A 144,179-nucleotide genomic window follows, 5' to 3' on the forward strand; every position below is an offset into this window, starting at 1 on the left:
CCACTGGAAATAATTTCTCCTTATTTACTCTATCAAAATTGTTCATGATTTTGAACACCTCTATCAAATCTCCTCTTACACTTCTCTGGTCTAAGGAGAACAAACCCAGCTTCTCCAGTCTCTCCACATAAATGAAGACCCTCATCCCTAGTAGTATTTTATTAAATCTCTTCTGCACTCTCTCTAAGGCTTTGACCATCCTTCCTAAAATGGGGTGCCCAGAATTAAAAACAATACTCCAGCTGAGGCCTAACCAATGTTTTATAAAGGTTTAGCATAACTTCCTTGCTTTTATACTCTATGCCTCTATTAATAAAGCCAAGGATCCCATATGCTTTTTTACAGCCTTGTCAACTTGTCCTATCAAAGATTTGTGTACATACACCCCCAGGTTTCTCTGTTCCTGTACTACCTATAAAATTGTACCATTTAGTTTATATTGTCTCTCTTCATTCTTCCTACCCAAAATATATCACTTCGCACTTCTATGCGTTAAATGTGTCTGCCCATTTCACCAGTCTGTCCATGTCCTCCTGAAGTCTGTTACTATCCTCCACATTATTTAATTGGGGACCCGTGGGGAACACCACTGTATACTTTCGCCCAGTCTGAAAAACAGCCGTTCACCACTACACTCCGCTTTCTGAACCTTAGCCAATTTTGTATCCATGTTGTCTTGCCCCTTTAATCCCATGGGCTTTAATTTTGCTAACAAGTCTATTATGTGGCACTTTATCAAAAGCCTTTTGAAAGTCCATGTATACAACATCAACTGCACTACCCTCATCAATCCTGTCCGTTGATTCATCAAAGAACTCAATCAAGTTAGTCAAACACGATTTTCCTTTAACAAATCTGTGCTGACTTTCATTTATTAGCCCATATTTTTCCAAGTGCCAATTAATTTTGTCCCGGATTATTGTCTCTAAAAGTTTCCCCACCACTGCATTAGGCTGACTGGCCTGTAATTACCGGATTTAACCCTCTCCCCCTTTTTGAACAGGGGTGTAATATTTGCAATCTTCCAGACCTCTGGGACCACACCCATATCTAAGGAGGATTGGAAGATTATGCCAGAGCCTCTGCAATTTCCACCCTTACTTCCCTCAGTAACCTAGGATGCAACCCATCTGGACCGGTTGACTTTTCTACTTTTAGTACCACCAACTTTTTAAGTACTTAAGTATTTATTTTTGTGCTATCGAATATCACTACTACCTCCTCCTTTATTGCTACATTGGCAGCATCCTCTTCTCTAGTGAAGACTGACACAAAGTATTCATTTAGTACCTCAGCCAATACCCTCTGCCTCCACAAGAAGATTTTTTTTGGTCCCTAATCGGCCCCATCCTTCCTTTGACTACCCTTTTACTTTTTATATGTTGATAAAAGACTTTTGGATTCCCTTTTATGTTACCCGCTAATCTATTCTCATACTCTCTCTTTGCCCCTCTTATTTCCATTTTTAGATCTCCTCTGTACCTTCTGTATTCAGCTTGGTTCTCTACTGCATTATGAATTTTACATTTGTAATAAACCTTTTTCTGTTTCATTTTAATCTTTACATCTCTAGTCACCCAGAGATCTCTACTTTCCCCCTCGTGGGAATGTGTTTGCTCTGTACCTGAACCATCTCCTCCTTGGCACTTGGAAAAATATGGGCTAATAAATGAAAGTCAGCATAGATTTGTTAAAGGAAAATCGTGTTTGACTAACTTGATTGAGTTCTTTGATGAATCAACGGACAGGGTTGATGAGGGTAGTGCAGTTGATGTTGTATACACGGACTTTCAATTGTTCAATTACTGTTTTGCCTACAAATTTTTGATTCCAATCCCCCTGGGCAAGATCCCTTTTTAACACACTGAAATCAGCCCTCCCCAGTTAGGTATTTTTATGCTTGATTGTTCCTTGTCCTTTTCCATAACTATGGTAATCCTAATGATACTATGATCGCTTTTCCCCAAATGTACCCCCACTGAAACATTCTCCACTTGCCCCACTTCATTCCCCAGAACTAGATCCAGCGCTGCTTTCTTCCTCATTGGGCCAGAAACGCACTGATCAAGAAAGTTCTCTTGTACACATTTCAGGAATTCCTCCCTTTCTTTGCCCTTTACACTGTTACAATCACAGTCTATATTGGGATAACTGAAGTGACTTTTTTTTATTCGTTCATGGGATGTGGGCATCGCTGGCGAGGCCAGCATTTATTGCCCATCCCAATATCACTACTCTTTAGTTCTTGCATCTTTCTGTAATTTGCCTGCAAATTTACTCCTCTATCTCCTTCCCACTATTTGGTGGCCAATAGTTTACACCCAGTAGCGTAATAGCTCCTCTATTGTTCCTTAATTTTAACCAAATAGATTCTGTCTTTGACCCCACAACTACATCATCCCTTTCCAGTGCTACAGTAGGTTCTTTGATCAATAGTGCCACAGTCCACTCACCCACACTCCTTTCTTTCCTTCCCTATCTTGCCTGAATACCTGTAGCCAGGAATATTAAGTTCCCATTCCTCCCCTTCCTTGAGCCAGGTCTCTGTCCATAGTCCCATGTGGTGACTTGCGCCTGCAGCTCACCAACCTTACTTACCACCCTACGTGCATTTACGCACATGCCTCAGATTTGCCCTCTGAACCCCCCTATTTCTGAACAATTCTTTACTCTAGCATTATTTGTCTCTCCCAAGCCTTTGCATACCTCGTTTCTCCTCTCTAATGTTTCCTCCTGGTGTCCATCCTCCTGCCAAATTAGTTTAAACCCTCCCCCACAGCACTAGTTAACCTCCTCGTGAGAACATTGGTCCCAGTTCTGTTGAGGTGCAACCTGTCCATCTTGAACAGAACCTACCTGCTACAGAACTGGTCCCAATGCCCCAGGAATTTGAAGACTTCCCTCCTGCACCATTTCTCCAGCCATGCATTAACCTGTCTTATCCTACTATTCCTATATTCACTAGCGTGTGGCACTGGGAGTAATCCAGAGATTACTACCTTTGAGGTCTTGCTTTTTAACTTCCTCCCTAGCTCCAGAAACTCTGACTGAAGGACCTCAACCCTTTTCCTTCCTATGTCATTGGTTCCCACAAGGACTGGCTGTTCCCCTTCCTCAAAATGTTCTGCACCCTCTCAGTGATGTCCTTTACCCTGGCACCAGGGAGGCAACACACCATGTGGGACTCACATCAGCAGTTGCAGAAACGCCTGTCTGTCCCCCTGACTATTGAATCCCCTATAACCACTGCATTCCTATATTTTGCTGTGTCCTCCTGTGCAGTGCTTTGCTCCACGGTCCCATGCTCCGGACTGCACTCCTTCGAGGTGTCGTCGCCCTCATCAGTATTCAATACTCAAAACCTCTTCCTACCCTATCGGATGGTCACCCATTTACTGTCCTGAGCTCTCTGTAGCTATGGGATGACCACCTCCTGGAACACACAATCAAGGAAATTCTCAGCGTCCCGTATGCCCTGCAGTGATTCCAGCTGTTCCTCAAGCTCAGAAACTCTGAGCTTGAGCTCGAGCAACTGGAGGCATTTCCTGCGCACACGGTCACTTAGAACACCTGAAGAGTCCTGGAGTTTCCACATGGTGCAGGAATTGAAGGAAATGGGTTTCAGCTCTCCCTCCATTCTATTTAGAATCTACTTTTATTATATATATATATATATATGCCTCTTATATTATTTATATGTTTTATCTTAATACCCTTTAATTCCTATTTATTACTTCTTTATTTATTTAGTCTTTTTTAAGATAGTTATTTCTCAATCAATGATAACCAACTGCAATTAATATTATAGAGTGTATACTAAATTGACTTACCTTCGCTTTCACAGGCTTCTCCGTTACGTCAACTGTGACGTCACTTTTGCAGATTTTCTCAGAGTTTGTTTTCCGTGCTCTCCCGACGCTTTACTACTCCTCTGCCGCACTCTACTACTTCTCTGCCGCGCTTTACTACTCCTCTGCCGCACTCTACTACTCCTCTGCCGCGCTCTACTACTGCTCTGCCGCGCTCTACTCTACTACTCCTCTGCCACACTCTACTACTCCTCTGCCGCACTCTACTACTTCTCTGCCGCGCTCTACTACTCCTCTGCCGGACTTTACTACTCCTCTGCCGCACTCTACTACTCCTCTGCCACACTCTACTACTCCTCTGCCGCGCTCTGCTACTGCTCTGCCGCGCTCTACTCTACTACTCCTCTGCCGCACTCTACTACTCCTCTGCCGCGCTCTACTACTGCTCTGCCGCGCTCTACTCTACTACTCCTCTGCCGCACTCTACTACTGCTCTCCCAATGCTCTGCTTTTAGGACTTGGGGCCGCTCCCGTGGTGCTCCGCGCTCTCCCGATGCTCAACCTCTTAAATATCTGAAGCTACGCTTCCAACTTGGCAGCTGCCAAAGCGATGGGCTTCCTTGCACTCGTACAACTCTGGCATGTTTTCTTGCCAAGTCACTATATGAATTTTAGAACTGCTTGCATGCTGTCTTCTCATCTTTTCATACAAGGTATAATGTAGGCTGTTCAGTTAGGTACCCCACTTCTTTGAAAAGAGAACAAAGAAGAACTTATAAGTATCAGGAAGTAACAAGAGGGATATTTCGCTATTTAGCTAACAGGAGGTAAAATCAAGAGAAGCACAAGATGAATTCAAATCAAAGCTTTACAAATCAAGAAGGTGTATTAATCTCTCCCCTCCTGCAGTGAAACTTATGTCACATTCTGACATACTAGACAAAAAGCCAGGTAAATGTCGACTTGTTTACAAACATGCCTGCAGCAATATAATCCTGGACAGCTACCTAAATAGCAATTGAATGTAGATTGAAAGTCAGTGATGATCATCAACTGCTGATTAAGTGACCCTCACTCTATTTCTGCTGAAAGTAAAACTGAAGTGACATGAGGGAGTCAAACTGAATCTCACTTTCAGACTTTCATCAAAAAAAATGAAACTATATTGTGCACTGATTGTGTTATTGTGTGGTAATCAACTGCCAATTGTCATTTGATAAACATACACGATTGTATTGCAATTGTTAATTCTTCATGTCATCATACATTAGTGACTTTGAGTACACTGGCCGTCAGAAACAGCCATGATGCAGAATAAAATCACTTCTGTACACTTTATCATATATATGTAATTCAAAAGTTGTAACCTCATATGAGCTTTAAGATGATAGTTATAAAGCACATAAATCACTTTCATCCTTATATTTTATGCTATTGTCTGAATCGCTTAATGAATTTCTAATGTGGAATTACACCCATTCATTATTCTATGTGTAAATCATCTGGACATTTTGTTTAGATTACAGCCATTTAATGCACTTTAGAGGAATGGGCATTTGTTCTTTTTATAACACTGACAGGGGGTTCCCTCAATGATTTGTTTATAACATCAGTCTATTCTCCATCGATGATATGGTGGATTATGGCAAAAATGATGGTGTTTCCTGATATCACTTCCAAACAGCCTAGCTCTAATTTTAAGGTTATGCCCTCTTGTTCTGGACACCCTCACCAGTACTCCAGATATGGTCTAACCAGAGCTTTATATAACTGTAGCATAACTTTTATCCCTTTGTATTCCAGCCCTCTTAGCCTTTTTAATTATTTTTTGTACCTGTCCACTAGCTGTTAGTGATTTGTGTACATGGACCCCTAAATCTCTCTGCTCCTCCACAGTTCCTAACTTCTCACCATTTAGGAAATACTCTGATCTATCTTTCTTAGGTCCAAAGTGGATGACCTTGCACTTCCCCAATTGAACTCCTCCTGCCACAGTTTTGCCCACTCACTTAATCCATCAATGTCCCTTTACAACTTTCTGCTCCCATCTACACTACTCACTGTGCCACCTAACTTAGTGTCATCAGCAAACTTGGATATGCAGCTCTCTATTCCTTCATCTAAGTCATTTATAAATCCAGTGAAAATCTGAGGCCCCAGTACAGATCCCTAGGGGACACCACAAGACACATCCTGCCAATTGGAGTACATACCCATTATCCCTACTCACTGTCTTCTACCTCCTAACCAATTCCCTACCCATGTCAAAAGGTTGGCTCCAATTCCATGCGCTTCCATTTTTCCTAACAATTTCTTATGTGAACCATATTGAATGTCTTCTGGAAGTCCATATAAATAACATCCATAGTCATTCCTTTATCTATCACATTAGTGGCCTCCTCAAAAAATTCAGCTAGGTTAGTTAGACATGACTTATCCTTTACAAATCCATGCTAGCTTTCTCTGATCCATTCATATTTATCCAAGTGCTCAGTCACTCTGTCCCTACAAACAGATTCTCGTAACTTCCCCACAACAGATGTTAGACTGTTGAGGGTTCGAGCCCCACTCAGGAGACATGAGCACATTATTTAGGCTGGCACTTCAGTGCAGTACTAAGGGAGTGCTGCACTGTTGGAGGTGCAGTTTTTCAGATAAGATGTTACAATTTTCCAATCCAAAGGCACAATTGCTGAATCTAGAGATTTTAGGAAAATTATGACTAACACATTTGCAATTTCTCCACCTGTTTCTTTTAATTCCTAGGATGAAAACCATCAGGTCCTGCAGATTTGTCTATCTTCAGTCTCATTATTTTCTCCATTACCATTTTTTTACTTATATTAAATCTAGTAAGTTCCTCCCCTTTATTTATTTTTAGTTTTCCTCATATCTCTGGTACTTTTTCCTCTTCCTCTACTGTCAAGTAATTATTTAGCAAGTCTGCCATTTCCTTATTTTCAAATACAATATGGTGGTGAGCCGCCTTCTTGAACCGCTGCAGTCCGTGTAGTGAAGGTATCCCCACAGTGCTGTTAGGAAGGGAGTTCCAGGATTTTGACCCAGCGACGATGAAGGAAAGGCAATATATTTCCAAGTCGGGATGGTGTGTGACTTGGAGGGGAACGTGCAGGTGGTGTTGTTCCCATGCACCTGCTGCCCTTGTCCTTCTAGGTGGTAGAGGTTGCGTGTTTGGGAGGTGCTGTCGAAGAAGCCTTAGCGAGTTGCTGCAGTGCATCTTGTAGATGGTACACTCTGCAACCATGGTGCGCCGGTGGTGGAGGGAGTGAATGTTTAAGTTGGTGGATGGGGTGCCAATCAAGCGGGCTGCTTTGTCCTGGATGGTGTCGAGCTCCTTGGGTATTGTTGGAGCTGCACTCATCCAGGCAAGTGGAGAGTATTCCATCACACTCCTGACATGTGCCTTGTAGATGGTGGAGAGGCTTTGGGGAGTCAGGAGGTGAGTCACTCGCTGCAGAATACCCAGCCTCTGACCCGCTCTTGTAGCCACAGTATTTATATGGCTGGTCCAGTTACGTTTCTGGTCAATGGTGACCCCCAAGGGATTCAGCAATGGTAATGCCATTGAATGTCGAGGGGAGGTGGTGAGACTCTATCTTGTTGGAGATTGTCATTGCATCCCACTACTTTATCACTACTATTAGGAGGTCTGTAGACAACTCCCACCAAAGTCTTGCATCTTTTTCTATTCCTCAATGCTACCCAGAGCATTTCTACTGCCTGCTCACCCTAACTGATATCCCCTCTTTCTAATGCTGTAATAGTGTCCTTTATCTATGTTGCTACTCCTCCTCTTATTCCAATTTCCCTGTCCTTTCTAAATACCTTATAACCTGGAATATTTATCTCCCAGTCATGCCCAGCTTATAGCCAGGTCTCAGTAATGGCCATTATGTCATACCCTTAAAATTGGATTTGCACTTCTAATTAGCTTGATTTATTCCTTATGCTACGAGCATTTGTATTTTGAACTCTAATTTGACCAACTGACCCGACCTTTAGTCCTGATGCAGTTTTTATCACACTTCTTGTTTCTCCTCACTCCCATTGTATTTTTTTAATCAGTTATTCTGTTATTATTTCCTAGATTTTTTTCTGAACCTGAACTATTTATATTACTTATTACTATATTTTTTTGCCTGAGCCCTCTCCCCACCCCCTCCCCTTTATAGGTTTAAAGTCTTTTCTACACCCCTATTTATCCTTTCAGCTAGGGCCTTGGTCCCAGACCGGTTCAGGTGCAGTCTATCCCAGTGGTACAGCTCCTTCCTGAACCAGTACTGGCAGCAGTTTCCCATGAAAAGAACTTCTTTTTCCCACACCAATCCTTCAGCCACATATTTACTTTCCTGATCTGTTTGTCCCCATGGCACTAACAGCACAGGGGGCCCAAAAGCAACCAAAATCACAAAAGGTTCAAAAGCCACCAAAAACAACCTGTTACTCTAATCCCCACATGTGCAGTTTAAATCACAGTGAGTAAACCAAAGCAGTCAACAAGGCAATCTATTACAAAGCTGAACATATATAACTGCAGATGATTTTTAATGTTAATTCAAAGACAGTTTTTATTGCGGAAAGATTTTATGACACTGAGAAATATAGGATAATGGCTGGCAGCAAATCAATTGAATGGCACTTGTGACATCATAAGCTACTACAGCAAAGCTCCAGTAGCTTATGAAAAAAGGGATAAATACAAACGTGAATTCCAAACCTTTTCTCTCTATTAAATAACATTTATTTGAGAGCTTGCAGCTCTAAAATGGTCATGGGACTACAGGGTAAATGTTTAAAACTTATTTTCAGAAAAACAAAAATAGATGAGGTATAGAACAGATGATCCGACACATTGTAATCAACCAGAGGGGCAATTGGGTAGACAGACCCCATTTGTTGATCTAGTTGTGGGTCTGTGTTCCCCATTGTCTGTGTGGGGCCATTTCCTCTGTCTGTAGGTCTTGGGTTGGACTGAGTCTGATTTAAGAGGAATCTTTGAAACAGACTTTCCATCTTCTTCTCTATTATAGTTTCTAGATCTTGCTCATTAGAATTGTTTTGCTGTCCTCTATGGATTTCTGTAAAATTTTGGGCTTCTTTGCTGACTAGAACTCTGCCCATTTTGGTAACTTCCCTGTCTGGTATAATTTTTGTTCCTCCAATATTGGAGGTTGAATGTTTAATTCTCCACCTTCCATTTCAAGGGAAGGCTTTCTACTGATTTCACTCATTTTTAGCACAGCTTCAAATTTTTCCTTTCTAACACCATTGGTTACTCTAACTGATTCTGTAGGTCCATGTCTTCTTTGCTCCTTAAAGGATGCAGAGTGTAACTGTCTCTCTTATTCTTTTGTTTTCTTTTACAATGAGTTTACTATTACTTTCCACTCCCAGTATTCTAATTGGTAATTAACTACCTTTATACTGGCTTCCTTTTCTTTTTTAAAACCTCATTGTGTCCCTGTTCTAGATTATATCTCCCAGATAAGTCTCTGTTTCCTTTAGACAGTTTTTCATTTTCAAAACTTAAAGATTAATTTTCTTTTTGTAGGGCATGAATCTTGGCTCTATCCTTGATTTTGTCACCCCTGTTTTGACCAGTAGTTATCACTATCGTAGAGGAGCAATCCTCTCTCTCATCATATTTGTGCATGCAATTTAAAGCTTCTCCTTCAGCTCCAGTTAGTGATGGCTTAGGTGCCATTTTGAGTCAAATTAGTTTGATTATTTCTTTTAAAAGTCATGGAAACCTGGAGACTTTCTGATGTCTCCCACTCCAGGTTAAAATTGGGACTTATCTTTTTGGATCAGTGGAAAAAGCGTGGATGTGGGTTTATCCACAGTCTCCAAGTGGTATGGGATTCTGTGATGTTGATGTATTAGAATCATAGAATCATAGAATGGTTACAGCACAGAAAGAGGCCATTCGGCCTATCGAGCCCGTGCCGGCTCTTTGTAAGAGCAATTCAGTTAGTCCCATTCCCCCGCTCTTTCCCCGTAGCCCTGCAAATCTTTTCCTCTCAAGTATTTATCCAATTCCTTTTTGAAAGCCATGATCGAATCTGCTCCCACCAAAATTTCAGGCAATCTTTCAGATCATAACTACCCACTGCATAGATAAAGGTTTTTCTCATGTCGTCTTTGGTTCTTTTGTCAATCACCTTAAATCTGTGTCCTCTGGTTCCCGGCCCTTCCGCTAATGAGAACAGTTTCTATTTATTTACTTTATCCAAAACCTTCATGATTTTGAAGACTTCTATCAAATCTTCTCTTAACCTTCTCTGCTCTAAGGAGAAAAAGCCCAGCTTCTCCAGTTTATCCACGTAACTGAAATCCCTCAACCCTGGAAGCATTCTGGTAAATCTTTTCTGCATCCTCTCTAAGACCTTCACATCCTTTCTAAAGTGCGGCGCTCAGAATTGGACACAATACTCCAGTTGTGGCCGAACCCGTGTTTTATAAAGGTTCAACATAACCTCCTTGCTTTTGTACTCTATGCCTCTATTTATAAAGCCTAGGATCCTGTATGCTTTTTTAACCGCTTTCTCAACCTGTCCTGCCACCTTCAAAGATTTGTGCACATATACCCCCAGGTCTCTCTGTTCCTGCACCCCCTTTAGAATTGTACCATTAAGATTATATTGCCTCCCCTCATTCTTCCTGCCAAAATGTATCACTTTGGACTTCTCTGCGATAAATTTCATCTGTCATGTGTCCGCCCATTCCACCAGCCTGTCAGTGTCCTCTTGAAGTCTATTACTATCCTCCTCACTGTTTACTACACTTCCAAGTTTTGAGTCATCTGCAAATTTTGAAATTGTGCCCTGTACACGCAAGTCCAAGTCATTAATAGATATCAAAAAAAAGGAGTGGGCCTAGTACCGACCCCTGGGGAACACCTTCCTCCAGTCTGAAAAATAACCGTTCACCACTACTCTCTGTTTCCTATCACTTAGCCAATTTCGTATCCATGCTGCCAGTTCCCCTTTTATTTCATGGGCTTCAATTTTGTTGACAAGCCCATTATGTGGCTCTTTTTCAAATGCCTTTTGAAAGTGCATTGCCTCAACCGCAACATCAACCGTATTGCCGTCATCAACTCTGTCTGTTACCTCATCAAAAAAACTCAATCAAGTTAGTTAAACGCGGTTTGCCTTTAACAAATCCGTGCTGGCTTTCCATTATTAATCCACAATTGTCCCAGTGACTATTAATTTTGTCCCAGATTATCATTTCTAAAAGCTTCCCCACCACCGAGGTTAACGAGACTGGCCTGTCAGTGCCAGATTTATCCTTACACCCTTTTTTTGAACAAGGATGTAACATTTGCAATTCTCCAGTCCTCTGGCACCACCCCCATATCTAAGGAGGATTGGAAGAGTATGGCCAGTACCTCTGCAATTTCCACCCTTACTTCCCTCAGCAACTTAGGATGCATCCCATCCGGACCGGGTGATTTATCTACTTTAAGTCCAGCCAGCATTTCTAGTACCTCCTCTTTAGCAATTTTTAGCCCATCCAGTATCTCCACTATCTCCTCTTTTATTGTGATTTTGGCAGCATCTTCTTCCTTGGTAAAGACAGATGCAAAGTATTCATTTAGTACCTCAGCCATGCCCTCTGCCTCCAAGTGTAGATCTCCTTTTTGGTCCCTAACCAGCCCCACCCCACCTGTTATTACCCATTTTCTATTTATATGCCTATAGAAGACTTTTGGATTCCCTTTTATGTTAGCCGCCAGTCTATTCTCATATTCTCTCTTTGCCCCTCTTATTTCCTTTTTTACTTCTCCTCAGTACTTTTCATATTCAGCCTGGTTTTCACTTGTATTATTAGCCTGACACCTGTCATAAGCCCTCTTTATCTGCTTCATCTTACTCTCTATCTCTTTCATTATCCAGCGAGCTCTGGCTTTGGTTGCCCTACCTTTCTCCCATGTGGGAATGTACCTAGATTGTACCCGAACCATCTCCTCTTTAAAGGCCGCCCATTGTTCGATTACAGTTTTGCCTGCCAATCTTTGATTCCAATTTACCCGGGCCAGATCCGTTCTCAGCCCACTGAAATTGGCCTTCCTCCAATTAAGTATTTTTACTCTAGATTGTTCCTTGTCCTTTTCCATAACTAATTTAAACCTTATGATACTATGATCACTATTCCCTAAATGTTCCCCCACTGACACTTACTCCACTTGACCCACTTCATTCCCCAGAACTAGATCCAGCAATGCCTCCTTCCTCATTGGGCCGGAAACATACTGATCAAGAAAGTTCTCCTAAACACACTTCAGAAATTCCTCCCCTTCTTTGCCCTTTATACTATTACTATCCCAGTCTATATTAGGATAGTTGAAGTCCCCCATTATCACTACTCTATAGTTCTTGCGCCTCTCTGTAATCCTGGCAGGTGCTAGTCTTTAAAAGTTTATAAAGGCTGCATTACAGTAAAGTTGAATGAAAGGTACTTGCTTTGGAAGGTAGGTCTGGGAGATCAACCCACCCATCAGTGCCAGGGGATAAAGAAACTATTCACCCTGAATCCTGGAACTCGGAATTTTCCAAAACGCTCACTGCCGGTACTATATCTATGGGGTAGGGGGAGTGGGGAGAATTTCTTGCTGCTATATTTGGCATAGGGTGCATCATTTTTGTTTTAAATCAGTTGACAATGTATGCTAGTTGCACAATATTCATCCCTGTGAAATTGTAGAGGACCAGTAAAAGTACTGAGTCATGATTTTAGAATTTTAATTGCTATTCCTGAAATAGTTGTGGCACTATTTTACAGGTTGGAATGTAATGTAGAAAGAGAGATTGCTTGTCAAACATCACAGAACCTGTTGGATGAATGGAACCTGTCAATAGATGCTGCAAAAGGTCACTTTTCTTGTCATGATATGTTAGCTTTGATGAGCTTCCCATCTTCCAACCTAAAGGTTTGCTTTGAAATCAAAGGGAATGACCACTGCAAAAGCAAGGTTCAAAGTCAGACTAGAGCAGTTACTACTCCGTGCACTTCAATAAGTGATACATTCTAATCAACGATTACATAAAGAGGGAGATATATTTTCTTCTTCAAAGTGAGTGATATTATTGATGGGGAATGTAACATTTTCCTATTGTTGCTCTCATGTCAAGTATAGCATTTGGTAAAGCTCCTGCAGCAATGTTGTAACAAGGTGATTTGTCCCAAACATGGGAAGCATCTTCTACTGCACCATTTCCCATACTAGTCCCTTTTTGTAATCTCTTTGAGTGAAACTACCCAGTTACTCACAGTTTTGTGCCAAATGTATTTAATTTGAAACATTTACAGCCATCCGACAGAGAGGACACTATTGTCTCTTCAGTCTTGGCTGGATTTGAACTGAAGTCATAAAGATGGTAAAAATGGATTCACCTCGATTCTGTACTCTAAGCTTTGATTATATAAGTGCTTTACACAGGTTTCATGATGACTGATGATGGAATGCAGAAACATTACATTCTTTATAATTTTTTTGTCTTTTTTGTTTATTATGAAGAAAATAATCAGAAACTATTCCATATTTACTATTAATGCAGCAAAAATTCAACAACATTTCACTATCTTGGGAATAAGTTGAATGAGGTTAACTAACAGCTGCTGAAATGACTAATCAGCAAATAGCAAAGATGAAAAGAATAAAATTACAAATGTGGAAATTTGAAATAAAAGCAGAAAATACACAGCTGATTTGTCAGCATCTGAGAAGAGAAAAGATAGGTTGATGATCCAGTTTTAAACCTGATGCAATTCTGATGAAGGATCTATCCCTGAAACATTAAACCAATGGACTTACTGTGCATTTCCAGCATTTTCTGCTTTTATAAAAGCTTGAAGTTTGGCTGAAATAGAGGACTGGAGCAGGATGAATGAATCATGACTGCTGCCAGGAAACCGAGCACAGACCTGCATGATGGATGCACTGCCTGAAAGCTACATGTTCAGGAAGCAGAATCCCTTTCTATTGAGGAAGATGCCAGGCTGGTGACGGGAAGCACACAAGGCAATGTGGGTGCAGTCTATGGCATCTTGGAGCCTGGGGAAGCCTGTCATGCAGGTGAAGCATAGTGCTCTCTCATTCTGTTTCGCACAGTTCATTGGGGAATGTAACTGTTCCTCCTGGCGTAGAGCGCCTCGGTGACCTCCCTGATGCAAAGTTGGACTGCAAACTAGGAGATGTGGCTGACATCACCTGTTGCAGCCTGGAACAACCCTGTGTTGTAAACGTTAAAGGCCACGGTGACCTTGACAGCCAATACGGTGGACAGTACATGCACCTCCTGCCATAATGAACCAATATGCACCTGTTTCAAGCCTGAAAAATGGGCACTGCACAATTGAATTTGGAGACCACAATCTGCAATGCCTGAGATGCACTGTTAGAGGAGGGGCAGAAAATAACACAGGAGTGGGTGCCGGGCCCCAAATAGGCCATGCAAAGAAGGACACCAGAAAATAACTGCAGGGGAAAATGGGGAGAGGGGGTAGGATTGGAGGAAGTGGGGGACAGAGAGGCAGGGGTGTGTGGGGGGGGGGGGGGGTTGCGGAATTGGGTTTGGGAAACAAGAGGAGTGGGACTGAAAAATACTTGGAAGAGAGGCAGCACTCTCGTGCAGCAGCACAATATAAAACCTGCTCCTACTTAAAGGGGCAATGGTAGCACTGGAGGAAGGAGAAAATCTGGAGACAAGAATGATAACCAGATCATAGAAAGAAGCAGGAAATCTTCAGGGGGCTGGACCTATATGTCCTCGTAATGGAGATACAGAGCAGGAGGGGACGATCTGTTTGGGGTCCAAGAATGCAGAGCATACTTTGTGGACGGAGGTGGCTGTAGCAGTGAGTGTCACTTCCTTGAACCCCAGGACTCATTTACAGTGCAGGAAGAAGTTTAATGACCTCATCAGAGCAACGTTCTTTGCAATCTCTGTGTGGCACTCCTTCATTCATCACCCTCATAGTGCCAGAGGAGTCAGAGGTGATAGTGGGAGTGGAGGCTCCACAGAAGTCCGAATCCTGTAGACTCAGATCTCTGAGGTCCTGCTCCAAAAACGATGAACATCATATTCACATAGAGATACTAAGGACCATCTTAGATGATCAGAGACAGACGGCAGGAGTCACAGTGAAGTTTAATGTCATCCTCAGTGACAATATCCAAGAAGGATTTTATACATTGCAGCGCTGCCTGAAGTGGGTGGTGGCACCATGAACATCTACATCCAGGCCCATGACAGAGAGGTCTCCAGACCAGTCAGTGCATCCACAGTAAATGCTTTGACCATTGACTTTCAGGCCTTACGGGACCTTTTGGGTACAACAGTGGAAAGCAGCTTCTTAGAACTTCAGGTTGCAGGTTCATCTTTTAGGGTCTGCAGGATCTATTTGATGCTATCAGGTTTGTTCTCTTACTGATCAGTGGGTCACTCAGATCCAGGATCCAGCGCAAGTGGCATAGTAGTGTCAGCCTTCAGGATGTTGTCCTCTCTCCTGATGACAGCTCATGTGACCTTTCTAAGCAGGCTCCACGGATACCTGATCATGTGGGTGCCAGGATACAGGACCAGGCTGCCCACCCACCTGCTGTCGTAGCATAATCTGCTGAAGAGTCCTCCCGAGACTCAGAAACCTTGAGATGAGGGCCACCTCAGTGCCCAGAGGCTCATAATAGCACATTGCTAAATGGAGCAGGAGTGCTCCTCCTGGTCACACATTAAATCTACGGGCCGCTGTGTGTCACTGATTGCCCACCTCCCGACTGCCTCTCCAACCCACCCCACCCATCCCCCACCAGACTCTCCTAATGACCTTGGCCAGCGTCTGAGCTGTCCGATCTTGCTGCCTCTTAGGAACAGCGAGCTGCCTTTAGGGCCATGACTAGCACATGCAGCTCAACGGTAATAAGGAAATTTGGCCAGAAGACCAATTTGACATGGTCCTGCACTGGCCTCATTAAGCACAGAAAGCGCTGCAGTGGAATTGCGCCCAAATCCAACGCGATCCATTTTCTAGACCAATATGTCTAACACTACTGCTACTTACTCTGCCTTCTCTTTTCCCTCTTATTCTCTTGTTCCTGATCCCCTTTCCTTTCTATTTTCACTTTAACTACTTTTTCCTAATATAACCTATTCTATTTTTTGTATACTGTTTATCTTAAAATACTTTCCTCATTTGTCATGCCATCTGGGCCCTAACAGCTTTTTTGGAGGCAGGCTTTAAAAACAGCTCCAAAGTCTGTTTTTTCAGCTGGTTGAATGCGATAACTCCCAGATTGGCACACATTTTAGGCATAATCTGGTTAATCTTTAGTTTTAAACTGTCAAACAGACACCGCTATCTCATCATTGCATTGGCACTGTGATCGCACCCAGATAAGCTTATTTATTCATAGTGCAAGAAAGGTTACTATAGGGCAGAAATTCCAGCTTTATATATTTTACAATTGCACAGTTATTACATATTACATAGGTGTTACATAGTTCTATTACATAGAGATTACATAGCTGTTGTATATTACTTAGAGTAATAGCCAGAATTGATTAGAAGTCAGTAGTGCAATGGTATTATTGTAATAAAAATTTTGTATCAAATGATTTGTTACAGGCAGTGTTATCAGTTCCACAGGACATTGGCAGTACATAACCACCAAATTTGAAATAAGTGCAAACTCCCACCCAAATAGGCCCACCCAGAAACGAATGTGCATTAGGAAGTTGTATTACTTACTTACCAGCACAAGTCAACCTTCCCCTCCCTTTTGGGCTGGACAGTTCTTGAAGATAATTGGAATTATTGCATTTACTAGTTGATGATCTGTGGCACTGCACACAGGGAGTCAAGAGAAAGTGCCGTCTTCAGGTTAGAGGGTGGGGAATAATTGGACCAAGGACCACCAATTTTAAAGTCATGCATCCTGTTCTTATTTTTATATTATACTTTGATTTTATATTATTATTTATATTAAATTGGTAAAATGTACAACAAATTGGGAACTATAGTAATAGAGTTGGTTGGAGCATAGGACCTTTTCTGTATTACTAGGTTGGGGGTGAGAGTCACAAAACTGAAGCACTACCATGAAATCACTGAAGAGAGGGTATAATGCTTATATAGGTAGTTTCCTTTAGGTGACTACTCTGATTTCCTTTGAAATATGGAACACAACTATGCACATGTAAGCATAGGTGTGCTATGTATCGTAAGACCATAAGAACATAAGAAATAGGAGCAGGAGTAGGCCATACGAGCCTGCTCCTCCATTCAATCAGATCATGACTGATCTTCGACCTCAACTCTACTTTCCCGCCCGATCCCCATATCCCTTGATTCCCCTGGAGTCCAAAAATCTATCCATCTTAGCCTTGAATATATTCAATGACTCAGCATCCACAGCCCACTGGGGTTGAGAATTCTAAAGATTCACAAGCCTCTGCATGAAGAACTTCCTCCTCATCTGAGTCTTGAATGGCTGACCCCATATCCTACGATTATGCCCCCTAATTCTAGACTCTCTACCCAAGGGACACAATCTCTCAGCATCTACCCTGTCAAGCCCCCTCAGACTCTTATATGTTTCAATGAGATCACCTCTCATTCTTCTAAACTCCAGAAAGTATAGGCCTATTCTACTCAACCTCTCTTCATAGGACAACTCTCTCATCCCAGGAATCAATCTAGTGAACCTTCGTTGCACCGCCTCTAATGCAAGTATATCCTTTTTAGATAAGGAGACCAAAACTGTATGCAGTAAACCAGATGAGGTCTCACCAAGCCCCGTGCAACTGTTGTATTACAATCGTGCATTACTTTCCTTCAGATGCTAATGGTGTTCTGAGTTTCAGAGGAAATCAAAGGGTAAATGTGTTTGAACTATATAATCTGGCTGAGACAAGTGAGGAACTATTGTTTAGGGCAGGATTTTAACTGGGAAAAATGGGTGGGTTGGGGGCCGAGAGGGCATTGAAAATTGCAACAATTTCAGACCCGCCCCAAACGGCTTCCAATCCGTCCATTTCCGGTCTTCACCAGGGCGGGACGAAGGGCGGGCAACCAATCCACTCTCAGGAGGCGGGTTGGTCACTAAAACATTTCAAGGAGGATGCAGGCTTCCATTTTGAAAGATTTTGCGATTTCAACCTCTGGGTGCCAGGATTCCCGGGCCTTCTCCTTCACGCTGCGAGAGAGGAGGCGAGAAGATCCGAAACTGCAGGTGAGTACCTTTCTGGCACAGCTTGTGGGCCCCGGAGGAGCAGGAATGCTTCCCCCAGGCCCAACAAGTCTACCTGCAGTGACCTCCACAATGATTGCGACCCCCCCCTCCCCAATGATCAGGGACGGCCGCGATGACCCCAGATCCCGCCCCCCCGATGACTGACCCCCCCGGTGGCTGACACCCAATCGCCCCCCCCGACCCCCGATCCCCCCTCCCAATGACTGAACCATCCCCCCCATGACTGACTCCCCGGTGACTGACCTCCAATGACTGACCTCCCGCTCCCCCCCCCCGATGACTGACCTTCCTCCGTGACCCCATGCCCGCCGGTGCCCCTGTGCCCACCCATGCCCTGGTGCCCACCTTGCCCCATGCCCACCTTTGCCCCATGCCCACCGATGCCCCCGTGACAACCGGTACCCCTGTTCCCACCCATGAACCCATGCCCACCATGTACCACCCACATCCATACAATCTAAGACTTACCTGAAGACTTACCTTTTCAGTTGACTTCCTTGCTCTGCTCCTGTCCGACTGAAACCAGCCTATCAATGAGGCCAGCCTATTGGATGGGAAACCGACGAAAAAAAATTTCCTTACGTCAAAAACGTAAGGATGTCTGGGTAACCCGTACTTCCGGGTTTCCTGTCCGCGATTCGACCCTCCCGGCTCCGGGTCAAAATCCGGGCCTTAATGTCTCATTTGCACTGGGTCTATAAGGTCAAAAGAGTCGCAAATGAGAGATTTACATATTATCATAAATCTTAAAAGTGATACTTGGGTGATTTATAAATATTATGAATTATGATTACAGCATTGGAATTATTACTGTTATGTTTCATCGTAAACTGTTTTCATTTTATGTAGGATTTTATTCTGGTTTTATTTCATCTTTGTACTGGCATCAGCTGCCCTGCAGATGTTGATTATCGGTTTGGTCTGTACCCTTGACGGTTGTTAAAATTCACAACAGAGCATCATCAGCTGTTATGACTTCAAATTAATTGAGATACAATCTGTAACTGATTACCTCCATGTGCAGTGTATGATGCATTGAGAATAATATCAATAACAAGGCAGTAATCTCATTGAGAGACTGTGGTGATGCTTTATAACATAGGAACAGTATTGAACTCCAAGATGATATTGCAAACTTGAAATCACTCCTATATATCTATTATCATAAATCATTTATATGTGGACTTTGTGGTGCTAGTTTTATTCTATATCCAGTCTGCTTTAAAACTCAGCTTGGCTCAATTGATAGCACTCTTTTGTTGAATTCAGAAGGTGATAGGCTCAAGTCCCAAGATTTGAGCATGTAATCCAAATTGACAGATCAGTGGAGTACTGGGGGAGTGCTGCATTGTTAGAGGTACTGTCTTTCAGATGAGAAATGAAAATGAGGCCTTATCTGCCTCAGAGAAAGAGAATTCCGCTGGTGTTTTGCCCAATATTCCTCCCTCAACCAACATTACCAAGGAAACCTGGGTCATTCATCTAATTTGCTGTTTGTGGAACCCAACAGTAACTACACTTTGAAAAGTAATTAATTGAATGTGATGTGCTTTGGAACATCTTGAGGAAGTGATAAGCCACAAAATAAATGTAAGTTCTTTCTCTTTCTTACTTTTTATTCCTATTGCTGGACATCTTAGCTGACCTTACCTATCGGGAAATAATGGAGTAGGACATTGGAGCAACAAAGCACAGTACCACAGAATGGTGGGAGATGGGATTGAATCCACAATTCCTCAAGTCTCTACGGCCATAATCTGTGAGGAAGAAACTTAACAATAGAAAGGCCATTCTACAAAAGAAAATTGGGCAAGTAGGAAGATGAGTTGTTCAAGAACACTCTCTGATTCTGCCTAGCAGCCATTTCAGAATAGCTGTGGTGCAAGACTAGGAGTAGGTCACTCACATACCCTCTGAGTTACACATACAGCTTGAAGTTGGGCTCCTTGGCCATTAACTTACAGATGCTTAATGTGTTCATATGAAATCCCCTTTTCTGCTTTCGAAAAGACACATTAACCTATTTATTTGTTTTAAAAAGTTAAAATATCAAAGAAAGGAATGTGAAATGAACGATGAGCCAAGTTGAGGCAATGGTGTGTATAACAAAGGCATAGCAAATGGTATGTGGCTGGAAGAGACCAGCAAGAGGGGAAAATAGAGTACAATTTGCAATTGTACAGCATCTTTCATGACCTCAGGACAGCCAATGAAGTACATTTACATGCTATTTACAGCACAGAAACAGGCCATTCGGCCCATCAGGCCAATGCCGGTGTTTATGTTCCACATTAACCTCCTCCCACCTTACTTCATCTCACCCTATCAACATACCCTTCTATTCCTTTCTTCCTCACTCTTCCTTACTTATCTATCTTCCCCTGAAATGCATCAATGCTATTCGCCTCAACTATTCCATGTGGCAGCAAGTTCCACATTCTAACCACCCTCTGAGTAAAGAAGTTTTTCCTGAATTCTTTATTGGATTTATTGGCCCCTAATTTTGGACTCCCCCACAAGTGGAAACATCTTCACTAGATTAACCCTGTCAAACCCATTCATAATTTTAAAGACCTCTATCAGGTCACCGCTCAGCCTTCTCTTTTCAGTCTTTTCTGTTAGTTATAACTTCTCAGTTCTGGCATCATCCTTGTAAATCTTTTTTGCACCTTCACCAGTGTGTCTATAGCCTTTTTGTAATATGGAGAATAGAACTGAGTGTGGTCTAACCAAGGTTCTATATAAGTTTAACATAACTTCTCTGCTTTTGAATTCTATTGCCTCAGAAACGAATCCCAGTGCTTTCTTTGCATTTTTTATGGCTTTGTTAACCTGCGTTGTTACTTTTTTTGATTTATGAATCTGTACCCCTAGATAACTTTGTTCCTCTACCCCATTTAGACTCTTATTTTCCAAGGAGTAGATGGCCTCCTTATTCCTCCTACCAAAATGCACCACCTCGCACTTATCTATAATGAAATTCATTTATCATTTACACGCTCATTCTGCAAGTGTAGTCACTGAAGCCAGATGCAACTGTAAAAGTGAATGCATCGGTGATTTCATGAGGCAACTGCTCCTCTACTGTTCCAAGTACTGAACAGAACTGAAAATTCCACAATGCCAACACAGTCCTTTGAAGGAAAAAAAATGAAGAAAAGAAGGAAAGAAAGAAAGAAACTTGCATTCCTAACCTCAGGAAGTTCCAAAGTACTTCACAGCCAATAATCTGTTTAGTAGTATTGGTTGATGAATACATTTAGGTCAGGACACTGGGAGAACACTCCTGCTTGTCTTCAAATAGTGCTATGGGATCTTTTATGTCCACCTGAGAAGGCAGGTTAACATCTCCTCAGTTTAATAGCTCATCTGAAAGATGGCACCTCTAAAAATGCAGCATTCCCTCAGCGACGTGTTGAAGAGATACACTGAAGGAATCTTTGCTACAGATGCATCTTGCTGTCTTTAAGATGGTTTTATAACATTGAAGCCATAATTTCTCAGGAAAAAAAGGAAGGTTTTTAAAAAATGGTCACATCTGGCAGACCAGAACCAACGTATAGTTCAATGCAGCTAGTCACTTTTATTAGAGATATAGCTTCCTTAAGAAAAAAGGTTTCCAATTAAATGCATCAGCATTAGATGAATTAAGAATCAGTATCCCCTATTTTATTTTCCTTTAAAAATATAATTTGAAAAACTGATTAATATAAGGAATACAGCATTTGACAAGCCATTGTTAGTAGAAATTAAGCTGTAACTATTGTTCTTTCCATTCTAATAGTATCCCAGATATTATGGCACTCATCCAAATGACCATTGTCCCTGAAGGGCCATTTACATAATCTGCAGCACTGCTCCAGCATTGACAGCTGGCACGAAAAACACATCATACATACTACAAAATCCATTAAAATACCTACTAGAATAACCAATGGGGGAATTCTCTAAATATGACAGGGTTGGCATTTTATTTAATCTTGTGCACTAATGGGCAACAGTTCACCGACAATAAATTGCATTGCTCCAGATAATAATGGGCTGGATTTTCCTGTGAAAATAATGGCGAAGCTAACAGGGCTTACTGTTATTTCTGTGCAAATGGTACAGCAACTCCCGGTGATCGCGGAAATACAGAAGTTGCTGTACCAGATGCCCTGCTCCTCCATAAGCTTCATGAGAATGACATCGCGTCAGCTGGCTCCCCATTCAAATGAATGGAACAGCATGATGTTCCTGCACTAACCTGATGGATAAGAACTAATCTCGCCAAAAAAAGGTACGTCAAGTCATTTGAAGACTTTTAACGCGTGGTAAGTCTTAATGACTGCCAAACAACCTCTCTGGCACTGAAAATTAACTTTTACAAGTGTGGCATTTCATTCCTTGAGGATTTTAATTGTTGTTGGACATTTAAAAAAACCTCATGCAAACCATGCCTCACCTTTGTTGGACTCCAGTGTTATTGACAAGCTGTAAAACAATGCCACGTGAAGATGATGTCAATTAGTATCAATTCCAATATCTAGGGCATTTTGTTCCCTCAAGCTTTCTTCTCATTTCTCACTTCCTCTCCCAAAGGTATTGACCAATGCCAGGGCATCATCCAAGGGCACCAGCAAATTGCCAATACCTAAACCAAGTGGCAATTCTTCAAATGCGAACCTAGACTTTAAGTGTTACTAAATTTCTTAAATGTGAGGAACAGAGAATCACAGTCAAGCCCAGTTTTGTCCTCATTCAATGTTTACACATGATCGGATAACTGGATATCAATCAGGAAAGGATACCATGGCTGATTCCTCTACTGTCCAGTCCAGAGGCACAGAAACTAACTGTAGTGACCCCTTTCCCCACTGATACTGCTGCAGCTGAGATCAGTTTAAGCTAAGGATTAAATTTTGCCATTTTCAGGTCCGCAGGGCTCAATATCACACCATGTAGTGCATTAACCAACCCAGTTATTGGGGACCTCTTTCAATATTAAAGTAAAAGAAGTATTGAGGAAAACCAAATATAATTTTTCCCACAATGACATCATGTACAAGTCATGTGTGATTTGCATTACTTCTCTTCCCTTCGGCCCACTATTGGCCTCATGCTCATCCGTTGCTAAACCACTCTGTCTCTCGAACTCCATCTCTTCCTTTAAGACACTCCTTATAAACCACCACTTTGACCAAACTTTTTGTCATCTCTCCTAATATCTCCTTCATTGGCTCAGTATCCATTTTTTGATTACAATCTGTGAAGTGCTTTAGGATTTTTTTCTACATAAATGCAAGTTGTTATTGTGTTGTGTGTTTGTAAATAAGTAAATAATGTTTCATGAAGATAAGAACATGAGAAATAGGAGCAGGAGTAGGCCACATGGCCCCTCGAGCCTGCTCCACCATTCAGTCAGATCATGGCTGATCTTTGACCTCAACTCCACTTTCCTGCCTGATCCCCATAACCCTTGATTCCCCTTGAGTCCAGAAATCTGTCTATCTCAGCCTTGAATATATTCAACGACTCAGCATCCACAGCCCACCGGGGTAGAGAATTCCAAACATTCCTCTGAGTGAAGAAATTCCTCCTCATCTCAGTCTTAAATGGCCGACCCCTTATCCTGCAACTATGTCTCCTAGTTCTAGATTCTCCAGCCATGGGAAACAACCTCTCAGCATCTACCCTGTCAAGCCCCCTCATAATTTTATATGTTTCAATGAGATCACCTCTCATTCTTCTAAACTCCAGAGAGTATAGTTCCATTCTACTCAACCTCACCTCATAGGACAACCCTCTCATCCCAGGAATTAATCTAGTGAATCTTCGCTGCACTGCCTCTAAGGCAAGTATATCCTTCCTCAGATAAGGAGACCAAAACTGTACACAGTACTCCAGGTGTGGTCTCACCAAAGCCCTATACAATTGTAGTAAGACTTCTTTACTTTTGTACTCCAACCCCCTTGCAATAAAGGCCAACATTCTCCTTGCTTTCCTAAGTGCTTGCTGTACCTGCATGATAACTTTTTGTGTTTCTTGTACGAGGACACCCAAGTCTCTCTGAATGTTCTCCTTTAAATATTTTCTTTCTATTAAGAACACCAGAGACATGAAAACCATAAGCCTGTGTTGAGCCAAGTCATGACAACCACAATCAGATATTATCAAAAAGGCTGTTGTTACTTGAAAAATTAAACTCAGAAAGGAACAGCACTATAAAAGAGATTCCAGTCATTCCATTTGACTCTGAGAAGTTGCTTAATGACACAAAGCCAGTCAGCTGTATTATAATCTGTCCCCTCTATATATGAATTTATGTGAACAGTTCAGGGTACAATTGCAAAAATCGTATTTATGAGTCCATTTACTGTAGGTTTCTTATATAAAAACATAATCATTTGCCTCTTTCTGCAATTAGAATTTTTCTTTTCCCACTGAAAATCCCACGATTTGGGATTAATGCTGCCTTTGATGTTTAGAATATTGTGACTTTCAAAAATGAAGTGTGTATGTTAGCCATTGAGTTCCCCAGAAGACTGGCTTCAACATTAAGCCCAGTGGGTAAGTTGAGGTGATAAATGCCCATGTGTCTCAAAGCAAAATGATACAAAGTTTTACTTCATTGCATGGCCCTGACAAACACATTGCCTTGGTACATGTTAATATCCAATAACAAGTGATGCAAGCTTTAAAATATCAATGAGCTATAAACCAAATCACTGGTCAGCAATGAGTGTCTGTCATTAAAAGCAGCAGAATTCCAATGCAATCAATGATATTCATGTTGCAACGGATAGGTATAAGTGAACAGTCTGTCACTACTGGATCAAGTCTATTCTGTATTTTTATTAGTATCACCAAGTATGAGGCTGCTACAGCTGTTTAGTTACAGATATTGTATAAAACTTTACATGAAACTGTCAAGATGTGCATCAATATCGTAACAGTGCAACACGCGAGTGTCATGTGTGCAAAGAAGTTGGAAACCTTGAGGTCAGATCTCAAGCAGTCTCAAAACAGGAAGTACATCTGTGATCCTTTCATTGGCACTATGGTACCAAAACTGGTACATACAACACCTGCGCTGTGACAGATATTTGTAACTTTTGCTAACACGTATAAAATCTCAACATGTGGCTGCAGTTGCTCACATAGCAAGATATCTCAATCTCAAGTGATGAATTTGGGAAGGGGGGAAGATGCTAAATACAGACCAGGCACTTCCCCTCAGTGAACAACAGAAAAGATTAGGTCAAGTTCTCCATCCTAGGATGCTTTGACCCACTTCCTTCCCTAGTACCTGGTTACAGTGCAGAACTGGCAATGGCCTGGGAGCAGGTTACCTGTCTCTCCTTTTGGCTGGGCAATGGTGTGTAGTATGCAGGAGGCCCTGACGAGAGGGAAAGATTGCATTAAAAAAGGCAGAGTCGTACGTGAAACTTTGTTATGATAAACTCATGGCAATCAGCCTTCTTATTAACCAGCTCTACTTATCAGTGGTTCTTCTTATTGGGGTTACAGCCCCTCAACTGGTTTAAATCAGGAATTATATACCTCTAATGGGAGGGGGGAACGGTCTTTATTATAACGGAAGTCTTTATAACAAGAGGAAAAAAAAACTGCTAATCCTGGAAATCTGAAATAAAAACAGAAGACTTTGCTCTTACAAAGAGCTGACATGATCTCGATGGGCCAAATGGCCTCCTTCTGTGCTGTAACCATTCTATGATTCTATGATTCTAAATATACATCTGGTCTGTCAGCATCTGAAGATTTAATAATATAAAGGGGCTTCGCCTCTTTTCTTTTTTCAGTTTTAAGGGTCTCTCCCTGCAAATGCACCTTTTCTCTTAAGACACTAATAGACATGCTGTGTATTTCAGCATTTTCTGTTTTGACTTTAAACCTTGCTATAACGAGGCTCCACTGTATTTCACTTCCTTTTAGAAATTGATTTTTTAAAAAGCGATATAGTTTATTAATAGCAGCAGTCCAAATCATAGCAAAGAATATTAATGTGGCAAGAAATCATAGATAGATGAATTTGTTTAAGATTTTTTATAATTTCCTTGCCCCCTACATCAGGAAAACATAGTGCTGAGCAATGTTCCAAAGCCGTAGATACCCATTAGCCTGACTCCAGTGCAAATCTAACTCCAAAAGTGACTTTCTAGTCACTTTTATATGCCAAGAAAACAGATAAGTAAGTGAGTTTGGCTTGGCACACGCTTCATTTATAATACAGTCCTCCAGAGAGACAGAAAAATATTTTAAAAATAAGATTTCATAGCGTTCTTGGCCCAGAAATAAAAACATGCACTGAATTTTCAATCACCAATCTGTGTAAGACATACTTAAAAATTTACAACTTTTTCCCATTAATTGTTTTTACACGTGATCTTAATGGATCAGCAGCAGATAAGGCCTACGTTTCTGCCTGCTGTTCCTGTTTACAGATAAAGGTAGCCTACCCAGTAGACCAGGTTAAACAAACCGAAGGCTGTGGGGAAGAAGATACGAGCATACGAATCGATTTTAGTGACCCGGATGTGTAGCCTTCCCTGCCTCCACGCTCCCGTGCGGCACTCATTGAAACAGCAGAAGAAACTGGTGCAGTCCTTGCCATCCAGACACTCGTATCCATACTCTTCATCCCGCTGTTGCAGGTGTGAGGCATTATTCATCTGGACAGCAGCTGATCTAGGACGGATATCAACAGTAGGCGCCTATAATCATTTAAAGAAAAAAATACTTTAATTAGGTTATTGTAAGAAAAAAATAGTGTACTCAAAAAAAGAACTGTGCACCTCTGTCATCTTCTAAGAAAGAGAATGTCATTGCTAAGGTGCCCAGTGCCAGTATCAAGCATTTTTACATCATATATAGTTTAGGTTAGACACGGTATTAAACTGTCTCTATTGTGTGCAGCAATGTGCCTTGACCCCAAACTTGGATGAATACACATCACTGCATCTTGTGTATGATTAGTGTCAAATTGGTGCCAGAATATGGGCTATTTTGCAAGCCTAAGCTATGCACCTGTATCCACTAGGAACAAGATTTCACTTTGTGCCCTTACAGAGAACAGAGAGAGGAGACACTCATTCTTTCAGTCTGGGCTAAATTCAAGTATTGTCACTTGATAAACTTGCGGTGATCACACCCAGGGGTTAGACAGCCAATTTAAAATTGTACACACTCCTTCCAAATGCTGCCACTACTGCTCCCATCCCAAGCTGGTGCACACTTCTGAGGGGTATCTGTGAACAGCACCCCCAGCCCGCCATGGGAATTTTGGATTTTATATTAAAAATTGTACTTTTTTATTAGTTTTAGAACACCACGGTAAAATTAGTGTGCACAGGGATGTGGCACGATCATGCTAAGCGGACATACATGAGAAGTTCTACCTTTTCAATTCAATTTATGCGAGGTTGGTAACTACAATATCTTAAATCAGACATTCTGGGTAATAGGAAGAGAGAGCACATATGTCCATAGGCTGAAAAGAGGCCTGAAAATTGTAAACTTAATTAATATGAAATCACAGACTGAGTTTATTGAAGATTTGCTTGAACAATAAATTAGTGCAGTAATGCTGATCTCTGCTTAAATTTACCAGAACTTTATCACTAGTCTTAAAAGAGATGAATTAGCTTTCCATGTTTGGCCTCCAAGGCCTGTTGAAGAGAAGAATACTACATCATATAAGTAAAAAAAAAATCACATATATCATTTAGTCTATGGGTACTCAGTTTAATAACCCTCATCCAGTGGGAGGTTAAGATGGCGGGGGGCGGGGGGAGGTTTGTACCGCATTCCTGCAATGTTCCCACCCCTCCATCATTTTAACTTACCTGAAATCAGGCAAGGGAAGGCCGCCTGCTTCAGAGAAGAAGGGGTATAACTTAAATGGTGAAGTCATGTCCTGATGACATCATTGGGCTAGCATGCCATTTTAACCATGTGCTGACTAAGGGCTACACAAGACTAAGGGCCACACAATCTCTCGGACCCGCCAACTAGACCACAGGGGCATGTCATGCCAATGGTCCTCAAATTCACCACAGCCATGAATTTTTATGCCATTGGATCTTTTCAGTCTGCAACAGGTGACATCAGTCACATCCACCTGTCTGCAGTTCACAGCTGCATTAAGCAAGGATGATCGACGCCCTCTTTGCCAGGGCCAAGCAGTTCATCACCTTCCGCACTGACTTCAATAGTCAACAGGAGAGACCTCGTGGCTTCGTAGCAGTACCTGGTGTGATTGACTGTACACTGAGGTCAAAGGAAAGAAAATCGGGCAGTGTGTAAAATTGGCTGCCCATTCATTATCGCCTGTTTTGCCCTACTGTCCAAGATGAATTTCACTCTAATTTAATTAACTCCCCATATGTCGCAATAATTATTATTATACATTCCTACTGACCACAGGAATGTGCAATAATAATTAATAGTACAAGTACTATGAGTCACAATGCATATAACAGTGAGGTGAAAGTTGCTCCCACATTTCTAAAACTTTCATATTTCTACCAGCCCTAAGGCATGTAATTTGTATGTGTGTTAGTTTGTGATGGACAGATTGTGGTATAATAGAGGTGATTTTGCAATCCTGTACACCTAGTGGGGAAGACATGCTTGCAGGATTGTAGGTTGAAGATAGGGCTATAACATATACAATATAACATAGCCTTGATTTTCCAACCCAATCTTCTTATGAACACAGCTGGGAGTGAATCATCCCGAATGAGCCTTATTGAGAATCTTAACTAACATGCAATTACATTTGAAATAAAACACAGAGGCTCTGACCCTTTGAAGTGGGTTTAAATCACACTTTGCAGTAATAGAGGAATTTCATACAAATGTATTCATTATAATATCACACAGCCCAAGTTGAAAGCCTTTCCAATGCCAATAAATGTCCTTTTAGGAAAAGATTTTAACTATAAAAAGGATTGCTTGTTTCAGACATTATTACCAATCAGATAATAGCACAAAGGTATCAGATTAGTTCTATCTAAAGTTACAATTGAATGCAATTAGTAATATGAGATCAACTGAGATGAACAAAGACAATAATTTCCATTATCCATAGGAAGGGTAAGAGTTCCAGCTGTTTTGGGAGTTATAGATCAATCTGACCTGATTGATAGTTGTGGTCAAAGGTTCTGGTAAATCACTTGGAAAAAGCAAATCCTTCATGGGATGGACCAAATGGAAAAATATTCAATAGAAAACTGAAGATCTGGAATGTTTATTTTCAAGGGTGCTGAAATGGTAGGAAGTCCACTCACTGAACATAGAACCTAAGCAGAGTGGCCAGTATTTGATGTACATGTCAAGAGAATTTGTATTTAATTATTCTAAGTTATTTCTGATATTCTCCAAAGGATTAATTCTGTACAAAAAGGATACTATCCTCTTTCTTTATTGTGGATTAAGAAGGTAGAATGAATCTCATTTATTAGTTTCCCCTGTTTTAAAATCACTACTATTGGCCATGAAGACCATCTCTATCATACAGTTTTACCAAGTATTACTCATTTATATTTGCTTGTCCAAGGGGTGATGAGCAGGAGATAAGTGTCCTCAAAGCAAGCAGTGAAAAGTAATTTATTGCTTTTGTACTTTTATTACAGACTAGAATTCTGATCTAATAAGGTGAAGGCACAACATGAAACAGAAGGAAGACACTTAGAGAAGGATTCCTGGGATGGCAGGACTGTCATATGGGGAGAGATTGGGTCGACTAGGCCTGTATTCACTCGAGTTTAGAAGAATGAGAGGGGATCTCATTGAAACATATAACATTCTGACAGGGCTAAACAGACTGGATTCAGGGAGGATGTTTCCCCTGGCTGGGGGTTCTAGAACGAGGGCTCACAGTCTCAGGATACGGGGTAGGACATTTAGGACTGAGATGAGGGGAAATTTCTTCACTCAGAGGGTGGTGAACCTGTGGAATTCTCTACCACAGAAGGCTGTGGAGGCTAAGTCATTGAATATATTTAAGAAGGAGATAGATAGATTTCTAGACACAGAAGGCATCAAGGGATGTGAGGAGAGAACGGGAATATGGTATTGAGATGGAGGATCAGCCATGATTATAATGAATGACAGAGCAGACTCGAAGGGCAAATGGCCTACTCCTGCTCCTATTTTCTATGTTTCTATGACACTCACATCTGCTTCTGTCACCTCCTCAAACTGTCCAGGCCCAACAACTTCACAATAGCTTCTTCAAATCATGTTTGCACTTTGATCTCCTAGTAATTAAAAGTCACGTTTTTTATGAATCTCCTACCAGGTTTTGAAGGTATCCAACGTGGCATTGACCCTCACCTTGATTTCTTCTCAGGCCTATATCAGATTGGCCTAGTTGATAGCACTCTTGCCACTAATTCAGAAGATTATAGGTTCAAGCCCAACTCTAGTACTTGAATGCATAGTCTAGGCTGACTTTCCAGTGTAGATTGAAGGAACTTTGTTATGAGGTGTTAAACCAAGGCCCTGTCTACTTCTTCTGGTGATTCAGGTGGATGTTAAAGATCCCATTATACTATTGAAAGAACAGCAGGGCATTTTCCTGCTATTCTGGCCCAACATTCCTTCCTCAACTACCATCAAAAAAAATTATTTAATTTGCCTCATTGCTGTTTGTGAGATCTTAAGGGTTCAGTGGCTGCTGCATTTATCTGTAGTAACTGTACTTCAATGGTAATTTGTTGTATGTGAAATGATTTGAGACAACAACAATAACTTGCATTTATGGAGTGCACTTAACATTGTGAAGCACCTTGGGATGTTTTTCTGAGGTTTTTGGAAAATAGATGTCAAATCAAAGAAGGAAAGATTAGGAGGGGTCAACAAAAGCTTGGTCAAAGAGGTGGGTTTTAATAAAGAGAGGGAGGTGGAGAGGCAGAGGTGTTTATGGAAAACAATCCAAAGTTTGGGACCAAGGCAGCTGAAAGCACAGCCAACAATAGTGGAGCAATAGGAGAATGGATGCACAATCACTGGAATAAGAGAGTTCATGGGAACTATAGGGTAGGAGGAGGTTATAGATATGGGGAGGAGAGAGGCCAGGGATGGATTTAAACGGAAGAATGAGAATTTTAAATTTGAGATGTTAGGGGTCTGGGAGCCAATGTAGGTCAGTGAGGGCAGGGGCGATGGGTGAGCAGGACTCAGTGTGGGATAGCAAAAAGGCAGTAAAGTTTTGGATGAGCTGAAGTTTATGGTGGGTGAAGAATGGGATGCCAGCTAGCAGAGCATTGGAGTAATCAAATCTTCTTGTGAAAAAGGCATGAATGAAGGTTTCATCGGCAGATGGGCTGCATTCAGGGAGGAACGGCACAATGATATGGAGATGGAAGCTGGTGGTTTTTGTGATTTGGAGGATATAGGATCAGAAACTCAGTTTGGGATAGAACAGGGTGGTGAGGTGGCAAACAGTCTGGCTCAGCCTAAGTCACTGGCCAGGGATGGAGTTGGTGGAACTTTGTGCTGGTGCTGAAGACAATGGTTTTGTTCTTCCCATTATTTAGCTAGAGGAAATTAGTCAGATAGCACAAAGGTAGTGAAGGGGGTGAGAGAAGTGATGGTGAAGTAGAGCTGGGTGTCATCAGTGTGCATGTGAAAGCTGACTGCATGTCTGCAGATGATATTGCCAAGGGGGCAACATGTAAATGAGCAAGAGGAGGGAGGGTCATGGATGGATCTTTCGGGGAATCCCAATGTGACAGTGCAGGGGTGGGAAGAGAACACAATTTTTAAAGATACTCTAGTTAGGAAGGATGTCAAGGCCTTAGAGACAGTGCAGGGGAGATTTACTAGAATGGTACCAGGGATGCGTAACTTCAGTTACGTGGATAGACTAGAGAAACTGGGGTTGTTCCCTTTACAGCCGAGAAGGTTAAGCAGAGATTTGATAGAGGTGTTCAAAATCGTGAAGGGTTTTGATAGAGTAAATAAGGAGAAACTGTTTCCAGTGGCAGAAGGGTCAGTAACCAGAGGACACAGATTCAAGGTAATTGGCAAAAGAACCAGAGGCGAAATGAGGAGAAATATTTTTACGCAGCAAGTTGTTATGATCTGGAATGCACTGCCTGAAAGGGTGGTGGAAGCAGATTCAACAATAATTTTCAAAAGGGAATTGGATAAATACTGGAAGGAGAAAAATTTGCAGGGCTATGGGAAAAGTGCAGGGCAGTGGGAGTAATTGGATTGCATTTTCAAAGAGGCGACACAGGCACGATGGGCCAAATGGCCTCCTTCTGTGCTGTATCATTCTATGATTCTATGAAATATGACTTTCCAGTAGATTCTATATTATGGCTATGAAGTATCCAATCAGCCCATTTTGAATTAGTGATGAATTCAATTTTTATAGCAGGTCAGAATCATAGAATGGTTACAGCACAGAAGGAGGCCTTTCGGCCTGGCAAGCCCATGTCGGCTCGCTTCAACGGCATTACCATCGCTGAATCCCCCACCATCAACATCCTGGGGGTCACCATTGACCAGAAACTTAACTGGACCAGCCATATAAATACTGTGGCTACAAGAGCAGGTCAGAGGCTGGGTATTCTGCGGCGAGTGACTCACCTCCTGACTCCCCAAAGCATTTCCACCATCTACAAGGCACAAGTCACAAGTGTGATGGAATACTCTCCACTTGCCTGGATGAGTGCAGCTCCAACAACACTCAAGAAGCTCGACACCATCAAGGACAAAGCAGCCCCCTTGATTGGCACCCCATCCACCACTCTAAACATTCACTCCCTTCACCACCGGCGCACTGTGGCTGCAGTGTGTACCATCGACAGGATGCACTGCAGCAACTCGCCAAGGCTTCTTCGACAGCACCTCCCAAACCCCTGACCTCTACCATCTAGAAGGAAAAGAGCAGCAGGCACATGGGAGTGACACCACCTGCACATTCCCCTCCAAGTCACACACCATCCCGACTTGGAAATATATCGCCGTTCCTTCATTGTCACTGGGTCAAAATCCTGGATTTCCCTACCTAACAGCACTGTGGGAGAACCTTCACCACACGGACTGCAGCGGTTCAAGAAGGCGGCTCACTACCATCTTCTCAAGGACAATTAGGGATGGGCAATAAATGCCGGCCTCACCAGCGATGCCCACATCCCATGAACGAATAAAAAAAAAGAGCAATCCAGCTAGTCCCACGCCCATGCCCTTTTCCCGTAGCCCTGCAAATTTTTTCCCTTCAACTACTTATCCAATTCCCTTTTGAAAGCCACGATTGAATCTGTCTCCACCACCCTTTCAGGCAATGCATTCCAGATCATAACCACTCGCTGTGTAAAAAAGTTTTTCCTCATGTCGCCTTTGGTTCTTTTGCCAATCACTTTAAATCTGGTTCTCGACCCTTCCGCCAATGAGAACGGTTTCTCTCTATCTACTCTGTCTAGACCCCTCGTGATTTTGAACACCTCTATCAAATCTCGTCTCAACCCTCTCTGCTCTAAGGAGAACAACCCCAGCTTCTCCAGTTTATCCACATAACTGAAGTCCCTCATCCCTGGAACCATTCTAGTAAATCTTTGTTGCACCCTTTCTAAGGCCTTCACATCCTTCCTAAAGTGCGATGCCCAGGATTGGGCACAATACTTCAGTTGTGATCAAGAGATTTACTTCCTATTTGTTAAGCAGCTAAACAATGGCAATCACAAGTCTGCCCTGTAAGGTTCTCTAAGCTTCACAAAGAGTAACCGTCATGGAGCTGCTTAGAAGAAATGTGTTCATATATCCTTTACTATTTGTGACCAATTCTTATGATCAAGACTCTAACAGATAAAATCTGCCCAAATCCATTTTTCTTATACAGAATCCATTTGAGACACTAAACTTCCAAAATCTTAATATTCACTTCTGATTGTTTGGCTTCTAGCTTTTTTTTGTTTTTCTAGTCAGAATGTATTGAGTAACTTCAACTGCCTGTCTCTTGCCCACAAAAGAAATGGAGAGATCTTAGTAAAAACATAAGGTTAGATTTTTGATTGGCCACCTAGGCTGAAAAATGGCGTTGAAGATCAGTCACCTGTTACTGAAACCAGCTGACTTTCATTGTGGAAATGAAAATCGGCCGGTTTCTATAGCGGGTTGCCAATTCGCAATTTCAGTTTTATGCCCTGGCGGCAATTTAAAAATCTACTCCATAGATTTTCGTCTTGATTTAAATGGAATAAAAATCAGGTGGATTATATAAAGGGCGGACCATCTCCTCCACCAGATTACCACCCAGACGGTGAAGACAAAAATCTACCTCATTATATTCTAAGATATCATCAATTTCTCTTTCCATAACCTCTAGAAGAGGTGCATCTTGGAGATTTGTTATGTGCCATGTCTTTCAAAATCCAAGACCATAATGGTACATTTAAAAGACTGAGACAGTGAACTTGATTATTTTTGTGAAGTGTATGATTTAAATGTGATTAAATGATTCAGGGTACAAGAAGAGATTAACTGCCTAAGAACATTAGAAATGATGGAATGATAAAAGTCAGTTGGCCCACTGAGGTACATGAGGTTAAAGAAAAATTCCTTTAAATGGTTGTTATTGGTTTATAATAATTTGATAAAAGATTTTTTTCTTTTAGTTAATAAATCGGAGCAAATATATTCCCGAGCCCTACTCCCAACAGACTATTTACAATTGTACCATGATAGACCATCACCAATTTAGTTAATCTGCACATTGAAGCAAACAGCACTGACGGGATTTCCCAAATGACAAAATTCTGACGATTCTCTCTGACTCCTGAAGGCAATAAATTCCAGGCTTTCGAACAAACAAACAAACAACCCATATCCATTGCATTCCAAAAATGCCATTCTTATGGTTAGAATGGGACTGAGTCATAATCTTACATAGTGCATCTGAAACTCTATGATGATATTTATCTCTATAATCTTTAATCCAATTCATGACCAATTTGCCCAGCTTCTTTATAAAAGAGCTAAACTTATTAACCAGTTTTGATATGAATCTATTCCATATGCTTTATGATTGGAGACACTGGGTTGTAATCTCTGATGCAAATAGTTTTGTTCCTTAAGGGATATAATGATTCTTTGATAATGATAAGTCCCTTAAATTCCACTGTTAACAATGAAGTGAAATTACAATGTCAGTCAACCCTAGGATTTTTTCATAATTTCATGTTAAAAATAAAACATTTCCCAACTTGAAGGGATAGTCCTTTCACTATACTTAACATGGAGAATATATTCGGCTCATTTTTTTATTACGGTGTTCCACTTTAGAACAATTTTCAGAGAATATCTTAATTTGAAATGAAATGTACTGAAACAGGCTTGAAAACTGCAGTAGTTATGTCTTGCTACTTTACATAATTTTTAGTTATTTAATTTAAAATGATTTTCAAACTCATTATTTTGACCTTAGGCTAGTTTAATTGCTCATACGTACCAGCTAAAGCCAAGCCAGATTGGAAACAATTGCAAAGTTATGCAAAAACTGCAGAATTAACACAGCCTAGTACATCATTATTAAACCATTACTAACATCGCATTGATATGCATGTAGGGATATTTCAATCAAAAAGCAAATTGCAGCTGGGATTTAAATGGAGAGTTACCCCCATGAAATCTACCTCTTCCTCATCCTTCATGGATCTTTTGCCTTCATAGGCAGCCTATCTGAAGTTTCATTCCTTTTACTTTTTATCCCATCTTTCCATTCTCAGCATGGCCCCTCCCTGTATTCTCCATCCCTCTCGACTGAGTCATAAAGAATTGGAACCTGGCTATTTGTCATTAATTACATTGTTATTTCTGGAGTGCTGGTGCTAGTCCTGGCGCATAACCGAACTGCAGGGTGCATAAAAAGCTCAACAGGCTGTCCTGGCTACAGCTGCTGCTATTACAAGCTATTCCTACATTACAACAGTGACTACGCTTCAAAAGTACTTCATTGGCTGTAAAGTGCGTTGGGACATCCTGAGGCCATTAAAGGTGCTATATAAATACAACTCTTTTTTTTGTATCAGCTGTGCTCACTATGAGTCCTGTTTTTGACTTTCCAAATCCATCTAAACCTACATAAAATAACACAGAGATGAATGCACGTAGATGCTGGTATACACAGCATACATCTTTAACTGCTCGCTGATTTTGTTCTTTTTTTTGTCCCTTCTCTTACCACAGTATTGAGAAATAGAGAAAATTTGTGCCAATATGTGATATTTTTTTGTATCTAGTTTAAATCTTCCTCAAAGTGTAACTTTTTTCTAGTTCACTGAGTGTGCACTTTTAAAACTGTATTGCACATTTAGGTGCCCAGTAGTGACTGATTTTATTTGAGAGTTAGTTATTGGACCAAATTGACGATCACTCTCAGATAATGGAGACTACTTAAAGTCAAGAGATAATGTACTAGTGGCAAGAATAGGGAATGGGTGACCTTAAGGAATACATATGTATATTGTAGCACCATACTTATTGTTTCCTTTCTATGGTTGGGTGCTGTTATATGACATATATGACATGCTGTTATATCTTAGCACTATTAGATTTAGAATTCTGAAAGTAGGGCTCTGGTTTTAACTCAATCCGTCCAACGGGAACAGGCCAGGTAAGCAGTTAAAGTTGGGAAAATTGACTTATTTCCCCATTCCCACTGGAATCTCACCAACCACCATTTTGACTCTGCAGCTGAAATGTACCTGTCGGAAAGAGGTGAGTGCCTCAAATAGGGGCCCGATGATGTCATATGGGCTCTGACGCAGTTTAACTGGCGGATCAGATGTCCTGTCCAGCAGCCAACCCATTGAATAAAACTTTGTGGCATTGGCTTCACAAACTGACTGACATGGCTGGAACCTGTATTTAATGGGTGCTTACCTCATTCAGGCTCACCTTCAGGTCATTAGGATCTGTATATCATTGTGAGAAGTGTATTTTCAAGGCAATTCTGAGCTTCTAGTTTGCTACTTTCTGATTTCTTATGGCCTTATCTACCCTCATTGAGCACTCTGATTGTTATGGGTGCTGTCTTTGCTTCACCCCTTTTGGTGGATGAACAGTTGGAGCAAGAACCAGGACAAGCAGCAGCTAGGCCTGTTAGAAGACAGCAGATGAGTATGTCGGGGGGGTTGGGGGTGGAGGGGGCTCTTAGAAGGCCTTACACAACCTACTGGGTCTATAGGCCAAGAGTTACTTTCTTGGATATTTCTGAGGAGCAATGTAGTGTACTCATGTAGCTATAAGGGCACTAGAAGATGAGCCAGCAGCTTGCAATGACCAGAAGAAATAAAATGTTATATTCACACAGGGAGAGGGAGAGATACAGGTTCCCTGTAAAGGGAGATAGAAGGACTTTCAGCTGTAGTGATATACACAGAACCACAGATACTCAGAGAGAGTTAGGAAAAACACATGCAGGATTATAGAGGAGAAGAAAGAAGTTGCATTTATGAGGCACCTTCCATGTTCAGACATTACCAGATGGCTGTGCTTGGGTTTGTAAACATGTTGCATGGGTAATAGCAAGTTTGGGCAGTCTGTCCTGTTCTGTCAGCTACTAAAGGTGCACAGTATAGGGTCCCGTCAGTAGGGGAAAGAGGAAAAACGAATCAAATAACTTCCAAATATATAGACCCTTCCTCAAAAGGTGAAGGTGCATTTCCCTTGTGACATTAACAATATCAACTCATTGGTGACTACTTTGACATAAATAGACCATATCTCTGACACAAAAAGAAAGACATACATTCAAACAATAAGCATTGTTATAGAAATAAGCATACATTCTAAAACTAAATAAATATATTTATTTTTATTGTAAAAATAAATATAAAGTACCTTTGACGAAAACATCCGAAGAAGCTTTTTTTTAAAAAAAACAGAATAAAAATATTTAATGAAAGCTTAAAGGGACATATTATGAACACAATGCAAATTAAATCTTGAATTACAATAGAAGAGAGTGCAGACTCAACTCAAAAGAATCAACAAGTAATAAGATATTTATTGTAGAATGGGTGACAGAGATCCAATCTGAATAACCTGGTGCATTCATTGATGAGCTACATAGAAGGCATTTGGAATTGAAGGTCTGGTTTTGAGAAGAACAGTATCATAATGCTTCATATTATTCATACCGTATATAAGTAATTCTCCTTATTTTTTACTATTGATTATAGTAAATAAACAGAAATTGTTCCCTGTAAAAGTTCTTCATAATGTATTAATAAAAAAGTATGATGGTATGATTTACACACCATTATCTGGTTACAATGATCAACCAACAGGTACATCAGTTAAATCTCATGTCAAAGACAGCAACACTGTTAACAGTTAATCTGTAGGATTGGTGGATATGTAACCATGAAGTAGAAACTGAATGTAATGGCAGCAAATTTGAACAGTGCATGTTTTGCATTTTTTCATGGTGATACAAGATTAGATCAATAACATGCCTCAGAAAAGGATGAACCAATCATTTAATCAAATGAGCACATTTAGTAAAATGGACTGCATCTTCATTCTAACAGTGAAATGGAAAATTAAGAAAGTCTCATGAAGCATAAAATGTGCCATATTTATGCCCAAAGGAAATACCCTTCCAAAAATATGCTGTTTGGGATTGTATACTGGCATACTTGTGCACATCTACCTATATATATATTTTAAAAAGGAAAAAATAAAAGGCAGTATTCCAATCTTTGAAGAAATTAGTGCTACAGCAAAAAGCCATGAGAAAGCTTTTGAAGAAATGCTTTCATGTCAATATTTATGCTTACTATGTTTGTAAATTCAAACATCAATAATTGTGTCAAACATCAATAATTGTGTCTAAGAATTTTATTATGAAAAGGGTACATACTCGATTCTTCTTCTTCTTGTCTTTGCCTTTACTGGGCTTTCTGTTACTGACAAAATAGTGCAAGGTCCCATATTCAATCAGAGCAGAGAACACAAAGATAAAGCAGACAGATACAAAGAGGTCCATAGCAGTCACATAGGAAACCTTGGGAAGGGATTTACGAGCGATCGTGCTCAGAGTGGTCATAGTCAGGACGGTTGTGATGCCTGTAACGAAAGAAAGACATAAACAAAGATATGTGATAAAACTCCCTTATTCATGATTTGTAACTGTAACGTCCAGAGGCATAGATAATGAAAGGTACCCCCACACCCCACGTTTGTGCATTTCACCTTTGCCATAACATTACATTGATTCTAAACAAATGACACTTCAGTGAAGACATTTTATTGAACTTAAATATACCACATCAGTTTTTTTTAGAAATACATGTCATTGAACAAATAATTTCAAGCTCATGGAACATCTAAAATCGATACACTGCTGTCATTGTGTAAGAGAATGGTCCCTCCTTAAAATAGATCACAAAATGAGGTCCTCTAAGAGCCTTAATTGTTGATCAGATATGATACGTTATAACTAAAAAAAGATTTGTCTTACTTAAGACATATAGGGATCAGAATTCCTATTTCCCCAAATAAATGGCTGAATTTGGAATGCTGATAAAACCTTAGGAATGCACAAAACTGAAAGGTTCAATTCCTGAGAAGGTAACTTCAACATCCATTGTCAGTGATGGGGTGTGGGTTTGAGCCCTTGATATCCGGTCAGTGATGGGGTGTGGGTTTGAGCCCTTGATACCCGGTCAGTGCTGGGGTGTGGGTTTGAGCCCTTGATATCCGGTCAGTGATGGGGTGTGGGTTTGAGCCCTTGATACCCGGTCAGTGATGAGGTGTGGGTTTGAGCCCTTGATACCCGGTCAGTGATGGGGTGTGGGTTTGAGCCCTTGATACCCGGTCAGTGATGGGGTGTGGGTTTGAGCCCTTGATACCCGGTCAGTGATGAGGTGTGGGTTTGAGCCCTTGATACCCAGTCAGTGATGGGGTGTGGGTTTGAGCCCTTGATACCCGGTCAGTGATGGGGTGTGGGTTTGAGCCCTTGATACCCGGTCAGTGATGAGGTGTGGGTTTGAGCCCTTGATACCCGGTCAGTGATGAGGTGTGGGTTTGAGCCCTTGATACCCCGCTGTCAGTGATGGGGGTGTAGGATTGAGCCCTTGATGCTCTACACCATTAAGTTTCCAATCCATGTTGCTGCAGGATTGCACTGCTCTGAAGTCAGGTTGAGAATGGGAACTTAGCAGAGTGGTAGGGATTAAACCTGAGCCCTCCACTCTGTGGTATCATATATTTGGTAATTTATTGTATTTTTTTAAAAAGGTCTTGATAGTGAAACTTTATCATTAAGCAAAAAATATATAGTATTAGCAAATCTTTCCTCACTAATATTAAATATTGGGCCGGAAATTGCTTTAAAAAGAATGATGGGCATAACAGTGCTCACCGTTCTGAATGGCCAAATGAAACAGCAAGTTCCAGTGTTCACACTTGTGCAGTCAAACATGGAAATCTGGAACGTGCTCTTCCTGGTTCACCAGCAATTTGACAGCTTCTCCTTAAAGGGACACCGCTGGCTGGAATCAACAGAATCAACCGACCAGCGCCAATTCGCTCTTCTGCCCAGTTGGAAACTAACTAATATCGCCACAAAACAGATACGCTTAAATATACCAGGTCTAAACTAAGTTTTAACAGCACGGCAAGTCTTAATGACTGCCAAACAACTAAAAATTAACTTTTAAAAATGTGGCGTCTCATTACTTCTTATTTCAATAGTTTTTAGTAATTTTAAAAAATGTAAAAATTAAAAAATTCTTTTCATTACTATTTCCTTCTGTCTCTTATTTATTTTGATATTTCTTACCCTCTCTTCTTTTTGCTGTCTATAGCTGATTTTACAATTGATTTTAGTGTTGTACCTTTCACTTCCTGGATTTTACGTTCCAGCTTGCAGAAAATGTTCGCAGCGTGTCAAAAATGCTGCAATCTGATTGGTCAAGGGGAGAGTGTGATCCCAGGGTCCTAGCTTCACTGGAGTTAACACTGGGCTCTTCTCCGCTTCCTATTAGAGGAAGTGCCCCCAGTACAGACTGCGGTAAATTAGTGGGTTAGTATAAATCTATAGAGCAGTGAGCACTGTTGGTTCGTCGCCCCGAGCAATTTACGGGCCATTATGTTCAAACCATTTGCATTAAGTGCTGTCTAAAGAAGATTAATGATATACCTATTGTACCGGATGGTTTTCTTTTTGGTCCGATAGCTAAATATATTACCCAATAACCAACTCTTCTTTGGCAATTGTTCACTTTTAAAATGAAGCTCACATGTCCTCAACAGTAAAACTAAAATATGTGTACTAATTACTGCAGTCAATTAACATTGTGATTCTGAAAAGATCTGACACTTAAATTTTCAGTCGCAGCTTGTAAAGATGGTACAAGTGATCTCTTTCAGAGACAGCATTGACTTGTATTTACTCCACTGTTTTCTGGCTGTGTGTTAAGTGGCAATCGATGATTCTAAATGTCTGTCAAAAATTTACCAGCACAGGGAGACATAACTACCCATTTGGACCTCACTTTAAAAGCTAAAAATCTGTTTGTAATAGGTCCCACAGGATAAAACTGAAATTGGATTGTATTGCACTTGAGTTCTGTTCATCAAGTAAACTATATTTCTCTTTCAGCTCTTCTTTAAAGGATATATGCTGGTGATCCCACTGGATCTGCCATTCATCCCATGAGCGCAGCTAACCAACAACACATGATAACAAAGTCCTGAGTGTGTTATGATATTCACTCAGTGGGACTTTAATCTTTCTCACCGCTTTCTAAAAAAAAATTTTGTCCAGGGAGTTATGTTTTGAATTGTGGAGAGTTGTGTACAGTGGAAGTCAGAAGTACTTCTCTGATGCTCTGGCCACACAGCTACCAAGTGATAAGGGAATGCAGACAGAAATGCCGTCGTTACAACAACACAGAATGGTGACGCTGGGCCAAGGTGCTGGGTTGGATTGATTTGTGGGGACTAGTAATCAGTTTACAGTAGCCTCTTGGCTCAATGGTAGCACTCTCATCTCTGAGTCAAAAGGTCATGGGTTCAAGTTCCATTCCACAGACATGAGCACATAATCGAGGCTAGCACTTCAGTGCAGTACTGAGGATGCGCTGCACTGTCGGAGGTGCTGTCCTTCAGGTGAGATGTTAAGCCGAGGTCGCGTATGCCCTCTCAGGGGGAGGTAAAAGATTCAAAGAAGAGATGGGGAGTTCCTCTGGTGTCCTAGTCAACATTTATCCCTCAACCACCTCCTAAAACAGATGATCTGTTAATTTATTGTAAACACCACCTGAGGAAGGAGGAAGCCTCCGAAAGCTTGTGGAATTAAAAATAAAATTGTTGGACTATAACTTGGTGTTGTAAAATTGTTTAAAATTGTCAACCCCAGTCCATCACCGGCATCTCCACATCACTGTTAATTTATCTAACTGCTGTTTGTGGAACCTTGCTGTGTGCAAATTGGCTGCCGTGTCTCCTACATTACAACAGTGACTACACTTCAAAGTACTTAATTGGCTGTAAAGTGCTCTGGGACGTCATGAGGTTGTGAAAGGCGCCTTATAAATGCAAGTCTTTCTTTCTTTATATGGGAATAAAATAGCGCAGGCAAAAATCATACCAAAAGACTTCCACACCATGAGATAAGCAAACAATATATAACACCTCAATTGAAATTCTACCTAGAATGATGATTTTGGACATGTTATTGCTCCAACCATTTCATGTTTAAGGTAGCAGCTAAAGTATCTTGTTTCAGCATGAGATTGATTTGACGTCACAGTCGATTGACAAGAAACAGAGCAAATCACGTAACTACTGATGTGGTATGAAATTTTACTACAGAATTTAATACTGTGTATTATTAATTTACAGTAATGAGTGATCTTCAGAGGTTGAATACATTTTTGGAACAGTTCAGAATTGTGCATTGGATCTGAGTGCAATATACTTTACCTGCCAATAAATAAATAAATAAATGTCTCTATTATATGTAAATTCTCAATAAATTTTCAGTCATGAATTCATTAACAACTGGGTCTGCTGATGGTCTCTGCCAGCACAAAATGGGCTATAAACAAAAAGAAAATTAAGTAATTTAGATTGCAATGTTAGATTCATATCCTGGATTTTTTTCTTGATCAATTAGGGATTAAGGAGGAATTTTCTATTCGAAGGAGAGTTTTCTATTCTGTGGTTAATCATCCACTTCATAAAATTAAATTAGCAAAAAAATCATGAGTTTTCATATTGTACATGATCTATTGAAAGAATCAGTTTGTTGTTCTGAAAAATATTTTCTCGGAATAATTTATTGTCTTCTGAAAAACATTCCATAAAGTCCAGTGTATATAGAATTTAATAAAAACAAACACCAAGAAATGACTTCACGGCTGCAAGGGAATCTCTGGGTTTGACCTCAAAATTCAGATGCCACTACTGACAATAAAATGCCGAACCTTTGACTGAAATCTCAAATTAAATAGATTTAAACAGCCACTGCCATTCCCAGATCTCAGACAGGTCCACCATCTTAGGACAACGTCACTTCAATTGACTGCCCATCCCCCACCACATATCCACATCCACACAAACACACTTCTCCCCACCACACAAAAATATGCAGTTCCATTTTCATGTTAGCATGTTGTAAAAGAAAAGATGTGATAGACTTCACACCTATCATTGTACTTTATGGAGTGACAACACAGATGCCAATATGACCAACTGGATTGCAGGAGACAACAGCTATGGTTAGGACTTGCTTTTATAAGAATTTTAACGTAGCTATTAAACATGGAATAATTTAAAAAAATTAAGAAGGGATAAAAATTGTTATTTTTATATGCATAAAACATATAGTTATAGTGATGTAAGCATTTCATTACCTAACGATGTCCTGGCTGGCACTGCATCCTTATTGATCCAAAATGATACCCAGGATAAAACTACAGTCAATGTGCAAGGGATGTAGGTCTGAATGGTGAAGTAGCCCATTCGTCTGCTGAGATCGAAGTGCACTGACATTACAACGTAATCTCCTACAGAAAAAGTGAAAACATTAATTGAGTCCTCCACGCATGATAAAGCAACAATATATACAATGTGGATGTTCCAATCACAAATGATTATAATACTGTTACCATTTCTACTACCCAGTTTTATAAGGGGAAAATTCATGGATACAGAGATGGAAAAGAAAGATTTGGGAGCTTTGAGAAGGATTTTAGTCTATACAATTATTCTTTTTAATCAAATGATTGACCACAGAGAAGGGGCAAAAAGAAAAATAAAGAACTTGCAAAATATAAACAAAGAATTAATTTCTGTTTCTTATCTATCAATTTACACAAAACTTTGAAATAGTAACAAGAGTTATTTTTGGATCCTTGCTGAATTTTCTCAGAGGAGATTTGTTTCCAATTATAGTGAGTGTCAGAAGGCTGTATCGGTGAAATAGGGTCTGACTGAGGATCTCGTGTTCACTTGCTAGCTCTGTGTTGCATAAATTGTGTTCCATATCTTAGTCAACAAATATTGGATCAGTCCTATTTTTCCTTTGTCACCAAAATGTAAATGATATAATAATTAATTTAGGAAAATGTTCTATACAGGATCACAAAAGTGGTATCTAAAGCAGTTCAAATGCCTGAAGTGACACTTTGACCTAAACTGATAAGGAACCAAAGTGATGGGGTTTGCAAAATCAACATGACATGGGTTAACAAAACTAATGTGGTACAGGTTTACAATACCAAGTGGCACAAGTCTATGAAACTAATATGACACAAGTATACACAACTAACTCGCATCTGAGTCAGAAGATTGTGGGTTCAAGTCCCACTCCAGAGACTTGAGCACAAAATCTAGGCTAACACTTCAGTGTTGCACTGTCGGAGGTGATGTCTTTCAGATAAGACATTAAACCAAATCCTCGTCTGCACTCTCAAGTCGACACAAAAGATCCCATGGCACTATTTCGAAGAAGAGCAGGTGAGTTCTCCCCAGTTTCCTGGCCAACATTTATCCCTCAACCAACATCATTGAAACAGATTATCTGGTCATTATCTCATTGCTGTTTGTGGGACCTTGCTGTATGCAAATTGGCTGCCATGTTTCCTACACTATAATAGTGACTATACTTTAAAATTACTTCACTGGTTGTAAAGTGCTTCGGATATCCTGAGGTCATGAAAGGTGCTATATGAATGCAAAATCTTTCTTTCTTTTCTTTAATGTGACAAAATCAACAAAACCAATGTGACACATTAGGGTAGATTTTCAACTTGCTGCCCTAATGTAAAACGTGTGTTGTGGATGAGCAATAGAAATGAAAATCAGGAGGTTTCTATAACAGGTGGCTGATTCGCAATGCTAGTTTTACGCCCGGGTGGCAAGTTGACTATTTACATTGAGGGAGGTGGTGGTGAGGTAAAGCTGGGTGTCGTCAGCATACATGTGGAACCTGATGTTGTGTTTTCGGATGATGTCGCCGATGGGGAGCATGTAGATAAGAACTAGGAAGGGGCCAAGGATAGATCCTTGGGGGACTCCAGAGTAAAGGTGCGGGAGTGGGAAGAGAAGCTATTGCAGGTGATTCTCTGGCCACGACTGGATAGATAAGAATGGAACCAGGCGAGCGCAGTCCCACCCAGCTGGATGACAGAGGAGAGGCATTGGAGGAAAACAAGATCAAATTTGGCTGTGAATTCCCACTTTCAGTTAAATAAACTGCTAACACTTGTTGTCAAGCCTCACACCAGCAAGGAGTAAGCTTGCTGGGCCAAATGACCATTCTGCTGTGCCTTTTTATGCTCATAAAGCCAACGTGAAACACAGTACACCAAATGAATATGGTGCAAAGAAAACCACATATGAGGTATGAGAATTTGCCCAAAGCTCAAGGAACCATAACCTAGTGAGGAGTTAATGGCTTCTGGAGAGGAGGTGGGGGAAGAAAACTAGCAGCAAAAAATAAAACTGGCAATTAAAAATAAAAATAAACAACATGAAATGCTGAGAGGTATAGATAATCCAGATGTAAGCACCAAAACAAAGGCCTCAGGTATAACATTGATAATCTTACAATCTTGAAAGATGACAAGAGATTTCAATACATTCTTTATTTCAGTAGTGGACATTTGCAATAGATTCTCTGCAAAAACAGGTAATGCTATTTTGAGAAACTCCTTCAAAAGAAGGTTTAGATAAGTATCTGGTTAAAAACAGAATTGAAGGTTATATGGACAAGTATAAACAAAGATGATTAAATAATTCTAAGGACCATGACAGTTCCTGTGCTACTGGCAGTTTCAATATGTGCTCTGTGGGAACAAACCAACCATGGCTAAATAATAGAGTCATAGAGTCATAGAAGTTTACAACATGGAAACAGGCCCTTCGGCCCAACATGTCCATGTCGCCCAGTTTATACCACTAAGCTAGTCCCAATTGCCTGCACTTGGCCCATATCCCTCTATACCCATCTTACCCATGTAACTGTCCAAATGCTTTTTAAAAGACAAAATTGTACCCGCCTCTACTACTGCCTCTGGCAGCTCGTTCCAGACACTCACCACCCTTTGAGTGAAAAAATTGCCACTCTGGACCCTTTTGTATCTCTCCCCTCTCACCTTAAATCTATGTCCCCTCGTTATAGACGCCCCTACCTTTGGGAAAAGATTTTGACTATCTACCTTATCTATGCCCCTCATTATTTTATAGACTTCTATAAGATCACCCCTTAACCTCCTACTCTCCAGGGAAAAAAGTCCCAGTCTATCTAACCTCTCCCTATAAGTCAAACCATCAAGTCCCGATAGCATCCTAGTAAATCTTTTCTGCACTCTTTCTAGCTTAATAATATCCTTTCTATAATAGGGTGACCAGAACTGTACACACATAGAGATGTAAGGATCAATATTCTGGAGTTCTGTTTGATTACTTTTGGGGGACAAGGAGAAAACAATTGCAATTCTTTCTCACAAGAGATTAAATATGTAAAGCCAATGTTAGGATGCATGGAAGGAGTAAGCTTGCTGGGCCAAATGACCATTCTGCTGTGCCTTTTTATGCTCTTAAAGCCAACGTGAAACACAGTACACCAAATGAATATGGTGCAAAGAAAACCACATGTACAGGCTTAGAAATTGGACATTGTCGCACCCATTTAACATCCCCGCCCCCCCCGCCCCACCACTGTCTTTCCCCTCCTGGAACTTACCTAAGACAAAATTCGGTGCTGCAGATGGGCGAGCTGCCTCTGGAGGCGTGACAGATGCCAGCGGTTTGCCCAGAATATTTAGATGAGGCCCAGTTTCGGGCTGGCCATGGGACTACCAGATCGGGCATGCATTGCAGCTACCTTTGAGCCCAAAACTGGGCACCATCGAATTTCTACCCCACAGTGCATGAAACAAACTTAACATGAAAAGAATGAGTGACACTCAAAGGATTAACATTGAAGATTTTCAGGCAGGCTCAGTTCCCAGAACAGTCTGCACTGGAACCTCTATTCATTTGTACCATTTTGACTCCCAGGAAAAATTGCAGCTCAGGTAATGCTTTTGCACTATGGATGTGCTTTTTTTGTGTTTGTTTTTTTTAATTATTAAATTTTTTAAAATCAAATTTCCAAAAGTATTGCAGCCGATTTACCTCGTCCTGTGATGATGTCATTGCATCACCAATCATGATATTGCTTATACTCTATTACAAGTTACTTTACTAGATCAAGATGATTTTTTTTAATTACAGTAAACTTAGGGCTACTTATCAACACGGAATTCAAAATTATACACTGCTTGCTGTTAAATTTACGATGATTACATTGGGGTAAATAATGGTGCAACATTTCCCCCTCCCTCCGACTGAGAAATTCCTGTAAATATCCTCCCAAGTCACTTCCTTTAAGATCCCAATTTTATTGTTGTAACTTAACATTTAATTTTAAATTGATATCCACGCTGAAAGGGTTTAAATAGATTTACTAAGGAAGAGAAGATTTAGCAATAATCTTTAACAGCAACCCTCTTCTGGTATTGGTTCGAGATGATTAAATGATTGGAAACATACTTGGATAATTAATGGATGGGGTATATACAGATTAACTAGTCTTTGGACAGCAATTTATCTAACACCTGTTACTCCATTGGGAACTTTAAGCAAATCCTTTGATAAATTAATCAGAGCATGGTTATTAAGCCACAGAAACCTTCATCATCATTAGAAGATTCAATAATTTGGAAAGATTTTGCAGTGAATACCTCAAAGGAAGACAACCATGTTGTCCAATACTATCCACACTGTCAATACATGGACTATTTTTCAGCCTAGATTTTCTGTTCGGGCGAGCTCCCAAATTGAAGAATGGTGGCATGCGATTGAGACTCACAACAAGAAGTAGGCTGACCCTGCCACGATTTCCAAAGTTAAACTAATAAATAGAACGACAAACTCCTGTCATTAGAAATATTCATTGGGACCTCACCATTTGCGGGGGGTGGTGGTGCAAGAAGTAGCATGTTGCTATAGGATTTAAAAATCTGTAGCAGCTTAATGGGGGAACAATACAAAAATAATTTTGGATGCACATTTGTTAGTTTGAAGAATATCTGTGAGTTTTTGAGTGCTGCAGCAGGGTTCAGAACTGATGAAGATGTAGATGTATTTATGTATGAAGTTAAGCATTGTTTGGCATGGAGTGACATAGACCCACAAGGAGATGGCCAGGATATTCAGTGCCAATCAATCACCCCATGCATGGCAACTTAGTGCCAGAAAAAAAGTTTGATGATCAGACCAGGACAGGAATTGTAAAAGGAACCAGCTACACCTTTCAACAATAGAACTGGGCCAAACATGTCAGCCATTTGCAGTAACCTCCCCTCAAACGCTATTAAAGTACTTGAATTGCATGCCATCACTGCCGCAAAGGCAGTGCAGTGCCCTTTACACCGTTGCCTTTTACCTGGGAGGGTTGCTTGACTTATAGCCTTACATGCAATATTCCTACTAAAAAATTCAATGCAATCTAATTGCTTGCTGCTTGCAACTATCATCACCTCCCAGTATGGGCTGAATGCTGACACCTTGGTTGTACTGCACTGCATGCTAACCAAAGATAATTCTCTCTTTTTGCTTCCTTTTTTTAAGGACAAGACAGACCATAACATGAGAGAATTGTAACAGATGGCAATCTCTGTCCTTTCACCTCCTATAAGGAAAGACTTTTTCATATCCTGAGGATAGAGGCATAGAAGGAGTCGGAGATGGAGAAGCAGAAAGACATGTGCCAGCTGCAGATCTATCCCGAACTTCTGCTTCTCTTTCTCCTCGTTCTATTGTACCCTGCATTATCTCTCAGCAAACTATATCATGATAACTCATGTCACTCCTTCTACTGAAAGTGACATGAGAACTCTGCCCTTCAGCAATGTATTCAAACTTATCTTCCTTTTTTCATCCTGTAGATGTGGTTGAAGAAAAGCCAGTTCTCTTTGCATGCAGCTATATCAGCACTTCACAGCATGAGCCATCATTCACTATCTCCCTCACAAGCATCAGTTCAAAGACACCCATCCGGGGGAAGAGAGTGACCTAAGGGTAGTATACTGGGCGACACAGAGTATGAGTGAACAGAAACAGCTGCTTGTGGAACATGGGGAGGACGATATTCCTCCGCTGGAGAACCCAGGAATCCAGATCTCATGGGGTTTACATTTAAAAGAAGGATGTTTGAAGATCACCAAATGTACATCCAGGCACAGGGGAATTCTGCTGCAGATGGTGGTTCAAGTGAAGAAGTCCCACCAGCTGCTTTCAATGTCTGGACATGTGGCCAAAAGTGTGTAGGGCTAAAGTGCACATCAGCTGCAAGAGAGGTGCAGCCTGCAGCAGGTCCAGCTCAGGACTTAGCTGCCATGAGAAGAGGATCATCTCAGTCCAAAGACGATCATAAAGAAATGAAAACGAGAGCCCCACAGATAGCACTTGAGTTTAAGAGTTCAAATATCACACCCTGACGCCAGGAGGAAGCATGGTGGTAAATCAAAGTAGACATGCAAGCATGTACAATATGGAATGTAAATAAAATTGTGTTACCATTAAAGTTGTTGTGACTGCAGACACTGTTCCCAGCAAGGTTTGGAAGTACCTTTGTTGAGGTGTTATGAATGGGATTTGTGGGGTGATCAGGGAAGCATGCAGCAAAAACAATGTGGTTATAATGGGAAATTTTAATTTTAATATAGAATGGAAGAATCAAAACTTCTCAAGTAGAAAAAGCAATGAATTCTACAATGTATTTGGGACAGTTTACTAGAACAACATGTTTTAGAACTGAAGAGGGAACAGGCCATGCTAGATTTAATAATAAGTAACAAACCAGAATTAGTTAACAATCTGATGGCAAAGGAATATCTTGCGAGTTGTGACCATAATATGATGGAATTTGATTTTAAGTTTGAGAGGGGGAAGAGAGAGTCACAAACTAAGGTTTTAAATTTAAGTAAGGCAAACTTTGAAGGGATGAGAAATTAATTAACCATAGTAAACTGGCCTGAACTATTAATGGGTAAACCTAACAACAAACAGTGGAAAGTATTCAAAGAAATATTTGGTACGATACAAAATCCGTACATAAAAAGCAAAGGCTCCACGTGTGTAGTTAAGCAACCATGATCAACAAATGAAATAAGAGACAGTATCAAACTAAAAGAAAAGGCTTACACAAATGTAAGGAAAAGTGGAAATCCAGTGGAGTGGGACAGCTATAAAAAGCAACAAAGGGATACAAAGAAAGTGATAACAGGTACAAAAAGGAAATATGAAAAAAAACTTGCAAGGGATATCAAAGCTAACAGCAAAAGTTTTTTATAAATATATTAAGGCAAACAGAGTGATATACAGGAATGTGGGCCCATTAAAGCCAGATGCAGGTGAGACTATAATGGAAAATAGGGAAATGGCAGACTTGTTAAATAAATACTTTGTATCCATTTTCATAGTGGAGAAAAAAGACTACATGCCAACAGTACAAGGGAACCTAATGGACTTATTGGATTTAATATAAGTAATAAAATGGTAATGGAGAAAATAATGAGACTTAAGATTGACAAATCTCCAAGACCTGAAGGTCTCCACCTCAGAGCATTAAATGAAATAGGTGAGGAAATTGCAGATACGCTAGTCATAATTTTCCAAAGCTCTCTAAATTCAGTGGATGCTGAGTAGTTGAATATATTCAAGGCTGAGATAGACAGATTTCTGGACTCTAGGGGAATCAAGGGATATAGGGGATTGGGCAGGAAAGTGAGTTGAGGTTGAAGATCAGCCACGATCTGATTGAACTACAAAGCAGGCTCCCACCCGCCCCCAACCCAACCGTTCTTGTGGGTTAAAATTACCCCCCACATTATAGTCTCCACTTGTTGGGGCTGTCTGGAGTGGGGCTCAAACACTTCAGCTTCTGACTCCTAGGCAAGAATTCTACCACTAAGCCAAAGGCTCTCCACTCCTTCCCCAGCTCTATACTTGCTTAAAAACTGTTAAATCTTTATAAAGTATGTTTATTTATTTTTATACAATAGGAAATCTAATTTTATTTAATTTATTTAGTTTATTTTTGCCTGATCCGGCCCTTCACTCACCAACAAGAATCTGCACTTTTGGAAAAGCTGCCACTTGGTAAAAATGCTGCCCCCTTTCCATAGGGAAGGTAAATAAGTGCTTCTGCTGGCAAAGAGGGTTTCTGTCATTTGTTTAATACATCGGTGCACAGAAGACTGATCAATCTGACAAATGTTACTAGTGATGGCTTGGAAGGATCCAATAGCATAGAAATTTAATGCTGTGATCATCTTCACGACACAGAGCTGTCCCTGTGATGAAACTTGTCTGGGAGTAATTCTTGATGAAACTCGATGACAGCATAACTCGTGAAGCAGAGACAATGAAGGCAAGTCTCTTCAGACAAAGCCGGGCTTAAATGTGTTGTTCCTGAGTGACAAAGGGCTCAATTTTAAAAGGGCGACGGGATGGCAGCGGGAGAGGGGGTGATTTGCGAGCACCAAACCTGGAAAGGAAGTAGGCGGGCAAACTTAATGAAGCCAATTAAAGCCTCTTTCAGGTTTCATGCCTGGCAGCCAGCTTGATTGACAGATTGGCTGCCGACAGGAGCTGCACATCTGAGGGCGGGAAGGGAGAAAGAGAGACCTCATTGGCCATTGCGAGAGACAGTGGCGGGGGGGGAGTGGGGGAGACAAAGATCGAAGGTGGTGGGGGGAGAAAACATCGGGCATCGAAGGGGGGTGTGTGCAGAAGACATTGGACATCGTCGGTGGGGGGAGAAGACATTGGACATCGTCGGTGGGGGGAGAAGACATTGGACATCATCGGTGGGGGGAGAAGACATTGGACATCATCGGTGGGGGGAGAAGGCATTGGACATTGTCGGTGGGGGGAGAAGACATTGGACATCGTCGAGGGGTGTGTACAGAAGAGATCGGACATCGGAGCAGGGGAGTGCAGGTGACATTGTTTGTAAAGTATGTTTATTTATTTTTTTACAATAGGAAATCTAATTTTATTTAATTTATTTAGTTTATTTTTGCCTGATCCGGCCCTTCACTCACCAGGCGTGAATCGGAAGCCATGGGATAGCTGCCCAAGTAAGGTCAAAATCTTTTAAACTATTCAATATGCCAAAAATAAACTATCTTAAATGCCTCAATGAGGTACATTTGCTTGTTTAAATATTGTCCTGCTGGCAATTAAAGCCGGCGGGACTTCTGGGTTCGGGATCGGTGTGCGCACCCAGATGACTCTGGGTCGTGCACCTTCTTCAGCGGTTTGGAGCCGGGAATCCTGCCCGCTCCGGATTTCTCCGATTTTCGTTGTCCTCCTCGTCCCCAACACACCCAGATTTTCATTTTAAAATTGAGCCCAAAGTCTCAGGTACAATTGCAACTGCCTTTCTTCCCTCCATAGAAACTCCTCTTTCTACTCTAAATCTTGGACTACCATAGGAATGCCGAAAGGAAATCCCATGTTGCACAATTAGCTAGCTCTCCCTGATAACCGAGTCAGCGTGATATTTTACCTAGACAGTGTGGTTCATTATGCAGTTCAAGTAGGCTGATACTAAACCAGCCCAGATTGTACAAAGTTTGTGCAGTCTTCACTGAGAAAGTGATTGAACAAGTTCATATTAAGCCTAAATGGTGCTGTAAGGATTCTGTAAAGGCCCATACTGAGCCTTATGGTACTATACTGTGATAGATTCTTTTAAAGAGCCTTGCCAGTAATTTACTAAGAATGGACAGACCTTCACTTAGCTTATTCTGATTCTGATCAGTCTTCCAAAATTCTACACATTCTGGAATGGTTCCTGCAGATTGGAGGGTAGCAAATTTAACTATTTAAGAAAGGAGGGAGAGAGAAAACAGGGAACTACAGACCTGTTAGCCTGACATCAGTAGTAGGGAAAAAGCTAGAATCTATTATAAATGATGTGATAACAGAACACTTAGAAAATAATGATAGGATTTGGCAGAGTCAACATGGATTTATGAAAGGGAAATCATGTTTGACAAACCTATTGGAGTTCTTCGAGGATGTAACTAGTAGAATAGATAAGGGGGAACCAGTGGATGTGGTGTATTTGGATTTTCAGAAGGCTTTCGATAAGGTCCCACACAGGAGGTTGGTGAACAAAGTTAGAGCACGTGGAATTGGGGATAATATACTGGCATGGATTGAGAATTGGTTAACAGACAGAAAACAGAGAGTAGGAATAAATGGGTCTTTTTCAGGTTGGCAGACTGTGACTAGTGGGGTACCACAGGGATCGGTACTTGGGCCCCAACTATTCACAATTTATATCGATTTTTTGGATGAGGGGACCAAATGTAATATTTCCAAGTTTGCTGATGACACAAAACTAGGTGGGAATGTGAGCTGTGAGGAGCATGCGAAAAGGCTTCAAGGGAATATAGACAGGCTAAGTGAGTGGGCAAGAACATGGCAGATGGAATATAATGTGGAAAAATGTGAAGTTATCCACTTTGGTAGGGAAAACAGAAATGCAGAGAATTTTTTAAATGGTGAGAGATTGGGAAATGTTGATGTTTAAAGGGACCTGGGTGTCCTTGTACATGAGTCACTGAAAGCTGACATGCAGGTGCAGCTAGCAATTGGGAAGGCAAATGGTATGTTGGCCTTTATTACAAAAGGATTTGAGTACAGAAGTAAAGATGTCTTACTGCAATTATATAGGACCTTGGTATTGTGTACAATTTTGGTCTCCTTACCTAAGAAAGGATTTACTTGCCATAGAGGGAGTGCAATGAAGGTTCACCAGACCGATTTGTGGGATGGTGGGATTGTCGTATGATGAGAGATTGAGTAGATTAGGCCTGTATTCTCTACAGTTTAGAGGAATGAGAGGTGATCTCATTGAAACATACAAAATTCTTAAGGACTCAACAGGGTAGATGCAGGGAGGATGTTTCCCCTGGCTGGGGAATCTGGAACCAGGGGTCACAGTCTCAGAATAAGGGTTGGCCATTTAGGACTGAGATGAAGAGAAATTTTTTCACTCAGAGGTGGTGAATCTTTGGAATTCTCTACCCCAGAGGGCTGTGGAGGTTCAGTCATTGAGTACATTCAAAATGGAGATCGATAGATTTCTAAATATTAAAGGCATCAAGGGATATGGGGATAGTGCAGGAGGATGGCGTTGAGGTAGAAGATCAGCCATGATCTTGTTGAATGGCAGAGCAGGCTCGAGGGGCCAGATGGCCTACTCCTGCTCCTATTTCTTATGTTCTTATGTTCTTATGTTGAACTAGAACTTGTTCACTACTGTACTGCTAGTGAGTGATACTTTACTGAGCTTATTCAGTGCTGTGCTAAGACTGTGGTGACAAGACTGTTTTAATCTTTCTGGTCATCTACTTTGCTAGGTGCTGAACAGTAATTCCATCATGTCAACACAAAAGCACATTTCACACTGTCAAATATAATTGTGACTTTTTTTCAGCCACAGCACACAATACTGCACAACTGCCAGAACAAAGTAAAGAAATTGTCCTGAACATTGGCAGGATGGCATGAATTGGGCACAAGACATCCTCCCAGTGCCGGAGATGGGTAGGCCAAAGGCACACCCAATATTGGGGTGGGGGTGATTGGGAGAGGGGGGAAGCAATCATGAGGGACGGGCTATTAGGGGAGGGGGGAGGCAATAGGGAGGTAGCCGAGCAGGAGCCATCAACGGTCTTCCGCTCTGCCGTGGGACCAAGAGGAGCAGTGCTGCACCTCCCAGCTCCAAATTCAGGTAAGTATTTTTCAACAAACTTACCTTTTTGGTGGCGACCTCCAGCAGTCCCTGTAAGGAACGTCGGTTAGGCCGCATGTCGACTACATTTTTGCTGAATGCAACTGGCCTTGCACCGGCTGCATTCATGGTAGCCCAATTTTGCAAAGGGGGCCTCAAACAAGCATAAGGCCCCCTATTTGCATGTGCAAAAGGCATAACCCCTGCTTCCGGCACGGGTGCTGGACGCCTCTTTTAATGCCTTTATCAATATGTGGTGGAATGTGCGCATGTGCACGTGCATCCTGTCCATGATATTGGATGCTTTGGCACCCGTTTTACACCCGTCAACCAATTTATGGGCCATTAAGCTAATTTTAGAGGCTGTTAATCAGTGCTTCGGTTAAAATCGCTAAAAGTTTAGTGATTTGAAAACCAGGTTTTGTCTAACAAATACATATTAAATAATTTAAAGAACATAGCCAACCCAAAACAAAACCAGAAATAGCTGAGAACACTCAGCAGGTCAACCAGCATCTGTGGAGAGAATGAATAAGTTAACATTTCAGCTGTAGACCCTTCATCAGAACTGGCAAAATTCTGAGGATGGAACTTTACCTAAAACGTTAATCCATCTGTTCTCTCAACAGATGCCGGTTGATCCACTGATCCATTGAGTGTTTCCAGAGATTTCTCTTTTTGTTTCAGATTTCCAGCATCTGTGGGTTTTTTTTGCTTTCTGTTTACATCTGTCCCTAACATTGTTTTGTTGTTGTTGACTGCTGTTTTGGAATCATGGCTCCAATCAGCCAAGTTGTCTCATTATACAACTGGTATGATGCAAGTAGCCTATAATTTTGAGATTTATGAAAAACAGATCCAGTTGTTGGGAAAGTCTAAATGTAAGCATTCCGGTGATTCATTCAGTTAAAAAGGCCATGCTCTTCGGTCATGCTCTTAGGTCATGCTCTTCCATATGATTTATTAATGTAACATTTTTTTAAATTCTCCACTTAATCTATGAAAATGAACTGAACCACTTAATCACTCCATCGTGACCTTCTCAATACCTTGCCGGTAACATGCATTCCGTCAGAAATTATTTTTAGTTTGGGCTATGTCATGCAGATAAAACAATTAATTCTGAAATTCATTCTAGCATGAAGAAATTGCACCAAAGTGAACTTCACTGTTTTTCACTTTATGCAGAAACTTAGTTGGAAATGTGTGTAAATCTTTGTGGGAAGCACAGGAAACAGGAGTTGTGATTTTTTTGTTGTTATTGGCTAGTTGTCCATTATTCATTTTTTAATCTATCCACTTCTGAAAAAGGGGTTGATAGCACAGTATCAGCTTCCAGTGCGGCATGGCCACAAAAGAAAAACAACACAACCGCAGTTTCATGAACCAGAGAAATCAGTTGTAACTTGACAAGCTTTTCCAGAGGCACTTTCAATAGTGATCAATACACAAGATATGGTTGCTACTGTCGACACGAGACCATAGATACCTTCTGTGTTAAATGGCCTGATAAGAAATTATTCTATTCCTTTCTTTGACTTTCACACTACACTATCAAATGGGCAGAAAGGCTACAGAGAATCAACCAAAATAAAAACTGAGGAAGAGTTGAGATGTAACGCTGACAGAAAGTCAAAAGCTATTTTTTTTTCTGTGTGTGAGAATTGTTTAGAGTACAGTCCTGATTTGTCAAGTTTGGAAAAATCAAAGGTATGCACCCACCCGTGCATAGGGTGAGGGAGGCTGGTCTGGCCAAATTTTATAATGTGGAGATGCCGGTGATGGACTGGGGTTGACAATTGTAAACAATTTTACAACACCAAGTTATAGTCCAGCAATTTTATTTTAAATTCACAAGCTTTCGGAGATTTTCTCCTTCCTCAGGCAAATGTTTCAAGAGCTCCTTGAAGCCTACGCATTTATACATATTGAACAATACATGGTGTTTACAGACTGCCCCTGCAACTGCCCGTTGCCAAGGCAATCACCGTGTTCAGACAGAGAGGTGTCATCTGCAGAACCCCCGAATACACATTCAACAAAAAAACAAACAGGGAAAAAAAACAGAGAAAAAAAAACACAGAGAGAGGCAGAAACATCCGGAAGGCAGAGAGAGCCAGCAAATGACCCATTATATTAAAAACAGATAACATTTGTTCGCTGGTGGGGTAACGTGTAGCGTGACATGAACCCAAGATCCCGGTTGAGGCCGTCCTCATGGGTGCGGAACTTGGCTATCAATTTCTGCTCGACGATTTTGCGTTGTCGTGTGTCTCGAAGGCCGCCTTGGAGTACGCTTACCCGAAGGTCGGTGGATGAATGTCCATGACTGCTGAAGTGTTCCCCGACTGGGAGGGAACCCTCCTGTTTGGCGATTGTTGCGCGGTGTCCGTTCATCCGTTGTCGCAGCGTCTGCATGGTCTCGCCAATGTACCATGCTCTGGGGCATCCTTTCCTGCAACGTATGAGGTAGACAACGTTGGCCGAGTCACAGGAGTATGAACCATGCACCTGGTGGGTGGTGTCATCTCGTGTGATGGTGGTATCTGTGTCGATGATCTGGCATGTCTTGCAGAGGTTACCGTGGCAGGGTTGTGTGGCGTCGTAGACGCTGTTCTCTTGAAAGCTAGGTAGTTTGCTGCGAACGATGGTCTGTTTGAGGTTGGGTGGCTGTTTAAAGGCGAGTAGTGGAGGTGTGGGGATGGCCATAGCGAGGTGTTTGTCCTCATTGATGACATGTTGAAGGCTGCGGAGAACATGGCGTAGTTTCTCCGCTCCGGGGAAGTACTGGACGACAAAGGGTACTCTGTTGGTTGCGTCCCGTGTTAGTCTCCTGAGGAGGTCTATGCGATTTTTTGCTGTGGCCCGTCGGAACTGTCGATCGACGATCGATTGACAGATCGGGGGTTCTGCAGATGACACCTCTCTGTCTGAACACGGTGATTGCCTTGGCAACGGGCAGTTGCAGGGGCAGTCTGTAAACACCATGTATTGTTCAATATGTATAAATGCGTAGGCTTCAAGGAGCTCTTGAAACATTTGCCTGAGGAAGGAGAAAATCTCCGAAAGCTTGTGAATTTAAAATAAAATTGCTGGACTATAACTTGGTGTTGTAAAATTGTTTACAAATTTTATAAGTTAGGCTTAGCCCCCTTGTTAGAATTTGATCCCTGTGCATGGAAAATATACAGAGGGAATGAGGCCTCATTACTGATTGGTTTCCACTGGGAAACATAAGTGAGCCAACAGCTCATAAAGCACTGCAGCTGGCCCTTAAGGGGAAGGTACTTTTAACTAGAATTTGGAACTGGAGCAGTCATTGGAATTGTTGAAAATATGGCGATGAGGCATGACAAGGACAAATTGGTTTGTGTGGATGGAATGCATGCCATTTTCATGGGGATTTGAATGTGTGCTTTCAGTGCCAAAATCTGTCCTTCACTGAAAGTAATTGGCAATCAGAGGTTTCAATCCACTTGGCCTGGCTGAACATTAGCTCCTTCTAAGTAGATGGCCTCCTCCTCCTCTTCCTTTTCCTGGAGGTATTAAGTCTCTGGTTATTCTCTGCTATCCACATATTGACGCCTTCAGTTTGCGCCTTGGCTGGACTGTACAGCAGGACTCTTTCTGACCATTCCAAACACAGAAAGTGTTAGCAACATAGGTCCAGGAGTAGGCCATTCAGCCCCTCAAGCCTGTTCTGCCATTCAGTTAGATCATGGCTGATCTGTATCTTAACTCCATTTACCCACCTTCGTTCCATATCCCTTAATACCCTTGCCTCAGTATGTCAATGCTGTGCTCCATTTTAATATTGACAGTGGTATGGGCCTCAATGTATTGCTGCTGTGCTGCTGTATGCAGGTTTGTGATTGGCGTCACGAGCAAGAACGGGAAAGGATAGTGCTATTCTACCGAAAGCCAACCATTCAACTTGTGGAAGAGTTGCCGTACAGTTGAGTCATGGTTGCTTCTTGGGAAACAGGCATTCAAATGCAGTATTATATTTCTGTTGTAACTAATTACCTGCACATTTATAGAGTGGAAGCCCTTTCTGTTCATGAAAACACTGGATTCCCAAATGGATCCGTAATGGGCACGTTGGTTCCACCAATGACACCCTTCACTCATGTAAATCCTGCCATCCTGAAAAAGTTCTGTGCCCTCTATAGCTGTTGGATCCTTCCCCCTTGGAAACTCATGAAGATGCTGTCCCTGGTAAACCTGTCATCTGTGACTTGCTTGATGCATCCCTTTACAGTCAACTGGCTGACTTAGCTGATGCCCCTGATGTGGCCTGGAAAGATCCGTTGGCATAAAAAAATGTTGTGACCTTCATAGCTACTGAAAAACTATTCAGCTAGTAGCATAGCTCAATCGCTGCCTCTCTTTTGAAGTAACAGCAACAAAAGCAGGTCTAATCAGACATCCCTAAGAAGGATGGCACATTCTGTATACTCGTTTCTGGAGACACTGGCAGGACTGAGTATAGCTCCTGAGGTGCCTTTGCACCTGAAGATGGTTTGCCCCTCATAAATTGCTTCTGTTCATCCAGGTCACAAAGCACAGTTGGAATCCTCAAAGGGATTCTCATCTTCCTATCTTGTTTGGCAGCACTTGGACAGCAGCAGTAACAACCAGGAGTGCAAGCAAGTGCAACTGGAAGAATTTCTCCTTTCTGCCAAAATGACCAAAAACGGAGCCTTCACAATCTGCAAAATGCCCAATGCAGGCAGTCAAGAATGCTCAGCGAGATAAATTGTGTGGTGAAATTACTGCATTACAAACTGTAATAAGCTACTTTTAAGATAAGCTTCAAAGCAGCCAGGACACTTTCAAAATAAATACTCCCATTGTATATGGGTGAGCAGCTCAATGATGGCACAGCCCCCACAAAGTTGAAAAATCCAGCATGGACACTGATTTACATAATTTTACTATACAATGAAGGGATTTTCACACATATAGTGAGGCAGCATTTTTAAGGGGAAAACAACCATCTGAATATTGGGCATGGGAGAAACAGCAGCGAGGTTCAAGGGTTAATTTTGTGGCCTGACAAGTGCAGCTCCATGCCCTGTGCAGAGCCTTGGGAAATGTATCCTTACATATAACATTAAGGTGAATTTGTTAAAATTCTAAAATCGACATAGCTGCCCCTTTTAGTAATCAAACCGTTAAAAAGGTTTGTGGTTAACATTAATCTTTTTTGGAAGTGCAGGTTATAGGCATTCTTGTTGATTAAAATATCTATTCTGGTTAAACAGTCAGTCCTGTGTTACTGTCCCCAACAGTGCATTAGAGCTGAACTAACATTAGTGGATATGCAGTTCTTAACTCAACAGTGCCTTGGTGATCTTGTCGGTTTAATCATTTATAGTAATTCTTTTTTTTAAAGTCCTGCTACGAGCATCCTTTTGAAAATTTAACAACTACAATTAATTAGCATGAAATTTAACACGCTTTTGTCCATTAATGCTGTTTTGTTTGAATATTTTTGTTCAAATAATGAGTGGGGCAACACTATTGTGGAAACTGTCTGCGAGGATTACCAAGTACAAAGGAGCTGAATCAACATCAACATGGATAGTCATTAACCCGGGGTGCATCAGACATATTATCACTCCTACCAGCCAGTTCTGCCAATAATGACATCAGCACTCACCACTTAAAGAAAAATAATACTTGGAAATACATTCAAATTTCCATTAACATTCTCCTAAGGGTCTCTATACCCTATTGTATGGTGCAGTCTAAATCTTTTACTAAACACCTGTGAAGAAATGGATCAGCACAAAAATGTTGCACTCAAAATCAATGTGTTCTCCACAAATCTAAGCATGATGGCCCAGAAAATGCATGGAACAACAATGACAGCAATTATGCTGGTTACCTCAGGCACTGACCCTGCTGGAATTTGCAAGGTCAGCATGAGGTCAACCTTATTTGAATGGGCCCATTGGCACCTGTGCCAGAAGGGACGCATCTTGGATGTTCACCGTTTCCCGCTGACTGACAAATCTGGAACTTACAAGGCCCTGTGGGAACTTTCTGTCCAAGGCTGGGTCCTGCCATATTTTCCTGCTGTTCTGCCACACAACTGCTGGAGTTGCAGCAGGACTGCACAATTAGGTCCAAGGGGTTTTGACCCCAGTTGGTGGACTGAGAAATTCATTAAAACTGGCATGTCTTATTTGTAAATCTATTGGGGGTAATTTTAACCCCCAACAGCGGGTGGGTTGGCAGCGGGTGGGAGTTGAAGAGAGTTTTTTTTTTGGGTCGCAACCGCAAAATTTTCGGACTTTGCATTCCCAGTGGGAAGCCTGTACTTTTACGTGCTCACATTAAACCCGGAAGTGAAGCCGGGTTGCGGTTGCGACCCAAAAAACAACTATTTTCAACTCCCACCCACCCCCAACCCAACCGTTCTTGGGAGTTAAAATCACCCCCTTTGTCTTTAAATTAGATGAATTATTTTCAGGGAGAGAGAATGGTGTTTCCACCAGATTTTATTTCCCATAGCTCTTTCCTCTTCCTCTTGGGTGCATGTGGAGCAAATATCAGTGGGGGAACATTTAGGGGACTGCGATCATAGTATCATAAGGTTTAGAATAGCTATGGAAAACGACATGGACCACTCTAAAGTAAAAATACTCAATTGGAAGAGGGCCAATTTCAGTGGGATGAGAACTGATCTGGCCCGGGTAAATTGGAATCAAAGATTGGCAGGCAAAACTGCAATTGAACAATGGGCGGCCTTTAAGGAGGAGATGGTTCAGATACAGTCTAGGTACATTCCTACGGGGGAGAAAGATATGACAACTAAAGCCAGAGCTCCCTGGATGAAAAAAGAGAGAGAGAGTAAAATAAGTAAGAACCAGGCTGAATATAGAAAGTTCAGAGGGGTAATGAAAAAGGAAATAAGAGGGGCAAAGAGAGAATATGAAAATAGACTGGAGGCAAATATAAAAGGGAATCCAAAAGTCTTCTATAGGTATGTAAACAATAAACAGGTAGTAAGAGGAGAGGTGGGGCCGATCAGGAACCAAAAAGGAGATCTACTCATGGGGCAGAGGACATGGCCGAGATACTAAACGAGTACTTTGAATCTGTTTTTACCAAGGAAGAAGATGCTGCCAGAATCTCATTAAAGGAAGATGTAGTTGAGATACCGGATGGGCTAAAAATTGATAAAGAGGAGGTACTAGCAAGGCTAGCTGTACTTAAAGTAAATAAGTCACCCAGTCCGAATGTGATGCATCCTAGGTTGCTGAGGGAAGAAAGGGTGGAAATTGTGGAGGTACTGGCCATAATCTTCCAAATATCCTTAGATATGGGGGGTGGTGCCAGAGGACTGGAGAATTGCAAATGTTACACCCTTGATCAAAAAAGGGTGTAAGGATAAACCCAGCTACTAGAGGCCAGTCAGTTTAACCTCGGTGGTGAGAAACTTTTAGAAACAATAAACTGGGACAGAATTAACAATCACTTGGACAATTGTGGATTGATTAGGGAAAGCCAACACAGGGATTTGTTAATGGCAAATCGTGTTTAACTAACTTGATAGAGTTTTTTGATGAGGTAACAGAAAGGGCTGATGAGGGCAATGCAGTTGATGTAGTGTAAACGGACTTTCAAAAGCATTTAATAAAGTGCCGCATAATAGGCTTGTCATCAAGATTCAAGCCCATGGAATAAAGGGAGCAGCAGCAGCATGGATACAAAATTGGCTAAGTAACAGGATGCAGAGAGCAGTGGTGACCAGTTGTTTTTTCGGATTGGAGGGAGGTGTACAGTGGTGTTCCCCAGGGGTCAGTACTAGGACCACTGCTTTTCTTGATAGATATTAATGACTTGGACTTGGGCGTTCAGGGCACAATTTCCAAATTTGCAGATGACACAAAACTTGGAAGTGTAGTGAACAGTGAGGAGGATAGTGATAGACTTCAAGAGCTCGATTTTCAAATCAAAGTCTGGGTGCGTTGGGGGTGGTGGGGGGGGGAGCTGGGAAAATCAGTAAAATCCCGAGTAGGTAAGAAACCTGGTTCCAACCCGCCAACATCTGTGTCTCACACAGACGCATCTGCGTGCGCGCGTGGTTCTGGAACCCAGAAGTTCCGCCGGCAATTAAAGCCGGCGGGACGATATTTAAAGAAGCAAATGTACCTTAAGGTACTTTATTTGTTACATAGTAGGTAATTACAATTTTCAACTTACCTGGGCAGCTTTCCCACATTTCCGATTCACGCCTGGATCAGGCAAAAATAAACTAAATAAATTAAATAAAATAACATTTCACAAAGTTAAAAAAATAAATAAACCTACCTTTCAAACAATCTCACCTGCACCCCCCTGCTCCGATGTCCGATGTCTCACCCCCCCCCCCGATGTCTCTTCTCCAGTGTCTCACCCCCCCCGACGTCTCCCGATGTCCCCCCCATCTTTGTGACCCCCCCCCCCGATTTTTGAGCCCCCCGATCTCTGTGCCCCCCCCCACCCCGATCTCTGTTCCAGCGCCCAATGAGGTCTCTCTCTCTCTCTCTTTCTCCCCGCCTCGGCGTTGCAGCTTCTGTCGGCAGCAAGCCTGTTTGACAGGCTGGCTGCCGGGCGCGAAACCCGGAAATAAGATTAGTGCGCATCAATTACCTTGCGATCACGTGGGGAACGGTAAGATTTTATTACCCGGATTTGCCACGCGTCTATTGACCCCCCCCAACCCCCCCGACTGCTGCCATCCCGCCGCCATTTGAAAATCGAGTTCCAAGAGGATATAGACAGGCTGGTGGATTGTGCGGACACGTGGCAAATGAAATTTAACGCAGAAAAATACGAAGTGATACATTTCGGTAGGAAGAACGAGGAGAGGCAATATAAACTGAAGGGCACAATTCTAAAAGGGGTACAGGAACAGAGAGATCTGGGGGTATATGTGCACAAATCATTGAAGGTGGCCGGGCAGGTTGAGAAAGCAGTTAAAAACACATTCATGATCCTGGGCTTTATAAATAGAGGTGTAGAGTACAAAAGCAAGGAAGTCATGATGAACCTTTATAAAACACTGGTTTGACCACAACTGGAGTATTGTGTCCAGTTCTGGGCACCGTACTTCAGGCAAGATGTGAAGGCCTTAGAGAGGGTGCAGAAAAGATTTACTAGAATGATTGTGGGCATGAGGGACTTTAGTTACATGGATAGACTGGAGAAGCTGGGGTTGTTCTTCTTGGAACAGAGAAGGTTGAGAGGAGATTTGATAGAGGTATTTAAAATCATGAAGGGTCTAGACAAAATAGATAGAGAGAAACTGTTCCCATTGGCAGAAGGGTCAACAATCAAATGACATAGATTTAAGGTGATTGCCAAAAGAACCAAAGGTGACATGAGGAAAAACTTTTTTACGCAGCAAATGGTTAGGATCTGGAGTGCACTGCCCGAGGGGTGGTGGAGGTAGTATCGATCATAGCCTTCAAAAGGGAACTGGATAAGTACTTGAAAGGAAAAATTTGCAGGGCTATGGGGATAGGGCGGGGGAGTGTGACTAGCTGGATTGCTCTTACATAGACCCGGCACGGACTCGATGGGCCAAATAGCCTCCTGCTGTGGGGTAACCTTTCTATGATTCTATGTGGAGCCAAAAAGGAGCCACCAAGAGAAGAAAATTGGATGAAAAAACAACGTGCATGTTGTCAAAAACAACATCTTATCCACCGTAAAGAATTATGTTGGACAGTAAGACTATGAAAATTACCATAGATAGACCAGAAATAAAAATCACTACAGATATCTTAGTTTGTACTGCAGTCATCTGTGCAATTATTTAGACAGTTTGTGACCTTCGGAGGAGTCACAGTTTGAATCTGATTATATTCTGTTGAATTTATAGTGGAGAATTGAAACCATCTGGAGTATTTGATTGTGCGATCCTCTAAGATGTTTCAACAGGTAGAATGCACATATATCAAAAGTAACCAGACACAATAAATATAAGGATTTCACATCTTAAGTGAATCAATCAAGAAACCATGATGTGCAGTGTGCTGGTGCCCCCTCAAAGGACATGAATATCCCACCTGGTAATTTAGCGATCTTGGCCATCAAAAGAAGGCACCAAGTAGAGACTAGGCACTTCCCTACCAGGCAGGAGTGGAAATAGAAGGGGATAGCTCCCAATGTGCTTGTATGCACCTCTCATTGTGTAGCTTTACATCAGCACTATCAGAGACTTGGGAGTTACATATCCTTTCTCCTTACGATGGTGTATGGGGAGATCAAAAAGAGGAGAATTAACTAAAGAAACACTTGGAAAACAAAAGGGATGGTGAAATGAATTTAAGGCTATACTTCCAATATAGATTTCTGACGTAAATCACTAGACCCTCTTTCCCCATTTCTCACCATTCACTATCTCACTCTACAGCCAATTTGTGTGATGTACATGAAATAAACTTATGGTTGAAACTGACTTGTTGCAGATCCTGTTTCTTTCCCGTGAGTAATAATTGTTTTTCAAACCTTCAGCACCATAGACAGCTGCTCAGCTGGAGAGCAACCAAATCAGCAAAATATACACCAAATAAAAACAGCCTTTTACTGTGACAGCTGTTCACATTACTTCAATATTGTTAATGTCACATTTTACTTAAAAGAGTTGACACAATGGTTGTTTGCAGAAGTATTCCTTTATCTTTGGACCCCGAGCTAAATTCCGTGCAAAAACCTCCTTTCTCAGATAGTTGCAAAGGTTTTAAGTAAATTGAGTTTTGCAGTTGCAATCCAGTTCCTTCATAATTAGGAGATAGGGTTGGCAATCTCCCAAAAGAAGCCATTATGGGCAAATATAAAATTTTACACTGGTGTAGAAGGGGAACATTTTCCTGAGGTTGTAGTTAAAGAACTTGTTGAGGTAGTTTTCCTACCTCAACTAAAGAGGATGGAGGTAAAGGGGTTTAGGGAGGAAATTAACATCGTCGAGGTAATTCTCTCCCTCAATCTTTCTGCCTTTTCACCTCCCAGTCCTCCTGTAAGACCTCCCTTGAGAAACCCATTGCTTTAACCAAGCTTTTGGTCACCCTCCTAATATTTCCTTCTCTGGCTTACTGTCCGCTTTTTGTGTGATTGTGTCTCTGTGAAGCGCCTTCTACATTAAGGGCAATATATAAATGTATGCTGTTGGTATAGTTTATAAGGAATTTTATTCCACACCCAACACACACTATACCTGACATGGGGATGCTTGATGGTGGCACTGAATTAAAAAATCACTATTCAGAGTCTCTAACCATACAGGAGAGTCTGGTTTAGGTAAGCAGTGCTAAATGATTTTCAGACATTGAAACAGATCCTTGTGAAGTTTTTTTGAGATACAAAGAGTCAATCTGTGTGATAATTTTAAGGCATACCTGTAAAAAGAGTCTGAGAACAACAACAACAACTTGCATTTATATAGTGCCTTTAACATAGTAAAAAGTCCCAGGCGCGTCACAGGAATGTTATCAAACAAAATTTGACACCGAGCTACATAAGGAGATATTAGGACAGGTGAATGAGTTAGGTTTTAAGGAACATCTTAAAGGAGAGAGAGGTAAAGAGATGGAAAGGTTTAGGGAGGGAATTCCAGAGCTTAGGGCCTAGCCAGCTGAAGGCACGGCCGCCAATGGGGGAGCATTAAAATCAGGGATGTGCAAGAGGCAAGAATTGGTGGAGCACAAAGATCCCGGAGGGTTGTAGGGCTGGAGGAGGTTACAGAGATAGAGGGGGGCAAGGCCATGGAGGGATTTGAAAACAAGGATGAGAATTTTAAAATCGAGGCATTCCTGGACCAGGAGCCAATGTAGGTCAGCAAGCACAAGGTTGATGAGTGAACGGGACTTGGTGCAAGTTAGGATATGGGCAGCAGAGTTTTGAATAAGCTCATGTTTATGGAGGGTGGAGGATGGGAGGCATTGGAATAGTTAAGTCTAGAGATAACAAAAGCATGGATGAGGGTTTCAGCAGCAGTTGAACTGAGGCAGGGCCTGGAAGAGGCGATTTTATGGAGGTGGAAGTGGGCGGTCTTGATGATGGAGTGGATATGTGGTCAGAAGCTCATCTCAGGGTCAAGTAGGACGTCAATGTTGCTAACAGTCTGGTTCAGCCTCAGACAGTTACCAGGGAGAGGGATGGAGTCGGTGGCTAGGGAACCAAGTTTGTGGCAGGGATCATAAAGAATGGCTTCGGTCTTCCCAACATTTAATTGGAGGAAATTTTTGCTTATCCAGCCGGTAAAGCAGTGTAACAAATGTGAGACGGTGGAGTGATTGAGAGAGGTGGTGGTGAGGTACAGCTGGGTGTCAAACATAATGTTATGAGCTTTGGAGGTTTTCACTGTACTTTCTAAAAACAAGCTGTGGAACTGGCATGTCGTACAAACCTCCTCAACTGGTATTCACTCTTACAACCTCTTTTATCACATCCATTAGAGTTCTCACACTCTTTTAACAACTCCACACCAGACAAAGTCTTCTTTAATTCTGTCAGATGACTCACAGTCTTTCAAAAAGACAACAATCTGTAAACGTTAACCATCAACACTTCCTCCAGCCGATCACAAGTTATTTCTGGAACTTGCAAGTGTGATTTTTTTTTAGAATAGCCACTCTCTTATAGACCTCTTTTTTTTTTACCTTTTGATCATTTCTATGTTACATATCCTTTCTGGATGACAATTTTTAAAGCAGTTTAAGATTTTGTAAAGTCTGAATCTTTGCTACATCAGACCCAAAGATTTGATATTTTAACCCATTATAATCACCAAGGAGCATGCCTACAATCCACCCCTGCTATGCTTAGAGAAAACAAACACATAAAAGCAACAGACACCACTACACCTCTGGAGGAATAGATATGACCATTTTCCAGGGCACATTACCCTATCAATATTGGAAAACGCACACAATAGATAACCAAAGAGAACTAATCCATTCTGAATATAACAGCCATGTGGAAGTCACATGTTCTCCTGTTTCTTTCACATATTGTTACTGCACTCTGGTTCACTAATCCCCTCCCCCACCCCACCCTGCCCCTCTCCCCATACAAAGGTAAGTAATATATATATGTTTTTGGACAGTATGAAGTATGACATTGATGGCATTAGATTGAACAGTCTACTAGGGTGTCCATCCAATGTGTCTGCCACAATATTCTACCCTCCTGTAGAAAAAGTAGTCACATTCCATTGACACCAACTGGGGCCAGACTTGAAGGCCACAAATTTCCTTGAGGATTTTGCCAGAATCCCATCATAATTCCAGCGGGAGTATGGCAGAACCCACTTGAAAATGGCAGGGACCTCATTATGTCAGATCCCTGTTAATGCCAGCATTTTTCTGTCAGCCTTGTAAGCAGTGGAATCTCCATCTATCCCTTACAAGGCCAATGACATGATGAAGCAACCCTAAGGCAGAGAATGTCTTTGCCTGGAGTTGCTGCTTCTCAATATAGGACATGGTCGACCAAACCATCCTCCTCCAATGCCTTTCCTCTATTGTCCAAATTTGTGGGACTGCACTCACCTGAGTCTACTCTCACCTATCCAGTTGTAGCCAGAGCATCTCCAGCAATTACTTCTCTTCCCACCCTCGCACCATTACTTCTGGAGTCAACCAACGATCTACCTTTGGACCCTTCCTCTTCCTCATCAACATGTTACTCATTGGCAGCATCATCTGAAGACATGGTGCCAGCTTCCACATGTAAGCTAATAATAATCAAATTTAAGTCTCCAACACCTCCCTTGACCTCTCACTTGTCTCTGAGTTTTCAGACTGCTTATCCAAAATCCAGACTTGGATGAGCCCTTATATCCTCCAGCTAAACATTGGGTAGATTAAAGTCATCATCTTCAGCCCCTGGCACAAACTCCATACCATTGCCATCAATTGCATCCCCTCCCCAGCCACTGCCTCAGAACCGCTCTGTTCTGTTCGACCTTGTGCTAAGTTTCTGACCTTGCATCATCTCCATCACGAAGGTTACCAACGTCTACCTCCATAAAGTTGCCTGCCTCCACCCTTAATCAGCCCATCAGCTGCTTCAACCCTCATCCATGCCTTTGTCTTCTCCCTGGTCTTCCATCCTCCACTCTCTATAAGGTTCCGCTCACCCAAAACTCTGCTGCTTGTATCCTATCATTCCCCAAATCCAGTCACCCGTCACTTCTTTCCTTACTGACTACAATGACTCCCGGTCCCTCAGCACTTTAAGTTAAAAATTTTCACCCTCATGTTTAAACCCCTTCAAGATTTCACCCCTCCCTATCTCTGTAACCTTCTCCAGCACTACAACCCTCACCAAGTTCAAAGTTTCCCTGACTGTAGCCTCTTGTGCATTCCCTCCCTTAAGCCCACTATTGGCCATCATTCCTTTAGTTGCCGAGGCCCCATGCACTAGAATTCCCTCCCTAAGCTGTAATGGGACCACTCAATTTTACATCCATTTAAATGAATAGATGGAAAATAAGGTGGGCTCTGTTACAAGTGTCCGATCTTTCACATCCTCTTTTCCTCTATGTGTTCTACCCAGGCAATCATTTATGTCCAACAGCAACAGAGAAAAATCTAAGTGTTCCCTGTTTATTAGCATGCTTTTTTATTTCAGTAAAGTTGTTAATTAAAAACTAATTTGGATATCTGTCATTTTAAATAAGTGTCTGTTCTGTATGGATGGAGCATGTCTCTGTATTGACTCCTTTGTGAGAAGCATGCCTACCTGTTAGATGGTATATTGTATGCTTTCAACAGAATAATTGACACATGTGAATAGAAAAAGCCATAATGTGACAAAACAGCTGTCATTGGAGAAGAGTGATGTTTATATTTTGATACTTTAGAACATCGATTATCCACCACAATCGGGGTTCTTCACCAGCAGGTTATGAAAACTGGTGGATAATTGAGATTCTCCAGCAGTGCTCCTCTAATCTGCTAGCAAGATTCACTGGCACTGTAACATCCAATCTAGCAACTGATCTTCCAACTCAAAGCCCCCTCATGTATTTGCCCATGACTCCAGCTGCCAGATCTGAAAAAGCGAGGCAAAATTACTCCCCTGACATCAACCACAGGCCCCTAGGGCTCACAAAGGTGAGCATTAAAGGCAGCATGCACTCACCTTTGGTGCCCTCCACTGCTGAGTTGGTAATTTTCAAATCAGCAGACACCCTGTCTGCCTAAACATACACTTGTGACGGTGATCGACACATCTTTTGAATGCTTCTGTGCTAGTTGATGTTGCATGCAGCAAGCATTCCACTCAGTAGCACAGAAGCAAATTTAAATAGCGAGGCTCTCTCTTGATTTTTAAGTCATCAGCTCCATTGAGATGAACTCTGTGGAGGCTGCTGATGGAATTGCTGGAGGCAAGTGCATGCTGCCTTTAACATTAGGTGTGGGCCATGATTGCAGTCAGGGGAGTATTATTAGCGAGCTTCCCCAGGTCTGGCTGCTGGATTAACAGAGGGAGGGAATTTGGGCTGGCAGATCAGGTGATGATGGATCAACCACTCCAGTGTCAACTGATCTTGTCAGCAAGAGCAGAACGACGGAGGCAAGCAAACAAGAAAATAAGTGTCAACAACCTTGACTCCCACTGGTCTCTCATTATCCACAGAAATCCTGGATAATAGGAATACATATAACTGCAGTTGTACTATAATAGAGCAGTAGGAACAAAAGTAGCATGTGATCCCTGATAATCCGTTGGCAGTGTTAGCGTCCTGTACTTAGTGGTCCAGTGGCAGAATATGTGCCTGCTCCATGGCTGTCTCGGATTGGACATGCATTCTTGCTCACGAGTGAAATTGCAATTCTAAATAGACTGAGCACGGTGACAAATCCTGGATTCAGTGTGGAGAGAGAGTGGGGTATCCATGCTCTCTAATTAGGAGGGCTGAACGCTACCCTGCATTACTGGGACCAGGTTTTAGTTACAGCTTCACAATAATTTAAAATGAATAGAGACGCTGCCAGCTTAGCACCTCCAAACCTAAAATAGGAGAATGTCCCCAAGTTAGTATGGGACTAACTGGATTGTTCTTACAAAGAGCTGCACAGGCTCGATGGGCCGAATGGCCTCCTTCTGTGCTGTAACCATTCTATGATTCTAAGTATTTGAAACAAAAAGACAGTATTTATCTATCTAAGCCCCAGATCAATTCAGAAGCAAATGGCAGACAGCTCCCATAAAAATGACCAACAACATTTATATAAATTACAGACTCATCTAAAGCTTTCCTACAGATAATCAACAGTCCTAACACAAATGGCAAACAGCTCTGATACAAATGGTAGACAATTTTCTTAAAAACAGAAAAAAAATCCCTTATTAGGAACAGGCAGACAGCTTTTACACAAATAGCAAACTGCTTCCATGCAAATAACAGGCAGATTGCTCTTATATAACTGGCATAAATGCCTGGTTTATATATATCTGTTATTTTTGTGCTAAAGGATTGTACTTACACTTTTATTCCTTTAAGGTGGGAAACCTAAAGAGCCTGTTAAATTAATGCCTGATGGAAAACATCAGAAGGCAGCGATAAAAAAAGGTAATTTAAATGTCAGTTTTCCTTAGTTGGTATCATTCTTGCTTCTGAATTAGAAAGTTGTGGCAGGACATTGGCAGGACACTGGCAAAACCCTTCCAGAACATGAGAGAGACCTGAATGTGCCGAGTTGGAAAGCTGGGCCTTTCTCACATTTCATTATGCCGTGCTCAACAAATTTTATGCACTCTACTTTTTGATATTTATATCAGTTAAGTGGTTTGATAACTGCTGGAGGAGTGTTAAAGAATCATTATTACAGGCATATTTTGATTGGCCAGTTGTTTTCCGTGGCAATTAATGAAACTGTATTCTCAATAATTGCATGTTTTGTGTTTTCTGTAATTTTGTTAGCAGGTCATAAATTAGAAAGAAAAACATAGCGTATCTCTTCCTTTTTTTGAACAGAGGAGAATAAAGGCCCTAATTGTTTCTTGAAGTTCTACTATTTATTCTGCTAATTTATTCCATATAGTTACTACTCTTTGTGAGAAGGTGTTCTGCCTGAATTCCCTATTTAATCTCAATTTTTAAATTGCACGCCCTAGTTTTTTAAACCAGTGTCAGTTCACCTGAACAAACTTGATCAATTCCCTTTACTATTTTGTTAACCTTCTATTAGGTAACTTCAAATTCTTCTGTTTTCCAGTAAGAACAAGCTTTTCTTAACCTACCCTGGTGCTTCCTAGGTTTATTTTTTAATTCTTTGCTAGTTCTAAACATACAGAGATAATTTTTTTACTTAGTTGGTATCATTCTTGCGTCTGAATTAGAATCATAGAAATTTACGGCACAGAAGGAGGCCATTCGACCCATCGTGTCTGTGCCGGCCGAAAAAGAGCTATCTAGCCAAATCCCAGTTTCGAGCTCTTGGTCTGTAGCATTGTAGGTTACAGCACTTCAAGTGAATATCGAAGTACTTTTTAAACATGATGAGGGTTTCTGCCTCTACCACCCTTTCAGGAAGTGAGTTCCAGACCCACATCACCCTCTGGGTGAAAAAAATTCTCCTCAGCTCCCCTCTAATCCTTCTACCAATTACTTTAAATCTATGCCCCCTGGCTATTGATCTCTCTGCTAAGGGAAATAAGGGTATTCATTACGAACCATAGCCATATGTTCCGCCTCCACACACAGGTTACCTTTTTGGTCTCTAATAGGCTCTACTCTTTCCCTAGTTATCCTCTTGCTCTTTATGTATTTATAAAACATCTGGGTTTTCCTTGATTTTACTTGCCAATATCTTTTCATACCCTCTCTTTGCTTTCCTAATTTCCTCTTTAATTTCACCCCTGCACTTTCTATACTGCTCTAGGCTTTCTCCAGTATTCAGCTCTCGGTATCTGACAGAAGCTTCCCTTTTTTGCCTTATCCTACCCTGTATACTCCTTGACATCCAGGGAGCTCTAGATTTGGGAGTCTCACTCTTTTTCTTTGTGGCAAGATATTTGCTCTGAATCCTCACTAGCTCCTTCTTGAATGCCTCTCATTGCTCTGACACTGATTTACCTTCAAGTAGCTGTTTCCAGTCCACTTTTGCTAAATCACATCTCAGCTTAGTAAAATTGGCCTTTCCCCATTTGAGAGCTTTTATTCCTGTTCTATCTTTGTCCTTTTCCATAACTATGTTAAATTATGATCACTACCACCAAAATGCTCTCCCACTGATAGTCCTGCCACCTGCCCGGCTTCATTCCCTCAAACTAAGTCCAGAACTGCCCCCTCTCTTGTTGGGCTTGATATGTATTGGCTAAAAAGTTCTTCTGAATGCATTTTAATAATTCTGCACCCTCTATACTTTTACACTGATTCTAACCCAGTTAATATTAGGGTAGTTGAAATCCCCCACTATTACTGCCCTATTGTTTTTGCACTTCTCAGAAATGTGCCTACATATTTGCCCTTCTATCTCCCTCTGGTCTATAGTACACTCCCAGCAGTGTGATTGCCCCTTTTCTGTTCTTCAGTTCAAACCATATGGCCTCATTTTATGATCCTTTTAACATAGCATCCCTCCTCATGGCTGTAATTGTTTCTTTAACCAATATTGCGACCGCCCCCTCCTTTTTTATCCCCCTCTCTATCTCGGCTGAAAACCCTCTAACAAGGAGTGTTGAGCTGCCATTCCTGCCCTTCTTTAAGCCATGTTTCAGTATTAGCTATCATACTTCCATGTGTCTATCTCTGCCCTCAGCTCATCTGCCTTATTCACAAGACTCGTTGCATTGAAGTATATGTCATTAAGCTATGCCAAATTCCATTATGGTCTATTTCCTAGCCTTTGTTTCCTCTGCCTTCCAAACTCACTTACTAATTTTCTGCTTTCCATTTCTATCTCTGCTTCTCTCCCTTCTGAATCTAGGCTCAGTTTCCCACCCCCCTGCCAAGCTAGTTTAAACCCTTCCCAAAAGCACTAGCAAACTTCCCCGCGATGATATTGGTCCTGACCCGTCCCGCCTCCCCCAAAACCGATCCCAATGCCCCAGGAATCTAAAGCCCTCCCTCCTGCACCATCTCTCCAGCCACACATTCATCTGCACTATCCTCTTAGCCCGGGAGTAATCCGGAAATTACTACCTTTGAGGTCCTGCTTATTAATCTCTTTCCCAGCTCCCTAAAATCTGCCTGCAGGACCTCATTCCTCTTTCTACCTATGTCATTGGTACCGATATGGACCACGACCTCTGGCTGTTCACCCTCCCCCCTCAGAACGTTCTGCAGCCGCTCAGTGACATCCCTGACCCTGGCACCAGGGAGGCAACGTACCATCCTGGAATCATGTCTGAGGCTGCATAAACCCCTGTCTGTTCCCCTAACTATTGTATCCCCCATCACTATTGCTTTCCTGACCTTCCTCCTCCCCCCCTGCACAGCTGAGCCACCCATGGTGCTGCGTCCTCGGCTCTGGCTGTAGCTCTCAGCCTCACGGATACACTGCAGTGACCCCAGCCGCTGCTCAAGCTCCGAAACCCAGAGCTCGAGCTCCTCCAGCTGACAACACTTCCTGCACATGTGGTCTTCCAGGACACGAGAAGTGCTCTGGACTTCCCACAAAGCACAGGATGTGCATTCGATGGGACTCAGGTACCCTGCCATGCCTCTATTTATTAGACTACTAACTAAATTTACCAGAAATAAACTTAAGACTTGTCCCTGATCTGGACAAAAAAACCCAAAACACTCACCATCTACTTAGCAATCAACTCCATTCTACGTGCTGACGTCACACCTGAAACTGCTGTTCTGTGACGTCACTTTTGAGTTTTTGTCTGTGCTGAGCTCTTCTGCTCTCGGGCCCTCCTTTATCCACCTCTGATCTCACTTAGCTCAGCTCTCCCGCTCTCGGGCCCTCCTTTATCCACCTCTAATCTCACTTAGCTCAGCTCTCCCGCTCTCGGGCCCTCCTTTATCCACCTCTAATCTCACTTAGCTCAGCTCTCCCGCTCTCGGGCCCTCCTTTATCCACCTCTGATCTCACTTAGCTCAGCTCTCCCGCTCTCGGGCCCTCCTTTATCCACCTCTGATCTCACTTAGCTCAGCTCTCCCGCTCTCGGGCCCTCCTTTATCCACCTCTGATCTCACTTAGCTCAGCTCTCCCGCTCTCGGGCCCTCCTTTATCCACCTCTAATCTCACTTAGCTCAGCTCTCCCGCTCTCGGGCCCTCCTTTATCCACCTCTAATCTCACTTAGCTCAGCTCTCCCGCTCTCGGGCCCTCCTTTATCCACCTCTGATCTCACTTAGCTCAGCTCTCCCGCTCTCGGGCCCTCCTTTATCCGCCTCCGATCTCACTTAGCTCAGCTCTCCCGCTCTCGGGCCCTCCTTTATCCACCTCTGATCTCACTTAGCTCAGCTCTCCCGCTCTCGGGCCCTCCTTTATCCGCCTCTGATCTCACTTAGCTCAGCTCTCCCGCTCTCGGGCCCTCCTTTATCCACCTCTGATCTCACTTAGCTCAGCTCTCCCGCTCTCGGGCCCTCCTTTATCCACCTCTGATCTCACTTAGCTCAGCTCTCCCGCTCTCGGGCCCTCCTTTATCCGCCTCTGATCTCACTTAGCTCAGCTCTCCCGCTCTCGGGCCCTCCTTTATCTGCCTCCGATCTCACTTAGCTCAGCTCTCCCGCTCTCGGGCCCTCCTTTATCCACCTCTGATCTCACTTAGCTCAGCTCTCCCGCTCTCGGGCCCTCCTTTATCCACCTCTGATCTCACTTAGCTCAGCTCTCCCGCTCTCGGGCCCTCCTTTATCCGCCTCTGATCTCACTTAGCTCAGCTCTCCCGCTCTCGGGCCCTCCTTTATCTGCCTCCGATCTCACTTAGCTCAGCTCTCCCGCTCTCGGGCCCTCCTTTATCCACCTCCGATCTCACTTAGCTCAGCTCTCCCGCTCTCGGGCCCTCCTTTATCCACCTCTGATCTCACTTAGCTCAGCTCTCCCGCTCTCGGGCCCTCCTTTATCCACCTCTGATCTCACTTAGCTCAGCTCTCCCGCTCTCGGGCCCTCCTTTATCCACCTCTGATCTCACTTAGCTCAGCTCTCCCGCTCTCGGGCCCTCCTTTATCCACCCCCGATCTTGCTTAGAAAGTTATGGGTTCAAGCTTCACTCCAGGACTTGAGTATATAATCTAATTTGACATTTCATTGCATGCAATTTAAATTTAAATTGCATGCCCTAGTTCTTTAAACGAGTGTCAGTTTGTCAGTTTGTCTGAACAAACTTCATCAATTCCCTTCACTATTTTGATAACCTTCTATTAGGCAACTTCAAATTCTTCTGTTTTCCAGTGAGAAACAAGCCTTTCTTAACCTTTCCTTGTGGTTCCTCAGTCTATTTTTTAATACTTTGCTAGTTCTAAACATACAGAGATTTTTTAAAAACTTAGTTGGTATCATTCTTGCTTCTGAATTAGAAAGTTGTGGGTTCAAGCTCAACTCCAGGACTTGAGTATATAACCTAATTTGACATTTCTTTGCAGTACAGAGGGAGAACAGCATTGTCAAAGGTGCCATCAAAGTGTAATTAGTGGCTGGGCCAATCTTCTTGGAAATGCTGATGGATGCAAGTCTGCAGACTAAAAAAGTAGACTGAATTCCCAGAGACTGAAATTTCTCAGGATTTCAGCCAGTCTCCCAGTTGTTTTCCATTGCAGTTAATGAAACTGCATTCTCAATAATTGCATGTTTTGTGCTTTCTGTAATTTTGTTAGCAGGTCATAAATTAGAAAGAAAAACATAGCGTATCTATTCCATTTTTGGAACAGAGGAGAATAAAGGCCCTAATTGTTTCTTGAACCTATACTATTTGTTCTGCTAATTTATTCCATATAGTTACTACTCTTTGCAAGAAGCAGTTCTGCCTGAATTCCATATTTAGTCTTAATTTTTAAATTGCACGCCCTGGTTTTTTAAACTAGTGTCAGTTCACCTGAACAAACTTGATCAATTCCCTTCACTATTTTGTTAACCTTCTATTAGGAAACTTCAAATTCGTCTGTTTTCCAGCGAAAATAATTCTTCATGTGCTCTAATATCCACTGCAAATACCTTTTTAATTATTGTTTTAGCATCTCTTGGCTTGCTTTTGTATACTTTCCAATTTTCCTCTTTTCCTGTTTTCTTCAAGTTGTTTCGAACATTTTTTCACCTTTTCCATATTGAAGTTACGGTCGCATAGTGGTTATGTTACTGGACTAATAATCCAGAGGCCTGGACTAAAATCCAGAGTCATGAGTTCAAATCCCGCCACGGCAGCTGGCGAATTTAAATTCAATTAATTAATTAAATTCAATTAATTAAATAAAAATCTGGAATTAAAATACTAGTATCAGTAATGATGGCCATGAAACTACCGGATTGTCGTAAAAACCCATCTGGTTCACTAATGTCCTTTAGGGAAGGAAACCTGCTGTCCTTACCTGGTCTGGCCTATATGTGACTCCAGACCCACAGCAATGTGGTTGATTCTTAATTGCCCTCTGAAATGGCCTAGCAAGCCACTCAGTTGTAAAATCTCGCGACGAAAAGTCACAATAAGAATAAAACCGGACGGACCACTAGGCACCGGACACGACAACGGCAAAACACCAAGCCCAGTCGACCCTGCAAGGTCCTCCTTACCAACATCTGGGGACTTGTGCCAAAATTGGGAGAGCTGTCCCACAGTCTAGTCAAGCAACAACCTGACATAGCCATACTTACAGAATCATATCTTTCAGCCAAAGTCCCAGACTCTTCCATCACCATCCCTGGGGATGTCCTGTCCCACCGGCAGGACAGACCCACCAGAGGTGGCGGTACAGTGATATACAGTCAGGAGGGAGTGGCCCTGGGAGTCCTCAACATTGACTCTGGACCCCATGAAATCACATGGCATCAGGTCAAACATGGGCAAGGAAACCTCCTGCTGATTAGCATCTACCATCCTCCCTCAGCTGATGAATCAGTCCTCCTCCATGTTGAGCACCACTTGGAGGAAGCACTGAGGGTAGCAAGGGCACAAAATGTACTCTGGGTGGGGGACTTCAATGTCCATCACCAAGAGTGGCTCGGCAGCACCACTACTGACCGAGCTGGCCGAGTCCTGAAGGACATAGCTGCCAGACTGGGCCTGCGGCAGGTGGTGAGCGAACCAACACGAGGGAAAAACTTACTTGACCTCGTCCTCACCAATCTACCTGTCGCAAATGCATCTGTCCTCGTGGAGATGAAGTCCCGTCTTCGCACTGAGGACACCATCCAACGTGTTGTGTGGCACTACCACCGTGCTAAATGGGATAGATTCAGAACGGATCTAGCAGCTCAAAACTGGGCATCCATGAGGCGCTGTGGGCCATCAGCAGCAGCAGAATTGTATTCCAGCACAATCTGTAACCTCATGTCCCGGCATATTCCTCACTCTACCATTACCAACAAGCCAGGGGATCAACCCTGGTTCAATGAGGAGTGTAGAAGGGCATGCCAGGAGCAGCACCAGGCGTACCGAAAAATGAGGTGCCAACCTGGTGAAGCTACAACTCAGGACTACATGCATGCTAAACAGCGGAAGCAACATGCTATAGACAGAGCGAAGCGATTCCACAACCAACGGATCAGATCAAAGCTCTGCAGTCCTGCCACATCCAGTTGTGAATGGTGGTGGACAATTAAACAACTAACGGGAGGAGGAGGCTCTGCAAACATCCCCATCCTCAATGATGGCGGAGTCCAGCACGTGAGTGCAAAAGACAAGGCTGAAGCGTTTGCAACCATCTTCAGCCAGAAGTGCCGAGTGGATGATCCATCTCAGCCTCCTCCCGATATCCCCACCATCACAGAAGCCAGTCTTCAGCCAATTCGATTCACTCCACGTGATATCAAGAAACGGCTGAGTGCACTGGATACAGCAAAGGCTATGGGCCCTGACAACATCCCAGCTGTAGTGCTGAAGACTTGTGTTCCAGAACTAGCTGCGCCTCTAGCCAAGCTGTTCCAGTACAGCTACAACACTGGCATCTACCCGACAATGTGGAAAATTGCCCAGGTATGTCCTGTCCACAAAAAGCAGGACAAATCCAATCCGGCCAACTACCGCCCCATCGGTCTACTCTCAATCATAAGCAAAGTGATGGAAGGTGTCATCGACAGTGCTATCAAGCGACACTTACTCACCAATAACCTGCTCACCGATGCTCAGTTTGGGTTCCGCCAAGACCACTCGGCTCCAGACCTCATTACAGCCTTGGTCCAAACATGGACAAAAGAGCTGAATTCCAGAGGTGAGGTGAGAGTGACTGCCCTTGACATCAAGGCAGCATTTGACCGATTGTGGCACCAAGGAGCCCTAGTAAAATTGAAGTCAATGGGAATCAGGGGAAAAACTCTCCAGTGGCTGAAGTCATACCTAGCACAAAGGAAGATGGTAGTGGTTGTTGGAGGCCAATCATCTCAGCCCCAGGACATTGCTGCAGGAGTTCCTCAGGGCAGTGTCCTAGGCCCAACCATCTTCAGCTGCTTCATCAATGACCTTCCCTCCATCATAAGGTTAGAAATGGGGATGTTCGCTGATGACTGCACAGTGTTCAGTTCCATTCGCAACCCCTCAAATAATGAAGCAGTACGAGCCCGCATGCAGCAAGACCTGGACAACATCCAGGCTTGGGCTCACAAGTGGCAAGTAACATTCACGCCAGATAAGTGCCAGGCAATGACCATCTCCAACAAGAGAGAGTCTAACCACCTCCCCTTGACATTCAACGGCATTACCATCGCCGAATCCCCCACCATCAACATCCTGGGGGTCACCATTGACCAGAAACTTAACTGCACCAGCCATATAAATACTGTGACTACTAGAGCAGGTCAGAGGCTGGGTATTCTGCAGCGAGTGACTCACCTCCTGATTCCCCAAAGCCTTTCCACCATCTACAAGGCACAAGTCAGGAGTGTGATGGAATACTCCCCACTTGCCTGGATGAGTGCAGCTCCAACAACACTCAAGAAGCTCGACACCATCCAAGATAAAGCAGCCCGCTTGATTGGCACCCCATCCACCACCCTGAACATTCACTCCCTTCACCACCGGTGCACCGTGGCTGCAGTGTGCACTATCCACAGGATGCACTGCAGCAACTCGCCAAGGCTTCTCCGACAGCACCTCCCAAACCCGCGACCTCTACCACCTAGAAGGACAAGAGCAGCAGGCACATGGGAACAACACCACCTGCACGTTCCCCTCCAAGTCACACACCATCCCGACTTGGAAATATATCGCCGTTCCTTCATTGTCGCTGGGTCAAAATCCTGGAACTCCCTTCCTAACAGCACTGTGGGAGAACCGTCAACACACGGACTGCAGCGGTTCAAGAAGGCGGCTCACCACCACCTTCTCAAGGGCAATTAGGGATGGGCAATAAATGCTGGCCTCGCCAGCGACGCCCACATCCCGTGAACGAATAAAAAAAAACTTAGGTTTTCTATGTGTTTCCTTGAGTTCTTGACTTACATTATTACTTCCATTATTTCCTTAAACGTTCCATTTTAACTCCTTACTATCTCTTCCCTCATCACATCCCCTCCATTTTATTTCCTACTTTTTCTTCCTCAGTTTTTCCATCTGCTTTTTTTTTATTCGTTCATGGGATGTGGGCGTCGCTGGCGAGGCCAGCATTTATTGCCCATCCCTAATTGCCCTCGAGAAGGTGGTGGTGAGCCGCCTTCTTGAACCGCTGCAGTCCGTGTGTATTTGTTCAATATTTTAAAGCTTTGAACAATAAAAATAATTTTGTTTAAGGAATTCATTAAATTTTAAAAATTTGCATAAGGCTGCAACTGTTAATTTACATTGTGGATTTAATTACTTTTAAAATTTTGCGGAAGTCGGCACCTATTCATTTACATTATGGATTTAATTAAGTTATATAAAGATAATAAACTCAAACTTTGAAGAATTTTGAAATGAGCCCTCTGAGTGCTGCTAATGCGGTAACTCATTTCAGTGGCACACAGTTATCTGCATTACTAATGAATTATCTGGTTTAATACTTGGACCAGTTTGTGATTCCTAATTTCGGCTCAATACTCTGTTGTAGTTTGACGAGGTCACTTTAATGAATTAAGCAGATGAACCACAATTGTTAATCTCTTGAGTAATTTAAAAATTGGTCTTTGAGTTGGTTTATAATCAATCAGTGACTGATTTAAAATTACATGAATCCCAGTTCCATGCAAAGTGGGAGGATGGTGGAGACGCAGCTCCACATGTAGCAACACACACCTAGCGAAATTAAAGGTAACAGTTGTAGGGATAGCAGGTTGGAGAGTTGGGAATATAGTATTGTAGTCCTATTTCTAACTCACAGCAACTGTTAGTGCAGCTTGCCCAGTGGGAGCAGAGGATCATGGAAATAGTCTCTAAATAATAAGGAAATTAAAATAGTAAATGTGAAAGACTTGTATTCCCTTGAGTATAGGAAATTGAGGGGCGAGCGAATCGAGATGATTAAAATGATAAAAGGATTTGATAGGGTAGATAAAGAGAAACTGGGGGTGAAATTGGGCCATTTAGTGCGCGTTTTTTATGCTCTACGCGGCCAACTAAGCCTCGAAAATGGGGCTGAGACATGTGCACTCATTTCTGATGGGAGGTGTGCAGAACATCATCTTGGTAAAGGGGTTTGCACGCGCGCATCAACGAATGCCGGCAGCATGTAGAGTAGGGGGATTATGACACGAATCAGTGTGTAACGCTGATTTAAAGGGACAGCTGCTATTTTGGAACTCCACACTCCACCCAAAGCCCTGTCTTAACCTCACACAGCTGAACATGACGTTAAAGGGCATGAAGGACCCTCCCACCAGCGGTATTTAAAGGGATCGTGCAGGAGTTAAGGGAGATTGCAGGATTATTACTTTTGGCTGCTGCTTGACTTCTAGGTGTTTTTTGCTGAGTTGTAGGGATGTTGAAGCTTTCAGTAATTTACAGTGAGAGAGGCCTGGCTGCTCTTGCAGTCCTGTGGCTTTTATCTACTGCACAAATTAGTTGCCTTCAAACTTGGGTGGACTGGTAGGTCTACCTCTCGGAATAGAACATGACTGGGAGCATGAAGGAAGACACTACAGAGCAGTACAAGCTGCCAGAAGAGGGAGGAGGAGGAGGAGCCGGGCACTCAGCAGGAGGCCATATCCACAGAGGGTCTTCAGGGACCACTTCTCCTACCTCACCTTCAGTGAGGAGCAGTGCATGAGGTGCCTCAAAGCATTGCAAGGACAGCATTGTCTGTGGCTGTCATGGTTGAATAACTGTCAGTGTGTGTGAGCTATGAATTGTGGGTGTGAGGCTTGCAGCAGTGCTAAGTGTATCAGGGTGAGGAAAACCGTATGAATTGAAGGGTTGAGTATTGATTGATCGAGATTGTTGGTAGGTGGTTGATAGAGGTTTAGTGAATTGAGCAGTGGATGAGGCTAGTGGTGTCATTGCTAGGATATGCCACTTGAAGCTTGAACCCACTTGCCTTGACAACTCGTGTTAAATCATTGAACTTCTTCCTCCACTGCATCCATGTTCTTGGAGCTATGCTCTTGGCATTGACCACCTCCACTACTTCCTCTGACTGCCTCTTGAGCATATGTCTGGAGGGCTGCCTGCCCCCCCTGCGGATACAGATTGTCTCTCCTTCTCTCCACCTATTGCACCAAGGCCTCCAGTGCATTATCAGAGCATCTTGGTGCATGCTCTCGCTCGCGCAGGTTGAGACATCTACACAAAACTTCTTCCAAACCAATCCATTTCCTGACAACAATTCCATCAGCCACAGTGCACCTTCCATTTAAGAGGTGCAGGCTGCCTTAAAGTAGCCCTAGCATTGTGTATTCCAGGCATTTTTGGAATGGTATTTTGGAAAGATCCTGGGGCACAGCCTATTCCTTCCTCCCCCAATCGTACTCATAAGTGATCATAAATAAAGCACAAGCTAGCAGATTTGATTTTAAGAATTGTTTTCATTGTGTAGTTCAGCAGTAATTTCATGCATTAAGTGGAGACGTGGACATATCTCTTGATTCAAACTGCATATCTATCATTCATAGTGAAATGCAGTGTTCAGCAACTGATGGGACAGGTCTGTTACTTGACTGACGAATTGGTGTTATCTTGAAACGCACCATAGTCTTTACTCATATACACCAGAAAATATGTCGGGACCCCTGCTGACGCGTGCAGCCAATGAACAGCGCAGGTAGCGCTGGCTGCACGTGGCAATCATTTAAATCAGCAGGCAGCACAAATTTAACGTGCTGCCTGCATCACAATGAACAGGCGTGCGTTAATCACAAACTGTGATCCCCGCGCCCGTTTTCAGTGGTCATCCAATTTAACCCCCACTATTTCCTCTGGGGGAATCCAGAACACTGAGGCATAATCTTAATATTAGAGCCAGGCCATTTAGGAATGAAATCAGGAAGCACTTCATCACACAAAGGGTAGTAGAAATCTGGAACTCTCTCCCCCAAAAGGCTGTGGATGCTGTTTTAATTGAAACTCCCAAGACTGAGATCAATAGATTTTTGTTAGGTTGGGGTATCAAAGGATATGGATCAAAGTGGATGAATGGGGTTGAGGTACAGATCAGCCATAATCTAATTGAATGGTCGAATAGGCTTGAGGGACTGAATGGCCTACTCCTGTTCCTATGTTCTTATTCCTGACATGTGAGTAGCGCTATTCTTGTAATATTAGAGTTTGTTTCAGTGTCATGATATGTGAGCTGAAAACTTTAACCAATGGCCAATTCAGGGAGCACAGATTTTCCTATTTTTACCAGGGATTTATGAGTTTAAATCCCTTTATATTGCTACTCACCTCATACTTCTGTGATTTGCACTTGAGAATGACAATCGAAGAACTCTTGGCAAAACAATTTAACCAAACTGGCAGATGAATTGCAGAACCTACTCTTATTATAGGAGCTTCTATTATATGCCCCAGTCTCGTTGTAAGGCTGTTAGTTATAAAAGTAGCTCTGTTATGCACCCACCTTCAATTATAAGTCTCTCAGTGATAACACCAACTCTTTACTAAGGCTCCCAGACCTACCCTGGATAGTGACGTATTTCTATATATCTTCTGCTTTCTTAGTGCACTTCTGCTGTGGTGCACATCTCATTATAAATCCAAAATACTTGGCTTCCGGGTACAATGCTATAATGAGCAATGCACTTGGAATACTACTGATCAGGCAATTATTACTAAAAGCACTATATTACCCTAAAGGAGAACAAAAGATTTAGGAGAGAGAAGCAAAGTGTCAAAAAAAGTCTCGCTTATTCCTCTTTGTTGGGCGGGGGGGGGTTGTGTAAAGATCTGACTCTAATGTCAGCACAATTGTGTGATTTTACTGCCAGAGTACACACATCAATTGTGAAGATACATTCATCCAGAACTCAGCTCATTGTGAAGCAATGAGCAAACACACTGGAATCAGCATAATGAGTCCTCCCTACAATGAATGAGAAACAGCGCCAAACTGGAGTAAAGCAATGAATGCACACAACATTTGTACAGTGCTAAACCAGGTTTAAAGTATTTACCTTCTTGTCACCTGAGACAAACTGTTTCATGTCCACCTTTCCCACAGGGGGAAAAAAAAATCAAACGACATGGAGCAGTTTAAAATCCGTTTTGAGTATGAGTCAATTAACGACAGAAACTAAAATCAAATCAAGAGATGTGCTCAATTTTACTTAAGGAGTTAGCATCAAAAATCTTTTTTTGATTAAAAAAAATCAAACAGTTGCAAAAAGAATGATCATTAACTTGCATTTTAAAAACATCAATTCAAATAAAATTAATAGAAATGGACAGTAAGTTTTTAACCTTCTGATTTTTAACCCTGGCCTGTTCATGGAAATCAATGTCACACTGAAACAAAAATGAATATTACAATAATAAAACAGCTTAACTGTTAAGAAAAGCTTTGTTACTAAATTAATAATGACTCCAGACATGCAAAAGTAATTCTTTTATAAAAAAAAAATCAATTTTTACTAAAATGAAATGAAAGTTCCAAATTATTTTCGATGTATACCTTAATGAATTCCTTCACAAACAATTACATGATGTAGCAGTAGATTCTTCCCCCTTATTTCCTCCCTCCCCTCCCAGTTTATGCAGTTTACAGCCCACATAATGTATAACCTCCCTCTGCATAACATCCTGCATGTTCAAGAGAAATAATTGCTTTATATTCCAGAGAATCTTTCATTAGAAGTAAGAAACTGCACCATAAAATTCTTACTAAAACTGGACCCGATCTCCTGATAAGTAGATAGCAAAATATAACAGACATCAGCTAGGGGGAATCAGAAAGACATGAGAATGGCTGAAACAGAAACTGTGATTGAATAGTAATAATGGACTTAGCCTGCATTGCACCAGGAAGCTGAGGATAGCGGACTAATGAAATTGTCCTGCCTATTTTAAAATCCTTGACATCGGACTGATGGAGCCTACCATTACTTAATTCTGATAAATTACATAATGTTAAATGTAGAAAAATTCAATTGACAGTGTTAAATTCATGCACTGAATTTGTTCAAATAATATATTGCATGGTATTACTTTATTTCTCATTAGCTCTCATTCAAATAATGTAGATAATTCAAGGTGTAATGCAATAGCTGCAATATTTTGTTGTCCATTGTTTCTTAGTGGAAGACTGGAATGAAGATCTAGTGATAATATTGTTGTGTGTGTTCTGCATAATGTTTGAATAGGTGACCAAAATGTTATATAAGGAGCTAATATAATCTGATCAGACCTTTCTAGATTTGTGTAATGGATGATTTTCCTTGGTTATTTTCAAAACTAAGATTAAGGGCTCAATTTTAGGAGGCAATTGCGGGTGCGTTGGGGGCGGGGGGGCTCCGAAAATCACGGAAATCCCGTTCAGGTTCGGAAGCCGGCTCCAACCCACCGACTTCCGAGTTTTCCAGGGACCCACCTGTATGCGCTCGGGCGACCCAAAAACGGAAGTCCCGCCGGCAATTAGAGCTGGAGGGATGACAGTTAAAGAGCCAAATGTACCTCACTGAGGTACTTAAGGCACTTTATCTGTGACAGATTAAGGGATTAGAAAGATTTTTAACTTACTTGGGCGGATTGCCCACTGCTTCTTATTCACGCCTGGTGAAACCAGGTGTGAAGGGTCAGAAAAGGGAACAAGAAACTAAATAAATTAAATAAAAAACCATAGACGGAAGTAAAAACTAACCTACCTTTGCACGCTGCTCCAATGTCTCCCTCTCTGATGTCCCCCTCTTCACCCCTCCAATGTCCTCCCGCTATCCCCCTCTTTGCCCCCCATTGTCTTCCCGATATCCCAGTCTTCACCCCCCCGATGTCCTCCCGATCTTCCCCCGATCTTCCCCTCCCCCCCCGATCTTCCCCATTCTCCCCCTGGATCTTCCACTTTCCCCACACCCACCCCCCCCACCTCGTTGCGGCTCCTGACGGCAGCCAGCCTGTCAATCAGGAGCGAAACCCGGAGAGCACATTAATCATCAGCAATCAACATGCGATCGCCTCGGAAACGGTAAGGTTTGGTCATGCGGGTTTGCCACGCGCACCTTCACCCCCCCCACCCCCCACCGCCAACCCGTCACCATTGCAAAATCGACCCCTAAGTCTATTAAGAAATCAAGTTCTACTAGCATTCTTCAAAATATTTCCTGCTATCGATAGCTTCCAGAAGACCTGCAGCGAGTGGAACACTGAGAGATAACAGGGGCAATACTATCTATGAGAAACAAGTTATATCATCAAAGAGATCCACTATAAAACTGGTGATAGCCCAGAAGAACAGTAACTCATGAGGCTCATCACTGTACTGGCACTAGCCCAGAGGATGCAACAGTAAAGGACTTGAGCTAGCCCAAAAAGAATGACACTCAGAAGCATCACTAATGGACTGGCACCGGCTCAAAGGATGTAACACCCAGGAAACTCATATACTATACCAGAACAAGTGTCATATAGGAGGGTTACTAAACGGCTGATACTAATCTAGAGAAAAGATCATTCAAAGGCTTTTAAATGGAACAGAACTAGCCCCTGGGGACTGTTTCACAGGAGACTAACTATATACTGTCACTTGTCCAGAAGGAAAGACATTCAGGAGATTCACTTCAACTTGTACTTAAATCACTCAGGAAGCTCACTAATAGTCAGTAAGGGGGTTATATTGGATAACCCCCGAAAACAGGCACTGGGATTGCGGTGCACGATTAACCCACGCCTGTTAATTGCGATGCAGGCAGCACGCAACATTCGTGCTACCTGATGATTTCTATGATTGCTGCGTGCAGCCAGCGCTTCCTGCACTGTTGAGTGGCTGCACGCACCAGCAGGGGTCCCCGATATCGGGAGTGGCTAGCACTACTTAAAGGCAGCCTGCATCTCTTAAAGGGGAAGTGCACCGTTGCTGCAGGGAGTGCTTTAAGTCCATTGGGAAGTAAGTCTGTGCTGGACAATAGTGAAGAATGGTGATGATGGAAACTCTGGAAGTTTTAACGAGCAACAACTTGGCAGCTCAAAGTTTGCAGGACTCTTATCGTTTCAAAATATAAGATACAGGTCTGAACGGAATCTGAACGGAGATCAGAAATTGCACATGTAAAACACAGATGCAAGTCTCGTCCTTACGTTTAAAAACTATTGTTTTATTTTAAAATATTGTAATCTTCCGGTCTGTGTTTGTAACGGGCCTGTGAGAGAGTGTGCACCAAGGTTCTCTGATGATGCACTAGAGGCCTTGGAGCAAAAGATGGACAGAAGGAGGGACGTCCTATATCTGCTGGATGCAAGAGAGGCCCTCCACACATATGCTTCCGAGGCAGACGAGGTTAATGCCAGGAGCATAGCACCACGAACATGGATGCAGTGCAGGAAGAGGTTCAATGATATGATACGATTGGTCAAGGTGAGTGAAGTCAGGTTTCAAGTGGCGTCTCCTACCAACTGCACCACTAGCCGCATCCACTGCTCCACGCACTACACCCCCCAATCACCCACCTTTCGACAAATTTGTTCAGTCAGTATGCAACTCTTCCAATCAGATGCTTCATTTCACCCTCACACATTACCACTGTTGCAAGCCACACACCCACAACTCACAGGTCACACACACTGGTAGTTATTCGACCATGACAGCCACATCACCCAAACAACTTGCAGGACACTCACCGACACACTTCCCACTTTCTTGCAGGGGAAGGTGGCACATAACAGGGACAGCAAGTGGCATTGGCTCCATGGAACATGAATCTGCTGTCCTTTCTCAGGATGACAGCATTCCTGTCCCACCTCTGCTACTGCCAGTGCCCTTGCTATTGCCTGACAGCTAGCCAGCCCACTCCTTGTAGAGTATTAAAACTTTATTATAGGAACATAGGAACAGGAGTAGGTGATTTAGCCCCTTGAGCCTGTTCTGCCATTGAATGAGATCATGGCTGATCTGTGACCTAACTCCATATACCTGACTTAGCCCCATATCCCTTAAACCTTTGGTTAACAAAAATCTATCAAACTCAGATTTAAAATTAACAATTGAGCTAGCATCAACTGCCATTTGTGGAAGAGAGTTCCAAACTTCTACCACCCTTTACGTGTAGAAATGTTTCCTAACTTCGCTCCTGAAAGTCCTAGCTCTGATTTTTAGGTTATGTCCCCTAGTCCTAGTATTCAAGTATAGGAGACCTCCAAAAACAGGTACAAATGCATCAGCAGCCAGAAGCAATAATCCAGCAACTAACCTGTAACTCCTGCATGATCCCTTTAAATAGCACTGGTGTGGTGGGGCGGGGGGGGGGGGGGGGTCTCCTCCATGCCGTTTAAGACCTGTTCAGCTGTGCAAGGTTAAGACCATGTGTTGGCTGGAGCATGGAGTTCCAAGATAGCAGCGGTCCCTTTAAATTAGCGTTGCACACTGATTTACATCATAATCTCCCTACACTACATGCTGCCGGTGTTCGTTAGGTACGCGTGTGCAACCACCTTTACCAAGATGGCAGCCTGCGCACTTTACGCCGGAGGTGTGCAAGTGCATTTCGGACGGCCTTTTCGGGGCTTAGATGTCTGTGGAGCGTCTGCAGAACGGGTGCTACATGGCCCAAAATAGCCTCCTATGGCTTTAGAGACATGGACCAAATATAACGCACATTTGTATTTCTAATAAAAGAAACTCCTGCTGTTTGTGGAAATTTCTGTGGGATAGGGTTCCAATTATTCCAGGTACCACAATGGAAATGTCATGTATAACCTGTTAATACTAATCAATGCTGAGCAGCTTTGCTACTTTACCTATGCTTGTGCTAACAATGATTTTGTGCAGCAGTTGCACATTGCAAAACAACATGGTTAAAAAGTTTCACTTCCTAATTCAAGCTTTTCCGTTCTACAGCCTGACAAGTCCATCTATACAAAAATCCAAAATAGATTTCTCGTCTCTGGAGGGCCACATATAAATATACCAGAATAATTCATGTTTTATTTGTTCCCAAGAGATATCTCCTGATTGACGAATGATCCATAACTATAACATTCTGTTTGTGTTATATCACCTCAACAAACAAGGAATCTAATGAATGTAATTAATTACATTTTAAAAATTAAAGTTTTAACTATTTAAATAGTATGATGATGTTGGTTATACATTTTGATAAGACATCACTGAAACAACATTTATAGTTATGGAACTTAGATGTCTATAGATATATATTAATGATATATTTCTATATTCCTTAAATTGACAATAATCACTTGGGTGTTTAAAAACTTAAAGCCTTTCAGTTCTAATTTTAAGCCTCATTAAATGAACCTGTGACTACAGCAGTCTCACTGAAACAAATAGATGCCTTCTAAAAATAGAGACATGAGAGAAAAGTGTAAGAAAGAAGTAGATATTGGAGCTTTAAATTGCAAGTGAAGTTGGCTGAGCCATGATACCACCAGTGACCTTGGCTCAGAATGTGTACCTCATTAAGGTATGGCATTTACAGCTTATAAAATCCAGTTGCATAAAGACAGTGCAAGAATGGTAGTGTGGTGGCATTAAGTTGTATGGAAATGAGATAAACTCCATGATTACTAAAGAGCTATATTTATACCATGTCCAATACCAGTCAGAATCTCCAAAACAGATATTTTGGGTGATGAAGCATTTCCAAATTAAAACTCAGGCTTCCTCAGTCAAGAAATCAAACAACTAAAGCTATAAGCAATATATTACAGACAGAGACTGGAACAAAACAGCTATATATCAAAGGTGATGAGGGTGGAATTTGATGCAGACTAGAATTAAACAGTAAATTTTCTGCCTGATGGTATTGGTACCACCTACGGCATTCAGCATTGATGGACTGAATATTGAGCATCATCCATTTCCCACTAGAAACTCTATTATTATTTTCCATTTAGCCTTGGCAAAGTCTGGTTGGTACAACTGCAGCAGGTGCAAAACCCACTACACAGGTTCCCACTCGATCTATGAACATCGCGAGAAATCTATGCTGGTGTGCATCCATGATTTTCACCTCTGAATATTGTTGAAGACTTCTCATGATACGTACTTTTCAGAAGTTGTTGTGTTTTTAGAGGACTTCTGCTGAGGTGTTATGATATTAAGAAGTGCCTGTGCACTCCAAAAGAATTATTCAATTCCATAGATGCTTTAGAGAATAATTGGTGTACATTTAGGTTTGAGGCACACTTTTAGGATTGAATTTGTTTGCCAGAGCTTAAATAATGTTTTGCAAAACATGCCTCAACCTATGGGATGGGGGGTTCCTGAATATCAATGAAACCCTTGAGAAAAAGGACCATAAGAGAGAAGGACGTTAACAACTGAAGGGAGAGGACCCCCAAGGCAATCTGTTCGATCTTCCAGTTTCTATATGATGAGGTAGTTTGGTTGGATGTAATGATAGTGTGAATGCAAATTGATCTGGAGTGGTTGTCATTTGCTTAGGCTAACAAATGGTGCCCTCAAACCCAAATGTTATGACCCTATCAATCAATTGCTGTCTGATAAATTATGGATCATTTTAATGAGAGTCACAATTGTAATGTGTTCTTCTAATTGGAAACGATTGTCAAACCACACAGCCATGAATCTAAAAAAGACATCAACAGAGCAGAGTAGAGTGAAAATATTTTGATATTGTCATTGTTTATGTTAAATTCAGGATGAAAATTCCACCAGCTCAACAATGACAAAATCAAAGCCACCCTTTTCAGTTCAGACCACCTCCTATGAACTTTTTGCTCAAGCTCCATCAACCCCTAAAGCTACCCACTAAGGTTAAACAAGATGATGTGCAAATTCAGTGTTATGCTCAACCCTGAGCTGCCCTTCCTGCCCAACATCAAGTTAGTTGCCTGGACTCCACATCCACCATATTGACCTCTTGCACTGCTACCTCTATCCTTCTATTATTAAAACACTAATCCACGACTTCATCAACTCAAGGTTTGAGGGAGGAGAAATTGATCCCTGTCACATCTGTTTTTTAGGCAAAAAATTAGAGTTGTCAACCGGTGAATTCCAAGTGGCCAGGGTCGTCACCCAAAACAACCGTGTATCAGTGGGTAACTTTAAAAAGTGGCTGGCCTGGGGAGCTTGGAATTTCCTGGATCTATTGACATTCCAAAGGTCAAGTTAGATTCTAAAAATATATTTTCCAGTTCACATATAATCTATTAAAAAAAATGCACATTGGGAGCAGGCAGTATTCAATAATTTGCCCAAGAAGAAATTCGAGCAATATCTCTGTGTAAACTACATGTGCCTTGTATAGATATTGGTTAAATGATCATTTCAAACTCTGCTATGTAGACATGACACTCAGTTCCACAGATCAGATCAGATCTGTGATTCCTGGGCTTTTGCCAATGTTCACCTTAAGATCAAGTGAAATAGAACATGATTTCCAGGTCATTTTGAGTTTCCAGAAGATCACCCAAGCAAAAGATTCAGAGTATGCAGGCAACTCATTAAATGATTATTCCTGAACTTATGCTTTTTGTGTTCAGTTTGTACTTCCCCATTAGTCTTATAATGTATTATTTTAACAGACTTCATGCTGAGTACTGATACCCGTGCCATCTGACATCACAGTATGCCAATCATGACCCATACAACCTCAAAAGAGAGATGTGTTAAATTGTCATCTGAAGAGTGACACCTTACATCATCTACATTTACTAAAAGTGGGATATCACTTCCAGAGGTTTTTCGATAGTGTTTGACCCCAGTTAGAATGAACCAAAACACCAAACTAATCTTCAGTTGGCTTGCACATTTCCCACAAATTAGACACCTCAGCTCATTATTGCAAACATTCCCAGTTGTAAATACCAAGTTTTATCAGTAGTACAACAAAGATTCATCAGGATAAACCTTCCTGTTACAAATCTTCTGTTTAAACAAATATTTTTCACAGTTCTCAAAAGCTTTCCAGTAGAGCCTGCAGTGGACCTCAAACCTCAAACCTTCATGGGAAGAATTATTTTGCTAGTTCACAGCAAGTTTTAAAAAGTGACTTACCAGAAGTAGTACTGACAAGATCTGTAGAATTTCTCAATCCAATAAATGCAAACTGGTACAGCCTCCAAGAACGTTTGTTTCCATACGCAACCGAACCATCTTTCCACTGGTATATTATTTCATCTTTAGGATATCCATCTAGAAATGAGATTAGAAAAAGTTAACGTAATCAATCTTTTTGTTACCCTTGTATTAAGAGTTTGAAATCTTGTATTCAGAAGGATACAAGAAATCATGAAGGAAGAAAATGCCGTTAAGTCTCCTCCTTCACAGACCAAGTATACTACCCCACTGTGAGCACTGTCCCCCCTATTCAATATCCTGAAGCAAAGTTCAGACAATCAGAGGATAACTTCAATCACAAGATCAAAATGTAATTATGGATGAGCAAAGCCATTCAGCCCATCATGATTAATCCATTCAGGAAGATTCTGCAGTCCTGCCATTGCAGCATCTAATTGTTTCTTAAAGGACTCCAAGGTTTTTGCCTCTACTTGTCTATTTGGAAGTTGATCATTCTTTGTGTGAAGAAGAACTTCCTGACATCAGTCTTAAATTTAACTTTTACTAGTTTGTACCTGTGTGCTCTTGTCCTTCAGCCTCACAATTTAATTTAAGGTAATATTGCCGATTTACCTTTTCCAGTCCCTTAACTATTTTATACACCTGTATAAGATTGCCTCTCAGACACCTCCTTTCCAGACTGAAAAATCTAATTTTCTCTAGTCTTTCTTCATAATAGATATCTAACATTAGGGACCAGCATAGTGGCTCTTCTATGCTCTGCCTCAAGGGTTTGAGTATCTCCCTTGCATCTCAGTGACTAGAACTGGTTGGACATGATGAATCTCGAGTCTATCAAGACTCCTCAGTCTCTTTCCACTTTATCCTTAGTTATTTCAACACCATTAATGAAGTATATGTCACCCATTGTAGTGCACACCATGCACTAGTCTGCATTAAATTTAATCTGCCATTCCTTGACCCACATACATATTTTATCCAGCTCATTCTGCAATTTCTAAGCTATCCCTCTGAGTATGCCATCATCTGAAAATTTGTTTAATTTGCATAGGGTCTCTGAGTCCAGATTACTGCCCATGTGGTGAAGATGAAAATCTACCCCAAGTCTTTCATGCATGCCCTCATATGCACATCTCCATTCTTTCAATAGGCGGACTAGTGAGACAAGGTCAGATATGAATCGCTAAGTTGCTTTATTATACAGAGAGCAAGTGAACATACAAAGTGAGTTATAATCAAAACTTCACTTAGCTTCAAAGCCCTCCACTGGAATAAAAAAGAAATAATAAACCACGTTAAACAATCCCATGTTTGTAGGCTAACTAAACGTCCTGGTCAACTTTTTGGTTCTGTCAGAAGCTTAAGATGAGGGCGTTTTCCCCTCACTAGGCCAGACTCCCTTTCCAGACAGAACTGGTCTTACTTTTCCTCCATTTTGTTTCTACTGACCAGAGGAAGTGGGTGGGTTGTTCCTCTGACTTCTTCCCTGTTTAGTGGTTTGCCAGTTCGTCTTTCAATAAACCTGAGTACCTCCCCTCCCAAGAGTGTATATTTCGCAAACCAGAATACTGGGCCCAACCAAACAGATCATTGCAATGACAAAAAATATGGATGTTCACTGGGATACCTGAACTAACTTCCATTATCTAAAGCACACTGGTTCTGATACTTCATCTGAATTCTAATCTGTATTTCCTAGCTCTAATGTTTTGTGAATTTAATCTCTTGAGAGCTATATTTAATTTAATAGTAGCATTTTTAACATGTATTACATCAAGATCCTCCTGTGGCGGCATTGACAGAAACAATCATCTACCTTTATTTTAAAAAAAGTCATGTCCTCTCTCCGTTAACCCATTCCAGCTGTTGATTTGTGGAAATTCTTCCATATGTCCTAAATTTAATTACTCCACCCTAAACCTGGGTCCTCTTGCTTTGCTGCCTCAGCAGTCTTGTTCCATTCTACATAAATGCTCATTATCCTTCAAAGTTAATCAAGTAAAATTTCAGATAATTTATCTATTTCAACAACAACGCTATTCAACCCTTGCCTGTTACCTCTCACAGATGACATTAACTTCCCACCAACCCCCACGCTCCAACACCGTTAAATGTTAGTTTTTTAAAGTACAGTATATTAGAGCAGGCAGTTATCATCATACAAGCAGATAAATAGATAGTCAGAAAAATCATTAAAAAAAAAATTCTTGGGATGTGGGTGTCACTGGCAAGGTCAGCATTTATTACCCATTCCTAGTTGCCCTTGAGAAGGTGGTGAAGGGCCTTCTTCTTGAACTGTTGCAGTCCATGTGGTGAAGATGCTCCCACCACGCTGTTAGGTAGGGAGATCCAGGATTTTGACCCAGTGATGATGAAGGAACAGGGATATATTTCCAAGTCAGGATGGTGCATGACTTGCAGGAGAACTTACAGTTGATGGTGTTCTCATGCACCTGCTGCTTTTGTCCTTCTAGGTGGTGGAAGTTGTGGGTTTTGGAGGTGTTGCGGAAGAAGCCTTGGCAAGTGTAAGGCTTTAGTGCATCCGGTAGATAGTACAAATTGCAGCCATGGTACGCCGGTGATGGAGGGGTTGGATGTTTAGGTTTGTGGATAAAGTGCCGATCAAGCAGACTACTTTGTCCTGGATGGTGTCGAGCTTCCTGAGTTTTGTTTGCAGCTGCACCCATCCAGGCAAGTAGAGAGTATTCCATCACACTCCTGCCTTGTGCCTTGTAGATGCTGGAAAGGCTTTGGGGAGTCATGAGGTGAGCCACTCGCTCAGCCTCTGACCTGCTATAGTAGCCACAGCACTTATGTGTCTGATCCAATTGGGTTTCTGGTCAATGGTGACCCCCAGGATGTTGATGATTATGAAGAGAGGAGAATCGCTACACTGCTACCAGTATCATGGGTATGACCACAAAGCTACATACTATTACTATTACAATGCCATTGAATATATAACTTATTTGGTGTTGGTGTCATAATTTCTTGTATGCAGAGTACAGCTGATGTTATCACCACTACAGAGCCAATTTTAACTTGGCCAGGAATCGGGCATGTGGGTACCAAAGCAGGCAATCAACTATCCAGTGCCCCAAAGCGTGAAGCCCGGGAGACTTTAACTCCAAAGCATCATTTGCATACCCTGAAGCCATCGAGAATGACGTCACCCATCAGCAGAAGTCAAATTTGGTATGGGGGTCAGGCCAAGGTAAATTAAGCTAAGTAGGGATTAGGGAGGGGGGGGGGAATCCCAAGGCAGGGGAGGCCCATGGTATCCTTGTGGGGCCAGGAGGTGCACTTCTGCTCCTCCTGGCCCACAAGGAATCTTTAACAAGAAAATTTAAAAACATATTTATCTGAGCCTGGATCCTTGCTGCTGTTAGCTTTGCCGGCACTGGGCCCATGGTTAAAATGGCCTGCACGTCCTGATGACATCATCGCAATGCGATGCTGCTATTTAAATTAGGCCCCTGCTCCTCTAGGACAGACAACCTTCCCGTGCCTGAAGACAGGCAAGCAAAAGTAGTAGGGGGCGGGAACGCGACACAAACCCCACCCCTCACCCCCGCCATCTTACAACCCTCCCCCCAGGTAAAACAGTGGTTTACTTGTATTTCTTTCAATTTAGTATACTGTATCCATTGCACACAATGTGGTCTCCTCTACACAGGGGAGACCAAACGCAGACTGGGTGATCGCCTTGCTGAACACCTCCACTCTGTCCGCAAGCGTGGCCCTGACCTGCCGGTCACTTGCCATTTTAATTCCCCTTCCCACTCTCTGTCCTCGGCCTCTTACACTGTTCCGTTGAAGCTCAACGGAAGCTTGAGGAACAGCGCCTCGTCTTTCATTTAGGCACTTTACAACCTTCCAGACTCAACAGTGATTTCAATAACTGCAGATCATAACCACTGCTCCCATTCCTTCAGTCAGCTAGTGCTGGTAATGGTTACTGCCATTTACAGCTACTCCTGATCAATCTTTTGTTTCTTAATCTGTCCCATTACCACCTTCCTTGCCTCACACCATCATCCCTTTTGTCATTTAATCACTCGTGTCCTCTACCCTATCACAGACCTTCCCTTTTGTCCTTTCCTCCACCCCCCACCCCCCCACCCCGCTTTCCCGGGTTCTGTATTTGCTCAAAAACTTTAACTTTTTTTATATCTTCCAGTTCTGAAGAAAGGTCATTGACCCGAAACGTTAACTCTGTTTCTTTCTCCACAGATGCTGCCTGACTTGCTGAGCTTCTCCAGCATTTTCTGTTTTTATTTCAGATTTCCAGCATCCGCAGTATTTTGCTTTTGATTTAGGAAGATAAGAATTGGTTCAGAAAATGTTGATTTGTATTAAAATTCTGAAGTACATCTATTACAGCCTTCTTTGTAACAAAATATTCTTTCAAACATTCTGCAATGCTGTAACAGAATACATTGCTGCTTTAAATATCTATAGCTAAGTTATATATCGTAAACTAATACATACAGCTTGAGAATTCCAAAGGACAGGAGTGCTCATCCATTGGGAAGTTATGCAGTTGAAGCTGGCATTCAGCATCAATTGTCAACCTAAAAATAGTGAAATGTCATTATATGCATTGAAGTAATCGAGAGGGCAGTCTCATTATGACAGAAATACTCTCATTATAGCAGAAATATGTTTACCAACATAAGGTACATATAAAATTGAGAGTCAGGTATGAATCATTGATATTAGCATATATTCCATACTTGAGACACAAAGAAAAAACAATAGATATCACTGGATGTTTCACAAGGCATGTAGGATGTATTATACCACACAATGCAAAGTACAGTGATATCGTTATGCAAAACTAAAAACTATGGGAATTTGGAAGGCAACTCATATTAAAGGGATGGGTATTATTTAGATAGGAAGAAAGAACATAATTGAAATCTTATACTTCCTGATATCTTCAGCAGTCAATCACAACATCGAAATTGGTTCAGGTTATCAAAGTTAAATCAATTTTACATAACTGATTTTGTTTCTGAGATTTTATATTAAAGAAAATGAGACAATAACTACCAGTTAGTGAGATTGCCATTCAGATACTTTAACATGTCGCATCTCCTCTGTATTGTTACAAATTCCTCAGATTTTAAATATAACTGGTATGCATCTAGAACTAAGGGAGTGATGATCTAACTAGCACCGATTTACTGCCAACAACATATTATATTGCACTCATTGTCATTTGTTAGCAGCCGTTAGCATAAATGAAATGTTTTAATTGAGGTTATAGATTTGAATAATTCCATCTAATTTCTAACAGGCTGGTGGAATGGGTGGACACGTGGCAGATGAAATTTAACACAGAAAAATGTGAAGCGATACATTTCGGTAGGAAGAACGAGGAGGGGCGATATAAATTGGAGGGCACAACTCTAAAAGGGGTACAGGAACAGAGATATGTGGGGGTATATGTGAACAAATTGTTGAAGGTGGCAGGGCAGGTTGAGAAAGTGGTTAAAAAAGCATACAGGATCCTGGGATTTTTAAATAAAGGCATAGAGTACAAAAGTATGGAAGTCATGGTGAACTTTTATAAAACACTGGTTCGGCCACAACTGGAGTATGGTGTCCAGGACACTGCACTTCAGAAAGATGTGAAGGCCTTGGAAAGGGATAGAAAAGATTTACTGGAATGATTCCAGGGATGAGGGACTTTAGTTACGTGGATGGACTGGAGAAGCTGGGGTTGTTCTCCTTGGAACAGAGTCAGTTGTGAGGAGATTTGATAGAGGTATTCAAAATCATGAAGGGTCTAGACGGAGTAGATAGAGAGAAACTGTTCCCATAGGAGGAAGGGTCAAGGACCAGATGACATAGATTTAAGGTGATTTGCAAAAGAACCAAAGGTGACATGAGGAGAAACTTTTTTACACAGAGAGTGGTTAGGATCTGGAATGTACTGCCTGAGGAGGTGGTGGAGGCAAGTTCAATCATGGCCTTCAAAAGGGAACTGGATAAGTACTTGAAAGGAAAACATTTGCAGGGCTACGGGGAAAGGGCAGGGGAGTGGGACTAGCTGGATTGCTGTTGCATAGAACCGGCGCGCACTCGATGGGCCAAATGGCCTCCTTCCAAGCTGTAACCGTTCTGTAATTCTGTGAAGTATCTTAACCTACTGCAAAAATATGATATGTTGCTGTTTATTAGAATTTTCAGTAGTCCTGGTTAGGCAGTAAGTGAATATACCTACTGTCACCTAACTAACTACAGTGCATTAAAGCCCACAGCTCTCAATGTGACTCCATTATGGCTTAATTATTGAATGGTGCTTATGATTAGTTAAATAAGAGAGAACAGACATAATGGCCCAGAATTTGCTGCCAAAATAGCGGCGAATTTAATGGTGCCCATCGTTATTAATATGTAAATCGTCCAGCAGCTTGTGGCGAGGAAGAGATACTCTGTGAATTGTGAATCGCCACAAGTTGCTGGACGATTTGTGCCGCTCCATTGTTAGCCTCGTGAAAACGGCAACTTGCCCTCAATCTCCCCATTATTTTCAAGAACTTGCTGGATTTGCACATTAAACTCGAATTAAACTCACTGCAGGAAGTTAGGGCTATTACTTAACAATTTAAGTACCCTTTTAACCATGTGATAATTGTTATTGCAATGCCAATAACATCTCTGGCCCAGAAAGGGAACAATTTAAACTGTTGAGTCTGATTTTTACATGTAATAAATCCTTCTTAGGGATTTTTAAACTTTCAAATTTTAAATTATTTAATTTTTTTCTTACTTTTCCTTTCTGTCTCTTAATCCAATCTTTCTTTCCCTCCCTTTATTTCTCTTTTTGTACCTGATTTGACTCTAATTCACCCTATATCCTTCTCAGTCATTTCTCTGTTTCTTTCTCAATCCTTTAATCTCATTAGTTAAGGCACTAGACTGATGGCCCCATCATTCACCAAGGTCCCAGATGCCCCGTTGCTCTCATCGCACTGTTATCAGCTCGCACTTCTAGCAACTTACAGGGCAAATTTTTTTCTAGCTGAAGGGTAAGGGAAGAAGTTTAACTAACGATGCCCTGCTCCAGCAAAATGGAGCCAATGATTTCCTTAAATACTGGGGCAATCACCAGAGTGATAGAAAGGGCCCTGAATTTCCTTGAACTTTCTGCCGCTATGCTGCCATAACTTCGTCGGAAGTGTGGCAGAACCCCGTTTATGTGCGTCAATAGAGTTTCCGTCACATTTACAATGAAGATATGGTGGCGCAATGGCAGAAAGCCTGAGGAAATTCAGGACCAAGGTAATCAGAGCTTTAATTTTTAATTTGTCAGTTAACATGATCATGATTGAATTTTGCAAAGCCGAACTCCTAGTTTTATTGCTCATTGTAGGATTGCCTGTATTCATGTGCAAACCTTGACAGTGAGCGTCAGTGGGCTATACACAGCCAAGTCTTGTCCTGTCCTCACTCGATATCATGTGCACTTCCACCTGGATAATGCTCAGGAGCAGGATCCCTGGCTGATTTTTTCTCTCTCTAACTCAGGAGCTCTAAGACCATTTGCAATGCCCCTATTGCCATCTTGACTATGATCAGCACTGACTCGTGATTCAATCTGGGACATTTCTTATTTGTATGAATCAGCCACTCACTGGACAAACCTGCTGAGCCACACGGCTAGAAAAAAAATCTCAATTTTACAAGAAAAGAACAAAACAAATAGTTCTGTATTGAACCAAATCCTATTCTCTTCTCATTCGGAATAATCATAACACAAATAATGAAATGAAGATTGACTGGCATTAAAATATAAGCAAATAAAATAATTAATAGGTTTCATATCTATTGCCAAGTGTACTCAATTGACCTCGGGTCAGAGTTCATTTTTTCTTACACCGTCGGAAAGTATTAACAGGTCAACTTGAGTATAGAGGGTGTAATTTCAAAGTTTGCAGATGACACAAAACTCGGAATGTGGTAAACAATATGGAGGATAGTAACTGACTTCAGGAGGACATAGACAGACTGGTGAAATAGGCAGACACATAGCAGATAAAATTTAACGCAGAGAAATGTGAAGTGATGCATTATGGTAGGAAGAATGAGGAGAGGTAATATAAACTAAATGGTACAATTTTAAAGGGGGTGCGGGCACAGAGAGACCTGAGGGCGCACATACACAAATCTTTGAAGGTGGAAGGACAAATAGAGAAGTCTGTTAAAAAAGCATATGGGATTCTGGGCTTTATTAATAGCGGCATTGTACAAAAGCAAGGAAATTATTGTAAAACTTTCTAAAACACTGGTTAGGCCTCAGCTGGAGTATTGTGTTCAATTCTGGGCACCACAGTTTAAGAAGGATTCCAAGGCCTTAGAGAGTATGCAGAAGAGATTTACTCGAATGGTACCAGGGATGAGGGACTTCAATTAAGTGGAGAGATTGGAGAAGCTGGGGTTGTTCTCCTTAGAACAGAGAAGGTTAAGGGGAGATTTGATTGGAAACCTCTATCATGAATGGTTTTGATAGAGTAAATAAGAAGAAACTATTTCCAGTGGCAGAAGGATCGGTAACCAGAGGACACAAATATAAGGTGTTCGGTAATAGAGCCAGAGGTGACATGAGGAAACATTTTTTTACATAGCGAATTGTAATGATCTGGAATGCACTGCCTGAATGGGTGGTGGAAGCAGATTCAGAAGTAACTTTCAAAACGGAATTGATTAAATACCTGAAGGGAAAAAATTTACAGGGCTACGAGAAAAGAAAAGGGAAATGGAACTAATTGAATAGCTCTTTCAAAGAGCTGGCACAGGTACGGTGGGCCAAATGGCCTCCTCCTGTGCTGTACCTACTATGATGATACTACGAACTCAGTTACCTTAGAGTGTATAATATTCTTCCATCATTCCAAATCCTAAGCATGCGATTTGGAGTTGTTATCCAATGAGCATCAGCCTTCTTTGAATTTCTGAAGAATGTGTCCGGTATCCAAATTTTGCCGACCATGTTGCTGTTGAGTCTGAGGACCTTCATAGTGCTGTTAAATTTGAGACGTCTGTCATACCATGTTTGGGCAAAAAATATGTCAATGGTATACTCCTGTTGAATAGATCCAATATATGAAGAAATCAATATTCATATAAATGGACAAAGTTTCAATACTATGCATGAAGCTTCTAAAACATGAAATACTCAGTCTGTGAACTAATGTTTGGAGTTAGCTCAACTGTCGAGTAAACTGTAAGGTTTGTCAAGATCAACAGTAAACCCAGCACATAGAGTGAGAACGACCTGGTTCTACAAAGTCAATAATAAGTAATAGTCTATCTATTTAAATATACACGGTACCATTGTTCTTACTAAGCTGTTTTTATATTGGGCTTCCTTTAAGTTCGACATTCGAAGCTTGCTCCCAGCATTTACATTGTTAAATCCGGATACACAGACTAGCAGCAGACTTGGAGACCTTTCTTCTTTTCTACGGTATGAGCCATGAAGAACAGCACAGCAATTGCAGAATTTGTGGTGTTATGTGGACAAACCAGCGTGGGGCTTGACTGAGAATGATGTATATAAATACTGATCCCCAAATTATAAGAGGTGGAGTTCCTGCCTTCAATAATTTTAACAAAAATCTACTCACAAAAGAGAAGACATTTTCCACTTATTTATATGCACATTTATTTTTTTACCATTAATCTAGTGAAGAAAGGAATTTCACATCCTACCAGAGGGGTGGATTTTCAACTTATCGTCAATGGAAATGAAAATCCGGCATTTTGTATAGTGGGCGGCCAATCGGCAACGTTAGTTTTACGCCCAGGTGACAGGTTCAAAATCGACCCCATGGTATTTAATCCCATGCTTAGTACAATTTAATGCCAGCGGATTTTCTTATTGAAACATATCTACTTATCATTAAAGAAAAGTTACATATTCAGTTTTACATCCAAGTAAAGGTTGAGATAATATTAACAAAAGAACAGTATAAAATTATGTTACTACAACAACCACCTTCTCAAGGGCAATTAGGGATGGGCAATAAATGTTGGCCTCGCCAGCAACGCCCACATCCCATGAACGAATAAAAAAAAACATGTGTATTAATATTTATAGTAAGTGCTGTTTCCACACTTATCTCACTCACATGATAATGTCAAATCAGGGAGAGATAAATGTGATAAGAGCACTTCTTCACTACGGTCATAAAATCTGATAGACTGAGACACTAACGGAAAAAATAGCTGCCCTATGGCCTGATTTACTGAACTGAAATGAAACAGGAAAATTCCTTTCCATATAACAGGCAGTGGGGGATTTGTCATAATATATTTTTCTTATGTCTTTATTTTGATTCATGGAAACTAAGTTCTTGGTCCATACTGAAAGAAATGGCTGAGAAGGCCATGTGAATTGAATCATTTCTGTACAAGAGATTTTCAAGATAGATGGCCAGACACCTCTGAAGAGAGCTGAGTGCCCATTCATAAGGTATGATGGCGAGTATCAAATACCCTTCACAACTGTAATAATCTTTATGAAAACTGATGTGAAATAATTTAAGTTCAGGTCAGTTTTAATGATCTTCACACATGCCAGATATACGTAACAGGGGACAGTACAATCGCCAGTCATTTCAATGATGAGGATGATATTTATATCTATGACTTGACAACTTTACATTTACCCAAGTGAGAAAATTGTGCTCAATTTTAAAATAATAAGTAACGAGTCAATGGGATCATTTATTTCTGACAATGAAATTTGCTATAACAATCACTGTGAAACTGAGAAGCTTTCCTGCATGAGTATAAAGTCAAAACCTCATTAAGGGTAAATAATATGCAGAATATGTTAATGGTACAATGATGAAATTTGTAAATATTATCTTTCTTTAAATAAAGGGAAGTGAGATCAGTAGGAAGCTAATAGTCAGTCTGATTGAAGATCAATAATATAATTAAGTTAATATATCGGACTCCTTGATAGTTGGAAACATGAAAGTGATTACATATTGGCATGAACCTTTTCAACTACTGTTAAATCCAATCATTACAATTTTAAAAGTCTGCTTATTAAATGCTACTGCACTCTAAAAATTGATGTCTCAAGGGCAGAGATGATGCAGTGCACTGGATCTTCAGTGCAATGTGACAGAGTCTGTAGGACACAGATTGTGTGCACAAGTGCTCCCACGGTGAGTTCCCATCTCTGCCATTCCATTAAGAGCAGGCATGAAGTACAGGAGACCAGGTGCTTCTTCACATGGAGAGATGGAAACTCAGGAGGAGGTATGCCATGGCTATTCTTGCACACCCAGTGACTAGTTATAGAACGCCTTCCCATTCTCTTGGCCAGTGATAGTGCCTTGCACAGGATCCCAGAGAAGAAGTAACACAGTAAAAATAAATACCATTGAAAAATGTTTAATTGATGGCTTATTGGGTAACTTTGCTTTTCCTTGGTCTGAGCTGAGACAGTTGATATTAAGTGGGCTGACAGTGCTGCTTGGCTAGGCCAGAGGAAGGAAATATCCCATAGCTAATTGCTATCCAATGACTCATGTTGGACTTGCGGTTGTGTAGTTTTCAAATAAGGTTAAGTGTAGGATTGGCTACGATATATTCACAATTTAATAGCCTGCCAGTACTCGCAATCTGTGCTCACACATGAAAATGGTTATTTGGGCAAGGTATCTGCAGGAGAGATGGGGAAAAATTTGCAAAAAAAATGATGGGCTGGATTCCCCTCTTCCAGATGGAGTTGCAGTTTGGTGGGACTTCCACCTGCCACTTAGAAATCGTCCGTACCCCAATTTATTTCCCTCGGTTGGGGGTCACCAAAGATGCACAGCGAGCTCCCAAAGGATTGCCACCGCCAAGAGGGAGTCTGCCAGTGTCTGCCAGTGACCGGGACAAAATCCTGCCTGTGCTGCAGTGGGGACTGTCACCATAGCACCAGAAGATTCAGTCAGGCATCTAAAAGGAACAGAAGAGCTCCAAAGATCAGCTGCCTTGTGGGCCTCAGCAGAGAGCTAAGTGGGGGCTAGATTGGAGAGAGAGGAGGCTGTTACCAAGCACTCTCTCTCCATTGGATGACCTCAGGGTCATTATCGCTGCTTCCTGGGCTCTATTGGCACCTTCCACATGGTGGTGGCAGTTTTATCGGTGCACATACTAGAGACCCAGGCCGTCCCTGCACTACCATTTACAATCCGCAAGTAGGGAATGACTGTCTAGCAGCTGTCCCGGCTAGAGCAGGGAAGGGAATTCCAGCTTGGAGCATTGAGGCAGCTGTCGACCTCACTGCCCAAACAGTCCTTCATTCTCCGGCACTATTCTGCCTGACTTTGTGTGGGATTGCAGAGGAGAATCCAGCCCAATAATTTACTGACATTAATAAGAAGTAAATTACATCGATACAAGGCATTTTTTTTAAAAGACTGAATAAGTTACGGATACGGGTTATTAAACAACATTCTAATTTTAAAGATTGCAAAGGGCAGACCTTTTATGCTGACATTTGCTTTTCCATGATATTTAAGGAATTTCATTCTGTCAAGTGAGGACAGATTGAGTACTGCTCACAGACAGTTTGAATGTATAGAGAAAGCTGTATATTCAAGTTCCACGACATTAAATATTTAGCTTAAATTGAAATTGATGCATTTCCAAAAGTGATTCAGAACCTGAATTTAACCCTTTGAAAGCCCGTAGTTTAAATTTCTCATTTTAGTTGCAGAATGAATTCTTCAACGTCATTTGAGATGAAAATGTCCTACAATCTCCGTTTGCTCAGATTATGGGCACCAGATTAAAACTGATTGTATTCCACCCCGGAGTGTTCTTTTAGACCAATAAATAATTTGGTTAGTTAGGTTTGTTTCTGTTTAGACTTATTTTAGCAATTTCATAAGAAATGTATTCCTAGTTTTAGTCTCCAAAAAAAATCAAAAACTTAGTTTTAGCTTTCTCGTTTTTTGTTCTAGTTTTTTCAGGATTTTGTTTTAAAAATTTATCTTTCAAAAAATATCAATTATTGTTTCACTGATACAACTCACAAAGCCACAAGAAACAATAAACTGTAGCTTGAACGACAATGAAAACTTTATTCATCCATTTCAATTTCCGATATCTGTTCCCAAAGTGTTGCTTTAGTCCTCATAATAATTAAAATTTTAGTAAAAACAGAAAATGCTGCAAGTCAGGCAGCATCTATGGAGAAAGAAACAGTTCTGATGAAAGGTCTTCGACCTGAAACGTTAACTCTGTTTCTTTTTCCTCAGATGCTGCCTGACTTGCTGAGCTTTTCCAGCATTTTCTGTTTTTATTTCAGTTTTCCAGTATCTGCAGTATTTTGCTTTTGATTTAAATTTTAATGTTGCTTCCTTATCTTGAATTTGAGTTTTATAGTTGTAGTCTTAAGAAATTTAGTTCTAATTTTAATTTATTTGGCAAAAATACAATAATATTAGCTGATGATTATTTCTCTCCTCCTTTAGTTAATGAAAACAACACTGCCTGACATACTGGAGTTGATCTTAACTTTGTACGATAGTGTAAAATGGGTGATAGCGAGTCGACAGCCCGTTTAACATCTCTCCCCATTTTTATTTCCATTGAAGATAAAAAGTTGGGAGAGATGTAAAACAGGCTGCCGACATGCTATCACCCATTTTACACTATTGTACAAAGTCAAGATATTCCACTATTTCCTACAGCTGAACTGGAATAGGTGCTTCTAATATTATTGCAATTAAGAGATGTATTCTTTGTGCAAAATGTAAGCACCATGGGAAAGATTTCCTGTGGTTCCTACATCTCATCAACATCATAAACATAGTGAAAAGATTTTCTACATTCGCCACTTCTAGGAAAATCATAAAACTGTTTCTTCTTATAGAATGTACTTCGAACTTTGCTTCAATGAAAGATCATTGGTAGTCCTCCGGCTATTTTTACAATGCCACAGACAATATCACACTGACACTAGAAATTACTGTTGGCGATATTAGCAGACATTTTAAATGGGTTAGCACCTCCTCAAAATAATAGACAGAGGAAAAATCATATAAATGTAATGAGCGTTCATCCATTAATATCACCAACGGTAATTCCTAGTCTTATGACTTATGACTGGAAGCATCAGTTTCCATTGTTGTGCAATGAATATTGTACAGCCCTTTATGGGTTAAACTATAAAAGATTACCACTTGCACGTTTGCAATAAATATGGGCAACAATTTTACTTTATCAGGCGTTTTTATTTAATTGCATGGAAAGTAAATTGGGATAATTGAATACTAGAGGAGTACAACTATTTGCAAATTCGCTCTGCAGCTTCACTATGAATTGAGAATATATATAAAGATTTTACCTAGAAATTGGGAGTTAACATCATGAATTTTTTTTAAAATGGCCCACATATAAATAATAAACAGGATGTGGAAATGGGGAAGTTCACAGGATATTTTTGTATGTGGTTGCAAACCAACAACAATCTGCCTTCAGTCCCAAAGCATGATCTCACATTCACGTATAAATTCAAAAAGGAAAAATCCTGCAATATAATAACAATAATAAGCGTCAACATATACGAATGTATATTCAACCCCATCAATCGCAGTTAATATCAAACACATATGCCATAGGTTTAAACTTGTGCATTTTCATTTTTTAATAGGGGGTTATCTTTTTGTTTTACAGGATTTGTTTTCCTTTTACATCTTTTGTTGTGCTTAAAGTACTTTCCATAATTAAGACTGCTTTGTGCTAGTTTCTCTGTTTCATCAGAAGTTCATATCACATGCCTACATGGCTCATAAGTGTTGCAAGACTTTAATATTACTCTGCACAATATCAACATATTAACTCACTTGAAATAAATTGGTTAATGCCTCTGTTGAAGTAATGGACAAAGGGTCTGTGTACAAATGTGTTAAGTGTTCATATACTAATATTCACATAGTACAACTTCAAAGCTGTGTAATACTTATCACCCCAAGACCACTAAATACCTAATTGCAATTTTTTGTCCTTTTGCACCATCAGTAGAAGAAAGCAAGCTAGGGTGCACCTTAGTTCTCAACTGAATAACATCTACTTTTAACTAATTTTGCAAATGAAATCTATTCATATGGGGAAAATGTCCTGTCTGTTCAATTGAATATGAGTGGCATGGGCCTCACTTCCAATGGCTTGTGTATTGTGAGCTGTACACTGACTGTGGTAGCAACCAAAATTTAAAGTAACTGCAAGTTTCCTATAAATAGATATTAAAATATAGAGACATAATTATGATTAGAAACAAGACCAAACCTCCCTATTCATACAGACTAAATTCTGTTCAACAACATCATGATTGTGTGTAGAATATGAAATCATCCGGTTGTACCTCAAAATGTTTTATTTAAATGGTTAGCATGTACAATGTCAGGTGGCAAAAGTTCCAATAAAATCAGCGTGGGTTGAACAATGTAGCACACAGTGGAAAAACTGAATATGTCATGGCTAGTCATGTAATGTGATAAATATCTGTAGTTGTGAGGTACATCATAGCCCACTCATGACTTCACAAATTATCTAGTCAGTTTGTGTCTATATTTATCACATTCCACAGCTGCCTGTGACACACCATCTATTTATACCATGAAATATCTTGTCCAGCCTCTGCTACAACACATATTAGATTTGGTCTTCCTGCAATGTCAGTAATTGAGTCACTGGATCATCCTTATTTGTACAGTTCCATATTCTCCTGTATCTCCATATAATTAATAATGCCACTGTTATTTCCTAGTAATCATCTGCAGATTAAATTCTGGTAAACTTGCTGTGATTAAATCATAACTGTAATCCTTCAATGAGAAGTCCATTATGCATCAACTGTAAAATATTTATACATAAATATACCTTTCATATCAGAACATCTCAAAATGCTTTACACAATAAATTATCTTTTTGACATATTAACTGTTATTCTGAAGACAAATGTGTCAGCCATCTTGCACTAGCAACTTCCCACATATAGCTAATAGATAAATGTCCAATCATATTTTGAGTAATATTTGTGGAGCAGGGAATGTTGTCCAACCAGATCAACTCCCTGCTCTTCTTCAAATAGTGCCTTGGGATCTTTAACGTCCACCTAAACTAGCAGAACAGGCAGATGGGACATTATTTAAACATTTCTTCTGAAGGACAGAAGTATGGAATATTCTGGCCATTAGTGTTCCCCATGACTAAAACAAAATAAAACAGTCTTCAATAATTCCTCAGCTGATGGTGATAAAAACAATAGATACATAAATGTGATTACAAAAGGAAATAGAAGGAATAAAAGGAATTGAAGGATTCAGAGCACAAGACAGAAGTTCAAGTAGTTTATTATCATTTGAATTTCTCCACTAGTTTATTTACAAAATCATTCCCAACTATTATTCTCTATATCATCAATTAAAATGAATACATATCTATTGCTTAACGTCATTATCAAAATACATATGTGAAGGTAATTAAACTAAAACACAATCCATGAAAATATTACGGGTCAATGTTATTAACATTCAAAACATTTGTTACTTTAGATAACCAGACCTGAAAAAATTGGATGCCACCTTACAGAAGGTTATTTTATGTTTTGTTGGCGAAATGGTGCTTTATTATACAATGTAACAAAACAGTCTTCTTACTACTCAGTTCTAAACCTATGGTTTAAGGACTCTAGCGCATGACCTAAAAATCCGATCGCGCCCAGATTCATGCTGCCTGCTGATTTTAATGCTCCTAGCATGCAGCCAGCGCTACCCGTGCTGCTCATTCATTGTATGCCTATCGGGTGGTGGGGGGTGGGGTATATCAGGCGGCTATGATGCCACTTAAAGGCAGCCAGCACTTCTTAAAGGGTAGTTGAATTTTGCTGCACTAGAGGCCCTGGCGCAGGCAGTGGCGAGGGGGAGGGACATCCTCTTCTGCCCAGAAGGCAGGAAGCCCTCCAGGCATCTTTTCTGCAGACAGTTGGAAGAAATCACCGAGTATGTGAATGCCAGGAGCATTGCACCTAAGACATGGCTGCAATGTAGTAAAAAAATCAATGATTTAACCAGAGTTGTTAAGGTAGGAAGACTACTCTCATACTTTCTGCTCACAGCTGCACCCACCTACAGCCTTATTAATTGCAACACTGACAGCACTCAAGACACCCCTCCCTCACTACCCTTCACTCTCCTACAATCACTGCAGTACACCACAACATCTCCTTCTCCTCATACTCACACACTCACCACTATTGCAACCCTCACTTACCCACAACTCACATCTCACACATATCAGCTATTCTACCATGACAGCCACATTCTCCAAACACCTCACAAGACACTCGCTAACACACTCCTTTCTTTTTTGCAGGAGAAGGTCACACATATCACAAAGCAGCAGGCTGGAACCGGAGTTAGAAGAGCCCACAAGCACACCCTCTACCGTTCCCCCCTTGAAGAGAGCATGCTGGCCACGGTGGGAAGGGGCAGAGCGGAGTCCATAGTGACTGGCGACACTGGAGGAGACACTGCAGGGTTTCTTCATACCTAACCTTCTTTGTCTCTTCTGACTTCTCCCTGACCCAACACACTCTGAATCACAAGCTGCAGGTGCTTTGAACACCCACTTCTTTCTCTCTGCTCTCCCTCACACCACAAGCCAACCCTTATCCCTCTCTTTCATTTCAGCTGCTTAGAATGTCGACACCCCTCAGCTAAAGGAGGAAGAGGAGCCCAGCCTTCCAGAAGATGCACCGTCAGATACTGGCACCACGGGAACTTTAGAGGCTAAAGGTATATGCATGTGGTGACTCTCCAGGCACAAGTGCAAAGGAGCTAGGACAGGGGGATAGGACGCCACAGGTGCCAGCTCACCAGAAGGCAAGGTCGCATACTAGTTCTTCTGCAGAGGACTCAAATGCAGACTTCAAGGGTTCAGGCTACCGAAGAAGACTGATGGGCATCTACTAGGAAATGCTTGGTGCACTGAGAAGCCTGCCAGAGAGCTTGTGCACAATATCAGAGCATGGAGGAGTCGAACTCCAACTTTTTTCAAGGCTTTGCGCAAAGCATGGAGACCGTTCTGTCCAAAATGGAACGAGTGGTCAGATCCATCGACACCAAAGTGGAATCCACCATGACGGAGCCTTATGACAGCTTTGACAGCTTCCATGGCAGCACCAGCTGCTGCCATGAAAGTTCAGGTGGCTGGCATTGTGCATTGTGGCTTTGGGAGCCACTGTTGAAAGAGGTTTCCAGGGCACCACATCACTTCTGCGCTCTGTTCTCCAGCAGAGCCTTAGGAGCGCTAAGGTGCTGCCCCAGGCGAGTGACCTTGGTTCCATGACAGAGGTACCTGCGGTCCTCTACCAGGATGGCAGCATGCCTGCTACCCCGCCAGTGCTCTTGCTGGTGCCACTCAGTCAGCCGGCCTAGACTGCTGCAGCCCACACCCAAGATTCTGCAGTCTAGGCCCAGAGCTGCTCAGGGTCATCCTCCAAACACCTCACAAGGCCATCTGAAGTGTCCTCCATGGAAGCTCAGTAGCCTTCCACCTCCCAAGCTGTAGCTACTGGGGAAATACTTCATTGGAGCATGGGGACAGGAAAATGAACATACAAGCCAGGCAAAGGGGTTGCACAAAGGTATTAGTGATTTATTTTTGTCAATGCTGACATGATTTGACAATATTTGTTTGATAAATTTGGTGTTTGTCTTCGTAGTGAAGTGAGGGCAAAACTCATTGGCCTGGAGTGAAGGAAGGCAATCAGATGATGGTTGTAAGGAAACTGGTAAGGATTGTGTGACTGTTGGTGAATGGGGAATGGCAGGGCTGATTTAGTTGAAGTGCTTCTCAATCGGCTGGTCTCTAAGAGCTCAGACAGGTAGGAGTTATGATGGTCGCTGCCTCTCCTCCTCCTCTTCTTTATCCTGTTCCTCCTCCTGCACTTGTTGCTGCCCAGGTGGTGGTAATGGCTGGTCCCTCATGATGGCGAAGCTATGAAGCATGCAACAGATGACAAATCTGGATACCCGCTCAAGGGTGTACTACAAAGCTCCTCTGGACAGTCCAGGCAGCAGCAATTTTGCTTGAGCGTATTGATTGTTTGCTCGATAATGTTCTTTGTGGCAGCATGTCTCCCGTAGTAGGCCTGCTCTGTGGTGTGCATGGGTTTCTGATAGGGGTCATAAGCCATGTCCAGAGGGGATAGCCCTAGTCACCCAATAGCCAGCCTGTAACTTGGTGGCCCGGTTGGAATACAGTGGACTGGTGAACGGTAAAAGAGTCAAGACTACTGCTGGGATACCAAACACAGACCCACATGATGTGTTGCCTGTGGTCGCAAATCAGCTGTATGTTGAAGGAGTGGAATCTCTTTCGATTGATACAGATGCCAGGATGGTGATAGGGAATGATAAACCAGCAACTAACCTGTAAATAGCGCTGGTGAGGGGGCCTTCCTCCTGGTTAGCACCATGCTGTGCACATTAAGCACATGGTGAATGAAGCGCCTGGGCAATCGAAAATCTAGAGTGGTTCCTGCAAGAAGCCTAATTTACATAAATTATTCTTGCCTTTAAATGTTGCCGGTGTACAAGCCTGCCACTAGTGCAACCTCCTTTCCCAATATAGTGGGCAGCGGACTTACGGTCGGAAATGTTCACCGCTTCCTGCCTGCCATACTGGGTGCTTAGTAGGTCCGCTAGCACCCGAAAAATAGGCTGTGCGAAGCCGAATTTCTAGGCCTATTTCTCTAGTATATCAGTAGGCTTGTCCAGGTGTGGTGTGTTGAAGTGCAAAGGCAAAAGAAAATGGAAAATAAAACATGAAACATGATTTGCCAAAGAGCACATGGGAAACACCTGAGTCAGCTTTCATGAGTAACTTGAACAGTCCAGGAATTTTGACTTACCCATAAAGACAAGTATTTCTGCACTGATGTCAAAAAAACAAAGTATCCAGCATGCTTAGATGTAGAATGTGACATGTGGGTTGCATTATTATATTCGAAACCAAGGATTTCCCAGTGTTAAAAAAACAGGCCCATCCTCCCATTCAAGTAAGTGAACAATTCCGTTCAAAAGGGTGTTCAGTTTTCGATGCAAAACCATAGAATAGAATCTCCTTCGATTGTAGGGTTGTACTTACACCACACCAGTACATTCTTACTTACGTTAGTAATAAAATAACTTTAGACATTGACTGAATATTGTCAATTAACCAGTTTTGGTCAGGCTTACTGCTCCCAGTAGATATAGCTAGTGAGGCATGAGTCTGTTAAAATATTTTGGTGGCGTTTGATCCAAAAAACATTCAAGAATCAGTGTTCCAAATCATTCATAATTTCATACAATTAAAATTTCAGATCTCATAACACAAAAGTTAAGATTGATATTCTTATGACTTACCATATTGATAGCATTCACTGGACCAATGCTATTTATATACATGTCAGTATCAATTATTGTTGGCTTCACTGGAACAAAACATTGCAAGTTATCAGAATTGGACAGCTCATTCTGTGACATGCAAATACAATTTTGAAAAAATTCAAAGGTAAATTCAAAAATGAAAGAGTACATAAATGGAGCATCAAGTACACCTACCTCCTATATCAGGCCTGAGTTTATTGTCATACCCTTCCAATAAATTATTTAAAATAAGAGTAACATCACTTTCGTAAATCTTTGGAGTCAGCACCCATGTTTTATTAAGTGTAAAATCTTCATAGTCTTCATCTTCATTTTTACCAGAACTTGGAATATGAAAAGAAAAAAATATGGAAAAAGTCACCAATCAATAGAGGGATAGAATAGGAAAGAAATAATCTTTTTGGGAAATTTACTGCCACAAGCTGGTTATGTCAGATTTCCTACCCACAATTTTCTCATTACATCTGCTCTTTAAGAGGATGTGTGAGAATGCAAACAGCTGATGGTGAGAATGCACTTGAGAAGGAAGAATTACTTCATTTAATATGCAGATAGCAAAAGGAAAATAATACATAAAATAATTAATTTAATTACCATACAAGATGTAGATTTATGACATGGGATGACCAATGAATATATAACATTAACTTTTATACATGTGTTCCTGTATATTCTTAAGATAACATTGCATGCAGCAAGATCTGGAGAACATCCAGGCTTGGGCTGATAAGTGGGAAGTAACATTCACGCCACACAAGTGCCAGGCAATGACCATCTCCAACAAGAGAGTCTAACCATCTCTCCTTGACATTCAATGGCATTACCATCGCCGAATCCCCCACCATCAACATCCCAGGTGTCACCATTGACCAGAAACCTAATTGGACCAGCCACATAAATATTGTGGCTACAAGAGCAGATCAGAAACTGGGTATTCGCAGTGAGTGACTCACCTCCTGACTCCCCAAAGCCTTTCCACCATCTACAAGGCACAATTCAGGACTGTGATGGGAATACTCTCTACTTGCTTGGATGAGTGCGGCTCCAACAACACTCAAGAAGCTCGACATCATCCAGGACAAAGCAGCCCGCTTGATTGGCATCCCATCCACCACCCTAAACATTCACTCCCTCCACCACCAGCGCACTGTGGCTGCAGTGTGTACCATCTACAAGATGCACGACAGCAACTTGCCAAGGCTTCTTCGACAGCACCTCCCAAACCCGTGACCTCTACCACCTAGAAGGACAAGGGCAACAGGCGCATGGGAACACCATCACCTGCACGTTCCCCTCCAAGTCACACACCATCTGAACTTGGAAATATATCGCCGTTCCTTCATCGTCACTGGAACTCCTTGCCTAACAGCACTGTGGGAGAACCTTCATCACACGAACTGCAGCAGTTCAAGAAGGCGGCTCACCACCACCTTCTCAAGGGCAATTAGGGATGAGCAATAATTGCTGGCCTTGCCAGCGATGCCCACATCCCAAGAATGAATAAAAAAAAACACATGAACTTATTTCATACTAACACATGTAAGTCTTGTAAAGTATTACTAACTACCCCTGATATGTGAATTATATTATTTAACAAGAGAAAACTGCAGTGTGACGTCACGGGTAAGGCAGGTAAGTGATTGGTAGTGACTGTGGGCTGAGCTTTAAGTTAACATATAGCATATAACTAAATTTTAAAAACTAAATTTAATTAATCTAATTAAACGAGGTAAATAATTTGTTTAACACTAAATTAATTAATTAAATAAATAAAATAATAGGAGAACAGGAGACGTGTTGCTGTTGCAATATGTGGGAGCTCGTGGACATTTTTGTCCAGGGCGACTACATTTGCAGTAAGTGTCTGCAACTCGAAGAACTTCGGCTCTGAGTTGAGGAGCTGGAGTCCGAGCTGTGGACATTGCGAGATATCAGAGAGGGAGAAAGCTACCCAGACCTTTTGCTCCAGGAAGCAGCCAAACCCCTTAGATTAAATACTTTAGAATTGACACATGGGCAGGGACAGAAAGGTGTGACTGCAAGTGAGGCAGGTACGGTGATCCAGGAGGTAGTATTGCAGGAGTCTCAGTTCCTGCGCTTGTCCAATAGATTTGAGGTTCTTGCAACTCTTGTGCACAAGCACGAGGATTGCGGGGAGGATGGGCAAACTGACCACGGCACCGTGGTACAGGAAGCCGTTCAAATGGGGGGAGTAAAAAGGAAGGTGGTTGGAGTAGGCGACAGTATAGTTAGGGGGATAGCACTGTTCACTGCAGCCAGGAGCATGAGCCCGAAGTGCCAGGGTTAAGGACATCTCCTCCGGGCTGGAGAAGAACTTGGAGTGGGAGGGGGAGGATCCAGTTGTCGTGGTCCATGTAGGTACCAACGACATGGGTAGGACTAAGAAGAGTTCTGCTGAGAGAGTTTGAGCAGCTAGGGACTAAATTAAAAAGCAGGACCACAAAGGTAATAATCTCTGTATTATTACCTGAGCCACAAGCAGATTGGCATAGGGTCAATAGGATCAGGGAGATGACTGCGTGGCTCAAAGATTGGTGTGGGAGAAGTGGGTTTCGATTTGTGGGGCACTGGCACCAGTACTGGGGAAAGAGAGAGCTGTTCCGTTGGGATGGACTACACCTGAACCATGCTGGGACTAGAGTTCTAGCAAATTGAATAACGAGGGAGGTAGATAGGGCTTTAAATTAAATAAGGGGGGGAGGGACTCGGTGGAGAGAAATCTAGAATGCTAAAGAGAAAAGACAAGGAAGCAGTGCAGGAAAGTGATTGGGGTAAGGATAACCAGATTGTGTCAGGAAAGGACAGAGTGTACAAACAAAAGAGTGCACGAACAAAGAGGGTCCGGATGAGAAAAAATGGTAATAAGACAAATAGGGCCACAGTACAAAAAAATGTTAAGATGTCTAAAAATGTTGAAAAGACATATCTAAAGGCACTGTATCTGAATGCGCGAAGCATTCGTAATAAGGTAGATGAATTAACAGCGCAAATAGATGTAAACGGATATGATATAATAGCAATTAGAGAGACATGGCTGCAGAGTGACCAAGGCTGGGAGCTGAATATCCAAGGGTATTCGATATTTTGGAAGGACAGGCAAAAAGGAAAAGGAGATGGGGTGGCGTTGTTAGTAAAGGATGAAATCAGAGCATTAGTGAGAAAGGATATTGGCTCAGAAAATCAAGATGTAGAATCAGTCTGAGTGGAGTTAAGAAGCACCAAGATGCAGATAACACTGGTGGGAGTTGTCTTTGGCCTCCAAACAATAGTGGTAATGTAGGGGATGGCATAAAACAGGAAATTAGAGATGCATGTAAGAAGGGTACTACAGTAATCATGGGTAACTTCAATCTGCACAAAGACTGGCCAAACTAAACTGGCAATAATACTGTGGAGGATGAATTCCTGGACTGTGTACGAGATGATTTTTTACACCAGTACATTGAGAAGCCAACCAGGAAACAGGATATCCTAGATTGGGTATTGTTCAATGAGAAGGGGTTAATTAATAATCTTGTTGTGTGGGGTCCTTTAGGGAAGAGTGACCATGACATGATAGAATTCTTCATTAAGATGGAAAGTGAAGTAGTCCAATCCAAAACTAGGGTCCTAAATCTAAACAAAGGAAACTACGAAGGTATGAGGAGTGAGTTGGCTATGATAGATTGGGAAGCTTCATTAAAAGGCATGACGGTGGATAGGCAATGACTAACATTTAAGGAATGAGTGCATGAATTGCAACAATTATACATTCCTTTCTGGCGCAAAAACACAAAAGGAAATGTGGCTCAACCATGGCTAACAAAAGAAATTAGGGATAGTATTAAATCCAAAGAGGAGTCATATAAAATTGCCAGAAAAAGTAGCAAGCCTGAGGATTGGGAGCAGTTTAGAATTCAGCAAAAAAGGACCAAGAGATTGATTAAGAGGTGAAAAATAGAGTATGAGAGTAAACTTGCAAGGAACATAAAAGTGGACTGTAAAAGCTTCTACAAGTATGTAAAAAGAAAAAGATTAGTGAAGACAAATGGAGGTCCCTTACTGTCAGAAACGGGAGAATTTATAATGGGAAAGAAGGAAATGGCAGAGCAATTAAACAAATATTTTGGTTCTGTCTTCACGGAAGAGGACACAAATAACTTCCCAGAAATGCTAGGGAACCAAGGTCTAGTGAGAAGGAGGAATTAAGGGAAATTAGTATTAGCAAAAAAATTGTGCTGGAGAAATTAATGGGACTGAAAGCCGATAAATCCCCAGGACCTGATAATCTGCATCCCAGAGTACTAAAAGAGGTAGCCATGGAAATAATGGATGCATTATTTGTCATCTTCCAAAATTCTATCGATTATGGAACAGTTCCTGCAAATTCGAGGGTGGCAAATGTAACCCCACTTTTAAAAAAGGAGGGAGAGAAAACAGGAAACTACAGACCGGTTAGCCTAACATCAGTAGTAGGGAAAATGCTAGAGTCTATTATAAAGGATGTGATAACAGGACACTTCGAAAATATCAACAGGATTAGACAAAGTCAACATGGATTTATGAAAGGGAAATCATGTTTGACAAACCTACTGGAGTTTTTTGAGGATGTAACTGGTAGAATAGATAAGGGAGAACCAGTGGATGTGGTTTATTTGGATTTTCAGAAGGCCTTTAACAAAGTCCCCCATAAGAGGTTAGTGTGCAAAATGAAAGCACATGGGATTGGGGGTAATATACTGGCATGGATTGAAAATTGGTTAACAGACAGGAAACAGAGAGTAGGAATAAATGGGTCTTTTTCGGGGTGGCAGGCAGTGACTAGTGGGGTACTGCAGGGATCAGTGCTTGGGCCCCAGCTATTCACAATATGTATCAATGATTTGGATGAGGGAACCAAATGTAATATTTCCAAGTTTGCTGATGACACAAAACGAGGTGGGATGGTGAGTTGTGAGGAAGATGCAAAGAGGCTTCAAGGCGATTTAGACAAGTTGAGTGAGTGGGCAAATACATGGCAGATGCAATATAATGTGGATAAATGTGAAGTTAACCACTTCGGAAGGAAAAACAGAAAGGCAGAGTATTATTTAAATGGTGATAGTCTGAGGAATATTGATGTACAAAGGGACCTGGGTGTCCTTGTACACCAGTCACTGAAAGCAAACATGCAGGTGCAGCAAGCAGTTAGGAAGGCAAATGGTATGTTGGCCTTCATTGCAAGAGGATTTGAGTACAGGAGCAAGGATGTCTTACTGCAGATATACAGGGTCTTGGTGAGACCACACCTGGAGTATTGTGTGCAGTTTTGGTCTCCTTGCCATAGAGGGAGTGCAGCGAAGGTTCACCAAACTGATTCCTGGGATGGCAGGACTGTGATATGAGGAGAGATTGGGTCGACTCAGCCTGTATTCACTCAAGTTTAGAAGAATGAGAGGGGATTTCATTGAAACATATAAAATTCTGACAGGGCTAGACAGACTGGATGCAGGGAGGATGTTTCCCCTGGCTGGGGGGGTCCAGAATGAGCGTCACAGTCTCAGGATATGGGGTAGGACATTTAGGACTGAGATGAAGAGAAATGTCTTCACTCAGAGGGTGGTGAACCTGTGGAATTCTCTACCACAGAAGGCTGTGGAGGCCAAGTCACTGAATATATTTAAGAAGGAGCTAGATAGATTTCTCGACAAAAAAGGCATCAAGGGGTATGGGGAGAGAGCAGGAATATGGTATTGAGATAGAAGATCAGCCATGATCATATTGAATGGCGGAGCAGGCTCGAAGGGTCGAATGGCCTAATCCTGCTCCTATTTTCTGTGTTTCTATGTATACTGTTCGACCAGTTAAAGCCTATACTCTGGTGGGTAACTCACCTATAATAAAAGTATTGTTAATTTCTTTTATAGAATATGTAAACAAAACCAATAGTTTAAGTCAATTGATAATACATGCCAAAAATGGACTATTGAACAGTAGCTTTGCATAATTTATAGGGTGGTTTGTACATTTATTGAAAGCATATCAGTAAAGTTACAACTTTAGTGCCTATTTTAAGATTATATGTAAATGTAAAATATTACATCAAATGATAATTATCTATTTTTTTTAGGGAAATTGGAAAACTGAACTTGTCATAGTCAATCTTCAGTACAGTGTTGGTTCTCTAATGAAGGGGACCATACCACTCTATGGACTTATTTATCTTTTTAAAAGTGTGCAATAGGCACAGTCAGTGAGTATGTGTCTAGCACAGAAAGAATAAAGGAAGCAAAATATTGCATTAAAACTATCTAGTGCTTCTGTAAAAATATACAGTAAACGGGTGTGAAAATAATGTATATTTAATACTTGCAGCACATTAATACTCTCTCATTTTTGAATACTGTTCAGTGTGGATTCTACTTAAGGGTTCCCATGTGTTTTGATCCTTATCCAATTCAAAGAAGGCACTTCCGAAACATAAATAACTATGTGTGTAGTGGTGGTTGTTGTAAGGGGGGGAGGCAGCTCGGAATTATCATTTCGCAGGGATCTAGTATCTATAGCCTTTGATTACAAAGAAGAAACTCTGCTATGTGAGATTTTAAAAACATCTAATAAAATGCATGCATTATCTGGCCTAGGGCCACAAATCACCAACATAAATTACCACGACTCAGAATGCAACGGCGTGATGTAAGGCAAACCATTTGCTTTCATCAGAGCTTGCACCCAGTCGACGGTGGTAGTATGAAAGTGTTTAATTCAAAACTAATGCGTTCTTCCCTTCCATCCCCATATAACTGTCTCCGCACTGGATGGTATTTCAGCATCACTGGGTGAGATCTACCCTTAGTCTGGTTAGTGACCAAACTATAAAGTGCAATTCCTTTATACGATAATAGAATATTATCCATCAAACCAATCTTATCTGGCGCTTATCCTCTATCCTCTGTAACCCTAATATAGGGAAATATGTGTCGCCTTGCGTAGTTTTGCAAATATCTTTTCTTTTAATTGTTGGGAGCAGGCAAACGTGGCGTCTCGATTCTCTCAAGAATTACAGAAATAAGATGCAACATTCACCCATCTCATCTCTCCCCCGCCACCAATAAACTTGGAAATCCCAAACGTCACGGCGGATTTCCAAGGATCACCAATACTGGCAGGGCCTGCTTTACATTTTCAAACCATCTTTTTTTTTTACTTTGTGCTACTTTTCCATCTCGTCGCTTTTTTCGCCACATTGGCTGGAATTCGTGCAACCAGGATCCATCGACACTTTCCCTCCAGGCTTAAAGACGCAATATTGCTGTCAAACAAAGCATGTTTCTATTTGGGTCTGTGTGCGCGCTCGGGCACATATGTGTATGCGTGCTGTGTGTTTGTTTGACGAGGTGGATGAATGCCCCAGTACATATCTGCTGTTTTTTTTGTCAAAGTAAGAATGCATTGAATCTGATTTCATTTGATAAACTATAGTTATGTATGTGCAGCTATAGAGGGAAATCATGATCTACACAGGGGCACGTACGGACCAGGGAAATAGGCAAGGGAATGTTTCTGATGCTGCAACAGAAAACCTTCAAACAGAAACCGAGGCGGCTGCGATCGAATCGCACCGTCCTCCGAGCATCCCAGGCAAGTGCCTCAATGTAAAACCGTTTTTTTTTAGCAAAACAGAGGAGCCATGCAGATAAATCCTATGATCCCTTTTCCACCATGAAGAATACATGAACAATGGAATCCGAATTCTGTCCAGAGACTTGCATGATATGCAATGCAAGATTAAAGCTCGGTTTGTATACATAATACATAAAAAATATAAAGCCAAGTTTAAATTCACAGTCTCGATGACCCGTAACATCGGAACTCTTTAACACCTGATAGGAAGCTAATGTATTCTCGTGTGGTGAGGAATGTTACCAATGCAGTAATCGCCGATTACAGGGGGAAAAGGGCTTCCATTCGAATTATATTTTCAAGATATGAACACATATGCAAAAAAAAACAATTTACAAATACTTACCAGGATGGAAGACATGCGACCAGAAATGTCCAGAAGATGATCTTTCTGGGGAAAGAGGCTTTAATTGATACGATGGGACATTTGAGATGTATTTTGCGAGAAGCCATCTCTCGTTTTCTCTGTGTCGTTGGCTCCGTCCTCTTCACCGTGAATATTCACTGAGAAACATAGCACAAAGCAGCTTTGCATTCGATTCCTGGTGTGTAGCGAACGATCGGCAGCCTGCTGAAAACAATTTAAACGTCAGATCACACAGACCCACCGTCTCCCAGGCAAACAATGACACAATTGCAATAGGAACAAGTCCAGAAATAAGTTTATTCTTATTTAAAACCAACAATTTAATATCACCAACATTGCAAATCAATCCGGGAGTCACAGTGGAGATAGTAACCTACTGGAAGCATCAATGCATGCTTTTTTATTGTGGTTTTGGAAATGATGTACCTTTATTCCATGTGTATATTTACCTTATATTCCGTTTTTTTTAGGATTGTGGTATTAGTCCAGATATATTTAAGGAACCCTCCCCGAGAAACCAACAAAATCCACGACGCTTCTAGTGGTAAATATATCGTCACAATCCCCCGTATGGTTCGAGACGATGCTGATTTGGCTGAAAAAAAACATTAGCTTGGTATTATACGTAGCTCCTCTATCTGTAATGGATGCGTTTCCACGTGAAAGCAAAAGAGAGAGGTAGGGAGAGAGAGCATTGCAGAGGGCGAAGTGTGTCATAGCAACCTCTTGTAATCCAAGTTTAAACACAGACTTAGAGTCAAACCTTGACCAGACCATTCACTCCCATCCAAGAGAGCGCAGCCAGGAAGGAAGGTGATCTTATGGCACGTGCAGTGTTGCAATAAATCGGATTATTCCCAAACAAACTCACCGCAATATTTATGCTATTCTCGTTGCTGTTGTGGTAAACGAACTCGTATTTTAGTGGTCTGAACCATTTAATATTGACTGACATCGGCCTCTTGGTATTGGACTATTTCAAATTAAGTGTTATGATCTATATGACAAGACTGCGTGCAGTGTAATCCTCACTGACAGACAAGGACAGAACGAGCTGGTTTATTTGGAAAAAGTCTCTGGAGAACTGATCTTAAAAAAATACTGACTGTTTTCCAATAAACCTTTCAGTTTTGAATTAGATGATCTTTTCTGTTTGAGCAGGATTGCAGAGAACCGAAATATACACTACATGGTTTTACAAAAGTTAGTTTGTTAAATTCACCGTTGTTGTCATCGGCTGTCCCAGAACACAGGCTTGTAGTTATGGCCTGGGATTGGGTTAGTTACTTCAATCTGCATGATGATTCGTATCATCATGCTTTTCGATTAACTAACCATGATGTCCATGGTTGCTGCAGAAAGATCTGATAAGTCAATCAGAAAACATAGTGATGACACACTTAAGATATTATTAATGGGGTCATCAGCACTATATGCTATCCCTTCGCTATTTATATATTCATTATCTCTTTCATACGCAATTTTCGCTTCCAAAACTCTATAACTAGCTTCAAAAGAACAGCAGGTTGACTATGTATGCCAGTGGTTGCTATATATACACTGCTGTCATGAAGAGAGTGGTTAGAATGTGGAACTCGCTAGCACAAGGAGTAGCTGAGGCCACGAGCATAGATGCATTCAAGGGGGAGCTAGATAAACACATGAGGGAGAAAGGAATAGAAGGAAATGCTGATAGGATGAGATGAAGTAGGGAGGGAGGAGGCTAGTGTGGAGCATAAACACTGGCATGGACCTGTTGGGCCGAATGGCCTGTTTCTGTGCTGTACATTCTATGTAATTCTTTCCTCCCCTCCCCTTCCTCCCCATTCCCCTTTCCCTGGCTCTGTAATTGCTCAAAAACTGTTTAATCTTCAACTTCTTCCAGTTCTGATGAAGGGTCATCGACCTGAAACGTTAATTCCATAGATGCTGCCTGACTTGCTGAGTATTTCCAGCATTTTCTGTTTTTATTTCAGATTTCCAGCATCCACAGTATTTTGCTTTAGATTTAGTGTTTAATTCACTGTCTCTTCCAGGAATGTCCACCTTGAAGAAGTCTGCTCATCTCTCCGACGGGACTTCCGTTTGTCTCTTTTACCTTGTTCACCTTCATTGTTTTCTGTTTTCCTTTTCATGTTTGATCAGGTTTCTTCTAAACAGCGACTGTCTCTGGCTCTGACTTATTCCACATGGATTCCAATTTAAATTCCACCCTTCATGTTTCGGATCCACCCATGATTACAGATATCTCTTTGATATTCAGCGTTCCTCGAAGCACTGCTCTTGCCGCTTCCTGAGATCCACGCTCAATGCCATGCGCCGCCACATGCACGCTCTCATACACTCTCTCCGGCAGCACCGGTTCATTCTATTTCAGAGTTGTCCTGTTCCACAGTTCCATTTCATCCTTTGCCTCATCCATCTTCATCAAAAAACTCTTTTTCTTCCTTTCAGGTGTTAAGGACTGCAAGCTTTAACAACTTTTAGATACCAACACCCCTCCTAATCCTTCATCCCCTTCACTTTCCTCTGATCAAATTTCTCCCTCCAACCTCACCCTTTGTCATGTTTTCACCATTCCCTCTGACCTTCCCCTCTCTGACCCCGAATGATCAGTCCTCAGCAAAGGCCTCAGCTTCATCCCCTTATGTCCCCATCTCAATGAATTTCAAGCTCAACAAGATGCTGAGGTCTTCTTCCTTCGTCTCCGCGCCCACTTCTTTGGCCAGGAGTCTTCCCCCCGTACAGTGGACCCTTTCTCCTGTCTTCAGAATTCTCATTCCACCGAAACCCTTCCCTCTGGCCGCTTACCCTCTCTTGATCTTTTCATTGGGAACTGCCGGCGTGATATCGGCCATCTCAATCTACTCCCCTCACTCACTCTAACCTACCTCCCTCTGAACTTGCAGCATTCCGTTCTCTCAGGTCCAACCTTGACATTGTCGTTAAACCTACTGACAAAGTGGCACTGTTGTTGTGTGACTTACAAACCTCAGCCTTGCGGAGGCTGAACGCCAAATCTCCGACAGCTCCTCCTATCTCCCTCTGGACCATGACCCCACCACCGAATATCAAGCCATAGTTTCCCAGACCGTCACTGACCTCATCTCCTCTGGAGATCTTCCCCCCATGGCCTCCAACCTCATAGTCCCCCAACACCGCACAGCCCGCTTCTACCTCCTTCCCAAGATCCATAAACAGAAGTGCCATGGGAGACCCATCATTCCAGCTCGCTCTTGCCCCACGGAACTTATTTTTTCCATGTCGTTTCTATTTTTCATCCCTTGTCCAGTCTCTTCCAACTTACATCCGCGACTCTTCCGACCCCCTCCGCCACTTTAACAGTTTCCAGTTCCCCGACCCTAATGGTCTCCTTTTCACCATGGATGTCCAGTCCCTCTACACCTCCATCCCCCACCTTGGCGGCCTGTGGGCCCTTCGCTTCTTCCTTGAACGGAGGCCCAACCAGTCCCCATTCACCACCACCCTCCACCGCCTGACTGAACTTGTTCTTACATTGAACTACTTCTCCTTTGACCCCACTCACTTCCTCCAAATAAAAGATGCACTATGGGAACCCATATGGGTACCAACTATGCCTGCCTTTTTGTGGGATACATGGAACATTGCTTGTTCCAGTCCTGCACAAGTCCCCTCCCTCAGCTCTTTTTTCGGTACATTGATGACTGTATTGGTGCTGTTTCCTGCTCTCGCACCGAACTGGAAAATTTCATCAACTTTGCTTCCAATTTACACCCTTCCCTCCCTTCACATGGTCCATCTCCGACTCTTCCCTTCCCTTCCTCAACTTCTGTATCTCCATTTCTGGGGATAGGCTGTCAACTAATATCTATTATAAGCCCAGCGATTCCCACACTTACCTTGATTACACTTCCTCCCACCTTGCTTCCTAGAAGAACTCTATTCCATTCTCCCAGTTTTTCCATCTCCATTGCATCAGTGCTTCTGATAGGTCTTCCTTTTTCCTCACTGAGGGATTCCCCTCCACTGTAGTTGACAGGGCCCTCGACTGTGTCCGTCCTATTTCCCGTACTTCTGCCCTCACCCATTCCCCTCCCGCCCAGAACCATGATATGGTCACCTTTGATCTCACCTTCCACCCCACCAGCCTCCACATTCAATGTATCATTCTCTGCCATTTCTGCCACCTCCAGTGCAATCCCACCACCAAACACATCTTCCCCTACCCTCCCCTTTCAGCATTCCGAAGGGACCGCTCCCTCCATGACACCCTGGTGCACTCTTCCATCACTCCCAACACCTCCTGACACCCCAAAGCCTTTCCACCATCTACAAGGCACAAGTCAGGAGTGTGATGGAATACTCTCCACTTGCCTGGATGAGTACGTCTCCAACAACACTCAAGAAGCTCGACACCATCCAGGACAAAGCAGCCCGCTTGATTGGCACCCCATCCACCACCCGAAACATTCACTCCCTTCACCACCGGTGCACTGTGGCTGCAGTGTGTACCATCCACAGGATGCACTGCAGCAACTCGCCAAGGCTTCTTCGACAGCACCTCCCAAACCCGCGACCTCTACCACCTAGAAGGACAAGAGCAGCAGGCGCATGGGAACAACACCACCTGCACGTTCCCCTCCAAGTCACACACCATCCCGACTTGGAAATATATCGCCGTTCCTTCATTGTCGCTGGGTCAAAATCCTGGAACTCCCTTCCTAACAGCACTGTGGGAGAACCGTCACCACACGGACTGCAGCGGTTCAAGAAGGCGGCTCACCACCACCTTCTCAAGGGCAATTAGGGATGAGCAATAAATGGTGGCCTCGCCAGTGACGCCCACATCCCATGAACGAATAAAAAAAAACCCGCTTTCCTCCCCATGGCACCTTCCCATGTGAGCCCAGGAGATGAAACACCTGCCTTTCACCTCCTCCCTTCCCACTGTCCAGGGCTCCAAACAATCCTTCCAGGTGAAACAGCGATTTATTTGTACTTCTTTTAATTCACTTTGCTGAACACCTCCACTCAGTCTGCAAGCATGACCCTGACCTGCCGGTCGCTTGCCATTTTAACTTCCCTTCCCACTTCCATTCTGACCGCTCTGTCCTCGGCCTCTTACACTGTTCCAGTGAAGCTCAATGTAAGCTCTAGGAACAGCACCTCATCTTTCGATTAAGTACTTTACAACCATCTGGATTCAATAACTTCAGATCATAACCACTGCTCCCATTTTTTCAGACAGCAGGTGCTGGTAATGGTTCTGCTGTTGCCATTCACAGCTCCTCTAGACCCATCTTTTGTTTCTTTACTTGTCCCATTACCACTCTCCTTGCCTTGCATCATCATCCCTTTTGTCATTTAATCACGCCTGCCCTCCACCCTATCATCGACCTTCCCTTTTGTTCTTTCCTCCCCTTCCCTTCCTCCCCCTTTCCCTAGCTGTGTACTGCTTAAAAATTGTTTAATCTTCAACTTCTTCCAGTTCTGACGGAGGGTCATCGACCTGAAACGTTATCTCTGTTTCTTTCTCCACAGATGCTGCCTGACTGGCTAAGTATTTCCAGCATTTTCTGTTTTTATTTCAGATTTCTAGCATCCGCAGTATTTGGCTTTTGATCTTGGGCAAATTATGTTTGACAGCCGAACCTTAAGACTTTTACACTTTTTAAAAATGTACATCACGGTGACTGTATTCTGAAATTGTTTTTGTCCTTTTGTCTTGATTAGCCTGGAAATAAAGGTCGATATCCAAAATCTGAATCTAATTAAGTCAGCTTTTTTTGGCTAGGTTTTGTTGAAGTTGTTTACATCAGTGAGCTCCTTTTGTCTTAATTGCCCATTCCTATTTGCCCTTGAGAAGCTGGTGGTGGGCTTTCTTGAAATGCTGCAGTCCATGTGGTGAAGGTGCTCCCACAATGCTGTTAGGTAGGGAGTTCCAGGATTTTGCCCATTGACAATGAAGGAAAGACGATATTTGTCCAATTCAGGATGATGTGTGACTTGGAGTAGGAACTTGGAAGTGATGGTATTTCCATGCATCTGCTGTCCTTGCCCTTCAAGGTAGTGGAGGTCATGGGTTCAGGAGGTGCTGCTGAAGAAGCCTTGGCAAGTTGCTGCAGTGCATCCTGCAGATAGTACACTCTTCAACCATGGTAGATCGGCAGTGGAGGGGGTGGATGTTTAAGCTCGTGGATGAGGTGCTGATTGCTTTGTCCTAAATGATGTCAAGCTTCATGAGTATTGTTGCAGCTGTACCCATCCAAGCAAGTGGATAGTATTTCATCACGCTCCTGACTTGTGCCTTGTAGGTGGTGGAGTGGCTTTGGGGCACCAGGATATGAGCCATTTGCCAGAGAATACCCAGCATCTGACCTGATCTAATAGCCATGGTATTTATGTGGTTATTCCAAGTGAGTTTCTAGTCAGTAGTGATCCTCAGGATGTTGATGGTGGGGAACACAGTGATCGTAATGCCATTAAATGTCAAGGGGAGGTGGTTAGATTCTATCTTGTTGAAGATGGTCATTGCTCAGTACTTATGTGGTGTGAACGTTATTTGCCACTTATTACCCCAAACCTTGATGTTGTCCAGGTCTTGCTGCATGTCTGCATGGACTGGTTAATTATCTGAGGAATTGTGAATGAAGCTGAATACTGCAATCATCAGCAAACAGCCCCACTTCTGGCCCTATGATGGAGTGAACATCATTGATGAAGTAGCTGAAGATTTTTGGGCTTAGAATGCTGCCCTGATGAACTTACTGACAATGAGCCTGATGAGTGGAAGTCCATGTGATATAGCCCATAACTCTGCAGAATAAATTTACTAAATCTAATTTTATTTTAAAATTTAAAGAAGAGACCACATAGACAGATTATTTAAAGCTTTTGAATTGTTTGCAAACCAATATAAGTGGGATGACGAACTTTGGGCAAAAGCCCGCTACTGTCATTTAAAAGTGTAAATCTAAGGAACAGTGTAGACTGTCATATTGTAAAATGAGCAACTCTCACTGCTTTTGATTTATTGACATAAGCATATATGCTTTAAAAGGCTATTGAAAGCTCAGAGAGGTACTTACAGAGCACTGGTAATAGAAATAGAGGACATATGGTAATTGTGAATAGAGAAGGAGAATGTACAGATTGCAAGGAACTTAGTTAATTAATGCCAAGAGCTTAGTTTCTGGAAACAGTTAAAACAATTTCAGGGTATGATTCCTTGGCCAGTCCTGAGTCAGTTGCCCAGTAGGCCAATCATTTTGTGGCACCATGAGTAGAGGGAAGGCAGATGTTCCATGTCAACCATCCGGCAGATGACCTACTGACCCAGTAGTTGCACCTTGTAGTCTGTTAGCCTGTGTTGGCTCAGCCAAATAGATTACAGAGGGATGATGCAAGCTAAATTAAATGTGATAGATGCAATAAGGTAAGGCACAAAGCAAACAACTGCTGGTCTGAAAGAGTCTGGGACATTATCAGGGACATTGAGCGCTGCTGTGAGACATGAGTGTGCACTGACTCTGAAAGTGGGGAATCTGGTACCATTCTTGCACCCAATCATGGCAAATGATTGGCCAACAGAAGGTTTGTGTGATATAAACGTTTAAAAAGGGAGAAAGGGATAGACCAAGTAATTACAGGCCAGTCAGCCTAACCTCGGTGCTGGGCAAATTATTAGAAACAATTCTGAGGGACAGTATTAATCGTCATTTAGAAAGGCACGTATTAATCATGGACAGTCAGCATGGATTTGTTAAGGAAAGGTCGTGTCTGACTAACATGATTGAATTTTTTGAGGAGGTAACAAGGAGGGTCAATGAGGGTAGCATGTTTGATATAGTCTACATGGATTTTAGCAAGGCTTATGACAAGGTCCCACATGGCAGACTGATCAGAAAAGTAAAAGCCCATTGGATTCAAGGGAAACTGGCAAGTTGGACACAAAATTGGCTCAGTGGCAGGAAGCAAAGGATATTGGTCGACGGGTGCTTTTGTGACTGGAAGGCTATTTCCAGTGGGGTTCTGCAGGACTCACTACTAGGTCCCTTGCCTTTTGTGGTATATATCAATGATTTAGACTTAAATGTAGAGGGCATAATTAAGAAGTTTGCAGATGATACAAAAATTGGCCGTGTGGTTAATAGTGAGGAGGAAAGCTGTAGATTGCAGGAAGATATCAATGGTCTGGTCAAGTGGGCAGAAAAATGTCAAATGGAATTCCATCCAGAAAAGTGTGAGGTAATGCATTTGGGGAGGGCAAACAAAGCAAGGGAATACACAATAAATGGGAGGATACTGAGAGGTGTAGAGGAACAGAGGGACCTTGGAGTGCATGTTCACAGAAGGTAGCAGGACAGGTAGATAAAGTGGTTAAGAAGGCAAATGGGATAGTTTCCTTTATTAGTCAAGGCATAGAATATAAGAGCAGGGAGGTTATGCTAGAACTGTATAAAACACTAGTTAGGCCACAGCTAGAGTACTGCGTGCAGTTCTGGCCACCACATTACAGGAAAGGTTTGATTGCACTAGAGAGGGTACAGAGGAGATTTGAGGATGTTGCCAGGACTGGAGAATTTTAGCTATGAGGAAAGATTGGATAGACTGGGGTTGTTTTCTTTGGAACAGAGGAGGCTGAGGGGAGATTTAAGTGAGGTCTATAAAATTATGAGGAGCCAAGATAGAGTGGATAGGAAGGATCTATTTCCCTTAGCAGAGGGGTCAATGACCAGGAGGCATAGGTTTAAAGTAATTGGTAGAAGGATTAGAGGGGAGCTAAGGAAAATTTTTTCCACCCAGAGGGTGGTGGGGTTCTGGAACTCACTGCATGAAAGGGTGGTAAAGGCATCACATTTAAAAAGTACCTGGATATGCACTTGAAGTGCCGCAACCTACAAGGCTACGGACCAAGAGCTGGAAAGTGGGATTAGGCTGGATGGTTCTTTTTCAGCTTGTGTGGACACGATGGGCCGAATGGCCTCCTTCTGTGCCGTAAATTTCTATGATTCTATGATAAAGTGTATTCTGATATTGATGCATCGTATCTGGTGTGGCACCATCAGTATATAAAGGGTAGGACTGTTAATTGTATCCATGTGATTTATATCAATTAATGTTAATTGTACTCAGCTGGTGCGTATCAATTGGGAACTCTCTCATATCCATTTACATGAGAGCTGATCTAGGGTGTGTGGTGGGTAATATGGATCTCTGTGAGTAAAGGTTTGGAAGCAACTGAAGATCAGGCTCTACTCCTTCACTACCTGGCTATCCAGTTTATAAGAAGGACTGCCTGTTTTCATGGTTTTGTGGGTCATTCATGGTTTTGTGGGGCAATCAATGTAATCCCTTGCCAAAAAATGGCTAGAACAGGATTGGAAGAGTTCAGCACATTAGACCTACACAGGGGACTATGTGGAAGCAGCCAGAGTACATTGACCTGACAGCACCATAGAGCTTACTGGGTCATTTCATTCAGAGAATACATTATTGGCTAATCAGTGACACTCAATAAAGCACAATACTGGAAGCACCGATACTCAAAAGCGCTTCTTTTATGATGAGTTAGCCTTATATGCCTGCTTAAAGAAAGGATCCAGGTGTTACATAATTGGCACATTAGCTGAGGATTTAGTGAGCTTCTTGGGGGGCAAAACTGATTCAGCTGCACAGTGGTTGTGCATTGAAAGACGATCAGCTATGAAGCCATTTCGTAGCTTTTAGCCACAGTTGCTGAACAGAACTGGCTATATGAGGCCATTTGTTTGAAGGGAAAACATAGGCAATGTATTCCAGCCATGCAAATCTGGTAGCCCCTGCTCCACAGTGCATGAGAGTGCAACAGGAATAATATGCAGGAGGTACTGGTGCAGGGGAGGTGAGTCAAACAGGATTCCACATGAGCATTGGAACTGGAAGTCCTTGCATTGCACTGCAAGATGCCATTAGCAAGGTGTTCACCAGCCATACAAGTTGCCATCTTCCCTGGGACAAAAGTTTTGTGATGTAACTTGAATCTAGATAACTTTCAATCCGAGAATTCTTGCATCATATATTGTTATATGAACTTGAGCAAGGTTAAGCTACTAACATTTTAAAAATAATAAAGGTTATGGTAGCTATATTCTGAGATTGTCTTTGTCCTTTTGTTTTGATTAACTTCTCAATCGAGGAAAATATGCAAACTGCTGTCCAGGATCTGAATCGAATTAAGTCAAATCTTGTTTGGCTAGGCTTTAGTTGCTGAAATTGTTTACATTGTCCAGTTCCTGGTTTGTCACTACAGGAAGTAATTTGAAATAGCACAGTTTTGATTAATTGTGAAGATACCTTTCTATTTTCCATTTTGATTTTCATCATGTCGCTAAAGAGAACTGGTAAGGCTTGGGTACGTTAATTGTTTTGAAAAAGCTTGAAGTTCTGGTGAAAGTTAAGTATTTTACTGAATTGATTTATCTTGCTTATGTGTAAATTCTTGTATTAAACAATTTATAGCTTAACTTGAAATAAATGGTCTGTTGATGAAATGTTTTTGGGTCTATCAGAGAAATTAGGAGTACATCATAGCACTGCATATTACTTCTAGTCCCTAAGCAATACAAGGGTAAATTATCAATTCTGCAGTACAGTAGCCCATATATAATCATGCAAGGTCAAGTTTCTGTTCACAAGAAGCTGACTTTTGCAACGAGCACAGGTTAGAGAGCATTGGGAGAGTAGCCTGGATAGTAATAGACATTACAGAGGGAAAGGATGCACAAATTGGGACAATTTCAACAGCACATTGTTACATTGTGACAGCTGTCAGCCAACCCCTGCTACCAGTCCTCAGCATAACCCTCCTTAAGAGTCCTCGGACAAACCTCAATGACACATGACAGCCGATGCCTGATGACAGCCTACACATTGAAATTAATACAGTTATTGCTGACTTAATCCATTTCAGTGTCAGTGCTGTCCTTGACAGATGGCTGTAGGCTGTTATGGGAGACTTTACTGAGGCTCTTCTTTTTTTTTTATTCGTTCACGGGATGTGGGCGTCGCTGGCAAGGCCGGCATTTATTGCCCATCCCTAGCGAGATTTTTTTTTTACAACTGAGTGGCTTGCTAGGCCATTTCAGAGGGCAATTAAGAATCAACCACATTGCTGTGGGTCTGGAGTCACATATAGGCACATCTTGATGGAGGTCCAGCTGTAGGCTCGTAATGGGGGGGTTGGATAAGGACTGCACACCAGGATGTATGAAAATCTCCAGCTAGCACTAATTTTTCATTCTATTTGTCAGATTGCACTGCTGCATTTATTTTTTTTTAAACCACATCTCAATTCATTCAGGTGCTTCAGAAGTGTAAAGCCAGCAAAACGATAATTGTGCCCTGATTGACTGCTGTCTGCCAAACACATTTAAAGAATTCATAAACCTTGAACCTGACAGGAGTAAACCGGGCCAAAAAAAGAAACAAACATCACTTCCACTTTTGGACATTATTCTAGCCAAAGTTCAAATCACTGAAGACAAGAGTAAGTGGAAAGTAAATAAATGTCTAGTGTGTGATGAGTGCATAGGATCTTAAGGAAAATACACTTTGTATCTCATAGGGTTCATGCACATATTGTGAAAATGGCTCTGCTACTGAAAATCTGTCTAAGTCACTAGAACATCTTATAAGTGTCTATGAGATAACATATAGAAGTGCCTTCAATGTTGTTTGAGGAAACCCTGAAATCAATATAGTTATAGCCGTTGTACAATCAGCATGGATGTAGTTTGAGTGACAAGAAAAATAATTCACTTTGGTTTGATAATGTTCCATCTGGAATCCTTTCGTTATGCTGAACGTGATCTCCTGCAGAAATCTTTTGAGTTATGGTCACATTCAGCAGTTATATTCAGTTTTCAGAAACATTAAACAAACGGAAGCCAAAATTATACCCCATTTTGCCTGTTTCCTGGGTGCAAAAGGCTCCAATCTCTCAGGGCTATGTCCCGTGCCCCAGGGGTGCCTGAAATAAGTCTGATGCCATATTGGCTCAGGCAATATTCAGCCGTCCCTGACTGCCACATTAAACAGGCGCTAGGCCACTTGCATAAACTAATGAGGGCCCTAATGCCTGTTTAAGGACATCGCTCCAAAATTGATCAAAAATTAAGCAGAGCATGCGCCAGCCATGCCATACGCCGCTGAGTTTTTACTCAGCCTAATCTGCGGTCCTCAAAGAGGCCATTAGAGGCCACCATCAGTAAGGTAGGTTTTTTCTTTTTAAACTTACCTTAATGTGGATAGGAACAAAGGCACAGGAGTAGGCCATTCAGCCCCTCGAGCCTGTTCTGCCATTCAATGAGATCATGGCTGATCCGTATCCTAACTCCATCCACCTGCCTTGGCTCCATATCTCTCAATACCCTTGGCTGGCAAAAAATTTATCGATTTCAGATTTAAAATTATTAATTGAGCTAGCATCTATTGCTTTTTGTGGGAGAGATTTTCACACTTCTACCACCTTTTGTGTGAAGAAGTGTTTCCTAACTTCTCTCCTGAATGGCCTGGCTCTGATTTTAAGGTTATGCCCCCTTGTCCTGGACTCCCCCACCAGCAGAAAAAGTTTCTTTCTACCTACCCTATCAATTCCTTTCAAAATCCTAAAAACCTAAATTAAATCACCCCCAATCTTAAATATTCCAGGGAGTACAAAGCTAGTTTATGTAATCTCTCCTCTTAAGCTAACCCCTGGAGCCCTGGTAAGATTCTAGTGAATCTGCACTGCACTCCTTCCAAGGCCACTGTATCTTTCTAAGATGCTGTACCCAGAACTGTACACACTACTGCTGGAAAATTGCCCGGGTATGTCCTGTTCACAAAAAGCAGGACAAATCCAATCCGGCCAATTACTGCCCCATCAGTCTACTCTCAATGATCAGCAAAGTGATGGAAGGTGTCGTCGACAGTGCTATCAAGCGGCACTTACTCACCAATAACCTGCTCACCAATGCTCAGTTTGGGTTCCGCCAGGACCACTCAGCTCCAGACGTCATTACAGCCTTGGTCCAAACAAGGACAAAAGAACTGAATTCCAGAGGTGAGGTGAGAGTGACTGCCCTTGACATCAAGGCAGCATTTGACCGAGTGTGGCACCAAGGAGCCCTAGTAAAATTGAAGTCAATGGGAATCAGGGAGAAAACTCTCCAGTGGCTGGAGTCATACATAGCACAAAGGAAGATGGTAGTGGTTGTTGGAGGCCAATCATCTCAGCCCCAGGACATTGCTGCAGGAGTTCCTCAGGGCAGTGTCCTAGGCCAAACCATCTTCAGCTGCTTCATCAATGACCTTCCCTCCATCATAAGGTCAGAAATGGGGATGTTCACTGAAGATTGCACAGTGTTCAGTTCCATTTGCAACCCCTCAAATAATGAAGCAGTCCGAGCCCGCATGCAGCAAGACCTGGACAACACCAAGGCTTGGGCTCATAAGTGGCAAGTAACATTCACGCCAGATAAGTGCCAGGCAATGACCATCTCCAAAAAGAGAGAGTCCAACCACCTCCCCTTGACATTCAACGGCATTACCATCGCCGAATTCCCCACCATCAACATCCTGGGGGTCACCATTGACCAGAAACTTAACTGGACCAGCCATATAAATACTGTGGCTACGAGAGCAGGTCAGAGGCTGGGTATTCTGCGGCGAGTGACTCACCTCCTGACTCCCCAAAGCCTTTCCACCATCTACAAGGCACAAGTCAGGAGCGTGATGGAATACTCTCCACTTGCCTGGATGAGTGCAGCTCCAACAACACTCAAGAAGCTCGACACCATCCAAGATAAAGCAGCCCGCTTGATTGGCACCCCATCCACCACCCTAAACATTCACGCCCTTCACCACCGGCGCACAGTGGCTGCAGTGTGTACCATCCACAGGATGCACTGCAGCAACTCGCCAAGGCTCCTTCGACAGCACCTCCCAAGCCCGCGACCTCTACCACCTAGAAGGACAAGAGCAGCAGGCACATGGGAACAACACCACCTGCACATTCCCCTCCAAGTCACTCACCATCCCGACTTGGAAATATATCGCCGTTCCTTCATCGTCGCTGGTTCAAAATCCTGGAACTCCCTTCTTAACAGCACTGTGGGAGAACCGTCACCACACGGACTGCAGCGGTTCAAGAAAGTGGCTCACCACCACCTTCTCAAGGGCAATTAGGGATGGGCAATAAATGCCGGCCTTGCCAGCGACGCCCACATCCCATGAACGAATAAAAAAAAAATGTGGTCTCACCAGGGCTTTGTATAGCTGTAGCAAAACTTCTTCCCCTTTATATTCTCGCCTTCCAGTTATAAAAGCTAACATTTCATTAGCCTTTTTGAAACTGACCATTACTTTTTAGTAATCTGTGTACATGGACCCCTAAATCTCTTTGGACCTCCACTGTTCCTAGCTTTTCATCATTTAATAAGTCCTCGGATCAATCCTTTTTTGGTCCAAAATGGAAGACCTCACACTTACCTGTGTTGAAATCCACCTCCCACAGTTTTGCCCACTTGCTTAATCTATCAATGTTTCTTTGTAATTTTATGCTCCCATCTACGCTACTTACTATGCCACCTATCTTTGTGTCATCGGCAAACTTAAATATGTGGCTCTCTATTGTGTTATGTAAGTCATTAATAAATATAGTGAATAGTTGAGACCCCAGAAGGAGCAGTGATCCTCCTGGCTGCACAGCAACATTGCAGGCCGCTGCTGGCCACGCCCACCACACTCTTTGTCTGAATACCCCCCACCATTTCAAAGACCTACCTGTCGCAGATGGCCCAAGATGGTCCAAAGGAAATCAGCAAACTGCCCCAGGGGGCCTGACCAGCGGCCGCAGCTCACTGGAATTATTCAGATGAGGACTGAGGCCCAATTTGAACAAACCTCGGGCCTCTGGCTTTTGTTGCTCACTGCGAACATGCTGACTATTTTGGGTCCAAAAACATGCCTAAATAAATTCCCCCCCCACTCTCACTTTCATCAATAGCATGTGCAGGCACTTCAGTGCTCCACACCATGCACACAATATACACTAAACCTAATACATAGGGATGAGCAAGAAGTGTTTTGATGGATTTTAAATTTAAAAATATCAAGATTGAGGAGATATTTTATTTTACTTTAATCAATTATTTTGAACTCATGAATTTAAATACATTCACCTGTATCATTATTTTTAAGCCTAAGTGGCTGCGGCAATAAAACCAGTGTATTCCGAGGAAATTCGTGAACGCCACTGACTTGAATGGGGGTGGAACTATGATAGTCACCTTTACCAGCAAGGGTCTTCGCAGAGTGGCACAAAAGTCTCAGGAAATTATGGAATGGCATGAATAATAGTATAACTCACTTACATCATAATTTCCTGGGACTTTTGCACTAGAAAACTCACCCTACAGCATATTGGGAGACTCACCCAAGTCTCCAGGAAATTCTGGGTCAATATGTTACAGAGGAAAGATTTCTTTTTCTATAGATGTTTAGGACCTAACGTTTCTCTTGCGGTTTAGGAATATGTAGGAGTTCTGACAGAAAAGCTGGGCCTGTCCAAGAATTGGAGCAGGGTGTCTGTCTTCTTTTTTTTCTCTTTAAAAGTATTTTTTTTCTCATTTCTCTTTCTTGGGTTATCTAGAAAAGGAGAACGGGGGTGGGGTATAGTCACATTTTCCTTAAATTTTGTACAATGCTTGGTAATGTAGATGTTTCACATGTTAGACTGAATAGCAGCCTATGTTAATACTATTGAATATTTTCATTGTAGTTTGTGGTTCAATTTAATAAATGTAATTTTATACTTAGAAAATAAGCGCTCTGCTGCACATCCACATTAAATAACATTACAACACAAAATACTTCTACAGTATCAGCCTGGCGTGTGAAATAATTTGCTTCCAGAATGTTTGAGAGTGGCATTGTAACTCAATTGAATCTGTGAATAATTATAATAGAGGCTTCAGTGATTCTCAGCTGCATCTTTGTGAATTATCCTTATTTCTCACCGTGGCATTTTTCTTTATATCAGATACCTTCTTGCAGTTATTAACCTGGTTTCTCCAGATACATGACCAGGCTGAAGTCTTGACATGTGAGTCAGAGTTAGCGCTGTCTGCAGCATCCCTCCATTTCTACCAGGAATTGTGCACAACAAAATTGAATTGGCCCACAATGCATTACTTATATTGGTTAAAAGGCCAGTCAGCTAATTAAGCAGAATTATTGCAGGTGCTTTCAGATTGGCCAATCAGTTGAGAGTTACTTTTACTTTAATACACCTGTAATTTCAGAAAGTGTGGAGAATAAATTTGTGTGTTCCTGCAAGTTCATTAAAAAAAGGTCATTTATCCTCCAGTTAATGTAATATGAACATGTGCAGTGTACCTAATTTCCCATGATATAGCAGTACCCTTCAGTCCATACCAGAGTTATCCTTATCATGTTTCCTACATTACAACAGTGACTACAATTCAAAAGTACTTCATTGCCTGTAAAGCGTTTTGGGATGTCCCGAGGTTGTGAATGGCACTATATAAATGCAAGACTGTCTTTCTTTTCAAGTCTCATCTTTATACTTTGCAGATAAAGTATGAATTGTGCTATAACGAATATTTTGAATGTCGCACAGGATGAATATTTGGAATGTTACAAAGCTGCACGGTTTGTTTTCAATTTACAAAATAAGATTTGAGTACAATGCTTGTGCTGAAATTGAATCACATACCCATCACAATGATTGATGTTCTTTCCATACCTTATGGCACTGGAACATGTTGGCATTTTTAATGTTTAGATGATTTTTCATTTTGCACACATAAGTTTAAGATATTAATCTTTTCTCCCTCTCCCTCACATTATTTTATTCCACACCAGTTAGCTCTGAGAATCCAACAACGCAATTAAAGTTTGTTGCAATATTGATGTCCTGTCATTAGATGTCAATAGCAGCTTTATAACTACCATCATCTATATTAAATATGGTACATAGGGCATGCATTTCATTGGAAACTCATTTTAAGTAACCTGTTACTCCTGTGTTAAAGATGTCACGCTGTGTGACACACAATAGCTGCTATTTTATAGTGAGTGTATATCAATCCTGTGACTGCTTAACCTGACTACCAGGTTTCCACAAATCACTCAAAATGCTTTCCAATTTTTTTCAATTTTTACCTCAAAAATTGAAATGTCTAATGTTCAAAATAAGGGCTTTAATGAAATTTTAAAAATTAAAAATGATGTATTTCACAATAACATGATTAAATTTATCTTCTGAACTGTCTTCAGTCACTTTAAATGCCTTGATAGAGTTTTTACTCGAAGGCCTCATTCTTTCTCTAAAGCCTGGGCTTGGACTCGATAATTTTGCCCTGGGCTATGTCTCTGTGAACTGAATTTGAGTTTTACAGTCTGAGCATACGCAGTGTGCCTAATTTTCTGGGAGTTGTGGTGATAGGATTTTTCTTTTGGCTTCTTGTATTTTCTATTCAGTAGCTTTTCTTCAAATAACTTTGAAAAACAAGAAGACATATTTCAGAAGTTTATTGAATAAGATTTATATATTATTTTGAAGAGAGGCCATCTGTATGACTGTGTCTCTGTGTGAGAGAATCGCGAACAAATGAGTGTTCTAGTTACATACCTGCTGTAGTTTTTCTTTTGTGTTCTATAAACTTCAGAAATTACTTTAAACTGAGAAAGAAAGAGACTTCATGTTATTGTTCATCCAATTTTAATATTAATTGATTTTTGAAGCCAACTAATTATCCACCTCTTTTACTGACACTTACACTGGTGAGATAGGGGTCTTGATTGCTAACTCCTATGAGACTGAAAGAGAAAGGAATAGACAGATAGATAAAGTCAGACAGAATGTCTTCCCTCATTCCAATTTGATTTATTTTTAAATCAAACAAGTTGAATTTTGAAAGCAAACAAAGCATCTTTGAGGGAAATAGATAGAAGAGAATGGAGGAGGAAGTTAAGGAGGGGAGTAAGGGAACACATTGAGGGTGAAGTGATCTCTGATCCCTTTCCACCTGCCCCGTGGGAGGAGTGAGTGGAAGTGTGAAGAGTGGATGGAGGGTTAAGTGTGAGGTAAGTGGCAGTGGAGCAAGGGAGAGAAGAGGATTGGAGGTTCAGTGGGTAGCTCGAAGAGGTAGGGGTAGTGATAAGAAGTGGAGGAGTTAGTGATGGGTATGCGATGGGAGCAAGAAGGTGGAGGAAGCATGAGTGATTGGGGGAGAAGAAGGGAAGGTGGCCTCTGAGAACCAAATTTTCTCCACAACCCCCACCCCAAATGCTGTCTGCACCCATTGCTGGCTCCTTTCTCTGCCATACAATGCCATACCACCCATCTCCTCCCATCTGAAAGAAAAGAAGAAAGACAGAGATAGAGAAGCAGAAGAGAACAGAGAAAGAAGCAAAAAATAAATAGGAGGCGAGGAGTAGAAGAGAAGAGAAAGAGGAGAAACAACAACATGAAGATATCAGAAACAGGTAAGAAAGAGATGATATTCTACAATTTACTGTGTGCAACACCATGAGAAATTGACTAGTATTTCCAAAAATGCTGATGACAAGGTGCAGAACATGATTACTGCAATGTTTTATTTCTAGTTTGACTACTTATAATCCACATTCAACTGCTGATGATTCAATAGTGGAAGAATTTCTCTCTGGCTTCTTCATTTCAAGATTCAGAAAGGCAGTTACACACATGCACAGTTAAAATTTTAAAATGCTTGGACAATGCAGTGGAAGTTCTTTAAAATATTTAAGTTAACTGGTGTCAGCCTTGGCTCAGTGGCAGCATTCTCACGAGTCAAAAGGTTGTGATTTCAAGCCCCACTCCAGAGACTTGAGCTTCAGTGCAGTAGTCAGAGAGTGCTGTAATGTCAGAGATACGATATTATGGATGAGCCATTAAATAGAAGCCCTAGTCTGTTCTTGCAGGTGGACATAAAAGCTCCCATGTCACTATTTGAAGAAGAGCAGAAGAGCTCTTCCTATGTCCTCCCCAACATTTATCCCTCAACCAACATCACTAAAACAGATTATCTCATTGCTGTTTGTGGAACCTCACTGTGTGTAAATTGGCTGCTACATCTTCCTACATTAGAACAGTGACTATATTACAAAAAGTACTTCATTGGCTGTGAAGCACTTTGGGATGTCTTGAGGTCATGAAAGACAATATATAAATGCAAGTTCTTTCCTTTTTTCCTTTAAAGGTGTCTGGGGCCCAAAGGATCTAAGGCACTTTTTAAACCCAGTTTGACTCTACAATGGACTAATAATCCATGCAGTTGCAAACCAAAGCAGTGTGAAAAAATCTCCCTCCACGGAGTTTTGGATAGCTTTGCTTTGGAATCAGATTTGTCCCATCTCCAGATTTACACTACAACTTCAGCATTATTTTGAAGTGGAAACTGCTTCAAATTGACACTAAAGTTGTAATACATCAGCACTGACTCATATTAAAGTATTCCTGCACCCACCACTGTACTTCTTAGATGAAGTTAAGCTTAATTTTTATCGTATAGTACTGGGTCTTGCGTACAAAATAATTTCTCCAATATTAATACTCTGCAGGGGCACTGAAGTAATCTGAGTTACCACACAATCCTGATTATAAAAGGAAGCTATCTGTACATTTAAGAATGCCTCTTAAATATTGCTTTTTAGCATGGTTAATCCATTAAAACTCCTCATCAAAAGTAGCCTGAAGGCAACCATTTTCGATGGGAAAACATCATTGCATTCTTTTACAGTGACATCAGGAGTGAGGAGAGCTTGTCAAAGTCCTCACGGACAAGCCAATTCTGGGCGGAACTTTCAATCTTGGCAGGGGTATAAAATTGGCAGGATCTGTTCGGCCACCCATGATACGCCCCACCTGATTTGTCTTTCCAGTGACTTCAATGGCTGATCCTATACCCCCAATATTACACCCCTACCGAAATGGAAAGTTCCGCCCTCTATCTCTGATCAAAAATTTTAAAATGCAAAATGCAGGAACAGGGAATAAATGAAAATTAATAAATGTACTGATAACTCCCTTTACAACATTTAAGACCATGTGGTAACTTAGTTGAATTTATTGTTTCTCCTTTAATTGAATTCTTTAGCTTCTTGGATCTTGCATGATTTATTATTTTGTACTAAGTATACATATTTTAGCCATTAGGCAGCCAAAGCCTTTATCTGTAAAATAAATTTGTTCCTATTAAAAGAAAAATCTATTCCCATGAATGGCAAAATGGTAGTTAATGGATCTATCCTTCTTATTGAGTGTTTGTATAGGGTTACATGATGAAATGTTTGCTTAAGTTGGTACATTTATCCACTATTGATTGGAATGGCATGTCTAGAACCTGAAATGCTGATACCGTACAGATTTTTATACGCAAGAGGCATCTCCTCATTTTTTTATTCTGTCTCCAACTATCTCCATTTGTCTGGTGTAAATTTTATTCCAGTCATTCAATAGATATTGGTACATAACACCATCAGTGTGTTCTATTAGTTATCTTAGTGTCCTTGCTTTCAAAGGACATCTCCTGCCATGGAACTGTATATATATATATTATACTACAGGGAGTAGGTGTCTGAAAATGCTTGGTCTCAAAGCCTACTTATATAACTTTGATTCCTTTGTGATTGTGGGAGCTAACTGGTTTGATTACTAAGCTACACACTGCATTCCAGGAAAAAGGAACTTAAGTGTGGGGATCCCACTTCTGATGTGGATTTGTATTCTTGATCACAATCAAACTATTTTAATTTTGAAAAAAATGTTATTGATTTGTCAAAAATTAACCTTTATATTCAAAGTGAGAGATGGTAATATTGGGGAACATAACACTTACTTTTGCCAACTCGCATCAGTATCAAACAATCGCTTGTCAGATACAGCACAGATTAGGTATAAAGCTCACACCCTGACCCATATAGCCCAGGAAGCTTCCAGGTTCAATCCCTGGATTGGGTTGAGTTTGTTAATTCCAACCTGGGCAGTGTGAAGATGTAGTAAAATTAGCCCCAGTTTTCCAATCAATATACAATCATTCTTGCTGTAAAAGTAAGAAGAGATGGCTGAAGAGGTGAATGTGAGAAGCTTAGCTCCCAGGACCTGCTTGCAATGCCAAAAGAAGTTTAATGACCTCACCAGGGTTGTCAAGGTAAGAATCCTAGTTCTCAGGTCAACTATTCTCTCCTCACACCTACATCACCTATAGCCTTACTAGTCACAACACTCCCCTCCCCCACAATTACTGCACACTTCACCATACCTTTTTCTCCTCCCACTCACAGCGCTGCATCTCCTACTCTCAGCACTATTAGAATCCTCACTTCCCTACACTTTACATCTTGCACACAACACCCACACTATTCAACCCTGACAGGCACATACTCAAAACAGTTTACAAGACTACCACTAAGACACTCTCCTCTTTCTTGCAGGAGAAGATGGCACAGAACATGAGGGGACAGGCCATGGCTGCAGGAGGCCGAGGCCATCTCCACATCCTTTCCGCACTGGAGGAGCAGGTACTCGATCTGACAGGCAGGAGGCCGGGCCTGGCTGTGGTGAGTGGAAACGTTGAAGGAGATGTGCCATAGAGTGCCTTCACACCTTACCCTCTTTATTCTTTCTAATTTCTGTCTCACCCTACACACTCTGCAGCACAAACTGCAGCCACTCATCTCTCTCTGCTCTACCTTCACACTAAACATTAAGCCTTGTCCCTCTCTTTCATTTCAGGTACAGAAAATGTTAAGGCTTCTATGGCACTTGATGAAGAGGAGGGCAGCCTTCCTGAAGATCCACCATAACTCGATCAGACCCTAGCAAACACCAGCTCAGAGACTAACACCACAGGTGCTTTAGAGGGTAGACTAGAGGAGGGATATTCATGCGGTGAGTCACTGGGCACAAGTGTGCAGTAGCTAGAGCAGGGGGATAGGACAACACAGAACCCAGCTCTCCTGAGGCCGAGATCACGTACTAGCTCTGCTGCAGAGACTCAGATGTTGACTTTGAGGGCCCAGACTACTAAAGAAAGCTCATAGCCATACACTAGGAAATGCTAAGCGAGCTTTCATGCAATGGCTTAGAGCAGGGAGGAGTCCAGCTCTAACTTGTGTCAGGCCTTCACACAGAGCATGGAGACCATGCTGTCAACCATGGAATGAGTGGTCAGCTCCATGAACACGGCAGTGCTGTCCACCATGGAACCTCTGGTAACAGCTCTGACAGCTTCCATGGCAGCTCACACTGCTGCTATCTTGGCACTGAGGTCCACCATTGACAGGGGCTTCCAGTGCGTGACATCACTCCTACACTTTGTTTTCGCACAGAGCAGTGGGAGTGCTGAGGAGCAGCCCCAGGAATGTGGCATTGACTCCATGGGAGAGGCTCCTGCTATGTACTCTCAGGATGACAGCATGCCTGCTCTCCGCCACCTACCCTGCCAGTGACCTTCTCAGTGCCAGACTGGCCCAATCAATGCCGAGATTCTCAGGCTAAGGGGTATGCCATTTAGAACCGAGATGAGGAGAAATTTCTTCACTCAGAG

The 144,179-nt window shown here is 41.9% G+C and overlaps 1 protein-coding gene across 2 annotated transcripts; it reads right to left on the minus strand.

The window, feature by feature from the left end:
- Positions 1-24,901: 24,901 nt before the first annotated feature.
- Positions 24,902-102,106, minus strand: LOC137332367 (gamma-aminobutyric acid receptor subunit gamma-2). Of its 2 annotated transcripts, XM_067996134.1 has the most exons (7): positions 101,964-102,106; positions 97,582-97,664; positions 93,067-93,204; positions 43,971-44,123; positions 38,969-39,174; positions 37,945-37,968; positions 24,902-26,801 (listed from the first exon to the last, which is right to left on the minus strand). In XM_067996134.1, the coding sequence occupies exons 1-7, from the start codon at positions 102,089-102,091 to the stop codon at positions 26,526-26,528; spliced, it is 1,008 nt and encodes a 335-aa protein (XP_067852235.1). In that variant the 5' UTR covers positions 102,092-102,106; the 3' UTR covers positions 24,902-26,525. The 2 variants fall into 2 exon arrangements, with proteins under 2 accessions (XP_067852235.1, XP_067852234.1); XM_067996133.1 differs by lacking the exon at positions 37,945-37,968 and having other exon boundaries at positions 101,964-102,091.
- Between the last annotated feature and the right edge of the window lie 42,073 nt (positions 102,107-144,179).

This window comes from Heptranchias perlo, chromosome 14 (genome assembly GCF_035084215.1).
Source record: "Heptranchias perlo isolate sHepPer1 chromosome 14, sHepPer1.hap1, whole genome shotgun sequence".
NCBI lineage: Eukaryota > Metazoa > Chordata > Chondrichthyes > Hexanchiformes > Hexanchidae > Heptranchias > Heptranchias perlo.

Bases quoted from the DNA above. Each gene is read 5' to 3' on its own strand.
- LOC137332367 (XM_067996134.1), bottom strand. From the start codon at position 102,091: ATGGTCGGCAAAATTTGGATACCGGACACATTCTTCAGAAATTCAAAG. The intron at 97,665-101,963 runs GTAACTGAGTTC...CACTATTTTTAG, and splicing joins AGAATATTATACACTCTAAG to GTTGACAATTGATGCTGAAT. The intron at 93,205-97,581 runs GTATGTATTAGT...TCTCATTTCTAG, and splicing joins TCCTTTGGAATTCTCAAGCT to ATGGATATCCTAAAGATGAA.